Source organism: Pleurodeles waltl, chromosome 9 (genome assembly GCF_031143425.1).
Source record: "Pleurodeles waltl isolate 20211129_DDA chromosome 9, aPleWal1.hap1.20221129, whole genome shotgun sequence".
Lineage (NCBI taxonomy): Eukaryota > Metazoa > Chordata > Amphibia > Caudata > Salamandridae > Pleurodeles > Pleurodeles waltl.
This window is the reverse complement of record NC_090448.1, coordinates 557,789,912-557,911,807: the sequence shown is the minus strand read 5'-3', so window position 1 is coordinate 557,911,807 and position 121,896 is coordinate 557,789,912. Positions and strand designations below refer to the sequence as shown.

Below are 121,896 nucleotides of genomic sequence, written 5' to 3'. Positions count from 1 at the left end.
AAACTGCGTTAGTGCAGTTTAGCGTCAAAAAGTATAAATACGGGCCTTAATTCTCTACATCGGCACTAATGACAGCCTACCACATGTTGCACTGTCTGCCTAATTTTCAGATGGGCACAGCAGTTTAACAATTCAATATATATAAAAATGACCATTCAGACTCGTCCACCCTATTCTTATGGCTTTGGGTGGTCTAGAATAGTCGGAATTGCCACACTTGTAGGAGTGTGACAGTACTTATGTTGGTACTGTTATTGGCAGCGCGGGCGGGGGCAATGGGTGGTCCAGGCTACAGTGGCTTCCTGAGAAGATCCAACATACCTGGTAATCTCCAAGGGTATAGAGAGGAAAGGAATAATCCCTTGCTACTCCTTCACCCCGTTTCTCTACTTGCAAGATGGAATCACTTTATCTGTATCAAAAAAATTGAATTGTCACTCTTTTTTTGTTTTCCATCTTCGGGTCGGGCATCGTGACTATCCCCTGTGAAGATGCAGGGACCAACAGAAGACTTCTGTCCAAGATAGCTGCCCAAATCACCTGCTCGTGTCAAGGCAAGTATAATTAGCCCAAATTCCACAATGAATGCTCTTTTACAGACCTCTTGACTGTGCACTCACATAGGCTTAGCCCAATCCAACAGGCTTCAGAATCCAACTTTTACCTCCTCTTCTCCCCTCAGCTTTTGACCGCAGACCTCTGTGTTCTATGGCTCTACTACTCTTTCAGAGGAACCAGGCCACTTCAGCTATCCCAATTAAACGCATGACATAACCCCTTCAGTTTAATTCATTTGGGCTATGTATTACACTATATTGGCACCAGCAGTCATACTTCCATCCGCACCACCCATCAACGGCACAACACCCTCCTTCCCGAGTACACTGCTGTGGTACCACTACCATCCAGTTTCAATTCAGCCAGTCCATGGCCTGTTGCGAGGGGCCCGCTGCTGTATTTTCTGCCTCCACTGATGTCCAGATGGGCACTAGCTGGCTCATCACTGATTCACCTCTGATTTTCTGGTTGCCATATCACCCACGCGCAGCAGGAAAGGACTACAGTTAGTCACACTCACCACAGCTCAAAAAGGCCAATTTTCTCTGGCTGCCAACTCCGTCCCTATTGTCAGTTTTTCTATTATGCATTTAGATTTTTAAAAGAAAAAACAGGGGAATAAAATTGTCAAACTTCATTGATTTCATAAATTATTTAATTTTATAGCATCTGTTAAAAAACAACAAACCCACAAAATTCATTAAAGAGGAGAAAGTCACTTTGATTTTTTTTTTTTAAGTACATGCTTGTAAAATGTAACACTAAAATGTGCACAGTGGAACAAAAATGATTATGTATACTTCATGAAACCGATAGAGGCAGAAAATATGTATACCTGTTTTTTCTTCCGAAAAATGAAAGCCCAGAACATACAAAATCTGAGAGACTTCGACCTACTTACCGTCTCTCATATTCATGAAAATCTGTTACAACGAGGAATATTACATACAGACAGGACAAAGAAACAGCCATTTAGCAAATGGGAGGGCAACTGTTATTTACCTTATGCCAAAATAAATATTGCTTTTACGTTCTTTAGAATGCTAGATAAGCTACCCGGGGAATGTCTTCTGACTGGCAGTAGTGTTATAGAAAACACTGGAAAGGAATTTTAGGGCCTAGAAGTGGTAACAGAATGTGGGTCGCAGTCGAGAATGAAAAGCTATCGCCAGATTAAAAATACTTGCACTTAATACTCCCATATAGGGTGCAACAATTAGCGTGAAGGAGTGATTCAAAGCATGCAGCAGAGTATATTCACCTCGGTGAATAGGAATTCCTGAACTTTGTAGGGAGAGAAGCAAGTTATGTTACTTTAGCAACTATAGTACAAGAAAACATTGTATTACCCATTGGCTCACAGTGAGATGTACAAATACGCACTGTATATCAGATGCACTTTCTAACCATGTATACCATGTGTCCTTATGCAAAAACAATTTTCACCTCTTTAGAAAATATCACTAGACATGAATTAGCACACAATAATAGACACTGCCTTCCTATAAGGCCTGCTGTCCCAATCATATTTTCCCATGTTTCTTTGTACCATAACACCACTCAGTCTATTTGATGCTCCAGTTACTCTGACTGGTTCCCATCTGAAAGATTTTTTAAAATTCTGATATTACCTGAGTCCCCCCATCTCCTACATACAGGAAGTCTCTCCACCTGCTTACCACCCTTTCAGGAAATAAATACTTCTCTGTGTTCCCCTGAGCCTAACCCATTCCACATCAAATCAATGGAATTTATCCAACGACATCTTTCTTCTTGAACCGTATTACCTCCTTTGATCATGTGTATTTTTACGGTACCTTCATGTCTTACATGCCACCAGCCTATCGATGGCACAACCATATTTTAATACCCAACTCAATGTGTAGCACATATCCCACAACTATTTCATTTCTCACCAACATGAATCCATCAAGTTTTCAATTTAATGAGGTGGTCGACGAATCGGAACTGTAAGATGAGGTTTCAAAGATCAACAGAGGTAACACTTTCTTCTGGTTATGGCTTGTCCTTTACTTCGCACATCTCATTTTGTCAGCGTCCAAACAGTAAGATAAGTTCATAACGATCAGATCCCTAAAGAGTGTTCAAGAGGCAAGGAATTTCACATGTAGGCAAAAGGGACCTGAGCTCATAGAGTGATACTACCATGACCGCTTATCTTACTCCTTGGAACATTTCCAATAGACACAGTGTGCCTCATTCACAAACATGTTTCTTTGAGCAGGTGTGAGTTACCCCTGACTTACTCATACATTTTTGGAAGAAAGTCACATCTGCTCTTGGAAGTAAGCATTTTGAGAGATCCTTTCCGCTGTAGCAAGATGGGTTGAGGCTGTTGATGCTGGAACCCTCACTGTTCTTGGAGGGAGGGAACAGGCAGATACTGATCAAATTATGAGTTCCTGTGCCCAGTCACAATCAATGTTTTTAGATGCACGAAGTAAGTGAAGTCTGTGCTCCTGGGATCACCGTAAAGTCCATCTCATCTTTGGGACACAGAGTGGGAATTTGATGTGCGAGAGAAAAGTCAGTAGTTGAAACTCAGCCTGTGCTGCTTCCCAACCTTTCTATAGCAGCCACTTTTCTGGAAAATCCAGGCCTTCTCAGATTAGTCCTGTGGTGTCGGAATTAAGTATGGTACAGACATTTTAATGGAGGTAGACTGCAGCTTTGGACAGGGTTTGTTCTTTAATCATAAGTGTTTTTAACTAAACAACTAGAAACATAACACAAACATATAGCTAATAAACAATACTTTCTCTCCTAAAAGATGTCAGTTTTGAGGAAGGCAGACCACTGGTAAATAAACTGACAAATGGGGTTTGGGTCCAAATAAAATATCTATTCCATCTTTGGCCCATCCTAGTTCAAAAAAATAATTGTACTTCAGACATCAACATACTGGCATCCTGCACATCTCCTCCTACAAAATAACACCCACATAACCGTTTTGGAGTGCTTAAATTAGTAAATTACACAGCACTGACAGGAATTAAACTCTGTTGTGTGCACCAGTATGCTCTTTAACATGATTATATATAAGGCTGTATTCTAGCCATGAAGAAGTCCTCAGTAGTTTTAACCTATCTCAACTGATATGCACACCATAGCTATGTGCTCTGCTGATTCCACTGGGGTGCAACATTGCGCTAAGAGGGGTGGCAAGATTAAACTCACAATACAAATTGTCTATCCATTGTGGGCAATGTGCAAATAGATATTCAGCTTTTCTCTGCTCGTCTCTCAAAACCCAGAGCTGCCCCTCCATTTGTAATCTTAAAAGGAGTTTAGTGTTTATGCTTCACACAGTTGGATGATAACGGGGCGGTTGCAGCAGTCTACACATCTGGAGTCAATCGTGTCAACAGAAGCAGCAATATCACCTTCAAGCACAACTCCCTCCATGTTTTCAGCCTTCTCTGAATGCACCCCCTCTAAGTGAGCAAACAAGGAGGGGTCTTCTTTTTATGTCAACTCTATCCTTGATGTGTTTCTTGATATGTTGAACAAAGGTGTCAGCTGGAGGGGAGGGGGGCTCATTGATGCCAGAGACCATGAGGTTAAATCCCAAAGGTCAAAGTACCACAACGAGACGGTACTGGGTTTTCAAACACTTAGGATCCAATCAGAGCCCTAGAAGTGAAAATGTAGGACATATTCAGTTACAGTACGAATGAAACCCTTACATTCTTGTCACTTGGACTCAATTTGTTTTTTCTCAGTCTTAGTGACCCCTAACAAGCACTGCACTGCTGAGTGTCCTACAAGAAGCTTTTTACCTACACCATGCTCTCTTGCCCCTGCATGGCTCCTCAGCATTTGAGACTAGGGTCTTGCATCCTGCGCCAGAGTCGAAGGAGTTGCTGGGGCATCCTCTGATGGACTAGAAGAAGCTTTTTGTGGGTGCAAGGATTATCTCTTTCTTTCTCTGCAATGTCAAAGGTCTGAAATTCAGTATTCATCTGTGCTACAACCTGCAAAGCTTGGAAACAGAGCCCAGTGTAGACATCATCAATGGGGTAGAACTTAATGTACTGTGAAATCAAGTACAACCATTTGGCCAAAGATCCAGAGAAAACAAAGCCCCCTCCTCCAACATAGGGAGGATAAGAACCTTCATAAAACGACTTTGGAATGTAATATTTACTTCTGCTGTCTCGGAAGGGTGAAGCTTCAGTGACAAGGTGTCCCATGTAAAGGAACTTTGCCCTGTGCTGTTCAATTGATTCCAGGTACTGTAGGACGCCGAAGGTGTTGGTAAAGACGTCATCATCACCCTTAAAGATGAAACTGACATTTGGGCAGTGAACGGTGACCCATTTCAAGAAAAGGTTATCTTTCAGGGTCAAATTGAGAAAGGAATCCTGGAAGTCCCACTGAAGGATGTCGTGGAAAAGCTCACTCTCGAATTTGACAAGAGGCTGTAGGTCAGGTCCTGACCCATCTTTTTCTGTCCCCAGGAGGAAAACAGTCCGAACTTGCAACCCTCTGTACTCCATTTCACGGCCCCAAGTTTCTCTCAAAGCCTGTCTCTTATCAAAGTTTTTAGAAACTGATTTGATAGCAAGCAGAAGAAAGGTGTGGTTCTCACTGCACTTATTGACCTGGTTGATCAGCATTGGAAACTCCCTGCAGTCACTGTATGATACAAACTGCTTGTAGATCTCTGGATACGTATGGAAGTCTTTGATTTGCGAAATTGTTTCCTGATTGACACCACAAGATGTGGAAACACTAGCCTGTCTCTCGAGATCTCGAAAGATCTCATGCTGTTTCTTGTTCCAGTAGCCGTTCAGAGCTGGAATTTTTTTCTTCAGCAGCAACGCCAAATTTGGGAGCAAAGTCTCTGAAAGGTTATTCCTAGCAAGATTCTCTTTCATAATACCAACTGATGAAATGGTGGCAGCTGGAGGCGACATCCACCAAGGCCTCTGGTAGGACAATGAGGAGTCCTCTTTTGGTAGAGGGGAAGGACTTGTCCAGTTTATGTAGGTTCCTATGATTATAAGCATGATGAGGGACATGAGCACTGTCATGCACTTTGGTATCCGCATTCTCTTCACCGCTTCTTCCTCTTCTTAGAAAAACCTGAAAATTGTAAGCAAAAGAATTGGTCACATTTAGAACACAGGAAGAGTAAAGGTTCATGTTCCTGCACAGAAATGACATTGAGCTTGCAGGTTTTGGTGTGACAACACATGAATATGAACTCCCTCCTTTTTGCCCCGTAGCAGACTATCCAATAATTAAATGCCAAATGAGTTCCTTATAAATTTCATATGAAATATGTTTCATTCAATCAAGATAGAAAAAATGGAAGCTTCTACAAAAAACCTTTAGCTCCAAAATCTCTTGATATATGGTTGATATTTCTAGATTACAAAATGGAGTATTGAGACTATTACACCATCACATGCACGTGACTTATATTCCACCACTTAAATTATTTTGAAGTCAATAGGCATAAAAGATCTTTATCTTTGGTGTCTAAGATGGGAAGAGCGTTGTGAAAGGTCGGTGACTGTAGGAGTTCTGGAAGAAAGAACAGGCGGCTTGATGCAAATGGGGCAAGAATATACCAAATTATAAGGTGAAGCTATCTATGATAATCTCCAAAAAAGGAACTTGAAAATTTGTTACAATGTACGAATTGTACAATATATGGGGTGACTATACGTGCTTCAGCAGAAAGAAGCCTATATGTGCTTTTTATTTATTAGTTGCTTGTTAGCACTTTCATAGATGAAAATCTGGGACTATCGATAGAGCATTACTTCCCTATTTATGCACTAGCTGATGGCAAGTTGCTTGCTTCTACCACAAACTGAGAAAATAAAAACATTAAGGGCCTAATGTCAGAATTAATGTCAACCACTGGTAATTATCCTTAGTCACATTCCAGCCCATTTTTTGTCATCAGACTGTTCTTACATGGAAATTTTATATAAAGGTCGGAGGCTAACCTTGAATTGGTTAAATGGAAGGAGATAAGAGAAAACGTATTTCAGGGGTAACCTAAGAGCAATTATAACAATACTGCAGAATTAAAATTGGATAAGGGAACATAAGTAGAAGGGATAACAAAGGAGAAAAGATAAAGGTATGTGGGTGTGTGTGTATAAAGGTGGGGGGGCAGTAATTAGCTCTGTAAATGTGGTGGACTGCGGGGAAAATATTTTGCGAGAGGACCGAGTTGTAGAGACCCGAGTATTAATAATATTTTGCATGCAGAATTTCTGTCTGTAGACCAGGGGTAGAGGAAGATACCAACTATTTTTTAATTTATAGTTGATAGGGAATATCAGACATTTTCATTAATCCCCATCACCAGGTATCTCCAACTCTGGCGCTGATGTAGAAAAACGGAAATCATGTCCAAATATTGGGTTAGTCCACATCTTCACGCTACAGATTATCAAGTCATAGAGTTGTAGATTCTCCTCCCTGAGGACCGTATGTCAAAATATCGACTACAGAAACATCGTGCTGCCAAAATATCATGACCAAATCATCGATTATCAAAATATTGAGATGGTAAGTGAGCATCTTGAGTTTATTACAGATATTGTTTTATTGTTGCTGCTAAAGCAGTGTTATTGGCCTGCTCAAAGTGATATTATGTGTTGAGACTAACGGGTTCAAATAACGCAAGCCAAAACTACAACTCCCAATTCCTAGTAGGTTTTCACATGAAAGCCAACGTTTGGGAACAAGATATCCTGTTGATTTTGAGCAACCTGGCTACCTTCTGTTTGCTCAGTCTGTGTGAAGCAGCAGAAGATTTTCGTACATAACTTTGTGAAGTTTTTTAATATTTGCAACTGTCAAGCAGGTCACAAAACTCGCTAAGTTTAATAAAGTAAAAAAAGAGAATTCTAGCTCTATAGAAGTTTGATTAGTACATGTACAGGGACACAAAAACATATATGCATAAATTCACAAAGATCCCCTATCTTCGTTTAGAAGTGAGAACTGCTGAGTTTCCCCCAATGGCTGAGCCTCAGCTGACTTCTATGTCAGAAATCCTTCACCTGATGGCCTATTCTTGACAAGTCCTACATCCTTCCTGTTATGTAGAATAAAACCACCAGGCACTATATATGGCAGACGACCGTCAATGATTTTTACTGTTCAAGTCACCCGCAAAAAGGCATTCAAGGCATGGTGGACCCTGACACTGAAAACAAAAAATGACCAGCACACTGGAAAGTAACTCCATGCATAATAGGCCATGGTGATTTTGCTTTTCAGAAAACAAATCATTGTTTTGTAAGCTTGTTTCTGAAAAGCAAATTGAAAGAAAAATTTGATACACTGGTAATAGTTGTTTATGTTGTGATGTATGCTGAATTAATTAAGAACAACGTAAACAATTATTAACGGTTTATCAAATTTCAGACAAACATTATTATAAAATTTGTCTAATATTTATGATCCAGTTATATAGTATGATAGAATGCAAAAGAAAAAACAAATTTGAAACCTATTGGCTTTGCCTATACTTGTTTAAGCTGGTCAATTCCAAGTGTGATTCCCCACCCCCGCGTGGAGATTTGCACATGAAGTTCTGTGATGGGAAGCTAACATTTATATAAATGCAGACGTTTCAATAAGATCTATTATGTTTCTATTTCCTATTTAAAACGGTCTTATTTTCATTTACGCTATTTAAAAACACCTGAGCAGATGACTTGCACAAAGGCTCACCTAAACCAGCGATTTAATTAACATTCCTTCATTTATAAAAAAAAAAGGTGGGCAGAACAGAAGTGGGCAGTGATAGGGGTGATGGGCAGGTTAATTCCCAATAAGAGGATTTCTTCACATATTTAAGTTGTTTTCTTGATTGCCCTGCAAAGCGGACTTTATTAGTGGGTTTCATGTATCCGCTCCCAAGCTGCCCATCATTTCTGCATTAATGAATTGTTGTGTGTTTTGAAAACAATGCTTCGAGGGTCACTAAAGTTTGAGCCTGTGCTGTGACACAGAAAACCATCTCAGAGCACAGTTTTCGAAGGCGACTAAGCAGGGGCAACCATACTGTTAGATTATCGATTGCTCATATAGAATACTGTGATATTCATACATTGTTCGTCTAATCTCAGACATATAGGACACTTATAAAACTGTGTACTTGTATAGCGCACTACTCACCTGTTAGGGTCTCAAGGCGCTGTAGCATACTACTGTGGAACCCCTCCGGGCTTTTCCCTGTGAGGTGCCCACTCCTGGGCAACCTCCAAGGTGAAGCCAGGCATCCCAGCACTGTTGTGGAGATTAAGCAAGTTATTGCCCAGAGTTACAGAGTGGGACCCATGAATTAGATTAAGCACCAATGCGAGAATTACTAGGTCGAAGGAAATCGAGTCCAAGACCCAGCAAGGCGGGAATTGAACCCTGGTCCCAGGCCAGATTTCTGCATCAGGGTCTGCCACTCTAACCATTGAGCCACACTTCTACACTTATCTAGTGTTTAATTATCACACCTGGCACGGCCTTCAATATCGCCAACATTGTTAATATTGATAAATGCTTCAAATGGTCGGTAGCACTGCTCGTTCTATGGATGCATTAAATATACGCAAGGGCCCGAAATGAGGTTCTTTTTTTAATCAAACATATATATAGGTTAGAGTGATACTGCTTAGATTCCTGACACTGCTCACTGCTGCAACAGTGTGGTATTGTACATTTGTGTATGTTACACACATATTCATGATCTTGTAACATGCAATATTGTTTTTATCACACAAGCATATGAACATAAACATATGCACAATAATGGTGTTCATTATGCCTGTTTATTACACATGCAGAAACATACTGTTTATTTATTACAAAAGTGCGTGCGCACACACACCTTCGATGAAGAAAGAAGACAGAAGACTGGCAGCGAAGAAAGAAGACAGCGAAGAAAGAAGAAAAGAAGCCCGCGATGAAAGAAGACGGGATGCAAAAAGAAAAAAGAAGTACCTTTAGCGTCATAGCCAGAGAGGAAGGGCACTGGCCAGCGTCCAATGGGAAGTGTCCGGAAGGAGTACTTGGTCCAGAGGCAACCCGACAGCAAGAATGGCGAAGAAGAGGAAGAAGACAACAGGAAGTGAAGCAGGACGACGTGCTGGCCAATCAGAAGCACGTAAATCAGAGCCACGTTGGACTAAGCCAATGGTGAGTACAGGTAAGTAAGAGGCTGGTTCTAAGCCCCTGTTAAGTTTTTTTTATTAACTGTAGATTTTGCAAGTAGGTCTCAAGCACGCATGAAGGTGAAACCTGAAAATGGATGGCTAGATATGCAGAAGGATGAATACATATTTGATGTGAGGGATACTCAAGTGTCATATTCACTTAGGGGCATATACCTCATGCAATGGTAATGCAAAACCTAAGTCAGATTTTCCAAGCCATGCAGGGCCACCTTGCGTGGCCCTATGTGGCCTGATAAATCACGAGAAAGCGAGGCTGTGCAAATCACTGCCTTGCGTTACTCTGCCCCAGGACGGCGTTCGATGGGTGGACTGTGGGTGTCCCCCCCTGCATCCACCAATGGATTCTGGTAGCGAACTTAGTGTGCTGAATTCGGCAGCGCACTTAGAAAGAGGAAAATGCCTCAGAAGAGTTTTTTTGTGCAGGAATGTGCGTCTTCCTGCACAAAAACAATCCTCACTGTGAGGCAGGCACCCGTGCACCATGGCGCAAGGGTACCTGCATTGTCGCAAAGCAGCACAATGTGTGCCAGTGCAAGGAAAGGACAGGAGTGTGCCACATCACGCAGCACAGCAAGGTGGCTTGCTGCACTGCATGAAATAATGACAAATCTGCCCACGAATATTTAACCCTTTTGCAGAGGAAACCACATTTCTGACTGGATAAGCTGTGGAGTGCCGGTGAATCCTTGTATTCTCTTTGGTGAAGTCACTTCCAGTGTGTAATGGAAGCACACCTCTCAGTGCCTGTCTAAATTCATCCTATCTGGAATGATCACCTGTAGGTAACACTGCAGTGCACTCAGAATGCACCTTGGATCATTGGTTCTTGTCAACTATCTTCCGCGTGCACTTCCCTAAGAGTAACGTGCCACATTTATGGATATCAGATCCTCCGTGTTCCCTCCACATACACTGAAATATATGTATCTAGTCTTGGGCTTTCTTTTAAGAAGTTACTTTTATCAAGTGTCAGTCTTATCAAGATTAATTTGGACTAATGATTGTACTGCTAAATATCAAAAATGGAAATATTGTGATATTAGAAAAAGATTGAGGGCCAAAATACTGAAAGGTAAGTGCTTATAGAGGATGTATAGATTTACTATTCCTAACTCTGCATAACCTGAAGATATATACCATCAAGGTACAAAGTGTAGACTTAGGTGCAAAAAAATCTAAGCTTACGTACCTTTCAATTTCGATATTTTGTTCTCAATATTTCCCTACCACGATATTTTGTATTTGATATTCAGAGGCCTTACCGGGCTAATGCTCCCAGTTCCAGGGCCCCCCTCAGCCCAGCATCTGGCCTGAGTGAGCTCGGGGGGTGGGGGGCTCACAGGAGGGCCCCCCGTCCCCAGTTTCGTTACGCCACTGCCCAGCTCCTAAAATAAACTGACGGATGTTAAATGCACCCAGATAGGACACGTAATTCCACGTTCCACATCTGGGTCCCTTTATTGTTATATCTTAAAAAGACGTTGACACTCTCTCTCTCTGCACGTAAAGCTGTAATACTTACACCTTTGAAACTAAGCAGGTTAAACAGAAATAAGTACTTATATATGCAGCCACTGACATGTAGCGTGCTAAACGAAAATCCAACATCCTTAGTGTTTTTTTTTATTTACAGATCTTCATTTAGTGTCATGTCTCCTACAACTTCTACATTCTAGAACGGGCAACGGGTACTGGGGTCCCTGCCTGCACCAGAACAATCTGAGTCCCAAGCAGGCCGCCTGCCGGATATCTGTTACCAGATTACTGAGGAAGAGTTGATCGACGAGTTAAGGCGCTTCTGAAGGTCAGACATGTGGTTACTCTGTGCTGTGGTAAGGCATGTCTGTATTTATTTGTGCACTGGTGTTACAGGGTTCACAGCTACAGTCATCGTGTGAGGTGTGCTCGGACCCCAGGCACATGCACTGTGCACACGATACCAGCTTGGCCACAGCTGCATGTGATAGCCTAGCATGGCGGTCACTGCCATTGGCCTCTGTATGTGACTTAGTTGGATTTTTTTTTTTTTAGACAAAAAAACCCCTGAAGCACATATCTATAAAAAACAGAACAGTGCAGAGCACCAAGTCACTTTGCTGTGCCGCATGGCGATTCCTGTCCTTTCTTCTTGCCCGGGCACAAAGCGGGCAGCTTAGCACCAGCACAAGCACCCTTGCACCGTGGGGATACCTTCCTGCACAAAAACAATCCTGGGAGGCTTTTTCTTCTCTTTATGTGTGCTGCAGAATGCAGCGCACTTAGAAAGAGGAAAAAAAGGAGAAATAAAGGTTTTTCTCTTCACTGTGCCTCTCCTGGAGAGGAGTAAGGTTTTGGCGCATCCTCAGGCTTCCCAGGGTTGGTAAATCTGGGGATGCATCAAAAGCCATGGGTTGCATTGGAATACCGACGTAATACCCATGGAACCCCTCTCTAGTGCAGAGTAAGGCAACGCTGTGATTTGCGCTGCCTTGCCTTATTCCTTATTTTTGAGGCCATTCAAAGCCAGATAAAGTGGCTTTGTGTGGCCTGATGGATATGGCTAAATGCTTTGCGCAGCTGTTGCGTCACAAAAAGTGATGCAACAGCAGTGCAATGGAGTCATAAATATGCCTCTAGGTGTCAGGGCCCTTTGCAGGAAGCCAGCACAGCTTGTGCATCCCCTTGACGCATGCCAGTGACATTACCAACACAACTACTAACCATCACAGTTCTACAAGAGTGATAATTCAGACAATTCTAAGCCACACAAAGCATCACGAATCGTATTAGGTAGGTATTATTCATTTTTAATGTATATTGAATTATTAAACAGTGTTGTTGTGCTCATATGAAAATTAGACAGATATCGTCACTATGTGGTGGACTGTCATTATGTCGTTGTCAAGAAATAGGTGTCAGTGTCAAGCACCAGAAACCACTGGCTCAAATTAAGCACTGCTGCTGTGTGATCTTGTAAGCGGCTAGACATGCTGTTCCAGTGTAGCTGAATTAATATACAACGTACCGGAGAATGGTCACTGTGTGCTGTGTTGCTCTTTACCCTGTGACAGGAAGAACTTATAGAGAAGTAATCTCTAGGACCAGGAGACACATTGGGGGTGGCGTGGCTTAACAGTGAATATCATCATTTTAGCTTAGATTTTTGTTGTAGCTGTAAGGAAGAGAATGTTTAGTATGCTTTGCCCTTCAGTTGGTGTCATGTCCCCTTTAAGGATGGTTGTACTGGAATGCTTATATTGAAAGGTGTTCCAGGTTCATGGGGGAGGTGATCCTGACCATTCATATCATCTGTCATATCACGTGTATGCTTGTTGTTTATAAGGGCATTGAACAATTGACAAGCACACACCCTCATTCAAGCAGCATACACATTTTTGTCTATGTATCTCCCTGCCCTTCAGAAAGCAATCCAGAGACTGGTGTAATTCTTTAGTGGAGGCATAGATTTTTTTTTTCACTTTTTAGGTCTGGGTTTTGATAGTGCAGTTCTCAAACAGGCATATTGTTTCCAAGATACATAGAGTAACCTTGGGTCTGACTCTTCAAACACTCCCTTTCTTCAACTATCCCCTTTCAGCCATTGGTTAAAACTTTGTTATTCGTATCTTGGCTCTGCCCAATTGAATATTTATCTCTCACCAAATGCTACTGACTGTTCAAGTGTATCCTTCTCCCCCCACTCGAGTGCTTGCACTGACGTGCATAAGGGACTATTTTACCTCTTTAGCCCTCCCCATTGTCTCCCTCTAAAGTGCTAATGCTGAATTTTTAGCAGATCAAACACAGATGTATTGGTTTTGCCAATACTTGTTAAGATTTTGTCAGCTGGCAAAGATCCTACCACGAGGCTGACCTTTAGCGCTGCCCACCCTTTTCATAGAATAAATGTATCCTTATTTCACTCTCAAAGTTCCTGAATTATAAAATAATGTCTTATATGTAATATATCTTATATATATTCTCTCTTATAATATCTTATTTTATACATATAACTATTTTCCTAAGGCTGATCAAGTTACATTGAGTAAAAGGGAGAGAATCAACTAAGCATATGTTTGCTCAAGTTTCGTTAAATTGTAAATGCTTTGAGATCGAGGAAAATTACTTAATCTCCTGCTGTTACCAAAATCCAGGTTAAATTGCCTGATGAGGGGTTTAAAAGTGGTGAGAAAGCAGATAGCACAGACGACCAATGAGAGGTAATTTACAGTTTAGCAGAGTGGTAACAGCATCGTAAATCAGCAGTACTCCAACCCCACAATACTACAGCTCACCGCTATATTCAAATTCAGGAACATGCTGAGTTTACACCAGCAGACCCTACGCGTGCTTGTCGATATAGACCTTTAATCACGTGCCCTTTTCACCACAAGGCCATCAGGTCAAAGTAATGGTCGCTCCACTCCATTTACGGTGGGGTGACTTACACTGCTTTTACCTGGGAAAAGAGTACCTTGATGACACATGGCAGTACCGGGAACAATGCCCCCTATGCCATGTTTGTCAGGCACACTCTTCTTTTGTTTTCGAGAAATAAACTCGTGTTAAGCGGGTGCATCAAACATTGGCCTGCTCAACAAAGCTTCATTGCCAGGCTAGGCAGGGGCGGCTCCTCTGTTATATATATATACCGGGTCTAAATCTCATGAGACATGCATCACAAATCGTATTTGTGCTGGGTAGATTTTGCCCCCAGGTTTTGACTCAAAATGTTCCGCCCAAAGTCTAGCATGCTTTTATTCACCCACCCTTACTGGTGCAATAATGATGGTTGGGGTGTGGAATCCACCACAATGTGGATTGAAGTAGTGATTGTGCAGAGGGAACTCCCCACAAAGACATCCAAGGAGGACTCCCATTGGAGTAGTTACTGCTGATGGTGGCTGTTTAGGAAATGGTGGTAGGGATTCCCTATCTAAGGCCAGCTGCTGCTGTTTAAGCTTCAGTCTGGTCTCTTCAACCCTCAACTTTTTGAGTTCCCTTTCTAACAAGTTATCCTCAGGGTGGGGGGGTTGGGAATGTTTAGACACAGAAGAAATGTGGGAAGTTTCAGAGGGAGACCTGTCCCTAACTGTCTGGACCCTAGTAACCTGGCCTCTAGGGGTGAAAGATGCCCTACTGGTGTGGGACCCTCTAACACTACCAGTGTCACTAGGTGCCCTGCTAGGAGGCAGGACTTTGTAAGAACCCTCCCCAGCTTCCTCATGGAACTCCTCTGAGTCAGACTGGGAAGCTTCCCCATTTTCTAGCCTCTCCTGAGATGGGCCAGACTGGTTCTGGTCATCTACAATGAGCATGTTAAAGAGAAACTCTTTTGTAGGATTCTTACCTATACTTAACCCTCTATCCATGCAGAGACCCCTCAAACTTTTATAGTTCAAACTCTCATATGTTGCATTAACAGTTTTGGGTGTGGGCTCTGCAACAGACATGATAGTATAAGGTTTAAGGATAGTGAGAGAAAAAGTTTTAGAACTTTAGAAAGCACAGAAAAAACTTTTTCAAACTTCGGGAAAAGTTTTAGAAGTTTTCAAAAACTTTTCAGAACTTTGTTAAAAGTTTTAGAATAGAAAAGTAAACTTTTTTGGTTAAGTGTACATATACTGAACTATTTGGTATATGATTCTCTTATGAAAAGTACCAAATGACAAGGTGGTAAAGCAGTTGCAAGTATTTATCCCACCGCTGCACCACCAATGTAGGAGGCTGGCCTGGCTTATAGTGGGTACCTTGTGGTACTTACACCCTGTGCCAGGTCCAGTTATCCCTTATTAGTAGAATAGAGGTGTTTCTAGCAGCTTAGGCTGATAGAAGGTAGCTATGGCAAAGAAGCTTAGGCTGAACTAGGAGACATGCAAAGCTCCTACTATACCACTTATATCATATAGCACAATATCATAAGAAAACACAATACTCAGAGCTACTAAAAATAAAGGTACTTTATTTTTATGACAATATACCACAAACAAGCCTTGCTAGCTGCAAGGGTCGCGGTAGAGGTTTTTGGGTGCTGCTGGGGACCAGGAAGGACCAGGATGTCGCCCCTTGGAGAAGGAGACAGAAGTGGCGCTCAGCAACTCAGAGAGCCCCCACAGAAGCAGGCAGCACCCGCAGAAGTACCGGAGCAGGCTCTTAGAAGATTTGTGAACCGGAGTCAACTCAGAGTCACAAAGGAGGGTCCCACGATGTCAGAGTCCAACTCAGAGGGTTGAGCACTGCAGGACGGAGTGTTGGGGACCGAGGCTAGGCTGTGCACAAAGGAATCCTTGGAGAAGTGCACAGAAGCCGGAGCAGCTGCAAATCACGCAGTACACAGGTTTGCAGTCTAGCGTGGGGAGGCAAGGACTTACCTCCACCAAACTTGGAAAGAAGGGCCACTGGACTGTGGGAGACACTTAGACCCAGCTCCTGTGTTCCAGGGACCACGCTCGTCGAGATGAGAGCGGACCCAGAGGACTGGTGATGCAGAAGTTTGGTGCCTGCGTTAGCAGGGGGAAGACTCCGTCAACCCACGGGAGATTTCTTTGGGATTTCCAGTGCAGGGTGAAGGCAGACAGCCCTCAGGGCATGCACCACCAGGAAGCAGTCAAGAAAGCCGGTAGGATTAGGCGCTACAATGTTGCTGGTAGTCGCCTTGCTACTTTGTTGTGGTTTTGCAGGCGTCCTGGAGCAGTCAGCGGTCGATCCTTGGCAGAAGTCGAAGAGGGAAGTGCAGAGGAACTCTGGTGAGCTCTTGCTTTCGTTATCTGAAGAATACCCCAGAGGAGAGACCCTAAATAGCCAGAAAAGGAGGTTTGGCTACCAAGAAAGGAGGATTGGCTACCAAGAGAGGTAAGAGCCTATCAGAGGGGGTCTCTGACGTCACCTGCTGTCACTGGCCACTCAGAGCAGTCCAGTGTGCCCCCAACACCTCTGAATCCAAGATGGCAGATGTCTGGGACACACTGGAGGAGCTCTGGGCACCTCCACTGGGAGGTACTGGTCAGGGGAGTGGTCACTCCCCTTTCCTTTGTCCAGTTTCGCGCCAGAGCAGGGCTGGGGGATCCCTGAACTGGTGTAGACTGGCTTATGCAGAGATGGGCACCATCTGTACCCATCAAAGCATTTCCAGAGGCTGGGGAAGGCTGCTCCTCCCCAGCCCTTCACACCTATTTCCAAAGGGAGAGGGTGTAACACCCTCTCTCAGAGGAAATCCTTTGTTCTGCCTTCCTGGGCAGGGGCTGCCCAGACCCCAGGAGGGCAGAATCCTGTCTGAGGGGTTGGCAGCAGCTGCAGTGGAAACCCCGGGAAGGCAGTTTGGCAGTACCCGGTTCTGTGCTAAAGACCTGGGGGATCATGGAATTGTCCCCCCAATACCAGGATGGTATTGGGGTGACAATTCCATGATCTTAGACATGTCACATGGACATGTTCGGAGTTACTATTGTGACGCTATACATAAGTAGTGACCTATGTATAGTGCACGCGTGTAATGGTGTCCCCACACTCACAAAGTCCGGGGAATTTGCCCTGAACGATGTGGGGGCACCTTGGCTAGTGCCAGGGTGCCCACACACTAAGTAACTTGGCACCCAACCTTCACCAAGTGAGGGTTAGACATATAGGTGACTTATAAGTTACTTATGTGCAGTGAAAAATGGCTGTGAAATAACGTGGACGTTATTTCACTCAGGCTGCAGTGGCAGGCCTGTGTAAGAATTGTCTGAGCTCCCTATGGGTGGCAAAAGAAATGCTGCAGCCCATAGGGATCTCCTGGAACCCCAATAACCTGGGTACCTAAGTACCATATACAAGGGAATTATATTGGTGTACCAGTGTGCCAATGAGAATTGGTAAATTTAGTCACTAGCCTGCAGTGACAAATTTAGAAAGCAGAGAGAGCACAAACACTGATGTTCTGGTTAGCAGAGCCTCAGTGATACAGTTAGGCACCACACAGGGAACACATACAGGGCACATACTATGAGCACTGGGGTCCTGCCTAGCAGGATCCCAGTGACACAAAGGCTAAAACAAGCATACATACAGTGAAAATGGGGGTAACATGCCAGGCAAGATGGTACTTTACTACACATCCTTATGAAGGATGACCTAGTGCCACTGAGTGCCCCTCAATAGCGGGTAAACGATCACTCTGCAAGATACTCAGCTGATCTATCTTGATAAGGCAACATTAAGCGGGCCCAGGGCAACTGTACCAGGACACAGTGGAAAGTGCACCTCCTTGGATGATGAGTATAAAAAAGAGGCCATGCTCAAGATTCTATGTGTTAAAGTACCTTCATGTTGAAATGTGTGGTCAGGAGGTGTTACCTCAGTGAAGTGTCCCTGTGCGGAGTCATGCACAAAAACCTTGAGTCTAGCTTGGTCTATACTATACACCGGGGCCCATGTGGCAATGAGAGCTGTGTTTGTAGACTGAACATCCAAGTTAAACTATCCTTTTTTTTTTACAAGTGTAAAACCACATTGCCGTTTCACAACTTGTGGTTTTACACTAATAAAAAAAAATGTTCACTCAAAGAATTTCTACTCCAAGCGGCAGGAAGTGGGAGTTCTGGAGGAATACCACTACAGCGAGCATTTATGTTTGTGGGTATTCATCGTTAATTTATAGCCCATCGCATTCTGGATAAGGTTGAAGATGTACTCATTAAAAAAGGCAAGATGAAGTAAATCCGATTCGTGTGTGGAAATGGAACTGGAACCCACCTACAAAATTGCTAGAGGGTGTAGGAGAAGGAATTTCCCTACAAGGACAGGTATTTCCCAGCTTAGACAAAAACGAAGGGAAAAAAGTGCAATTGAACACATAATCGGGGATTTCCCCACAAGCAGTTACACACTATGCACATCTCTGCATACGGAATTGCTCAGAGAATAATCCAGAAACACACATCTCTGCAAGGTTATAAACCTTCGGGTGCGGATTCCTGAAATTCTTCTGTGAATCAGGCAGCTGGGTGGAAGATGAGCGTGTGCAAACTGGCAAAGGAATGCACCTGTAAAAAAATAAATACATAAAGCTGCTCAGAGGAGAAGAAAGATAAACATTTTAACAACCCAGATTTAAGGATATAGATGTCACGATGGTATTATTTGAATAGACAGAGTTTCTAAACAAACAAAAAAACGAAAGCAAATTGTATTATGTGGAAGGACGAGCTGTGAGCTGTCTAGGACTTTTTAAAGGAGGGAGGGAACTAGAGAGAAGTTGTGGGAGTGGAGGGTGACGGTGGGGAGGTGAGGACCTGGGGAGGAAACCTGAAACCAATAATTAGAGACACAAAGCTGTGGTAATTGTACGGCTGTAAAGTGGCAAGAGATGATGCTCTTCTTGGTTCTAGCATTCGATATAATCAAACTGATAGGACCACACATCTGCAGTGTGCAGTACAAGAGAGACACAACTTTTAAGGGGTTTTCCACCAGTGTTCGGTAGTCTTTCTAGTAACAACTGCAGCACAAAGGAGAGGTCACACCAACAGTAGCCCCCACACCTTCAAAAAACATGTTTGACATAAAACTTGAGCTTCAGTTTAAACACAGACTTGTCTTACAAGCCGTCAATCATCAAATCAGTTGACAAGGAGGCGTGTCCTCGACCATTATCTAGGAAGCTGGTATGCGTGTTTAGAAAAGTTCCCAGAACCAAGGCCTGAAAATGACCTGGCGTTTGCACGTCTTCAGAGCTTTCAAGTTTCTCCGTTCCATGCGTGAATAGCTCATTCAGTGAAAAATATATATTTAGATTCGAGGACTTATAGTTCAGGTCGCATTACAGCTTATAAACAGAACTACAACTCCCAGCATTAAACGAAAAAAAATCTAGCCTGGATCAACTACTCACGCACGTAGTTGGGGAACTTCAGAGCTGTGGTCACGTGCAAACTCCAGATCACTTTCTGCTTTTAGTTCCAGTAACTTTTGGCAGACTATGGGGGGCCCGCGGAGAGAGAGACTCGCTCTAGTCTCTCCGCAGGTCTTTTCGGGACGACAGGAAGTGACGCGGGTGCGCCAGGATTGGCGGACAGGTAAGTGGGGGTGGGCGTTAAAAGGGGGTAGAGGGGTGGGATCGGCCTCTTTCCAGGCCAACCATTAGAGGGAGGAAGGTTTTGACCACCCACCCGCCCTGCACAGAAGGTAGGCAGCAAGGAGAGGGTTGTTAAGGGTAAGGCGTGATTAGGTAGGTAGGTTTAGGTTTTGACGTCAGTTAGGACAGGTGCGGTGCACAAGGGTTGGCAGGAAATGGGGGAGGGGGGAGAGCCAGATGCGGGCTTGTTCCCCCCTTCCAAGGGGAAAAATGAGGTGAAGGATCAGAATGGGGGGGAGGATTGTTTACAAACAAGGAGGGCATGGAAGAAATAGGGGAGTGTCTAGGGGAGGGGATTTGAAGAGAGCTATTAGAAGAGAAGGACGGGCATAAGGAAGCTTTTAAGTTGAAAGTTGGGCGAGAGGGATTTCATACAGTTCAAAGTTGTTGTTGTTTATGTTAAATCCTGTCCTAAATAAATGACCTTTTGCACTAGAAATGAGTGTCAATGTATGTTTGTCCCGATGCTGTTTACGCTTAAAAATACACCGGTGATTAGGCGGAAGGCCCCATGAACACAATGCCACTGACACAAAGGTTGGATTGAGATGTAAAATAGGGCCGGAAAAAACAGCTACAAAAGTGCCCCCCTTTGAAAATCGTGGCATTTTTAACTCGTAAGCACGCGCTGTATAGGAGTTTTGCAGGGTATGGGAGACGGAATGTGTTTGAGCTTACCGCAGTCAATGATCCTGGTAATACCAGGGAAATCCACAGTAAACAAGCATTTGGAATGCAATGGGTCCCGCGTTTGGCCGAGTTAGAGCTATTAGCGTTATAACTTCCTAACTGGACTTTTCTTGCCACATAAATTGAAAAAGAAAAGTAAAACAATTGACATAAGCAAATCAATTTAAAGCGCAACGGCCGCAGTGAGCGCGAAAAAGAGTCACAGAAGGAAAAAGAAGTTTGCTTGAGCCATACATCTCGGCAATCGTGCAATTATCCATGTAACAGGCTCGATGGCCAAGGCGGTAACAAAACTGCCCCAAGGGGGGACAAACGTAAAGCATTTACCAATGATAACAAAGGATTTTTGAAAGGCAAGCCCAGGAACGAGTGATAGTGATGGGCATGCGGTGGTCGTGGTTAAAAGCCCACAGATAGATAACAACACATCAGAGCACTTGCACACTCAACCAAAAAAACAGCTCACCAAACCATAATACAGGTGCTCTGGCGGTCCAAAAAAAACAGCCCACACACTGACCAGACTATAGGCCAGTCCAATCGTGGATGACACTGAATAATAATAAAGGAAGTAAGCTACTAGCATTTTTTTATGGTGTGAAAAGAAGTGAAATTTGTGGGAGAAAGTGAGAAAATTTATACGTTTCAGGAAGTTGACTAACTTTTACAGGTGGACCCACGAAGGACCCCCACAAATCAGCTCATACTAGATGATTAGCTTGCATGGAAATTCCATGGCACTGGAGCAATTCCCATGCAAGCAAATCCCATTTGAGAACCAAAAATCAAATCTCCTGAGCAAATCAGGAATGGAATTTTGTCTCAACAAATTAGTTTATTTTGAACTTAGGTGGCGAGTTGCATTGTGAATTGAGAACGTAGTTGTTCAAGGATGTGAAGGCCTACCGGATTGAGTTCTACATCTTGGATCCATCCAGTCACTGAAAATCTACGTTGAAACATTTGCCAAGGCAAAGGTTGAGTAGCCTCACTCATCTCAGAGATTTTTAAATAGTGGTTTCTGTTAAGTAAGCTGCTGTTGCCTTGTCATGTAGATGTTTGTGCCAGAAGATTAAAGCACACAGTACAGAGGCCAAAAGGGTTGAGTTTGAAGTGGGTAGTAACTCTAAACTTGACTATTTGCAACAAAAATCGTAAGTCTGACATTGGTGGATTCTTCCTTACTGACGACTCCACCGCCAAAATAACCAACATGATAAGCGATAGTATGCTGGCAGTTATTCCAATGGTGTATTCTCCATGGCGGAGAAGCCTCCAACGGTGGGCTTCTCACAGCAAATTGGAGGATTTTCAGTTACGTCCCAACTCTAAGTGAGCCCTGCGTCTCAACTCAAGAACATGCAGGGTTGAAAAGCCTTTCAGCAGCAATACTGATTTTCCTAATCATCTCGAATTGCTACCACAAAAATAACAGCTGCAAATACTCAGAAGGATGCACTGCAATGTCAGCAACGTAGGGTGTGGTGTTACAGTGGAGAGGTGTGGCTCAATGGTTAGAGCGGCAGACCCTGATGCAGAAATCTGGCCTGGGACCAAGGTTCAATTCCCGCCTTGGCGGGTCTTGGGCTCAATTTCCTTGGACCTGATAATTCTCGCATCGGTGCCTAATCTAATTCATGGGTCTCACTCTGTAACACTGGGCAATAGCTTGCTTAATCTCCACAACGGCCCCAACAGTGCTGGGATGCCTGCCTTCACATTGGAGGTTGCCCAGGAGTGGGCACCTCACAGGGAAAAGCCAGGAAGGGTTCCACAGCAGTATGTGTACAGCGCCTTGAGACCCTAACGGGTGAGTAGTGCGCTATACAAGTACGAAGTTTACAGCCAGAGTTATTAACTTTGAAACGGGGGGGACCTGGTTCGAGTCCCAGTGTTCGCTCAACACCCTATGATTCTGGCCAAATCATTTAATCCACCGGTGCCTAAGAAAATGATTCTGACCTTTCATATTTAACTGGTACCTATGTAAGATGCTCCAAAGCCCTTGGGCCGAGTTCGCACTGGATGAAAAACTGCAAAAAAAAAAAAAAAAAAAAAAAAAAACAGTACAATGAAGCCAACTTGGTATAATGTTTAACTATGGAGAGGTGACACATTGAACACTAACGAAAGCATCCATCGGGAAAAACATATTAACAAAGAAAAAAATGGTAAATTCAACAAATAATTAACAGGAGAAGGAGACGTTGGACCTAGCCAGCATAAAAACAAGGACAGCTGACCTCTGCTGCGAGGCTGCCCCAAAATGTAGGGGCGAAAAGAGGAGTGGTACAGTCTGACACTTCCATCACTTTAGCTGTACGAATGGAAAAACGTGCTGGTTTTTTTTCCTCACCATCTTTTTTCTTAAATCTTCACGAACCACAATAAGCAGGAAATGTATAAACATTTGGAAAAAGAATTGCGCAGAAAGGCATTTACAATTGTTTGTGCCCCTAATGTAGATATTGTAACTGTGATGCTCGAGGGCAGTGTAATATCAGGAGTCAAGTCGTGTACTGGCCATGACTATCCCAGTGGACAGTACTTTTGTTACACTGGTTGCTTACATGTGGGTGGGGTAGGGAATTGTGGGCGCTTTGTAATAAAGTACTCTTTAGAGAGCACGCAGGGATTCGAGTACACCAGTGTTAACCATAGAATAGACTGAGTATTCTATATGGGACGGCCCTGGGACACACACTTAATGCAACCATGTATTAGCATTTCTCAATATAATGAGTAGTTGGGCTGTTCTGCACTGCATAAGCCAACCACATACAAGCAGTGATTAATTTGTGCCGGTGGTTGCAGGGGGTGCGTGACAGCACTCATTTTTTAACACAGGACTTTTTTTCCAAGTCCAGACCTTCACCCAGAGCCAGAGAAAGAGAGAAAGAAAAGAAGAGAAATATAGGAAAACACTAGCAAATGGAGAAATCAGGGTTTTAAAAGGACCTTCAAGAGTGAGCTAGAGAGACAGGAAGTGAGGTGGTGCAATTAAGAGATGTGTGTTGGAATCAAGTCTGGACAGCCATGGTATTCGCCAACCCAGGCACTGGGCAGCACCGGCAGCTCATAAGAAAAACTTTGGGCCCTGCACTTAAAAAAAAAAAAAGCATTACATACATGCCGTCATATTACCATTAAATCAGCTAGCATACACATCGCCTACAGCCATAAACTGGTGAGAACTTCATATGTGTCATCTGAAATAGATAATGAATACCAGACCTAAATGTGTACCACCTAGGATAGCCATTTCAACAACCCACCCACCCATTTCCCCCGTTCCCGACTATCAACCAGCTTGGCGAATCTTCCTTGTTCCGTCCAGTGGCGCAACAAGAGTACAATGGGCCTAGGTGCGAGAAGGAGGAGAAGGGCCACATACAGGTGCCAGCCCAACAATAAGCAGAGCTCAGTGAGACACCTCGAGGCCTCTGGGTCCTGATGCCACTGTACCTGCTGCACCATTGGTAGCTACACCCATGTTTCCATCTACCGAAAAAAACTAGCATGCACATTCCACACCGTGTCTCTGCTCAATCTAGTCCCATGTTTTCGACCGGTTGGGACATCTGAGATCATGCAGGTGGAATAGTCCTCAAGACTTCAAGGTATTTTAGCCAATGGAGTTCCCAGAATTTGTAAACCAGATATCCCAAGAAAAGTGACCAATCCTACCCAAAGACCTCCAATTTCTGCTCTGAGGTCACTGGAATCTTTTCCATGGCCACAAGATCCCTATGCGCCATTACCTGTCCCGACATCCAGAACTCTCATCTCTTCCCCAGTGTGATGTGATGGCTTGTTTCATACCATATGTAATCCACATAAACCCTATAGATCCGTGCACCATTCATTACTGTGCATGGAAATTAACAGACGCCACTGAAATATTCTCTCATTCCAGCATTGCATTCCGCCTGAACTTGTTCTCACTGAAAACCCCTTTTCTTCATCTAACTTAATTAAACTAACCAGGTCTGCTTCGAAGTTGTTTGTACTTGAGGTAACGGTTGCTCCTGGAAACGCATTCCTGGCATAGCGGTGAGATTTTTTTATATATATATGCATGCATGCTGTATTTGAATAGCCCGGGAAGGCAGAGAGATATACAGGGTCAAATGCAATGATACAGCCGGAGCCAAGGAGGGATTGGAGGGGCAGCTGGATTCTCAGGGCAGAAGTTCAAAGTTATGTCGCTGTGATGCAGTATTCTAGTATTCTTTAAAAACGTGCATCTTCAACTCTTTTCTAAACTGGAGCAGGGCTTGTGGGGTTCTGATGGATATGGGGCAGTCAATACAAATCCTGAATACATGGATGGAGAAGGCCTGTCACCTTGTTTGTATATTTTTTCACGTCCTCCTCTCCAGTCAGATGGTGACCTAGGCTGTGCTGAGAGCCCCTGGAGATGGTGAACCTGCCAGCCAAGTAGACGGGGCTGCTAGCCATGATGGTTTTACAGATGATGAATAAGCCTGCCAGGTGGTGCAGGCCGCCAAGTGGAGCTCAAAGTAACTTTCTTCTTATTTCCACCAGTTCCAATAAAGGTGCGACCATGGCGTTTTTACAGTGTATTAAAAAAGTAGTCATGGGCTCCTTCTTTTTATTCTTTATAATAGTATATTATTTTCATTTAATAAAATAACTATATAAAAAGATTAATTTTTTGTGGAAGTGGGAATTAACAAGTAATTAGGGCAAACCAGCTAATTAAAAACAAAGGTCAGATCAAATTTCAGTTGACAGCACAAAGCTCGTGAAGATTGGGCCCTGAATGGTCTGCATCCCTCTTGGACCAATAGGAGACCCGAACTAACAGTCCTTGTTGTCAGGTTTGATAGATCTTGTGTGAAGGATTTATAAGTGGAGATGAGGCCTTTGGCTTTTGTCAACTGGCTTGTTCCTAGGTTCCAATATGTCAATTTGCAGCATTCAACAACCAAGGTCATAAATTGTTGCCGAGACCCATCATTCCATCGCCAATTCCTACAAGCCAAGAGGTCGAACAGTTAAAAATGCTGCTGCAACAGGTTTCCAATAAACAATTTCTTGTTATGGGACTACAGGCAAACACTTGACCTCAGCTCAGAGGACAAACGGCAGCAGAGCGACAACATAAACAAAAGATTTAAAAAAAATGTCATCTATTCTGCAGGCATCTCACTCAAAACACATCCACAGAGAGGTGTTTTTTCACCAACATCACTGAGATATGAACAATAGCCCTCTCCTCTGGGCTAACACAGCGAACTCCAATATATAATCATTTAAAGTCAACCTCGATCTCCAGAGAGGCCTTTACTGATTTAATCTGCAAGGACAGGTACCTCTTTCATCCATGCTGCACCCTCAGTTGGGCAACATAGCTCACTACCGCCTGATACTCTTTGCCAACAAGGTATTTCTTAATGTCCATCAGCACCCTTGTTCCAATCAAAGTGCTAGGATTGAGGTTCAAGAATGACCATAACTGGCTCTCTCCCATCATCACATTTTTCTTCTGCACAGATGCTCAGAGAATCTTCTCCCTCAAACTTTGTCAAACACACCACTATTGTCACTGTGCTGCTGGTGCCATCGCCAAATTTTGACATAATAATGGACAATCGGAAATCTTTCATCACCACATTCTACTGCTCATCTTGTCTAATTTCCAAAGGTTCAACCAAGACCTTCTCCATAGTTCATAAAAGATAACTCTGATGTACGACTCTCAGAACACTCAATGCTCGTAAATGGTTGCCCCGTCTCAAGTTGTCCAGCATTTTCAGTCTATCATCCATCTTCACTAAGGCATCCACAGATTTTTCCTGAAGACCTCCAGTTGCCATAATCCATTGGCGGTTTCCACTACTTTGTTCAACCAGTTCCTTTAATTTGACCCCTTGTTCCTCCTCCTTCCTCCTATCTGTGAGCACTCTTGAAGCAGGCCCTCCACCTTCCGCTCTTCCTTGGGCTGCCACCTCAACAGTACCTGTTCTGACCTGTGAAGCAGAGGGCAAGGGAAGAGGAGGGTACATCCCTGGCTTTAATCTCACTAAGGCCACTTTATATTGACACATCAGATCATTCTGAACCAATCCACCTATCTACTCTTACTTACCATCCCTTAAAAATGTATTGGTTTTTGGCTACTGTAAATTTCACTAGGTCTCTTGCCACACGTACCATCAGCTTACAACACCTCCAGTGGTGAACACATAACCTCTCCACTGAAGCATTTATAATAAAGCATTTCTAAGCTACTTAAGTAGTTAATTCCAAAATACTCATGTCTCAACAAATACATAACGAACACATAAAACAATAAAAAAGTTATGGGACCACGCTGCTCCAACCCTATCTGATTATGCGTAGTTCAAAGGGAACCTCCTACACGCAGTGCACTGGAAAGACCTGAAAAGAGATGAACTGTACGCACAAGTCAGTAGACCAATGTGAGTGTACAGGAGAATTATAGGACCAGTTATGTTTTATTTTCCAGATGCCGTTAGCAGTACTCGGGCACTAAATCTACATTGACTTTCATAATAATGGAACATTTACATCCTGTCATTTTTTTTTAGGGAACACTTACCTCGCCAAGCAATCTGCAAACTTCTACATAAATCTAGAGTGATTAGTACCTTCCGAAATGTTGGCCTTCCCTTTATAGATTTCCACAGAATATATTTATCCTATTTACATGGAGAGCTGACACGTGTTTCACAACATTTCATATTGCTTCATGTGGACAAAATTATTTTTAACTTGCACATGTTAATACATACAGTATCTGCTGACACAGATATACTGATGTCAGTGGTTAATTTTTAATAACACAGTTCTTCCACGTTTCAAGTTTCGTTACCTTACCTTCAACATCTGAGGACAGCGCTTCATTTGGTTCTGGATTGGGCAATAGAGGCCTCCCTTTGGACCGTCTAGTGACTCAGGCTAAACTCACCAAGAAAATGCAATTTTCTGATAACAACACCTTGGACGTCAATTTACCAAAATGCCAGGGGTAGCGGAAGTGACATCACAAGCCATTTCAGCTTTATTTTCACTCACACACATGCTTTTACGTAAGCACACTCTCACCCGCAACCATGCGCATAACATACACTCAAAAGTGTTTTTAACTTACCTCAGCTACCAAGGAGGGTCAAGTTCCAGCTAACTGTATTCCATGTTTTATTACACTAATGGTGAATACTTAATTATTTACTATTAGTATAATAAAAGGATTGATTGAAAACAAGTGGAGCCCCAAGCATTGTCCAGAAGTGCCTCTGGCACTGATTTTGCCAACTCTGAGGCCAGGGGTCGCAGAGGCAATGCCAGGGGTCGCAGGGACAGTGCTAGGGATTGCAAGGGACAAGCTATGGGTTGTTGCTGCGACCCTGGTGACTTCCAAATGACGCCCATTAACAACACCTTGGCCCATATTTATACGTTTGTAGCGCCACATTTGCGTCGTTTTTTTATGCAAAATCGGCGCAAACTTACAAGATACAATTGTATTTTGGAAGTTTGCGCTGCTTTTGCGTCAACAAATGACGCAAATGCGGCGGTAAAAAAGTATAAATATAGGCCCTTGTGTTCTTTACAGCATTTCACACCACGCCTTTGCCATTTCTAAGCACTATAAATAGCAGGTCCCACTTTCACCCAATGTATTGAAACACTCAGTGCTACTCAATGACTTAGGTTGACAACATTTCCAGGTGGTATTTTTAAAGGTGCTTGTGTAAACTTATTTTTCTCCCTAGAGGTGGTACGAGCTGTGAGTAGTGCATATTGCTCAAAAGTAGACTGAAATCACCCCCTAAACCTTGTAATATGTGGCAGAGCCTGCTTGCACTGGCCCTTTGTCCCAAGTCGTATTTTTTTCTTTTAATTTTTAAAGGACAGGCTAGCCTCTTTGATCATCCTCGCTCTGCATCTTACTTTTATGAAACTGGCAAGTTCACTGGGTAGGCTTGCTGGGCCTCGCAGTGTGCCAGCCCTCAGTGAGATACTAAGTGGCATGGAATGGGTTCTGGCTTTCGGGCACAGTAATTACCCAGGAAATCACATACTGCTGCCTCCCTACAGCCCAAGAGCTTCCACTGCAGTCTGACGAGGAGCAATTGCATTACGGGACAGAGCTAAAAGCCTAATGATATATTAGGACCTGCCAGGCTCCGAGAGGCCCGGGACTGGCAGGATTTTAGCTTCAGCATTAATCGCCTGTAGCAGGAACGCGTCAATTCATGTAGCCAGGGGATGCACCGCTGCCCAGGGCACGCTCTTAGGTACCCCAGCAGTACTCAATTTACCCCTGGTCTCAGGGATCATCAAGGCAGCGTCAGGAACAGAACGCAAACCACTTTCTGCTGTTTCTACTCACTGACCTCTACCCCGCCAGCAGCAAACAGGACCAAGCCCAGGAGGTAAATGTGGGTGAAGGGCAGAGGTCGAAGTGGGTAGGAGCTATTGGGATCGGAGTCCTCAAGCTTTTTTGTTTCTAAACGTAGTTTCCATACTTTTTGCTTTTGCTTATGCAGGCTCTGTCCTGCCCATGGCTCAGGGGAAAGGAGTGGCGTCTTGTCCTGTCAGCCAGGGTACTGAACAGACAACTGAAGGAAGGACACCCTTTCATCCCGTGCTTGCCATCGCACCCTCCACCCCTCCCCCCCCCCCCGCCCCACCTCCGAACGAGGGGTAAATATGTTGAATAAGGTGATTGCCAAATTGTGGAGACACTCTGCATTGTCACTCATGCTCGCTTTATTGAGGGCCCTCCACGCCAGGCAGTGGTGGGCGCATACCGGGTGCTGCCTGCTGGGTTCAGATGCAGGAGTTAGGATGGAACAACTCAAACTGCAAGGAGGAGGCTTGTCTCAGCATTTCAACCCGTTTTCCTGGGCATGTGATTGAGTCAATATGCAGAAGACTGGGGGATGATGGTAGAGCAGCAATTCTGCCCACTACTGAAGTGTACTCCATTCAAAGGCCTTGAAATGATATATGCATACACATATACATGCATACAAAGGGCCCGATTTAGAGTTTGGCGGAGGAGTTACTCTGTCACGTATGTGATGGATATCCGGTCCGCCCTATCACAAGTTCCATAGGCTATAATGGAACTGTAATACGGCAGAAGGGATATCTGTCACGTTTGTGACTGAGTAGCCCAATTCAGCCAAACTCTAAATTAGTGAAGGAACACGGAGAAACGACACAATGGCCGAGCTACGGAAAGATAAACAGGATGTAGGGAGGGGAAACAGTTTGAAAAGTAGAAAATAAACCAACAGATTAAAAGAAAAAAATGAAAATACAAACTAGGAAAAAACTAATGGAACAGAGATAAAAGGATGAAAAACAATAACAATGACACAAAATAGGCAAGGAGTCATGTATTATGCAGAGTTCACTGGCTGCAGACCTTGTGATATAGCTCACAGTAATAATATATTGACTGCAAAGAATATGTAAAGGTAGTCAGTCACAGATTCTACTTTCATTCAGAAAACTCAGTAGGTGAATGCAGCTAATGCAGAGATCTGTGTGTATCCTGCAAATCTCACACTTTGATCCCAAAGAGAAAGCTCACTGGGTAAGTGCATCAGTATAAGAAATGTACGTGTTACATGATGGTCACATATTCCTATCATAGTTCGATAGAAAAATGGGTTGATTTACCCAGCAAAGATCTCAGGACATCTCATTTGTAAATCGTCCCAATAAAAATACAAACACTTCATCCCAGACCATGTGGAATATGCGTGTCTAGTGAATGCTAACTGCAATTTCAAATGCCTCGGTCTGTGCTCTAGTATTTATATGCGTATCTTATTGGTGAAAGGCCATCAAAATAGTTACCAAATATTTTCTCTTTTCAGCCTCGCCTCTGCCCCCCCCCCCCCCGCTGGCCCTGACCTCAATTCTCTACCATTTACTCACACTGGAAGCTTTTGTCATGCCAGTGAGAAACTCAAGTCACTTGCAAAATAGATGATGAGAAGACTGTCTTAAGAATTCCAAGTGTTGGGCGTGCTCAAGCAAGTGTTTCACTCTAGTAGTTCAGCCTCGCCCTCAAACACTACAAAGCAAACGGGAAACATTTCTCCTCAGAAAATGAGAAACTCTGCCTTTTACGGAAAAAAGTAACGTTTGTCTCAGATTTCTGACCCTGATTCCCCATCAATGGAAAGGAGGAAGGGAAGGCAAGCGCAGAGTGTGAGCTAAAGAGGCAAAAATGCGGTCCACTTTCTACTCTTAAAATTTTGCAGACAACCCTAGCAGCCCGCCCTGTTCCTCCTGACACCTCCCTTGCAGAAGAGATTTCTTTTCTTCCTCACTTGCTAGTTCACTTGCTTCTTTAACCTCTATCTTCATTTCTTTTGCTTTTTGCTGCCACCTTATGGAAACCAAATGTTCCTCTCCTTCAGGACACTAGTCTTACTGACTGCCATTGTTAGGTCTGGGTTTTGACAGTTCATCTGTCATAGACATGTTGTTAACAATTCACTTATTATAAGGTGGTTTGGGATCTTCCACTTCCAGCCACTGTCTTTCTACAACCTGCCTCTTTCAGCCATTGGCTTGGGATTTTGTCAATCTTGTCTTGGCTCACCCATTACTCCATATATGTCTCTCACCTAATGCTTTTAGTTGTGTCCCTCCAACCACTCTTTAGTGCTTCCACTGAACTGCATTTCTACCCCGGAAGCTGGTGTAGAGGCAGGAAGAGGGAAAAGAGAGAGTGGCAACATTTGTGGTTAGGGTTTAAGGACTCTGGAATATACTTCTCTACCCCATTCATTAGTAACATAGTTACCTCCACTCCTTCTTTTCTGATGTTGGTCCCCTTTAGCTCTTTTGTAACTAAACCTCAAAACTTGCCCCTTACTCTGAATGCATTACTAAATATTGGCCCACAGGAAATCGTGGTACACCAGTATCGAGGACAGACTATCTAGGGACAAAATATCGAAAGGAAAGGGCATATATGGAAGTATTGATTTACTATTTTTAACTCCACATCTACATACCTTGATGATACATGTACCTCATAGGTACATCTATGTGCAGTTAACGATAGAAAATCTAGAGTTACTTACCTATCCACATTTTGTTTTGCTATTTGGTCCTCAATATTGTGTTCCATAGATGCTCTGTGGTCGCTATTTGTCTTGCACACCCCACACTCCCACTGCCTGTTTGCACTGCCTATTTCTCACCTCTCCTCTTGTGTGTTTTATTGTAAACAGATTGGAATTTTTCCCCAGCAATGAACCTCACTGTCAAACTGTAACTCTGTTTTGCTGTGGCTCCAGCTCCTTGAATGTCGGCTACACAACCGGAAATCCAGATGAGTTTTTGGAATGTTGCAAACAAGACCCCAAATAAATAAAAAAAATGTCTCTGGCAAGGTGAAGATTTGTCCTATAAACAAGAGTGTGCTTACTACATAGAAGTTGCCGAGGTTGAGTTCAGTGGCAAGCAGTTCGCCATTTCGACCCCTGTTACAGTGACTTACAACTACATCTACCGGACCAATACATCAACCATAGCCATACTATGCTATACTAGATCTACCATTGCTTCTCCTAGATAAAGTTACCCTCTGATCATGGTCCTCGGGATATGGGCGCTACTTTCAAGTAGAGGTCAGGATAAGCCTTGTTTTTTACCGTGGTTCATGTCATGATACAGTTCATGTGGTGTTAATCCATATCACGATGATCGTGATTCTAGCCATGCGCCATTCACACTTGCCACTGAAATGTGCAATACATGAAATAAAAGAAACAAACCTTTAAACTGACAGCAGAGGTGTACACACGCCTATATATATATATCTATATATATATATATGTATATATGTATGTATATATATATATATATATATATATATATATATATAGAGAGAGAGAGATAGATAGATATATATGCATAAAAACATGTGTTTATATCTTTATTGATCTAGACTTCTTGGTCTTTGCTAATAAAAGCCCGGGAATATGCATGAAATTGCGCAGACAAAACTGCACTCACCAGAGATCACCGGGTTTTAAGTTGGTGTGTCAGGTGGTTGGTTTGATGTTGCACCTTTGAGGAAAGACAGTTTCAGGGATAGGTATCTTGAACGAACGCTTGTGACTGGCTAAATGAGCATGCAGTGCCATGGTGTGTGTTAGATGAGTGTAGCTTGTGACTTGGAATGCATGCATGACTGAATTGTTATGATAAAAAAGGGAGGCCTAACACCAGCTTGAGGATTGTGGACCATGCCTGTGAATTTAAACACAACCCTCTGAAAATGCGAGCAAGCGGTCAAGACAAGACAAGACAGGAGAGATATGTTGATGTCTATAGCTTTTAGCAGCCAGCAGCTGCAGCATTTTGCCATCTCTGTCACTAGGACAAGGATTACTGCAGATGACCCATACAAACCCTGCGCCCTTCTTGATTGCAAGAGGAATGGGTGACTGTTCCTGGTAGCAAGGGTCCAAGCCTGCACAGAAAAGCATAAGTTGTCGAGTGCATTGTTAAGAGAGTTTCAATTAGGAGGAAAATACGGAGTTAAACAAACATTCTTGGCAGTTCTGTAGCTCATTATTGGAGATGAAGATAAACGAAGACATGATCTATGAGATACCAAACTCCAACTGACATCAGGGAAGAGAAAGGAGCCAGGCAAAATATCCAGAAGTAGAATCCAGTAGAAGCTCCAAATGCTGGAGGAAAATATCGAGGACAGACATAGTAGCAAGAGAGGATGAAGAAAGCAATACAAAATCAGGGAATAGATACATTGCAATGCATCATCCTCTTGTTGTTACCTCCTTTACATGTGTTGTAAACAGGAACTGACATGACAGGGCAAGATTCTGCATTTTGTATTGGGAATCTCAAATACCAAACTAATGGACAGACTACATTCTTAACATTTGTAATGCAATAGGTCTTGCATTTTCTTGAGTTAGAGCTATTGGCATTGTAAATTCATAACCGGACTTTTCTTGCCACATAAATTGGTCTACCCTGCCTCATAATTTCGCCTTTTCTTGCCATATAATTCGTTGGCCCAGCATTTAACTAAAGCACTTCCATTTACTTTCTTCCTCTATCTCAAAACATATACAATTATCACATAAACCTTTATCTGAAATTAACTTTTGGCATTAGAGTGTAAATGCACAAAACACCGTAACAGAAATATCATTTGGGACGGACTGGAGGGTGAAAGGAAAGAGGGAGTCGGGAGTAAAGATGGAGAGGACAAGTGGCGTAGTCAGGGTGTCATGGGCTGTGGAGCAAGAAAGAATGATGTCTGACTGGAATTTTGGTAGGAAAGCACAGCAGCAAGTAGAGATGAGTGAGGTCCGTAGATCACTGGGCCCCGGTGCCACTGCAGCTGTTGCACCACTGATAACTAGGTCTCAGGAGAGAAAGAGGATGGGGCAGAAATATTTTTAAAAAGGCAGCAGAAAAAAGGAAGAAAGAGAAGGGGTCACAAAGAAACAAAAGAAAGAAGGGGAAGAAAGAATGAGAAAATGAAAACACAACTAAGAGAAGAAATAGACCAACTGTGAGACAAAAAAAAAAGGGAAAGAAGCGAGTGAACGAAAGGTAAGGATAAAAAAATAATGAAAGAAGTGTGAAAAGAAAGAGAAAATGAACATTAGAGAAAAACAGAGATATGGTGAAAGAAACAAGCAGCAAAAAAAAACAGTGCATGTATGTACTGACACATTTCCCACAGACACAAAATGGGACAACCACTTTGACACTTCGGGTCCCGACAGTAACTTGTGGCTTTCACAACAGATGGGAAAAAGAGGGATTTATAGTAAAATGTGAATGGACAGATAAAGATAAGAAAAACACCAGCGAAAGGAAGGAAGAAAGATCTAAAAATAAAAAGGAAAGGGTGCATAACAAGTCAAAGGAAACAGAAAATAAAAAAGACAAAGGATGAAGGGAAGAGAATAAAATAGAGAAAGAATGAATGCCTGATGAAGAAAAAAGAGGAGAGTTTGAAAGAGGAGGTAGAAAGTGGAAGAGAGGATTAGAAAAAACAGTTCAAAGAAAGAGCAAATGTGGATTTTATTAGCTGGAAAGAGAAAAGTGGGGGAGAAAGAAAACACTGAGAGTAAACAGAGTAAAGGAAAGAATGGAGTGAGATAGGTGAAACAGACCCTCCAAATTAAAGACGGCAGCTAAGAATCGATTTAATTGGCTCCCCAACACCCTCAAACAGAAGAGTATGGAACAGAAAGGGCACTGCAGAACAGCAGGAGGAGCATTAGGAGAGTTGTAGGTGAACCCTAATACAGCAATATTGGAGCGCTTTAATCAGAATTGGGGGTATAGACAGAGGTGTGTCCTGGTCCAGTGCTGTAATAATAGAAAGGCAGCGGTGAGGAATTAGAAACAGAGCAACTGTAACTACTGTTATTGGAATAACAGGGCGCTGTAGGTTACGGTTGAGGTTCACTGACAGAGTTGCATGTGGACTGCAGTACTGGAATAGTAACGGGCACACAAGTTCAGAAGTGAGGTATGTTAATGGCGCTATGTGTGAAACTCTTTCCAGTGTTGCAGAGTGTTAGCCTGAAGGTGCCCTAGTGAAGCTGTGAGTGGGGCCCAACATGGGAGCTTCATTGCCTCTGAAGCACAGAAGAAAGGAGTCCTGAGAAGAAATGACTACTGAATGTTAGAATTGATGGATTCGGACAGAACTGTAGTGGTTCCCATCAACAGTGGCGTTGGATGTTAGACATAAGGTGCAGTGGCTGAGCTGTGTTTTGCTCTTTTGGGTCCAATATTGGCTTGACAGTAGGACTGAATATTAGAATTGAGCTGCTGTAATGGAACAGTATGTGAGCGGTGTCCCAGTATAGGAAAGGAGGTGACCTTGCCGGTGTAGAACTGAGGTGAACTCATGGAGCTGCGCTCGAGGTCCCAGTACTGGAACAGCAAAGTGTACTGACTTTAAGAACTGAGGTGCTCTGTCAGTCAGCGTGTGTGGGGTTCCTGGCACTGGCATGGCTGAGGGCTTGGAGTGTGTGAACTGAGGTGCAGGGATGGAGCTGTGCCCGAGGTTCCAGTACAGGAGCAGCAGAGTGTACTGACTGCATGGACTGGGGTACGGTATCAGACAGTGGGAGTGGGGTTTCTGGCACTGTTATGGCTGAGGGCTTGGAGTGTGTGAACTGAGGTGCAGGGATGGAGCTGCTCCCGAGGTCCCAGTACTGAAGCAGCAGAGTATACTGATTGCAAGAACTGTGGTGCCCTGGCAGACAGCGCATTTGGGGTTCCTGGCACTGGCACTGTTACGGCTGAGGGCTTGGAGTGTGTGAACTGAGGTGCACTTATGGAGCTGCTCCCGAGGTGCCAGTACTGGAACAGCAGAGTGTACTGATTGCAAGAACTGCGATGGTGCATGTGGGGTTCCTGGCACTGGCACCGCTGAGGGCTTGGATTTCGTGAACTGAGGTGCACTGATAGAGCTGCGTCCGATGTCCCAGTACTGGAGCAGCAGAGCGTACTGACTACAAGAAACTGAGGTGCTCTGGCAGACGGCGTGTGCGGGGTTCCTGGCACTGGCACAGCTGAGGGCTTGGAGTGTGTGAACTGAGGTGCACTGATGGAGCTGTGAGTGGGATGCCAGTATGGAGCAAAAGTGGGCATTCTCTTTAAGGATTACGGCGCCCTGGTAGAGCTGGTTGCCTTGGTTATAAGCAATTATAACCAATCCTCCGCCCTTGCACTCAGCACCCCACAGGCAGGCACACTTGGGAAAGAAATTCCAAGCCAAGGAAGGGTGGGAGCCAGGCATCTGAGAGAGGATGCAGAGAGCCCACAAAGACCAAGTGTGACCAATAAACAGCCTGATTTATAGTCTTGTTTAGAGCTAAGCTCAGAGCAAGAATGCTCTGCGAATGAAAAAGGAAGCTTCCCTGGACAGGAAGAGGAAAAACGTTTAAAAAAAGTCCCCTACAGAGTAGATAAACAGGACAAAGAGTAATTATACAGTAGTTGGTCCCTGCTCTCACACAGAAGGAGGGACAAAGAGGCATGACTGACTACAAGGAAGCAAGCATGGATTTTCAAATGGCACTGAAACTAACAAATGAAGTAGCTGGAAGCCCACAGAAGAAGTATACTTACAAGTATACAAGAGGTTGCACCCTTATGCTCAACCTAAAAAGGGCTGTTAATAAAGTTTGTACAGACCCCTTTCCCTCTAATTCATGTTGTTCATTTGACAAAGTTGAAGCCAAGTTTGACATCCTTCATTTTGAAATGAAATCTGTAGTCCCAACGCCACTGTGTGCCACTAACATAATGGCTCAAGGAATAGCCTCTCTGGGTAACTGAGAGTATGGGGATGGCAAAACAATCCTAAGTAGAAAGACACCTAGCTATGAGCTGTGTAACATCCAACAATGTACTATCAGGTAGCACATGGCCGCTCCTTCTTCCACTGCCTGGATGAAATCTTAGCAGAGATATAACAGAATCAAAGATCCTCCTACTGAGCTATATGTGGACTATGGTAGAAATGTCAGAATCCTCTTCAGGTTTTTTAGGATAGGAAGACAAGCCTTTGCTAGTGCTCCTATTTGGGAAGCAATGCAAATTTAATATCAATAAGATTCTTAATAGCCTTTGAAGGCGTAAGATCCTGGGATCAGAGGAACTGACTTCCCACCAAGAGTGCCTCAGTGTTGTGGCTGTTCAATGTGGGGAGGTTCCAATGCACTTGCTAATTCTTCACGCCACAGTTTTGACAAGGTAAATATGTTTGTGTTCTACGCTGTTTAAATGTGTTCCTATGTATACAAAATGTCTCCAGAAGGCCCAACTCCAAAGACCTTCTGCATGCTTCCCAAAATACATACAACTGAAGACCCTGGTTCTGAAGACAGCCTAATCATGGAAAACAAATCAGGGACAGAGATGATAAGAACAATCAGAACGCCTATATAAGAACCCCTGAGAGAAAAGACAAGAGAGAACGAACGGAAGCAGAGTAAGAACACCTCCAACCTTTTACAGAAAAAAGCTCACATAACTGTGGACTACACTGGATTTTTAAGAGTACATAAGAGCAATAAATCAAAACCCTGAAGTGGATGCAGGGATGTGGTGTAAAAGCCACGCTGATATGGATGTAGAACAAGGTTGGTGGGGGAATACATCAAAGAAATAGGCTGACAGAAATGGATGAGGCACTTATTGCTCCCTTGGTTGTGTCATTATGTACTGCAGGGGAAGAAAGCCCCTGCAGATCTGGCAGTGAATAACAGCCTACAATCATCTGTCAAATTCATTCTGGATACTTACAAGAGGCTTTGGTAGCTGGAGCAATCATCAAAGCAATTTGAAAGCACTCCATGATTCTTATGAATATAACATAGCTAGAATATAAATATTTTCGTTAAGTGGCCTAGGTCTAATGATTGGCAACTAGCAACAGAATCTTCAGATCCTACCCTGTGAGTGGCAGGAGTGTGCCTAAATAGAAAAAGTGCTTTCACTCCTAGCAGCTGTAATTATTTTTATATTTTTTATCCGGCTGCTTGAGCCAGCAGCAGTATGGTTGCCTAGAGAAGGCTCACTAATACCCATAAAGCATCAAGCTTACAATGGGAAAGAGTTTGAACTTTCAGCAGCACACACATGGCACTGCTAAACCGTCTTAGTTAAGTAGATAGTTTACAGTGTTTTTTTTCTCTGGCAGCAGCACAGATGCTCATCCCTTTCCATCATTAAATTTAGACTTTAGCGTCCTTGTGTGTTTGAGAGCAATACAGGGTGCACAAGGCTGTAGTAATTCAACCTGACTTTTAGGTCCGCCTTGGCCATGTAGCTGTCTCTGGACCTAATGTGATCAACAAAAAAGAGATTTCCGAGTACTACTGAGAGAAGGCCTTCAACTCACCCACATCACTTGAGCGGAGGTTGTGTAATTCCACTAAAAAACATCTGTATTGTACTTTTTGGCTTGTTGCAAAGACTATAGACTTAATCTGTTAAAAAAGTTACAAAAAAGGCAGTAGGCCAAATGTATTTATTGTGAAAAGCATTTTTTAAAGTCCATATGCATTTAAGGGTGGTTTGTTATTTACTCTGTATTAAAGCGTACAGATAGACAAATTTGTTACATTTAATCTAACAGATTATTTTAACAGTCAAGGATTTTGATGTTGCTTAACCTCTCTCACACACCACAAGTATAGAAGATTTGCACAGTCAGAATACTTGTTAAACCTACTTTGGAGACAAAGTACTTTGCTTTGTGACAGTAATTTTGCAAACATTTGTAGTTTTATGACTGTATGCCTGATGACTGCCTTGCAGGAAAGCTTACGCTAGGTACAGTAGGCCCGAGTTGGTTAGGGTAGCAAGCCAAAGATAATACCTGATTTGATCACAACAAAAAGGCCTCTAACAGTGTGGAGTACAGAGAAAAGGCCTCTAACAGGAGATTGTTATCACACTATGTTACAGGCTATGGACGGGTATTTGGTTACAAGCAATCTCACATTTTCCCTTAGTACTCATAATTTTGGTGTTGTCCCCCCACTGACAAACCGCATGAGATGGAGATGATCTCATAATTATAAAAAAACATTAAATAATACATTCATCCATATATAAATATACATCCATATATAAATATATATCTATACATATACATACAGGGCCTCTAGGTCAGCATTCTTCTGCCATTGGTCTGTCTGAGTGTCAATTAATCTCCGCTTCCTTCAAGGACAGTGTACTGCTTGGGGTAATAGATCAATCCAGATTAGCCTTTGTCTTTCATGCCCTGCGTATGGCAGCAGTTTCTAATCACATGTGCACATCCACCTGAAAACGAATGTGCTTCAGTGTTAGTGCTTGCTGACCAGTCCTTTATTTTTCAGTTTTCTCCTTTTATATTTCTCCTTCTATTTAGCTGCTTCTCCTCCTTCAATTTTAATTTTTCTTAAGAAGATACTCCAGCTTTCCAGACAGTGCGAATTGCCCACTTGCTTGCCAGTCGGTCAGTAGTGTGCTGCATTCCATGTGGCCACTTTCTCTAACAGGCTGCCATTATGGAAGGTTGTTGTCCCTAGTTTATCATTGTTTTCCAATTCTAAGATAGCCAACACGTTGGTTCCAAGCACTTCAGCAATATTGGAATTTTAAAACTAGAATAGACTATGGACAATACCTCTACAAGAGCGACACCCACTGATATATTTAATTTTGCCACTGCAAGGAAATGCCAGCTGTGTTTAGACAGTAGTAGTTTTTGGGCCATATTTATACTTTTTGACGCAAAACTGCGCTAACGCAGTTTTGCGTCAAAAAAATTAGCACCGGCTAACGCCATTCTGAAGCGCCATGCGGGCGCCGTATTTAATCAATGACGTTAGCCGGCGTTAGCCGGCGGCGCTGCCTGGTGTGCCTGGAAAAAAACAACGTACACCAGGCAGCGCCGGCGTAGGGGGATATGGAGCTTGGGCGTCAAAAAATGGGGCAAGTCAGGCTGAGGCAAATTTTTCGCCTCAACCCGATTTGCGTCATTTTTTTTAACTCCCAACGGCCATGCCCAGGGGACCTATGTCCCCTGGGCATGGTCATTGGGCATAGTGGCATGTAGGGGGGCACAAATCAGGCCCCCCTATGCCACAAAAAAAAAAAAAATAATACTTACCGGAACTTACCTTAATGTCCCTGGGATGGGTCCCTCCAGCCTTGGGTGTCCTCCTGGGGTGGGCAAGGGTGACAGGGGGTGTCCCTGGGGGCATGGGAGGGCACCTCTGGGCTCCTTCCGAGCCCACAGGTCCCTTAACGCCTGCCTTGTCCAGGCGCTAAAAAACGGCGCAAAAGCGTCCGTACGTCATTTTTTTTGACCCGCCCACTCCCGGGCGTGAATTTTGCCCGGGAGTGTAAATACGGCGCACATGCCTCGGAGTCAATTTTTTAGACGGGAACGCCTACCTTGCATCTCATTAACGCAAAGTAGGTGTCCACGCTAAAAAATGACGCAAACTCCAAGGACTTTGGCGCTAGACGCGTCTAACGCCAAAGTATAAATATGGAGTTAGTTTTGCGTCGGAATTGCGTCAAAAAAAACGACGCAATTCCGGCGCAAACAGAGTATAAATATGCCCCTTTATTTGTTATACTTGTATCCATTTAATTTATCTTGCATATGTTGTTGAATGTGTATGTTTTACTGCAGATGTGTCAGAGGATGACCTTTGGTTGTGAGATCTGGGGCTACGTCAATATGGGGCCAATTATGGTGGCAGAGGACACATTTCTCAAGGGTCTTTTGAGCGCAGGTCGGTGTACACCCACTGAGATTATCAAAAAGAGCTTGGCATGAGCTATATCGCTGATTTCATACGGCTTCTTTTATGGTGTGCAGTTTGGCTTAAGAAGGAACTAAGCCTTAACAGGCTAGTTATCCAGGACAGTTTGAAACTGGATAATATATCCAATATACGCTGGCTGCAGTATCTGAGGGTAAAATTTAAAGCCCTTGAAAGACCCAAGCTATTCTTAACCCCGAGAGGATCACAAAACAAGATGTTGTCTGGCTGAAGCAGGCCTTTCATCTTAAGGTAGCTGCTGAGAGGGAAGCCTCTGCTTTTTCCAAACAGGCATTTCGTCAATATACCATGGTAAAAACAATTAACAGGATAGAACCATATCTTCTCATCGAAATGCCCAACCATCAACGATGTTTGCTGACCTCTTTTAGGCTTGGTATATTCCATCAGCTGCTTTTCTCAGGAGGTACCTCGTATAAAACCACGGATTTACCACCTTGAACCTATGACCAAGTTTCAATTTAAGAAACGTTGCACATTGTTCTTATCTGCTTTAAATACAACACCCTTTGCCATATGTTTTTAAGACCAGTTTCTTTAACCACGGATATAAAACAGGTTAGACCGGCCTTTTTATATTTGCAGCTCCAAGCCACACTCAAAATCTGTTTTAATGTGTCTTGTTCCCTGTCAGAGGTTTTTAGCTCAAGATATTAGGCCCTTACTTCAGTGTAGTCCTTTACCGTAAGATATGTTAAATGACATGTGGATTTGATGATTTCACTGCTGTTTTAAATGGATTTTTTAAATTGTACTGCTTTTTTTTATATCTTGCTTTTTCTATATGCTTGTGATTAAACTTTGTTTATTTATACACGCGTGATTTTATATATAAAATCGAATAACTGAACTGAACAGGGGGTAAATGCAAGAATAGGTCAGTGGAGGGATGAACGCAGTGAATAGTGACAGAGTGCATGTATGATGACTTGTTGAGTGCCTAAACCCATCAATAACACAAAAGACACTTTTGTACATAAGCAAGACCTATTAGCATTGGCAATGTTGGCTGAATTATCTTTTACTACAAAAAAGCATTCTAATTTGAAGGTTTAATGAAAACATAAAATCATAAACATTCATTTGTTACATCTCTCTCTACGTTACAGCAGATACTCTGCTCCTTTTGAGACTTTACATACGTTTTGTTAGTATAGGTGTATCTGGTGCTTAATTTGAAAAGAAAAAGTACCTGGGCCCAAAATTTAGTTCAGAGGCCCCCTGCCCATGCAATCAAGTCAGGGTGCCAAATACCAAGGCTGAGTAGTTTTGACTCCACCTCGTGCCTCTTCAATCTATCACTAAATGCTTCCTGCCCCTTTATCTCACTACTGAGGGTTCTTTTCAGCCCTACTCATCTTCATTTGTCACTGATTTCCCGTCTTTCTCTTTCTCCTTCTCCTCCCCTTTTTTACTCTCTCTTGCTCTGGGCCAAAGTCAGGTGAGTTAAAATAAGTAATGGTCCTCAAAAATGAGTGCCAATCGGCCCCACTTGCAAATACCGGCTCAAATTAAGCACTTAATCAATTTGTTCAACTCATATTTGCCATTCCTTCACCTCTCAAGTACCATGTCTTCTAACGCATCTGCTTTCGCTGACTTTACAGAACTTTCAAATTGTTCCAATTCATGTCAGGTGGAGAACCGCCAGGAGCATAGCCGGAGGCAGGCAATGAACCCGAATTACGGCTGCCCTATTCTACTAACTGAGGGTCAGGGCAAGGGCGTGCTAAGTTGGACAGCTTTTCTCACACAATTCTCTGACTACAGTGCATAGTTTGGAAGGTTTTTCTAAAGAGGAATTCAAGGAATTTTGAGCACCTTTTACACTGCACCAAGAAAATGCAGATCACCAACATCCTTAAAGTCAACGTTTTGAGAAAACTGTTTAATGTTCACTGGGGAGAAAAAGACACATCTGTTTTCGGTGCTACCTAGCACAAGTCCCAGAATGCAAAACGGGAGAGGACGAGCCACTCACGACTGGCATGGTGGTACTTGCAATCTCTGCTATGAAAATGTGAAAATATTGAAAAATTAGATTGCAATGTGTTTATTCAAATATATGTTTTTTTCTTTGTGTAGGTCCATGAAGACAGTCACAATCTACCACATACAGAATTATTTATTGGGAAAATATGTTAACAAACAGCATTTTATGCACACCATAATGTTTGTCTTCAGACCATGGGCTAATGGCCGGGACGCTGACTCAGCTGTTGCCAGTGGTATAGGCGTGTCATCAAGCATGCGCCATTTGACCCCTCAGTGTTATCGTAGGTTAATCCTTTAATTGCATTCTATTTGCTGCTAAAAGTGGTAGGTAAAGGGGTGAAAACTCGAGAAAGTAAGGTCCTTTGACGTTCTCTACCTGATCACTGAGACCAGATGTTGCAAGAGCAGAGCCTAGTGAACCAAAAGTCAGTTGCTACCCCTGGCTACTTGTAGGAATGTACATGGATAAAGGTATATCAAAGTGTAATATCAGTATTCACGGTTCCCCCTAAATCATGTTGCCTTCTCCTGCCAAACTTTGACTTCTCCACAAATAATCTCTGTTAACAGAGTAAATTGATTCTGGTTTTCACTTTGCATTCTTCCGTTGACACAAGCCGACGCACTGTTGTATTGTAACGCGTCATGCTAAAACAACACCTTATGCACAAACTGTAAAATACAAGCTAAGATCTTATTTGCTAAAAATATTAAACTGAAAAAATTGCTTGCCCTCCTTCAAGAGATATCGCTCACAATCCCTAACCCTGCAGACAGGAGTCAGCCGGTACCTGCAATAATACAATGGCACAAAGATATATTGGAATGGTCTCCTGCACAGGAAACCACATGAAACTCGATAGACGAGGTGAGAAGTTACTGACAATCTATCTGAATGGAGAGACCTGAGTAACATACTCCTTGACCCAGTTTTAGAAACCTTCTCAACGGAAGATGATTGTTATGATGAGAGTGAGAGATGAAACATTAGCAGAAGAACAATATCTCTTTCTACCTACAGCCAGGGCGGGGAAGGTCTCTGAGGTAAAAGTCTGGTTGAACACTGTGAAATTTGATACAGAAAGAAATGCAAGAAATATACACTGTACAGAGATAACTGAGCTCTGTGTACCCTCCTATTTCCCACAAGCACTACTGTCTGCTGCTTTTTCTTTATATTGTTCCTCAAAACTGAAAAATAAAAGTGTTAAAAAAATGTATAAAAAAAAAAAAACCTTCAGACAGCTGCCAGTAAATTGGGGTTACCCTGAATTTCTGTTGTAGATTATTAGGTGCTATTCGGTTCCCAGTGAATGTTCCACTAAAAACGAACAATTTTCCTTTCCTGTAAATGAGGTTCCCTCAGTCATTTGCCTGATTGTTTTTTTTCTTAACTATTGTTTGTATTGAGGACATTCAGACCTGTTCCAAGACACATTGAACTTTGTGAGCATCCATTTTTACGTTTCCTGAAAAAAAGATTTTACGGATTGCTAATTAAGTTAATTTATACGAAAGCACTCTCTTCTTCCTACTGCACCATAAAGTCAGAAACTTTAGTTTCCCAATTTTAATTGAAAGTGTCATTTTGGAAAGCCTACCAAATATTTGTCTTTGTAGCTTCAGTTCTACTATCCATTTTTTCTCTGGTTAACCAAATTACCTGTTCACAAAAATCAACAACACAAAAAAGAAACAATAAAACACACTTTCCAAGATATGTCTGCATTTCTGGAGATCATAGCTGATAATCTAAGTTTAGAATAGTGTGATCAGTTAAGCAGAGAAGGGCATTTTGATTCTCACATTTGTCTGCATAAGAAATAACAACAAGGATGAAAGGCCGATGCATAAAGAAAGCAAAAATAGACTTGGACCATGAATGTTCCTTATCCAGTGGTGATAAACGAAAGAAACTGGGCCAATCCAGTCTCTACTGAGTCTCACAAGAGTCATTAATCTCAAAGGTTTGGCCCAGAACTTTCATTCTTGATGTTTAACTTTCCTCAATGATCAACTACTTTCTTCCTGTCAGGAGAATCTTTTCCTGGCACAATCGAGGTTAAGCAGTAATTTGTACAACAGGGCCTCACACTGTTTCGTTTTTTTGCGGGTTTTAAAGTACAAATCTAGCCGGTCACTAGAGCACTTTACTACAGAACCAAATTAACGTACATATGTTTTTAGGCAATGCATTGTTACTCCCTTATAAGCTACAGGAGAGTGATAACAGCAAAGTCTGGAGTGACCATTTAGGTTTACAAATCATCTCCCATTCCTCCTGAAATGTCGAATAACACAGAGGAATATATAACGTAGATTCCACCACCAGAGCACAGAAACAACCCTACTCTGAACCTGTAAATATGAAGAAGGGTTGGTGTTACAAGCAAAATATCAAAACTGTTAATCGAATTTGTTGATCACCCATTTGAAATAAATAGGTTTGTGGAGGCCAGAGTGATAATAGGAGTCAGCTGCACAGTGATTCATCTGTAGTGTCTCAGATTCCCCTTGTTTTGGCTGTGCATGATCTATCTATCCCCTGTGGTCACCATTTTTATAAATCACTAATTTAAGACCAGTTGCGGCTATCGTACTAGCATTGGCAGAGACAATACTCAGCACGTAGATGTTCAAGTTCAAAACGGAAACTCTTGGAGTAAGCTCATATTCCAATGCTGTCTCGATTACTGCCAGAAAGGAACAAGCTGGCTTTGTTTTGTACTTTCCACAATATTTCAGATAAGCTTGGCCAGCTACAGCTGAGTCTGTGGCATCCCAACTCCATCATAACTGAGCTTAAAAGGCAGAATTGTGCAGGCAGAAACAGGGTCATTTGAGTTTGGGAAGGGGGACGCTGCAATATATTGGCAGTGCTCCACCTTCCCAAGCTCCTCCATTATACTTACAATCAAGGGAAACGCTGCATTTACATTGGCGAAGCCTCAGATGGCTCTGGTGGCATAAACGTTTGACTTGATGCCCATTAGCCATATGACTTTCAGGCCATAGTGATGGTCGCTCAGCTCTACTTGGACGGGGCGACCGTCGCTGGGTTTCCCAAGCTGTGACGTGATGCATGCCAGAATGAGAAAACACACAATGGCCCCCACAAAGAGAAAGATAAATCTATGTATCTCAGGACCACTGTTCATTTTTTTCATTTCACAAACTCCAGCTTTCTATATTTATCAATATGTTGTGTAGCTTTTTCATTATCTGCAAAATCTTAACTTGCTAATACTGGTCTGCAAACTCTACATTTAACCTTTAGATAGCTCAGAATATTGTTTTGTTCCTTTCAGGCATTTCATTTCAAGCTCTTAGTCATGTGCAGGATTTGGCACCTTCCTCCGTATCACTGCAACTGGATTGTTGAATTGTTTTACTTGTAATCTCCATAGATAGGTTACTTGAAACATCCCTGAATCAGACAGCATGCTTTTGTTGCCTAGGGGTTTTACACATTTTGTTTATTTCCATTTTTTAAATTTCTTATTTCGTGCCACTTAGATTATGTGTTGGGGTTTTGAATGTGGAGTAGACTTGTCCTCAAATAAATGCATTTTCAATCACATTATGTGGGGTTTCTCTGCTTCTGTTCGCTCTGCACCATGCTACTAAGGAAAAAAACCTAGGCTATGAGGTCCTGGGTGTTCCTGCACCAACTGAGGCTTATATCCATTGATCCTGGATTGATAGGACTCTGCGAACTAAGACCCGTATTTATATTGCAGAAGTTTTGTTAAGTATCTACAGGTCTAGTTTTACTTTATTTCAATTACCACCTGAGTAAAACATTTCCCAAGCTACCTTTCTTAGATTTTTTAAATCAAAAATCTGCACTTGACATTGCCCCAGTATACAAATCCTCCCTAGATTAAAAGGCAAAAAACGGTAGAAATGGATGTTATGTTAAGGTATTTATAGATCACTTTTACAGCACAGGTTTCTCGGCGCTGAACAATAAGCAAATGCCCTGGCTGTGTTAAAATTACAACAACTGTCACCATGTGGGAGAATTCTACTAGAATGATGTACTCCAACATACATGTTTCTAAATATCTGGTCTGTCATTACAGAAATCTATTTGATTTCTATATGAACCACGAGAAAATATAAATGTGGTAAGTACTGAAAATCAAGTCAATAAATGTACAAGAAGTTGCCACAATCTTGCAGATAGAGTACATATGTTTCCTTCATGGCCTACTTTAAGAGAAAATTGTAATTTTTTTATCTTTGCAATATTATTAAAGAGATGATTTGATCTCAGGCTGTGATTAAGAAAGCCACAGCTATAGACTAGTGTTCTTTGCTGTTTCCGTTAGTATCTTGGAGCCTCAATTGATTATTCCCTCAAGAGGGAATGAAGAAAGGTGTGAGATCTTTATGTTCAAACTAGCTTTAGAGAAAATGACTAGCGAGTAGGGCCGTCTAAAACTTGTACAACAAGGCTTAGATCTGACTTAAGCCCCAGTGTGGCTCAATGGTTAGAGCGGCAGACCCTGAAGCAGAGATCTGGCTCAAGACCAGGGTTCAAGTCCCGCTTCGGCAGGTCTTGGACTCAATTCCCCTTGACCAGATAATTCTCGCCTCGGTGCCTAATCTAATTCATGGGTCCCACTCTGCAACTCTGGGCAATAGCTTGCTTAGTCTCCACAACGGCCCCAACAGCACTTGGATGCCTGGCTTCACCCTGGGGGTGCTCAGGAGAAAAGCCAGGAGGGGTTCCATAGCGGTATGAGTACAGCGCCTTGAGACCCTAACGGGTGAGTAGTGCGCTATACAAGTGCTAATTTACATTTACATTTACAGCCGGATATAACTCTGAATGCTTCCAGCAATAGCCTGTGCCATACATTCTCTGCTACTGTATAATTTAATATAATTGCTTTTTAAACGATTCAAAAAAAGTTGGTGGATCTATAACACGGAGGGTTTGAGCTAGGTTTTAAATGTGGGGATGGCAATGAAGACACAGACAGGCCATCATAGAATCTTTAAGGAGAATAGGGAGACAGACAAGGCAGGAACTGGTGCCACTAAAGAGGCCCCCTAACGTTGGGAAAGCAATATGCATTGTAACGCTGGTTTCCCCATACCCATTCGTGCTTGGTGCTTTACACTTCCACCGTCCCCTACCACAGGCAGGGTTTTTCTTTGTCGGCCCTTCCCCAGGGGGGTAGCTGGGTTAGTATGATTGGAGGGGTGTGAGTGTCCGATTTGCCAACTATCACGTTGGCATATCATGTTAAAATACATTGCACAACAAGCAGGGTCCATGAATGTGGCGTAAGGAACAATTGTAAGGGAGAGGAACACGGACTGGTAGGGGTAATACAGGAGAAAAGCATAATATTTTGTAAAATAACCAACACCTTTGAAGACTTTTAAAACAAAGAGAGGGAGAGAGTATGTGTGTGTTTTTGTCTGTGTATGTAAAAATGCCTGATATATTCCGGCAGACATCTCACCATACTTGACTGAAGACAGTTGTACCCAACTATTTACCAGAAAATACATTAACAAGGGAAATTTAACATCCTAAACCACCCCCCGGTCTACGCTCTGGCCTTTCTTCCGTGGCCCTATATGGGAAGAGCCTTGTATATCATCTGCAGCTCAGCCAGAGTGCCAATGACCCCGACAGAAGGGAGAACACCAAGGCCCTGATTACAAGTGCAAGGTAAATGTGTTTGGACGGCAATCTAAATTACGAGTTGTGTGATAATTATCACACCCTTGCAGTTTTACCCCTGATAAATAAATGTATCAAGAGGCAGGGTGGGGGAAGGCATGTAAAGAAGGCAAAAAGTACCTCACTCTGGAGTAATGGTATTAACCATATGTGGTATACACCTCACCTATTCCGCATGACTTGTAATGAAGGCCTACATTTTTACTCCCAGCGAAAGGTAAATCTTGGCAAATATTGACGTAAAAAGCTTACTAAAATGAACTGTTTTTCTTGCTTTGAAACTCTTCAGTACCCCGAGCCAAACGATTTTGCTTCTCCTTTCATCATGCCAACCACTCTATTTCCCCTTTCACTAGTGCTTACATCATACAATATTAGATTATTTTTATTCAACTATATTAATTTATAAATGACCGCTTTTCTTTTTTACTGTGACTTTAAATTAATCAATTTTTTTTTGTTAGCAGCCCTCTTTTCCACAGAGAAGTCTATCACTTGACTCACACTAGCAAGAAAGGGCAATGGCTGTTGTGATTTTAGGGCATCTCCGATTCAGTTTTGCTCTTTAATAACTATTGTCTCTATATTTGTCTAGGCATTTGTTAGCCGCTGCAGGCTGATACCTAAACCCAAAGATAACAGAGGTGGAGAGCACGGCAGTCTCATAGCAGGAGATCAGCGGTGTACTTCAGCGCGGCTATGTGGTGGGCTTTACATTGTTGCCCCCACAGCCCATTGCCTCATGCCTAGATCTCTCAAGGGTGTACACTCCGCAAGGTCAGGATCCGTGTGTAACAAATTACCCTAGTCCATAATGTTGGTGAGATTGATTCTGAAAGTGCCTGGAAATTCGACTAGGGAGAGTGGGTAAGGTCTGAGAGCTTGGTGGTAAGTCAGCATAAAGTGATAGTGATTCAAATTCTTGTATGTGTCTGTCTAGTTCTGGCATAATAATATCGGGGGGCCCCTGTCAGTGATTTCATCAATCTCAGACAGTTTATCTGTCAATAACAGTTCTCAAATTCACAGGCTTTCTCTGTTTAGTATACAGAAATAGGAATTACGAGTGATGGTCTTTTCATGTATGTTGTCAGATAGGGTTCTGAATCAAAAGAGGGATCATCTTGGAACAATTTAGTGCATGATCTTCTTGACAGTCTTGAGAGTCTGGATCATTTCAGTTCTGCATAGTCTTTTAGGAGTTTTTCTAACCAGGGCCGACCTTAAGGGTGATTTATATGTAAGAAAAGGTCAGTTTTGGGCGTGGATGCCAAGTTGGGTGGCAGTGAGAGTGCACACACAGGCTTTGCAGTGGCAGGCTCTCAGACATGTTTACAGAGCTACTTAAGTGGGTGGCACAATCAGTGATGCGGGCCCACTAGTAGCATTTAACTTACAGGCCCAGGGTATATGGTATACCATGTTACACGGGAGATACACGTAAATTAAATATATCAATTGTGGAAACACTAATGTTACCATGTTTAGGGGAGAAGCACATGCACTTAAGCACTAGTTAGCAGTGGCAAAGTGCTCAGAGTCCAAACGGCAACAAAAAGATACAGCAACAAAGACCACCCTTATGATGTCAGGTCTAACAGTATCACATATCTGCTAGGCGGGTGTGAGGCTAATAGAGCTAAGAAAGCTGTCCTTCTCTCCTCCTACCCCTGCCTCTTCACCTCATTCCACTTTTTCCAGTATTCTTTGGGCCTAGGGACATACTAACCAGTGCTTGTGCAGTGTTTCCCCTTTTGTATCTATGACTCTTTGGTTAGCTTACATTAGCAGTTCAGTTCGGTCTCTCACCCAACTCTGGGTGGGGAGGTAGGGCTTGAGCCTGCCTCCCCTCACAGTCTATTTTCATCAGAGGTATCCCAATCTCAGTTGAGTCATTCGGCTTCCCCACTTCAGGTCAGGCAGGTGCAGGACATGAAGTGGTGTCTTGGAGACTGAAGACGCTGTCTTTACGTGGGCTCTAGTCTGGGCTTGATGGCGTTAGCTACAGGTAGGCCTTGAGGTTGCAGAGGCCCACTCACCGAACCGGTGACTCTTGATGGCAGTCATGGGGTCCTCTCTCAGATACGGAAATGAGACAGTCCTAGTTCGAGGCATAGGTCACGGGGTGGCGGCCTCACAGATCAGAGGCAATTTAAGTGAAGGTAGTTGAACCCAATCAGGCGCCACATGCTGCAGGATTTTTCTTTGGTGTCCAAAAACATTTGGGCTTGGGTTGACCAGTGCTTTTGTTATGCTGATGACAGTCATTTGTGGCACACCAAAGGGTGCTGTGGGGCAATGTCAACCTCTTCTTCAGCTAGAGAGGCTGACTGGGCATACAGAGACAAGTGCCATGGAAAATGGCAGGATCTGCTTAGACATGCTTTGGGAATGCTGCTCTTTCCACTGAGTTTGATGACTGGCTCCAAGCTGGGAACATGTCAACCAGAATCTTTCATGAGTCATTGGTGGATGGACCCCAGCACCAGGGTCAACTATTTCTGCCCACACCAACAATCAGCTCCTCCTGCAGGGCGTATTCGCTGATTTTCCTCTTGTTCAGGCAGCACTCTCCAGGCATTTCAGGACCAGACAGGCAGTTTGTTTTTCGTATTGGACTCCAGGTGATGCCCCTCACATCTAGGACACTGTCTGTCCAGAAGGAGGGGCATCACCTTCAGGGAAGCTGGTTGTTTGGCCAACACCAGCTCTGGTTGCACAATAATCCTCGGGATGCTCCGAGGAGCACCCCGACGATGTCTAAAGACAACTTGGAACTGGAACAAAATATGAGTCAAGAGCTTCCACTCATACAAGAACAACAGACAGAAGATGTATATTTGCAGTCTGCACTGTCTGGACCGATTCTCTTTTTATGTGTCTTCAAGGCTGTCGGTCAGGCTCAACCTTCGTCTTGAGTGATGTACTTTAGCGCCTGGTTATCTCCAGACTGTAGCACCCACAAAAGAAACACAAAGAGTTGTGAGCAGTCTGCACCTTACCGTTACAGTCACCCTTGACAGTGATCAAGAAGAGACACAAAAGGCTCACCCTCCTCAAAAGGTTTTTCACAACCTGACAATAGCAACTTTAGTCCTACCTTTAACTTCTACCATTCAACAATCGCAGTCTCCTGGAAGAATAATCAGCAGCCCTCTGTATCAAAGGATGTGATTGAATTTCAAAGGGGAGCCTCTTTCCTTTTTCCCCACTTTAGTGTCTATGTCACCTCCCTCCATTTTCAGGAATGTCAATAATGCAATTCCACTATCTGGAAAAGTAACCTCACCTTAATTGTGTACCCAAAGACAGGCCACGTACCAAAAATTGACCCTGCAGGGCTGTGCCACCATGATTCACTTATACCATCACACAGTGTGTAATTGGCTCATCACACACCACACGCTAAAGCCTTGTGCACATCTGGGATTAAGGTGATGGCAGGCCCAAAAATCCAAAAACCTGGGATACCATATACTCGCAGTTGGACACACAGGGCTAAGGGCAGCCTGTACACCATGCATCGGTCATTCCTGTCACTACAGGGATGAATAAAAGGGCAGAGGTTGCAACAAAGTTCACTTGCTTTTCCAATTCAAAATCTGATGCAGCTTGAAGTCATGACCAGTGTCTTTATTGTGCCATTTAAGCTAACTCCATTACTCTGCTTTCAGGAGTGATGTCGCCCACTGCAGCCTCTGCCAAGATTGTTCTGGCTGTGCCATCATTCATGGAGAATATGAGTCGTGGGAAAAGCCGGAGGCACATGCCACACGCATTTCCCCTCCTCCAAGAAAAATGCAGCCCATCCCTCCGAGCATGCTATAAATAACATTTTAGCAGGCCTGAGGCCCAAATATCAAGAAGCCAAAACTTCCTTCCTCTCGCTCTGGACTGTATGTCTCTGCTTTACTCAAGATGCTGATACCAGGAAATAGGCTGCTGGGTTCACACACAGGGATGTCCTTGCCCTCCAGGGGAGCTGTGTGGCTAGTTCACGCACGTGATAGAGTGACGCAAGCAGTTGGCACCACCGAAGCTTCTAATTCTCTGAGCAACATGATGGATTTTGGGCAAGCTGCCTCGCTCGTTTATTGTCTATTATCTAAAAGTGCAAAACAAGAGGGCTTCTCCAAATCTGTTGTTTCCTCCCGCACACCCTAAAAAGGTATGCTGTTATGGCACCCTCCATACCCCTCAATCTTCTTCCCCATTACAAAGACGGTTCGTTTTTAGGCAGTAGCTGACAGCTCAGTGGGTAAAGCACGCACTGCTGAAATATGTAGGTAACAGGAAGGAAAAATGCTCATGCTGGTCTTACTTATACTCTTGCTCCACAAAGGTTCATAATTTGATGAAACTTAATTTAAATAATAAGATATCCTGCTGTTTAAAATGCTAACAATTTAGGCCCGGCTGAAATTTAAATTATGCCAGAGTAATTTTGCTTTATTCTTGTGATGTGAAATTACAGACAATTACGCAATTATGACTATTTTGCATAATTCAGGGCAACAATGCCTTCCAGGGGCATAAGAACAGAACTCTTATCCTTTCACCCCTACATAGATCCATCTTTTTATCTCACTGTTCATTCAGTTTCCCATCCATCCACTCACGTTTCATATTTCCATCCGACCATTTCCCTTTTTAGGGGTGAGCGCAAAGCGCTCCGTCCCCTGCAGTCATCTCTCTTTGGGCTTCCAACCATGTCTATGTCACGTCAGTCACTTTCATTGGTTTGTGCGCTTGCCTTTTAAAATCCGCTTGCATTCATTTGTGAAAGGCATGATTTTCTGGTGTTTAGCACACCTACACAGCACCGGTAAACTACTAAAAACATACGAGGCTCAATATTTTCAGCATGGTTTCCGGACTATTTTTTATGTTTATTTTCAACGCAGTGCGATCGTGCTGGGGTGTACCTAACGCGATCGTGCTCGGTTTTTCTGTTTTTAAATTCAGCACAATCGCGCTGCATTTTACATAGTGCGATCGCGCTGCGTTTTTTTTTTCTTTTAATTTGTGTGGCAAGAAAAGTATGGTTAGGAGTTTACAACGCTAATAATAGCTCTAACTTGAGCAAATGCGAGACACGTTGCATTGAAAATGCTTGTTTTATTACCTATCCACCCATTGACTAGTCCTTCACATTTTGTTCAATCCATTCACCCTTTTACTTTTTCCTCCATTTGCCTCTTCACCCTTGTGTTTATCCTTGCAATCACCTATCAGTCCATCAAGCCAACCTTTCTTTCTTCCTTACCTCAATTGATCATTTCTCTCTTTCATCTATCAAGATCTATCCATTCACCAATCCATCCTTGCACCCTATTCCTTCCTTTGTTCTTTTCACCCTTCCTTTTACCTTTCCCTCCCACCTTCCTTTCTTTTCCCATCTCCCTTTTTCACATATTATGTTTCTTTTCTTATCTTGCTCTCTCTCACTCACACTGTTTGCTGCTGTGTCCTTTTTCCATGTTTGCATCATCTTTTGTTTATGTCCATCAGTGAACTTGGCACACTTAACAGCCCTGACTCCCAATCATTTCTTTTTTTCCCATTACATTGTTTTTATAAGCATTTATCTTCAGCCAACAGACAGAAGAAGCCAATATTAACAAAAAAAATCTGTGATCGAGTCAACCCTCTCATGAAGTTCGGTTGCAACGCCCACTACAGCTACAGCAGTGGGTACATTAAGTCACCGTTCAATGTGACAGTTCTACCTAAACTGCGCTCCTTCTAGAGCTTCGAATTTGTTAATCACTGTGGCTTATGATAATACCAGTGCTTGCTACATGTTAACACATGCACCCACACTAGTAAAACAACAGTGGAAGTTAATAAAGAACATACACTCTGCTACACACAAGGCCGGACTGGCCATTAATCGTATCAAGCATTTGCCTGCGGGCTTGAGGCTGTTTTTAGGTCGAGTAGGCAGCGCGTTAGCGCTGTCTCTCCATATGCCGTAATCTACTTCTGTGGGATTTCACCACGCCTATAACACACCCATCACTTTCATACATTCCTGGGCCTGCCTTTCAAAATTCATTTGGCTTCTTTGGTAAATGCATTACTTTTGTCCCGCCATTTGGCTGTTTTGTTCCCGCCCAGGAGACTGACCCTGTTACATGGCTTATTGCACAATTGCCCATATAGGTTAGTGTCGACATACTACTTTTTTCTTTTGCCTCAGCTTGTTGTGTTAGTTTCCTGCTCCTGTCCTGCTCTGTTTCATTAATGGCTCGTTTTGGGGCACATGGCTAATGTCCCAGGAAAAATGCTCAGCAGACACCATGTGCCAACCAGAATGTAGCTGTGTAAGCATGTGTAAACAAACTTTAATTCCTGATACACTTTTGGAGCCCATGCATCTCGATACCATGCCTCATTTTTCATATTATTGTATATTTTCTTTTAACTGCTCCTTGGGTTGAAACTTAAGTTTTCTGGTTTTCATTTGAACACACGGGGAGAGCTGTTGCTGAAACTCGAAGCTGGGTTTCCAGTTCCAAAGTTGACAGCTCTAAATGTTATGGCACATCCTCTCTCCAAGACAACTGTTATTTTTTTTAGGGTTACGTGCAGCAACTGTATAGACCTTCAATCCCTGGCAGCCCAGCACCCAGAATAATGTCCTGCATGGTTAAACACTTTTAAGGTCCCAAAGGGAGACCTATTGTTTATGCCAATACTTGTTTTTAAATCTTGTGGCCGCTGCTGGCCTGTGTGACTCTATACAGCCCCCCAAGGTTTTAATTCAGCAGACACAATGGGGCTTTCAAAAGCAGGAAGAGGAGAGAGAACACGAGAGATACAGCAGAGGGAAGGGAAGCAGATGAAAAGGGAGAGGGAATGGAAAGGGAGGGAAGTGAGGAGGTAAATGGGATGAATGAAAAGACAAAGAGGGGAGGAAGGGATCGGAAGGAAACAATGGTGTTTTCTCCTTACACTCTTTCGATCAGCGCTACATTGTGCTGGTTTGAACTTTTTTCTGCTTTGGTGCCCTGTCCGACACTGGCTCCTTGTGCACACTGTGTACAGGGCAGTCACCTTGCACTAGGGTTTCCACTCCTCTCAACTCCTGGGAATGGTCCCAGGATTCTGTGGTACACCCCTCTGCTTGCCTCCATCTCTGTCCTTCTATCTAGATGCTTGTGTCAGCCCAATCTAAAGATGTATAGAAGCAACGTGTAACTTGTAACCAGACATGGCATGTAGGGGCGTAAGGGTCAATCGAGTGCATTAATCTGTCCCCGGTGCCTATAGAATGCCTCTTATATACTAATATTACTTGGAAGAGCACATCGCCCTCCGAAACCATGCTAAATCTTGAAATTTAAATAATTAATTTAATATTATGTCAAACGAATTTGCAGCAGCAGTGCTCACTACCGATGTTGAACAGATGATGTTTCATGCCAAATGTTGCTCTTAAAAAACATGTCTACCAAGAAGTATAAACTACCCTAAAATATCTATAATTGAACTATTAGTCCAACCGCATTTTGACTTGTACAGGATCTGAAAAGGAAATGTATCTCATTCTTCTTGTTAGTCTCAATCAAAAAGGAAATAATTCAGCCAAGTATGTATTCTGAGGCTTTCAAGACAGGGCCATTAATGCAGCGAGCCACTTACAAACTACTCTCTGGGGTGTGTTTTTGAATCCTTTTTCGCACATGCTTTTGTGCCGGCAGCTCTAATAACATTTCTTTGCTCATACATACTGAACCTTCAAACACTGTAGTCTGAATCATTTATAAGCGCCCCCAATAAGGGTTACGTGGTTGGTCCAGGATCATAAAATCTGCAGGATCTGTGAAATTAAGAATCTTGTCTTCACTTTGCCCCACCTCTCTGGTGAGCCTGGCAGGAGTAACATGTTGCCTGCTACGTGCAATGGAGTAGGTTTGGCCAGGGCTGTGACCGTGGTTCCGCCATGTGCTGTATTCTGAAAGGCGCTGCACCCCACTCTAGCCACGACACTTATTTGTATTTATATAGTGCTTACTGTGAGGGAGCTTTCTGAGACATATCACCCTGGTTGTAGTTAGGCAGGCATGACTTGGTTACATGGCTCTCTCCGTAGTGAGCATGTTGATGCACGTGCTCAGACAAGTAGTCCCGGGATCCAGCAAGAAATATTAAGATTTTTAGGGAGAGTCTTGAGCCTTCTTTTTGAACAACTCTGTTAAACCTTTGAAGATATCTCCGTCCTCTTTGGGTTCCACAGCGACAGCCTCCCTCATTGTCCTACAGACGGCTCACACCTCAGTCCCATCTTTTAAGGATTACCAAAAAACCCTGTTCCTCCTCAAGTGCCCTCCAACTGCCCCCTCTCAAGTGGAAAAGGGCTGGCGAGTCACCACGAGCCATCACCCCTTCCTCTGCAGCCCATATCTTCATGACAAAATCACAGCCCTCACAGACTCGCATCAGGAGGCGAGCTTTCCAGAGGGTCCTTGCAACCAAGGATGCCCCTCTCATGGGTGGGAACCAACACCTATCCTCGCCTGCCCTTTCCTTATGTGAAAGGGTGGGTGCCATACCATCCGTATTCAATATTAAATTAACATTTTCTATCCACGCCAAATTACTTTTATGACGTTGATGTGCCTATAAATTTGAAGCTTAAATTTGTTTCTCTCAATATTATCCAACAGGACACACCACATACAACAGACTGCCCAGTTAAATCAAATGGTCCACAAATCTGCCTAACCAGATACAATGATATCTTTAATAAGATCCCAGCGAATTCACAGAATTTAAGTATCGCCCCACACAAACCATAAACATATATAGAACCTCATCCCAGTCTTAGAGTGCTTGTACATCCGCAAAACCGTCATAGATTATTTTTAAAGCTGGTGACACCCTTAACCTTTTTGATCCCTTTAAAGACTGCAGTCCACAATCATGTCTCTTGTGCTTTCAGCGTTCTGTCACTTAATGTGCTCCTATTATCACGGGAAAAATCCAGTAACTCTTACCCAATGAATCGTTGAGTTCTCTCTGGGGAATGTTCCCTAATTCTCTCTTTTCAGTAGTTTGGGCGGTCCCCCTGCACCATCTCCGAAGCTGAAATTGGGGCCCTGAACTTCATTGCCTCGTGTATGTGAAGCAAATACAAGCTTGCCAGTGTAGTGGGAATATACTGCTGGTAACCGATGTCAGTTGACAACTTAGGTGTATGGTTTTAAACAACTTGGGTTCTACCTAGGATCTTCAGGGTTCCCAAGAACAGGGTGCTACAATAATCTACGTGTGTGCCGATATTGAATCTTGGAAATGTTGCCAGATCTTTCTTTGGAAGAAAGTTCTGTAGCTTAGATATGGGACTAGCATAATATCTACAAGCACTTGCTAGATCATGCTTATTTTTTTGAAGCAAAGGTCGTTTCTGGGTCACTTGTTCTGCCACGTCTTTCTTCTATTGTATCACATACTCCCCAAGTTTAGCAATACCCTCTCTTGATCCACTTAGCATCAGTTCTGTCTAGTTGGCATTTACAGCCAACCATATGGCCTGCATCCACTCCTGCACACTCTCCGTAAGCCCATTCAAGTAGTTGTCCATTTCAATATACAAACTCCCCACCTCCCACCATTAGCACGTTGGACAGTGGTTTCAAATAAATAATGAATACCATCAGCAACAGTTTGAATCCTTGGAGGGCTGACTGAAATTGTAAAATTCAAAGGTGGTGCTGTCACACTCTTACAGAAAATGCAAGAATAACAGATGATGGTCGGAATGCACAACAAATCAAACATTCACCCCCAGTCACATATCTGGGTTTAATCCATCAGTTGTTTTGCTTGCCATGCCATTCCAGTTTGGACCCATCCATATGCAAATCAGTCTTGACCCTGTTCCCCATGAGAACAGTCCAGCCCAAACTACCAGGCCAGGTCCTCCGTGAACCAGAAACAAGCATCCTGGGACCGGTTTCAGGGTATCACCCTTCATCAGGCAGTCTAGCTTGAATCTGGTGGATTGGCAAGCACGGGACCCAGGTCTGGGCATAACCTTCCCACTTAGGGCGACAAATGCAAAAACAACAGATGATGGGCAGAATGCAGAACAAATCAAACATTCACCCCCAGTCACAGATCTGGGTTTAATCCATCATATTTTTTGTTACGGATCACCAGACTGTCCTGCTGATCCAAGAAAGATCTACACTCTAACAAAGAGGCGTCTAAGTATCAGACCATGTTCTTTAACTGATCCATCAATATTACATGATCTATCAAAAAAGCTCTTAGGTCAGGCCTTAGTACCAGCGATGCCTGACCCTCCACTGACACCTTGAAAAGCATCTCTTTTACATCTGTCATTGCAACTCCTTCCCTGGGTCTGAAATACTGTTGCCAGTGCACACATAATTTGGCTTCAAGCATGTAGTTGACTGTTTATAACCTCCTCCAGAGAACATCCCAATCCAGAAATGTTTATACATCATTCTAGGTCACCAGTACACTTCACTTAAAAATCGGTTAGAAAAATCCAGCCAACATTACCCTCTGCACTGTCACACTGTATGGAAGACAACTTCTCATGCTTGACCAGCACCAAGAATAAGTCTCAAATGATCAGAGATTCTGAACCCATTGCATTTCTGCTGGCTGAAACTACAAACCTTGAAACACCTTCTCCGATGTCAACAAAAAGGGAGCTTTACAATTGTTTTAGACACCTATGTCACCTTTGTCCACCAAGTGAACATGGTGGTAGAGTGTGAGATCTCCAGTCATCAAAAATTTCTCATAATCCTTCACACCAACTAGAAAAATGAGCTGATAAGAGCCTTCATCCTGGCACACCTGGACAGCTAGGGCTATCAGTTATTTTGGTCTACCCAGGGATCTTATTGACATACTTCAAATACAATACAACCAGGCATGTAAAATTAACCTTAAATGTGAGAAGCTAGACAACATAGAAGCTGCTCACATTGCTTTCCACTGGGTTCCCGTGGATGTCATGATTAAATTCAAGCGTCTGGATACCATCCACACTGCATCCTGGGGCGAAGGTGCTGCATACTTGCAGGTAAGGCACTCGATTACATCCCAACTAAACACAGTTGCTTAGTCTCTGCTCAAAGGATCAACAAATGATCCTTCCAGAGTATGAAAGATGAAGGTAAATCGCTAGATGAGCAAACATAGAGAATTATGAATGCCCTTAACATAAATCTAAGAGTTAACGCCAACCAAAAGAAATTCAGGAAACTCATGAATGCAGAGATTTTCAGACTTGCCTTCAACTGAGTTCAATATGAAGGAGGGGGGTCATTTACAAGAATATTGAGCATGGTTACTCTCCCAGGGCAAATAGACTCCAACTCCTCCTCTAACTATTAGGTTGTTTCCTCACAATTTAGTGCTCAGAGGTTACTAGAAGGCAAAACATAGCACTTTACCAAACAAACATATGCGTAGGCTAAAGTGCCTCCCCGTGCATTATATACTGCAAGTCACCTAGGAATTCTGTGACTAACTAGAAAAATGAGGGTGAAAGCAGAGTTCCTTTGTAAGGTCATGGAGCTCAGAAGAGACTTACAATACTCTTTTAATGTAATACAGAGGTTATTTTATTCTTTCTAATCCATAGTCACACCAACACCCTTCCCACAAACTGCTTAAATACTTTGGCACAGCTTTACAAACACTTTGCATCAGGTTTGCTTTACCTTTTTAATGCAGTCCTGGTGCAAAGTGTTGCGGTGGAAATTACAATCCAACGTATACCTTGTTTTGCATTGGATTGTAAACCAAAGTAACACAAAACTACACAATGCACTACCTTGTATTACTATATATAAAGCTGCTATTCCACTGGTGCTGCATTGGCGTTTGGACCAAAGCCCTACCTACAAAGAATTGTAGACAGGCAACCGTACCGGAATCCTACAGCTCCTTGAGGTAGGTGTAACGAGGCGAAATTATTTCATTTCTTCTAATTTTTCTCACTTTGCATGTGTGCTTTATTGACAGCACACATGCAAAATGCCTTAAGCATACTTTTATATAACCCCTTCAAACACAAAACCCATGCTTCTCACAAGGCAGTCACCTTTGCACTAAGTTACAAGGGTATCTCCGTTAGCACATGGCAATGAAAGTGTGTCACCTAAGGGAAAGAGCAGAATAGAGCCACATCCTATTAGGTATGGTGCTGTTCTGCCCTCTCCTTCATGCAAAGCAGTGCAGCAACTTTACTTGCTGCACTGTTTTGTGCATTCTGTGTAAATCTGGACAGAGGAGAAAAAGCTGGATTTGTAGTATGAATTAAACACACCAAAAAGCAGTTACTAATTTGTTGCAAATATATATTACAATTGGTTTAATATAAGTCAGATTTAAAAACAAGCATCTGTAATGCAACAGGTCTCACATTTGCTTGAGTTAGAGCTATTGGCATTGAAAATTCATAACTGGACTTTTTCTTGCCACATAAATTGGTAAATTGCTGCCTCATAATTTAGTCTTTCCCTGCCATATATTTCCAGTGCCCCTTCATATAACTAAAGCACTTCCATTTATCTTCTTCCTCTGTCTGCAGCAAAAAATGAACATTTTGTCATTTAGGATCCTAATTTAAATCTGCCATGCTAATTCCAGTAGAACACCACTTTCACCACTGTACCATCAGAGTTGCTGGCTGGCTAACACAATTCCCCCCAAAAAGACACAAGATAGCCACAGAGGAGAAATAAGCTAGAAAAGCCACCAAATGTATCAAGTGTGTTTAAACAGTCATAGCGTAATAAGATGATAAGTTTGCCTGCCTTATGGTCATTATTGTAATAAGGAGACATTATTAAAACATATACAATTATCGTTTAAAACTTTGTCAGAAATAAACTTTTGGCATTAGACTGTAATGCTCAAAACAGCCCCTACAGGGCACCATAACAAAAATATCATTTGTTAGAAACATGGTCATGTAACCATATTGTCAGCCCCTAGACAGCATAACCCCATGAAAAAATGAGAGTAAGTAATGCAGTGTAACCATATACTTAGTCCCTAGAGGACATTTCTACGGCTAGCAGGCCTACTGAAATGATATTACAAACAAGGCTTTTAAAACAAAACTTCTCCCAGCTGTAAACAAAAGTTCCAGCCATACGAAAGCTTAAAAGACTTTGAATGGTGGGAGGGGTTATTATTTTGGGGCCCCAACCTCGTTTGGGGATTCAACTGATGAGCTAGACAGAAAGTGTGTGTCATGCTGAATGTTTTGGAGGTGGGCCCATTGTCCTAGGACCACCACAGGCTGAGTTATGGGCAAAAATGTTTTGTAAAAGTAATGCACTGCAAATCATTATAGGTCGAATTTTCCTGAGTGCAGCAAATATTCTAGTGTCACTCTCCCACCTGCCGGAAGAGCCGCTTTTGTTTTGAGGGCTGCTGTTTTACGTAAAGCATTTACCAATGTCAAGTGTTTTAAGGGGAGAACCACGAGAAATTACTCTGATTAGGTAACAGTGAACAGTGTGACCAGCGCTCCAATACTGCAGATGGAGTTTGCTGTGAGCACTGGCCATGGCCCCCATGCAGCACGAAGAGAAGATACAAAAGAAAAAATAGTTCAACCACGCTGAAGTATATCAACAATCATGCAATTATTAATGTAACAGGGTCAGTCTGCAAGACAGTAAAAAAACAACCTCGAGGAGGGACAAACGTAAAGCATTTACCAATGACATCAAGGGAGTTTTTAAAGGCAAGCCCCGAACGAGTGAAAGTGATGGGGGTGAGGTGGGCATGGTTAAAAGCCCACAATACTTATAATAGGTCAAAGCGCTCTTGTGCCTGACCTAAAAAGGATGTAGTTCAAGACAAGTAGTAACAAGCAGAAAAATTATTTTTTAACTATAGCATGCAAAACAATAACCATTTTGCCACAAATCTCTCCTTTACACTAATCACTGTTGATTTTAGAAAAACATCATAGGAACGAAAAGAATAACCACAGCTATGATGATGCTAGAATATTTTCTAACTAAAGATGGTTACAAATGTTATAATTTAACTGTAACAAGGAAATTAGAGGAAGGATTTCATACCAGGATTTCAGGTTTTTATGTATTATAAATAAATAAATAGAAGTGAGACACAACTCAGATGCCATAATGCTCACAATACAGCTCGCAGCCATATAAGTGTCTAAGATTTGCTTTCAATAAAAGAGGAGGGGCTGGAAGCAATCAAGGTCCAGCATACATTCAGCCCTATGTAATCAATGTACAAAGGGTATGTATTTCATAATATAAAGCTCATGGGAGTACACTACTGGTATCATACCCACGTCAAAAGTGGCCGGTGGAACATGAATATTCAGGAACAAGAACCCTCACCCATCAAGATGCATTGCACTCTTCATTATTGGGCAGTTCCTCGTTGGGCCGGTGCTGCTCACTAACACAGCCAAGCGGCTATCAGAGGCCCTTTTCATTAGAATCACCATTGCTGAAAATGCCCTTTAAGAGTAGCATTCAAATCGCCACCTTTTAAGTTCCGCCTAGCTGAAATTAACTCTGAATGAATAAACATAAGGACGTCCTGATGCAGCAGAAAATGTAAAAACTTCAAAAAGGTATTAAGAACTTTGACAAAGAGAAACTCCATCCCTACATAAGACAGGATTTCTCAGTTGGAGGAGAAACATCTTCGGACGAGGGGAGTACCACTCAGAGAAGAAATCACAAACCAGCACAGACAGCTGGGATAGTGATCAGAGAAGGCAACCCCACCAAATAGGTATTGGTACCCAATGGCCGCTTTTGAATTTCCCCATTCAATGTGGCAACAACGTTTTCAAACATTCCCACCACTCCTTACCCTCTACCTTTCCCTTGATCTTTTTTAGGCAAAGACTGAGGCAGAGGAAGAGGAAGAGGAGCAAGATGAAACACGCAAAACAAAATGGATTGTCAATCTGTCACAGAGAACACCAACAGACACTGAAAGGAGAGTCCTCCAAAAAGGTCTTGTTTTTGTACCCACCCCTAAAGAAGACCAATTGTGATCTACACAATGTTTTTAGGAAGATGGGATTACTTGCTTTATTCCAAGACAGACCTGCCCCTGAAAGATGAGAAGAATCCTTTTAGGTTCACTCCTAATGCCAGTCTAGTCCCTAATGAGAACCTTATCTTTGAACAAACAAAGATATGAAGGAATCAAGGGCTAAAAAGTCACTTAACAATACGTCCACAGATGAGCTCTTAGCTGTCAAGTCTATTCCAAACGATCCTTCTATTACCTCTAAACCTGCTGACAAACAAGGAGCCACTGTCATTCTTTCCACACCAGACTACAGAAATGAATGTCATCAACAACTTGCTGACTGCAGATATTACAGTCCTATCAAACATGATCCCACTGACAAAATATCTCCAAAGATTCATTCACTTGTACATGAGACTGAGACACTGGGCTGGATCACTAAGAATGATGCTGACTTTCTGATCAATACTCAGCCTAAGATACCTTACTTTTATGTACTTCCCAAAATACATACGCCCTCAGTGTCAGGGGTAGACTCCCCTTTGGAACCACTTTCTACATTTTGCGATCATTCCCTACAGCCCTGAGTGGAAACGATCCCATCCTTTCTAAAAGACACCAAGGCTGATTTGAACCTAATCAAGGAAATCAATAATATCAGCAATGTTGACCTACTGGTCACTCGATGTAGAGGCGCTTGACACTAACATTCCCCAGGATGTGAATTTAGAGATTATTGAGGAGACTATTCATACCCAGTTGTGGCCCTCCCCTACACCGGTGCATTTTATCATTGAGTGCGCTTCCATTAACCTCAAAGAGAATTTTTTCCAGTTTGAGGACATTCTGTGCCTCCAGCCTCACGGAACTTCCATGGGACGCAAATGTGCCTAGTCTGGTATGCCTTTACATTTCCCATTATGAGAAGGAGCTCATCCTGAGCAGTAATAAGCCATACAGCAATAACGTATGGCTGTGGTGCCTCTGCATAAATGGCATCCTTATATTATGGCAGGGTGACTCGCAGGGTGACACTACTACTTGTGAGAATTTCACTTACTGGATTGTTTCTCCTAATCCCTATCTCCACTTCACTAAATCCATTTTAAAGAAGGAACATCCTTTCCTGGATCTGACTATTATCTTAGATGCAGGAAGGCTTTCCGCAAAAACATTAAAAAAAAACACTGATTGCAATACCCTCCATCTATGTGACAGCCATAATCCCAAATCACCCATGGACAACCTCCCTTTTGGCCAACTCTTAAGGATTCACCGTAATTGCAGCACTATCCCAGAGTTTGACATACAAGCCAGGTCTCGGACAGACAACTTGAGATATGGGCATTATCCCTAAGACATCATCAATATGGCTCAGAAAAGGACTAGAAATATCCACCATAACGCCCTTCTTGAGACTCAGTCTAAAGAGCCTGTTGACACACTCACATGTGACCACCTACACCCCAAATTCAAAAGATCATTCCAAAACAATGGGGGATCCTACAGACGGGTTTCCTTGATATCCCTATCCCTCAGTTCACTTTCAAAGGAACCAGCAATCTACTTGTTATGTTGGTTCACACTAGACCAAAAACACACCATGGGGAAAACAGCATGACCTATGGGGTTTGTAACCATTTTGGATCACTATCACTGTGGTAAAGTTGTGTTTTCCACCTCACAAAACCCACCAAAGAGATAGTACTGGACAATACACACACCTGGACATCGATAAATCACACCAACTGCAGCACTAAAAACTGCATCTACATGATTATTTGTTCATGCAGACTCAGATACATAGGGATGACCACAAGATACATGGAAATTCAGTTTAATGAACATCAGAGTGGTAGCAGATGCCGAAGGATGACTATCAAAATGAGCTCACATTTCACTGACATCATGAATCATACACCAGATGATATTGACTCGGTAGCTCTGGAAACACAGCATGGCACAAACAAAGGTTCCATTCTCTATAGGGAAGAATATGGGTGTTCCGCCTACAGACCCACATCACTGGCCTGAATGAGGACATTCCCTGGACTGAACTGGATCAACAGTGAGTATTCATATATGGTTTGACCAATTTTTACATCATTACAGGACCCTCACCTTTATACTAATGGCGACATCTCACGCGGACAGCAGATCCCGCTTAGCACCCCTCCCTGCATCTGTTTGTTATATATCTAAATATGAATGACCCCCAGTGTGTGTCATACCTCTTGGAATATGACTCCTCCTACTGGGCTTCTTTGATTGCTTGTGTCTCTCCCGCAATTGAATGTTATAAAAAAAACAGTGTCATAAATTAGAATAACACACCCCACCTTTTTTCTTTTTTTCTTTTTCATTCAGCTGCTTTTTCATGCCTGCCAGAATTTACATATTGCTCCCGCCATTATATTTTACACTTTAAGTATGGCTTTTTTTTTTCATTCGGCAGCTTTTCCACACCAGCTAGTATTTAGACATGGCGTCTGCTATTGCCTTTTACACTTCCGGTATGGCGCAATTTCGCTACATGCCCGTTTTCACACCATTTAAAAAAAAACATTTGGCTGCATTGTAGTAATAGCAGGTATTTTCTTCCGGACTGACTATTGTGCTATTCAGATCCATCTTCATTGGTCTCGGGTCTTCCCCCTAACATGGTATGACTTTGGCACCATTTTAGCAGTCCATACTGGTGTTAGCTCTGCGGGATCATGCCTCCTTGTGCCTGACTGTGTGGCGTAGGAGATTCATCTTAAGATGCGACTTCTCCTTTCTGGATACCTCAGGATTGCAGCTAGGGATAGATCACAGGCAACTGACCACATGAGACGCCGTAAGTATTCTCTTCAGCCCCTGGTCCTCTACGCCTCATGTACAAGAGGCTGATAATGACTCTTTACTTTTTCTCTCGATCTACAGACACCACGCAATGAGAGGCAATTTCACAATAACTAAGGGGTAATCTACATTATCCTGATTGGATGCTTGACGTGCTGCCTCTCACTATGTATGGCACCGTTGTTTTGCAGTGACTTTTTGCCTTGATGTTTTGTGTGTATTTTGTCTAATGTGTCAGTGTTGGTGGCACTATTAGAGAGGGATTATCTGCCATTTTCACTGCGCTTTGTGAGCCAATCGCTTCATGTTAGGTTCTATTACAACATCCGACAAGTGATGCTTACTATATGTTAAATGTATGTTTTGCCCAGTATTGTTACTCATGGTGGCATTGCTTTTAACTATTGGTTGCTATTGAATGTCAACACATTATGATTATGGGAAGTTTTCGCAAATAAAGAAAACTCATAAAGATTTGTTTTCTCTTTTTTGCTTCTACACAGATTGAACTCTTCCTTATTTAATTAAGGTATTGAGCTAGCCACACCACTGCAGAAGTTTCTTGGAATGGGCACTTTATCTAGTTAGACATCTGTCCCATAAACAGGTAGATTAGGATTTTTTGACAGTCCAGACGAATTGCCACAGATCATTTATGACTTTTTTTTGGCAAGAAACATGTTGACAATGACTAAATGTGATCCCTTGAGATAGGAAGGAACACTATGTCCTTGATAGTTTCACCCTGATTTTAGCTATGACAGGGAGTTTCGTGAGGTTAGTCATCAGAATAAAGTAACCGTTAGGTTGCACTTAGTTATTTTTAACCTTTATACGCTTCTTTTTCAATCTACATGCTCAACACCCTCATTTTACGCTCATCACTGCATTCCATTTCAAAAGATCTCTGGAAAAAAGTCCCCTTGAGGGGCCCTTTGGGCATTGCACTGCTGGCCCAATAAGGATGAAGCATGCCACCCATCTGGGTGGGTGAGGGTTCTTGCACATGAATATTCATATTCCACTGACCACTGCTGACATGGGTTTGACACAAGAAGTCTTTGCCCATGAGCTATATTTTGATCAGCGGTGAGGATAGGACTTGGGTTTGTGCTATACCACATAGTGCTTCAGTGTACACTACACATCATACTTAGACCTACTCTTCCTATTTTTGCCTGACCTGTACCAATTGGCATTTTCTTTATTTTCAATCCTCCGTGATGGACTTTTTGGATTTTCTGCTAAATTATGCCTCGCAAGGGAGAAGCCACACCTGCACCTACAGCAGTTGACTCTGAGCTGACCAGCTTGGAGTCCTACAATGTGCAATAGCTGAAAGACTCCTGCAAGTACTTTCAAGTGTCTACAAGGGGTTTCACCAAGAAGATGAAAATACAGAAAGCACTGAGAGCTTGGGCAGAGGCTCAGGTTGCAGGGGTAGACATCCCAGAGGAGGGACCGAAATTCTGAGGAGGATAAGCTGATTCTGGATTCCCAAGGGGAAGTGGAACCGACTGTGGATAAGGGCAACAGTTTGTCATAAACAAGAGTAGTTTCCACACCAGGGATCACTGTCTCTCCTAGAAAACTGCCACCATAGGAGCTGGCAGACAGGAGGGAGGAAAGAAAACTCAGATTGGAGCTTATCAGATTGGAGCAGGCCCGTGAAGAGAGAGAACTAGCTCTTGAGGACAAGAAGTTGGCCCATAAGCTCAGTTTCAGAGAGCTGGACACAAGAGCCCTGGAAGTGGGGTCCAGCAATGGAAATAGTGGCAGCATACCGCAATGCCTACTGGTGAGTCCAGAGTTCACATCCCCAAAGATGTGACACCCAGTTTCATTGTGGGGGATGACATAGATAAGTGGTTAGCAGCCTACAAAGTGGCTTAAGGAGCACTCAGCATCCCACAGGAGTTCTGGGGAGGTAATCTGTATAGGTACATGCCCCCAATAGGGAGTGACACCCTTCTTACTTTGGAGGTGGAGGACCAGACCAATTACCCAGCCACGAAGGCCATCTTAGTCAAGAAGTTTGGTCTGACCTGAGAAATACAGGCAAAATTTCAAGGCCAGTAGCAAACTCAACACACAAACCTGGGTGGATTTTCTGGTTTATGCTGGTAAGGCGCTGAAGGGCTGTGTGAAGGGCAGCAATTTGAATAATTTTGGTGGGTTGTGCAACTTATATTTTTAAAGAGCGCATGCTTGATAATTGTTTTAAAGAGCTGCGCCAACACCTGGTAGATAGTAAGCTGACTGAATCCAGGAAGCTTGCTGAGGAGGATGACTGATTCCAGGAAGTTTGCTGAGAAGGATGGGTCTGTGAGAGGAGTGATCCTTTCCCCCACCTTGACTCCTGGACAGCAGAAGGACTGTTGCCAAGTACTGGAACAGTTCACCTCTCTTTTCTCCCTTACTCCTGGGATTACCCACATGTGTAACCACAATGTGGACACAGGAGACAACCTCCCGGTCAAGCACAAGTCTCACAGGTTGTCAGACAAGGTGAGGGCCAGCATCAAGAGATAGGTCGCTAAGACGCTTGATTTGGGGAGTGATAGAACCCTCCAGTAGCCCTGGTCCAGTCCTCTGGTACCCAAAGCTGACCCATCGGGCACCACACCTGAATTAAGGATCAGTGTGGACTACAGAGGGCTCAATACTGTAACTAAGACACATCCCAGGGGAAGATGAGCTGGTTGATCGGTTAGGGGCTGTCAAGTACTTAAGTAGCTTTGATCCTACCTGTGGGTACTGGCAGATCTCCTTAACTAATGGAGCCAAGGGGACGTCAGCCTTCTCCATCCCAGGGGGGCACTAACAATTCAGTGTGATGCCCTTTGGTCTAAAGATTGCTCCTGCCACCTTTCAGAGGCTGGTAAACTGTGTACCTGCTGATTTGGAGGCCTTTTCTGCTGCCTATCTGGATGACATAGCTGTCTTCAGTAGCGGCTGGGAGGACTACATCTGCCACCTTAGAGAAGTGCTTCAGACCCTACTACAGGCAAGCCTGACTATCAAGGCCAATAAGTGCCACATTGGGCAGGGGTCAGCGGCGTACTTGGGACACCTGGTGGGAGGGGGTAAAGAGCAGCCCCTCCAAGCCAAGATTGAGACTATCATGGCCTAGGACCCCTCCAAGACCTAGACTGAGGTCAAAGCCTTCTGGGGCCTCACTGGGTACTATAGGAGGTTTCTAAAGGTTTGCCAATTTCTAACAATACCCTTTCACATTGGCTAAGAATTGCCACCTCAGCCGTGCATCCCTAAAAATATATAGTCATATTTTAACCTACATCTAAAGTATACATGTGACACACAACTTCTGGCACCATCAGAGGGTAAAATATAGCTTCTAAACCAGAGTGCTAAGGAAACCTTTACCCCATTGGTTAGGGCATCCCAATGGGTCACTGCCACCCCTTCGCTTCTGCCAGGCATAAATATGGCATTTCCAGGCACCCACTTTAAAACACTCCTGGAACAGTGGAAGATTCAGCTGAACCTGTTGTCTACAACCTGAGAAGAACCTAGAAGAATGCACCTGCTCTCCCTCATGTACCCATGACTGAGAAGTGGTATCCACACGTCATAAACCTGAACTTATGTAAAAGCTACAGTGACACAACAAGGTACCAGAGATGTCTTTTCCTGCAATTGTCAGTTGCCCAATGGCAACTGGAACTGGGGTGGACGTTCCTGTTGGCCTCTGCTTGCCACCATGTGAGCCTTTACGTGCCTTCCCTAAGGGCCCTAGGTGCCTTAGAAACGTACTCTTGCTGTGGATTTGGACATAAAGGACTAAAGTCAGAAAGTAACATTTTTGACCTGAACAAACTTAGTTAGTGTATCTGACCTGTCCTCTATTGTGTTCCGCATCAAATTGCACTCAGGTTCTGTTCTACCACAAAAATTAAGTATCACTTGCACTTTTGCTTCTTGGCACTATTTATACTTAAAACTTAAAAAATGTATATCTCTGGTTCCCCATTATTGGTCTTTTGTCACTTTGGTGTCATTTTGTTTAATAAATGTTACTCTATTCTCAAATTCATTTTGGAATTTGTATTGTTTTGCATTTTGACTTTATTATTGTTTAGTACTGCATAAATGCTTTACACATTGCCTTTAATTAAGCCTATCTGCTTTGTGCCACAGCTATCAGGTGGTGGAGCTCAGGTTTATTTAGTGACTTTATTGGTTCACCCTGCCAAGGACTATGATTATAACATGAGGTGGGTACTATCCACCTTCAACTACTAACCCAATGTCTTACAACTTCATACCACATTTCTTTCATTTCCCACTGATGTAGCTAGCAGATGTTAATATTATCCAATGTACCAATACTTAATTTAGCCATCTGCAAAGGATGGAAAGCTGAGTCGGCCTATCTGGGATTAAAACTGTAACATGCAGATTCCCACGTGATACAGAGGTGAGTATATACCTCACTGAGTCCTGCCAATAAATAGTAGAATGGTAGATAGACAGTAGATGGATACTTTGTTGGATAGAAAGTGATGATAATAACAGGAGATACATATGGAAGTTTTCGCTTTCTGGATATTGCGACTAATAACAATTAACCACTTCCTTTCCTATAACTGCTGCTTTCCTACTTCATTACACATTTTACGTGCAATCAACATATTTAACCATGTAATGAATTGTATTCATACATTCATTCGTCATTATAGCGTAGAGCTTGGAAGGCAGAAGCTTACTCGCACACGAGCTGGTAGTGGGTTCCAATGGAGCGGCCTCGCTATTTCCTCCTTTCTTTTCTACCCCTGACTCACGCGGTCTCTCTTTCAACATCCTACAATTAGACAGTCTTTCTCTCTCGCATCTCCTCACTCACTCCACCCTCTGCTCAATTCCCTGTTACACACACAGACAGAAAATGATTTGAGTGTGTTTTGCAGTAGTGCAAAGTTTCCTTAATTTGTCCCTGATCATTCTCTCTCTCCTTTACCTCCCTAGGCCTACAATATTAGGAGTCTCTTCACATCTTTACGGCTCTCCTAGACACGTTTTCTCATGGCCATCTAATCTCCCTGCTGACTTAACACACCGACGCTTACAGCCACATCATGAACGCAGCCATTGCCCCAGCCGAGCCTCTTTTCAATAACCCGAGGACCTCCTGTACCGAGAACAGGTCATCACACCTATCCAAACACCTGAGCCACCGGGGAGTGTCCGATTAGATCAGGCTACATGAAGGAATAGACACCGAGGCGCAGCACCTTTGAACACAATATGTCATGAAGTATTCATGGCACACGCCCTGTTCTGTGTGGGTGTTACCACCACAGGAGCCCTCGCCTGTCAGAGGAGACTGTGGGCGAGGAAGAGGAACGGTGAGCTACTTACTTACTTATCATCGAACTATTTTAGGTACTTTAAAATAAAGTTTTAAATAAGCTTTATTTGCACGACGTGTCTTGCAGGCGTTGCCAAAGACGTCATGACACACTGAGAACAGCCCGTTGCCACCTTATTACTTTTCAGTTTGTAAACATAAGAAAACCTGTAAAAATGTGTGCACTCACAAATGCATACACAATATGCATATACACCCACTCTCAACAAAGTCCCAAAATTAACAGCTGACTCTTCTTTATGGCCTGCCTCCCCACTAATCTATCAGCTCCCCAAAAGGTTGAAGCCCCACTAAGTCACTCCCCTGTGGAGTCTCTGAAGCCATGTCCTATTGATGCACATAGCTCCAAGTAGCCTTGTGTGACAGCTATGCCAGTCCTGGCTTTTTTGTAGGAATCGGTGTTAGCCACGACATTTTGATTGTGGCGCAAGGAACTCATCGAAGAGGTGTAGTGATTAACTAATGTCGCTGATACCAAAACAGGGCATTTTAAGAAATGGATATATCTAAAACGGTCAGATTAAGAAACACTGAAAACACAGACATGCCAACTTGTGATTTTCTCCACCATGTGACGAGGGGCGTGGTCAAGGAGGGGTGGGGCTTATTGCAAGCACAGCCTATGACACTCCCAAATTCACAGCCCCCCCCACGACATGCAGCCACCCCTCGCACAACACCCCCCCCCCCACCCCCCACTTCCTCCTTTCACCTTGCCAAAAACCAATTGAAGCTTCAGAGGCTGCCGCTGATGTCCTGGGGAGTTTTCCCACCTCATAGTGGACATCAGGTGAGCTAAACCTTGAAACAATTAGCTAGAAACCTGCTTTTTGCAATGGTTTTCAGCTAATTGTGCTCCTACCATGTATTATTGACTCCTCACCAGGTGACCCAGGAGCCTATATTGTGTGATACAGGGTGGCACCATGTGAGTTGGCAGGTCTGAAAACAGATGTCAACAAAAAATTATAAACCCTGAGGAAGAGGCCGTGTCCCTTGAAACACGTGGTGGCTGGCCATACATTTGGATCACAATTGGATAAAGGTGTACTTGAAGAAATATAATAAATATATCTGTAAGTTACTCTGGGATAACTAAATTGAACTACAATAAGATAACAGTTGACCATGTACCTCCTTGTGATATATTTCAATTGAAGTTAAACCAGCCGGGTGGGTGAAAGCGCTGGGCTACAAATCTTTAACCCCAGAGTCTTTGTGCTGTTTCTAATTATATGTAGGTCTGAGATGCCAAATTCATATAAAGTTATCCTGCATGCTACAGCCCAAAACAGATCTATATGTATGTGGGTTTATATAGTGTGAACCTATATACAAAGCAAGAAATGGCTACCATTTATCAGGGGCTACTCATTTACGGATTGAAGGGAGAGAGGCACAGCAGAGCTTTCAAGGTTCCCGATAAATGTGCGAGTAGCTTAGCCAATTCAAAAATTCAGCTTTGAATTCTGGAACTTCTACTAATTTTGATGAGATAACGGTAAAAACAGGGCTACAAATCCCCAAATGCAATAACAAAAGACATAATGCTGACAATCTACATTGGTCTTGTAACATTGAGAGCTCTGGGGATGGATGGGGTAGGATGCATGAAGCAGGGGCAGCCCCTCCACTATGGCGGAGGAGAGTCGCCCCCTGCTGAAAGTAGAAACATAAAGGGATAATAAAAAGACTTTATTATCCCTTCATTTTTCTGCTTCTGTAGGGCGTGGCGGAACCAGCCTTCTCCACGTCAACAAGTGGAGAATGAGGTAGTTGTGCGCTTTTAGGTGCGTATGTCAGTTTGGCCAGACATCCGAGGCTGGCCAAATTGACATGCACACTTAGAAACTCTCCACCCAGCGCCCCACTCCTTCTGGGCGCTCAGGCCAATCACAGCACTTATTTCATGCTGTGCAACAGCATGAGAGAAGCGTTGAGATTGGCTGGGGAGGGAAGAAGACGAGAGGCAGCGGGAGTGGCGAATCACGGAGGGGCAGGTAATTTTTTTTTTTTTTTTTTACTGTTCATCCTCCCCAACCCCCCCGCTCCACGCGCTGCCCCTCCACCAACCACCCCTTCCTGGCAGCAGCCACCACTGGCATGAAGTTGTGGGAGGTAGTAATATGGGCAGCAGTGGCAGCAAATACAAGGAAGGGATGGCTCTCTTTGCTATCTGGAGAGCAGAAAGTATAACATAATAAGGTTCGGCTATGTGTAAAATGGATGCTAAGTGGAACTTTGTTATGTGTGACCCTATAGTCAGTCCTATCTTTTTAGCCAGAAGCCACCTTATGTACTGGGATTTGTAGTTTTGATTTATTATCATAAGCATGAGCTTAAAATTCCCAGCATGCAATGCACTAGTAATTAGAAATTCAGCACTGGCAGAAGGCATGACACGGAGCATGGACCACTTGGCAGCCCGCTGTGGTTTGAATTGGATTTAGGAATATATGCAAAATTATTTTTAGAAAATGGTAACTTATTTAATGCAGTACTTATGCTGCACTTAGGCTCTTCGGAACCCTGTAAAAACAACTACGTAATACAATTGCAATCTTGGGTACACCGTAAATTGCTCTGCAATGAATTACTGCAATGGTTGACTGAAAAGCAGAGACGTTTAAAAAGCACAGGAAAAGTGGGCTCGGGGCCCCCCTGATGGAGCCCCTCTGCTGAGAGTACTGCCGCGATGATCTTGCATGTTTCTTAAACAGACTGTTTTCAATACTTATTTTCTTTAATTAATATTGGTGTTGTGTGAGAGTCTATTACAGACATTTTGCAGATAAGTGTTGTATGTATGTTTCGCGCAACATCCATAAAAAAAAGTTTCTTTTAGATCAAAGCGGGACCTTACTTATGGGCAAAGGGAAGGCGTCACAGAGATTATTTGTAATAATATTAGTTTGTTCCAATATTAAAAACAGGCCACTATCCCTAAATATTAAACGTAAAAACATTTAGGATATGGATGAATGTGCCTGCGCACGGTCGAAGAGGCCATATCCAGCTGAAACTGGATCATAAATTCATAGCTGTTCCGAACAGGGGCCTCCAAAATACCTTTGGCCCAGTGCCCCAAAAATCCTTAAGGTGTCTCTGCTGAAAAGGCGATTTTTTCTGGTTTGGTGAGTTTTGTAGCCACTGAGCTATTATAAAGCGTCCTCTGATGTTCTTAGAGTGGGACGGTGAGGAGTAGCTGGCAGAGGGGAGGTGTAGGGCAGAATTAAGTTGGGTAAGTGGCAGTGAGTGCCACAAAGTTAAATGTTTTACCTTCAGTTGCGGAATTCGTTCAGCAAAAGGTGTGCTCATGCTAGAGTGAAACATCCTATACTAACTCCCGTCCTAAAATATTGGGCGCAGGAGTAAAATTCACCAAAACATGCTGTTTCTAATTTACTATTCTAACTCCTGTCCAAATATGGCAGGAGCAATAGTTAACATAGTAAAACAGCCTTCCAGGCGCTAACATGCCAAAACAGTCATGCACGATAGAAAAGGGAGGGCGCAGAGGAATACATATTCACAGTGTTTGTGCTTTTCAGGGTTCTCTGCTTGTGCTGTAATATTTATTTATACATTTTAGAGCAAAGCTGCCATAAGTATTAATACTGAGAGAGCTAACACGGATAATTCCACTAGATAATAGATTTGCCATGTTCTTTCTTTCCCTCTTTTTTTTTCAAAAACTGAAACAATTATCAGACCACGAAGGACACCGAATCAGATTGTGGCCCTAGTCCTGCAAAACCTCCTGGCATGTCTGAATACAGGTACCCCTCCCCGCCCCTTACAGCACCGCGAACCACGACTGTACAGAACCGAAAACAAGGATTTTAAAATGTTAATACTAGAACTGGAATATGTTGTCCCTGATGCAGGTATCATCAGTCTGGTAGGAGAAGGAGTGGCAGAAAAAAATCTACAGGTTAGGGCAGCAGAGTGAACCAAGGGTGAGGCTGGACATTAAAGCAGAGAGACGGTGATGACGGAAGGGAAGCAGATACACAGCACAGAGTATGGGTGATAATGTAGAACACCATGCCTGGAACGTGGTATATGGGGGCAGCAGCGGCAGTCCTTTTGTATGGGTGTGTGGGTGAGTGATGAGTCAGAGCATAAACCTGCATTAAAGTGGTAACTGTTAGAGTTGCTTGATGTACCAATTCTTATTTTAGTATGATGATCATGTGAACCTATCATGCCCCTCTTAGGCCCCCTTTTGACGTCGATCCTAGCAGACAACACAAGCTGTCTGGTAGAAACAGACCTATTATCAGCTTACCCAGATCTTACAACTGGATTAATGCCAACCCAGTGCTTACTACTGGCTGGCTTTATTGTCACTCTCATTTGCTGGAATGCGACCCTGAGCAATCTCCACTGGCTTTCGAGCCTTTTTTTACCATCACTTTGTAGTTTGTTGCGCTTGACTGAAAAACAAGGCTGCTAAACTGAAAAAAGACATACAGACATCTCTGTGTTTTAGACCGCAGAAGGGTTAGGTGGACACAAGGCTGCGATAAATGGATAAGATAATTGAAGGTTAAAAATGGAGCATACCAAGTGTTTCCCAGTCAGGTATATCCTGTTCTGCTCTCTAACACCTGTCCTGGTCTAGCAACTTGGCCTACGTGACTCAAAAAGTGTCCCGTTTGAGCAGCTGATCAATACAATGATTTATGGTCGTGAGGAGCAAAAGCAAGTGGAGATGGCAGCGATAACAAAAAATCTCAAGCACTTCCAGAAAATAAAAGCACAAGTCTTCAGTTTAAACTGACAATTTTGAATATCACTGTCAATGATCATTACTCAAAATTGCAGTGACACCTGCACAATATGTTTAAGTTCCAGGCATTGTCACCAGACATTCACTAACTGCCTAACCATAAGTGTGCCACCACCACCCACAAAAAAACACCCCTCAATTTTAAGAACATTCTGAATTTTGTCTGCAGTCAGCGCTCCTATACCTCTGATCACAGGGGGATACTGACCTGTTGACACCTCTTGGGCTTCTCTTTGGGTGATAGTGGGGTTCTGGTCTGCTGTTAGTGATTGGCATGCTCTGTTTTTAGACAGAACACATATCACTGGGGCTGCATGTTTAGATAACAGTGAGGTTCTGGTCTGCTGTTAGTTATCTGCATGCCCTGTTTTAATCACAGGACACATATCACTGGGTCTCTCTGCTTAAATGACAGTGGGGTTCTGGTCTGCTGTTAGTGATTGGCATGCTCTCTTTTGATGACATACCTGCATGTCACTGGGGTTCTATGTTTAGATGACAATGAGGTTGTTGTCTGTTGCTAGTGATTGGCATGCTCTGTCTTTATGACAGAATGCATATCACTGGGGCTGTTTGTTTAGACGACAGAGGGGTTCTGGTCTGTTGTCAGTGATTGGCATGCTCTGTTTTCATGAGAGAGCTGCATGTCACTGAGGTTGTATGTTCAGATGACAGTGGGGGTCTTGTCTGCTGTTAGTGAGTGGCATGCTCTCTTTTGATGCTAGACCTGCATGTTACTATGGCTCTATTTTAAGATGGAAGTGAGGTTATTTTCTTCTATAAGTGATTGGCATGCTATGTTATTATGACAGAACACAAATCACTGGGACTCTATGCTTAAATTACAGCGGGGTTCTAGTCTGCTGTTAGTGACTGGCATTCTGTTTTATGACAGAACACATATCACTGGGGCTCTCTTCCTAAATGACAGCAGGGTACCGGTCTACTGTTAATGATTGGTATGTTCTCTTTTGATGGCAGGTCTGCATGTCACTGGGGCTCTATGTTTAGATGACAGCGAGGTTCTTGTCTGTTGTTATTTATTGGCATTCTCTGTTTTTATGACAGAACACATACCACTGGCGCTGTATGTTTAGATTACAGAGTGGTTCTGGTCGGCTGTTAGTGATTGGCATGCTCTCTTTGGATGAGACACCTGCATGTCACTGGGACTCTGTGTAGATGACAGTGTGGTTCTGGTCTGCTGTTAGTGATTGGCATACTCCGTTTTCATGACAGAACACATATCACTGGGGCTGCATGTTTAGATGACAGTGGGAGTCTGGTCTGCTGTTAGTGATTGGCATGCTCTCTTTTGATGAAAGATCTGCATGTCACTGGGATTCTATGTTTAGATGACAGTGGGGCTCTGGACTGCTGTTAGTGATTGGCATGCTCTGTTTTTATGACAGAACACATATCACTGGGGCTACACGTTTAGATGACAGTGGAGTCTGGTCTGCTTTTAGTGATTGGCTTGCTCTATTTTGATGAGAGACCTGCATTTCACTGGGGCTATATGTTTAGATGACAGCGGGGTTCTAGTCTGCTGTTAAGTGATTGGCATGCTCGGTTTTTATGACAGAATAGATAACACTGGGGCTGTATGTTTAGATGACAGTGGGGGTCTGGTATTTTGTGAGTGAACGGCATACTCTCTTTTGATGAGAGACCTGACTGCCACTGGGACTGGGTGTGCAGATGACAGTGGGGTTCTAGTCTGCTGTTAGTGATTGGCATACTCCGTTTTCATGACAGAACACATATCACTGGGGCTGCATGTTTAGATGACAGTGGGAGTCTGGTCTGCTGTTAATGATTGGCATGCTCTCTTTTGATGAAAGATCTGCATGTCACTGGGATTGTATGTTTAGATGACAGTGGGGCTCTGGACTGCTGTTAGTGATTGGCATGCTCTGTTTTTATGACAGAACACATATCACTGGGGCTGCACGTTTAGATGACAGTGGGGTGTGGTCTGCTTTTAGTGATTGGCTTGCTCTATTTTGACGAGAGACCTGCATTTCACTGGGGCTATATGTTTAGAAGACAGCGGGGTTCTAGTCTGCTGTTAAGTGATTGGCATGCTCTGTTTTTATGACAGAATAGATAACACTGGGGCTGTATGTTTAGATGACAGTGGGGGTCTGGTATTTTGTGAGTGAACGGCATACTCTCTTTTGATGAGAGACCTGACTGCCACTGGGACTGGGTGTGCAGATGACAGTGGGGTTCTAGTCTGCTGTTAGTGATTGGCATGCTCCGTTTTTATGACAGAACACCCTGGGGCTGTGTGTTTAGATGACCGTGGGGTTCTAGTCTGCTGTTAGTGAGTGTCATGCTCTCTTTTGGTGAGAGACTTACATGTCACTGGGGCTCTGGTCTGCTCTTAGTGGTTTTCATGCTCTCTTTTGATGAAAGACCTGCATGTCACAACGGCTCTATGTTTAGATGGCAGTGAGGTTGAACTGAATTTGTCATTTATAGAGGCGCTGTCACTCCCATGAGAGTATCCTGGCGCCATAATGGGAGAACAGGTGAGAGTGCGAAACATGTGAGCTGTAGCATGTCGATTGGTGAGAGAGAAAGGACATCTTAAAGAATGTAGGAGTGGCAGAGGAGATCCGAGATCCCGAAGACCCAGTTTTAAGGCATTTTCTGAATGCAGATTCAGACTCGATAAACCTTAGGTAGCTGGGAAGAGAGTTTCAGGCCATGAATCCTAAGACCATGAATGATTTGCCCCATTTCATTTTTAGTCTGAAGTAAACTGGTTTTAGTAAATTGGCTTCTGAGGACCTCAGTGATCTGCTTGTGGAGTAATGTGTAACCCTGCCTGAAAGAAATTTTGGACCGATCCCTTTGTAGGCTCTAAAAGTGTACAACAGGATTTTGAGGAGTACTCTCTTGTGGATCCCCAGCCAATGTAAAGCCTTTAGGAGCACCCTTGGGTCCGTGCCCTCATCAGATATTCAACCTGGCCAGCACCACCATAGCACTGGAGCTCTGCCGAGCTATCAAATGATCCTTCGAGACCGCCAGCTTCCCATCAGACTGGAAGCACGCTGAGATCAACCCGCTGCCCAAATAACCCATCGCCGACCAAAAGAAGCTGAAAAACTACAGATCCATTTTTTGCTCCCTTTCCCAAAGTAACAGAAAAGACCATCAACCAGCAATTCACCAAATTCCTCGAGACACATCAAATTCTAGACCCATTCCAATCCAGATTCAGAAGCAACCACAGCACTGAAAATGCACTCCTAGTAGGCGCCGATGACGTGCATCATACTAGGCAACAGAGGCTCGGCACCACTCATGCTTCTCTACCTCTCTGCTGTGTTTAACACCGTCTCCCACTCCACCCTTTGCGTCAGACTGCATGATGCTGGCATCCGAGATAAAGCACTGGACTGGATCAGGTACACAGTGTCAGACTACCGCCGTTCACGTCAGAACCCAAAGATACATGCTGTGGAGTGCCCCAAGGATCTTCACTCAGTCCGACACTTTTCTACATCTACATGGCCCTGCTTGCCAAAATCATCAAACAAAAACGGCGAAACATAGTCTCCTATGACGACGATACCCAACTGATCCTCTCCCTGTCCGAGGACTCTGCAAAAGCCAAGAGAAATTTCCACAACAGGATAAGAACAGTCAACACCTAAATGGAAGCCAGCCTACTCAAACTCAACTCGGACAAGACAGAGATCCTCGTAACTGGCTCCACCCATTCTGCCTGGAACGACTCCCGGTGGCCCACCTCACTGGGCAACGCCCCCATCCCCACAGACCAGGCACGCAATCTGGGCATCTTCCTGGACTCCTTTCTCTCCATGACCCCCCAAGTCAATGCCATCTCATCATCATGCTTCCACACCCTCCAACTCCTGCAAAAGATTTTCAAGTGGATACCCTCTGACACGAGGAAGACAGTCACCCACGCACTCGTCACTAGCAAACTGTACTACGGCAACGCACTCAATGCCGGCATCATCAAGAAACTCCAATCAAGATTACAAAGAAACCAGAATGCAGCCGCTCTGGTTTTCCCCTGACATAGTCACATCTCCTTCCACCTCAGACCTGCACTGGCTTCCAATCAACAAGCACAACACTTACAAACTACTCATCCACACCTACAAGGCACTGCACAACAAGGGACTGGCATACCTCAACCACTGCTTCACCTTATACATACCCAACAGACATCTCTGTTCTTCCCATCTCGCTCTTGCAGCCGTCCCCAAGATCTGGAAAAGCACAGCAGGAGGAAGATCCTTCTCCTACCTAGCAGCCCTGCCATGGAACACACTTCCCCTCAAGCTTTGGCAGACTGCATCATTGAAGCATTTCAGCAAGGACCTCAAGACCTGGCTTTTCGACTGAGCAGCACGCCCACAACAGCGCCTTGAGACCCTACAGGTAATTACCCGCGCTTTACAAATCAATAATTGATTGATTGATAGGACCGCAGAGGTGAAGGCTGTCTTCTGTAGTTTGAGAACTGCCTTTGCAGCTGCTTACTGTACTACTTGGAATTTATTTAGGACTTGTTTAGAAGAGCCAGTGTACAAACTATTGCAATAATCCAGTCTGGAGGTTAATAATGCACACGCTACTGTTTTCCTAGCTGTAAGGGGAAGGAGGTCAAAGAGTTTCTTTAAGGATTTTATTAAATTAAAGCAGGACCCTGCAACCTCAAGGGCATGGGGCTGGAACAACAGCCAAGAGTCAAACTTGATTCCCAGATTTCTAACAACCTCCACTGTATCAGGGGGAGGGGGAGTGTTGTCTGGCCCCCACCAGGAGGGAACAAAGTCATTAGACTTTGCCATTAGTATGATCTCCGTTCTGTCTGTATTACATTTCAGATGGTTCACCTGCATCCATTTGATAATAGCACATAGACAGTTTTTGAAATTCTGAATCCAGTGATGATTTGCCAAGGGATAACATCAACTGGGTATCATCTGAGTAGGAAATGGTATCAATTTCGGAAGAGGTGATCAAGGAAATTAAAGTAAAGGTGCCATATAGAAATTAAATAAATCCAGGCTTAGAGAGGAGCCCAGAAGATCTCCAACGGTAACAATGTTTTTGTTCGATGTTTAAGAACCGAGCTTTACCATCAGTTTCCGGCCAGTGAGAAATGAACTCAGCCAAGAATATACAGATCTATCAATTCCACATTCTCTGATTCGATGGAGGAGAATTTCATGGGAGATGGTATTGAATGCTGATGAAAGGTCTAATAGGATCAACACACCATTCTTCCCTGCATCCAGTGTTAATTTTAAAGTGTCAGCAACTTCCAGCAGGGCTGATTCGGTCGAGTGCTTCAGGCAAAAACCTGATTGCAAAGGATGGAGAACATTGGCCATTTCTAAGAAAGTGGGTAGTTGAGCGTTTATCACTTTTACCATTATTTTCCTCAGGGCTGGCCACAATGAGATCGTGAGCAGACTAGATAAGATAGTAGAGTTAGAAAGGGGGTTTTGCTTCAATGGCGAAACCACCAGCAACTTTCAAACGTCTGGGACTTCAGCTGTTCTCAAGGACTTCTTCAAAATATGATTAATCACTAAGTTGACAATGTCTACCAGTTTATAAAGAACCAAAGGAGGGTAGGGGTCGTTAAGCGAACCTGATTTACAGGCCAAAATGGCTTGGCGGGACTAGGCTAATGAAATTGTCTGGAACGCAACCAGAATACCTGACTCTTTCCTTATTATATTTTCTGTCCCTAGACTAATCAATGAGGGGGCTGGTGTGATTAATTATTTGCAGATTGTCTGCAACTTTTCAATAAAATAAGAGGAAATCTGATCACATAAAGCTTGTGATGGGGGCATCTGAATATCCAGTGCCTTTGTCTTAAGAAATGAATTTGATACCCTGAAGATGAGTGTTTGATAAGATTTGTCTGACTCTATTTGAGAAGAAAACTATATCCCTTTTAATAATTTGATCTGTTTGTGATAGTTTTTCAGTGCTTCCCTGAATTGGGCTGGATCCTCTGGACTGTGTGACTTCCGCCACTTCCTTTCAAGTTGCTTGCAAAGCAAATGTTGCTATCTCAAGGCTGAGTCGTAGCAAGAGGCTGGCGGTCTCATCTTAGGCTTTTTACTAGGTGTGGTGGAAGAGGATAGGCTGCTCGAGCCTGTGTTATCCATCTATTGAAGGTTTCAACATTGTTATTGATTTGACCTGTTACGACGGGGGATGATTCAATTAGAGAATGTGAGATTCTAGAATCAGTGGACAATTTCCAACACCTATGGATGGCAGGAGAAAACAAGGGGGCATCCACAGGAATAGGTTTTCCTAGCTCTCGATGAAGTGTGATGGGGATTAACAGATGGTCAGAACAACTCAACGGACTAGGACCTACCAGGAAAGTGGCTAGTATTGACAGGGTCCAGTTGAAGTGTGTCTTTGAAAATAATAGCAAGCCCTCCACGCTGGCAACAAGACCTATCCTGCCTAAAGACTGAGTAGCCTGTGGGTAGTGCAACTGCAATATCCAAGTTGCACCAATCTTTTAACCAGGACTACGCAATAAAAAGAAAATCCAATTGTAGCTCAGAAATAAGGTTGTAAATGTCTTGGGCATGTTTGCTCAGAGGGCGGGCGTTAATCAAACTGCCCTGTAATACACACGTCTTCTAGGCCAACGGGCTGACTAGCAGGGGATCAACCATTCCAAAGCAAACTTTACATTTGACACAGGAAACGGGACCTTCTATCTTATTTAAAAGTATAGTAATTATGCAGTAAGGAGTGGCTTTAGAAATATCCTTCAATAAAGCCCCTGACCTGGAAATACCTTCAACAAAAAGGGCAGCATGGCTGGCGCTGGCCGTGGACGGGCGCAGACGGGCTTCCCTTTGGGGCAGCGAATGTGCATGTTGGCTGCGAGTCCGCGTCATGGGGCTGTTTAAATAGCAGCTTGCCAGAACCCAATATCGAAAAAACTAGAGAGCCTTCAACCAAAATGGCGCATCTGAATGGAATCGGAGGGAACCAGAAAACACATTTAAAAAGTGCAAGTGCGAAGATGTTTAAATGCTATAAAAAATTAAGAACGATTTGAGTGATAACGTCATGTCCGTGTTCTTGTCTGCTGTTAGTGATTGGCATGCTCTTTTTAGTGCAAAGAACTGAATATCACTTGGGCTACATGTTTAGATGAATGTGGGCTCCGTGCCTGCTGTCAATTATCAGGCAAGCTCTTTTTTGATAAAAGTGAGGGGGCTGGCCTTCAGTCGGACTCTGTGGCTCTATCTTCAAATGATAGTGCAGTGCTAGATGGCTGATAGCAAGTGGCACCATCTGTTTTGATGGCAGTTGTTTTCCGGGGCACGGCAGAAGGATGGAAAAGCTGTTTCCCAATGATGGGCCCCACCCCCGCTTGCATTATACACCGGGGTTTGCCGTTCATGTGCTCATGGACCACCCCGGTTACATGGTTCATACAAGCTCAGTGGCCCATGGCTTATGCTTGCTGCTGACAACCTGTAGAGCCTGTAGAGCAGCTGCTTAGACATTGGTGCATTACTTTCAGTTCCTGCCTGGAAAGCTCTAGCCTGTCAGAGCACCAGTGAGTGACTGACACACAGTCTCTCACCGAAGAGCTATTAGCCTTTTCTCTTTGGCCCTCCAATAAATGAGCTACTCTCTCACTGGCCCCTCCAAGGTGCGACTGGTCTCCAAGGAGGGATCACATAGTTTCCCTCACCTAACAATGGTTTTTCGCTTATTATCCTCGAGCCCTCAACGAGTTATTGGCTGTTTATACAGTAAACGCAATCAACCGAATTTTTACATCCTGGAATAATTGTTGTCATTACCACCTAGTTGTGTTCTTTCTCATCCCAGGCCCTTAGCCATCAGAGTGGCTCCGCAAAGATTAACACGCCTTCTGCTCTTCACCACCCAGGCCTCCCCCACGGGAAAGTGAACATAATCAACCATTTTCCCTCCTATAATTATTTTTGCTGCATGCTCTTGTGGCAGACAATGAGTGAGATACACATGATAGCAGCGTTCTAGAGGATCTTTCCTATTACATCGTTTTTCTGGCTCACAGCCCTCCTGGCCCTGTGGTCCTATGGAGTCAAGCCTGGTGAGGCAGGAGGTCAGTGCCTAATTTGTGCAGGTGGTTACGGGTGGTGGGCACCGGCACTCAGTTCAGTGTACCAGGAATTATGTTTCACCATCAGACTTTTACCCAGAACTGGTGTGTCAAAGTGTATTTAAAAAAAGTGTGGATACTGGATATGGGAACTCTGATCTGAACTGCAACCCCTTACCAGTCATACAATTTCTTCCTTGTCCCCCTGAAGCCCAAACGACTTCGCAATTAAAACCCCATACTGGCTCATAAGGACCCTTTAGGTTTGGCGGTTAACCTATTGCGGGAATTTACATTTCTATCAAGAAGCAGTCATCTTGCTGAGAAAGCTCGTTTTCTTCTTCTTAAGGTATCCGTCCCTCCTCTTCTTCCCCTTCAGCCTCAGGAAACTCATGGTCAGCACTGAGAGATCAGGAACGGTTGTTTTCAATCTCTAAAAATATGGGAACTGTTCCTCAAAGTTAAAGGAGCTTGGGAACGTCATTCAAAATAGTTCCTACCCATTTCGACCTCTGTCCAGAGCAAAAGAAAGAAAAGGCAGGCTCCAGAGAAGGAAAATCGAGAAAAGTAAAGGAATGGAGAAAACTGATGAAAAAGCCTGCTGGAGTGAAATAAAGGCACAGGATCTGTAGGGTGATGGAAGAATGAGGCATGAAGTGGAATCAAGCCTTGGTATTTGGCAACCTGTCTTTCAACAGTAATGGCGTCAGGCTTCTAACAAACGTTCTGGGCCCCTGCTTGGATGTTGTTGTATTTTTTTAAATAAGCACTAGACAAGCCCTCCAATAGTAGAAGTCGCACATCAGGCACTTGTAGTGTAGAACAGGCTGCACCAATCAGGCAACCAGAAGTTAGGCATCATGGTGAAGTGAGCACATTAAAGGCAATGACCAATATATATATAAATGTCATTACTATCCCTATCAACCCCCCATTGCGGTTTCCGGTTGGCCTCAGTGCAATGAATGTAATGAGATTTACCGATAAGTAATTGATGAATTAGAACCCACCACAGCTCCACCTATTTTTTTAGAACATCCGAGGCAACAGGATTAAGAATCCATAGCCTGCAGGTTAGGGGGATATCTGTGCAGCAGGCACTCCTCCCACCAAGCACCCTTGAAGGCACAGTGTCACGTTCAACAAGAGAAACAAGCCAGGGCCAAGGGAAATGGAATCTGTTCTTTTTCACAGATCTAATGACAGAATGAATAGTTAATGGAGGTCGTCTGGCTGTCTATGCTTCAATGGCAGCTTTTCACATGCCCCTCCCAAGCAGGTGGGAAACGGGGAGGAGCGCTTTTGATTGGCCAACAAAGAGTGGCTAAAATTCTGAACATCACTCACAAATGTGTGCAGTAGGATTAGTATAAAAACAGTGGACCGTGTGCTATTGATGGAGATACAAGCACAATTTAAAGAAAGAAGATAGTGACATAACCAATGATGAGATAAAAGGAATATTGGACAGTCAGCAAAGTGATTGTAGTAACATTAAAAAGATATACAGGGGCATATTTACATGCCCCTTGAGCCACTTTAACGCCACTACAGCGTCATTTATTTTAATGCTAAGGGGGCACTAAGGTGGTCTTCCCCCGGGTCAGATTTACAAAGTGGGGTAATGCATGCATTGCGCCACTTTGCAACCCTTTGCACCACATCAAGCCTGCGCCAGGCATAATGTATGCGTGGGGGGCGTTCCAACCCAGCGAGGCTCGAAAAAATGGCACAGTGACATTTACTAGATTTCACTGCACCATTTTCACGTCATTTTGAATGCCTGCTCAAGGCAGGCGTTAAAATGACGCACCCATTAAAATCGATGGGCCTCCTTATGCTTTGCTGCATCAGCATCAAGATTTTAGACTATAGTGCAGCAAAGCGCCACAACAGTGTCAAAATTCTGACGCTGTTGTACCGACCACCACGGTGCACCATATTATAAATATGGCGCAACCATGGTGTCAGGTGGGGCAAGAGTAACGCAAGAGAAGTGACGCATCAGAACTAATGCGTCACTTTCTCATAAATATGCCCCATAGTTTGATGTGATTTTTTCTACTTCTTCTATATTGCTTTCCATAGACATTCTGTATTACTATGATCATTAGGGTGATGGACATTTGTAATATTTTGGCAACTTTAAAAACTGATCTACCGTACTTGTTAAAATCTCAAATAAAAGAACGCTCTTAAGAAAAACACCCGGAACAATGAAGGCTATCAAACTTGGAGAACTTTGGGGTCAAATTATCTATCTGATGGCCTCAGTGGGTTACAGCTGTGAGGGAAGCAGCTACAGTGTCCAGATGGCTCAAGCTACCCTTGTCACTGGGGCATTTACCATTGATGAGGGAAGTACCATTGTGAGACATTATTAGGTGCACCGAATTTACATTGAGTGCTCTATATTCTTTGCACCTATGGAATTAATTTTTGACATACTGTCCATGGCTTATATTATTCCAATATGGAATACTACGGAAGTCTCTACTGCACTACCCTAACCCTACTTTCTCGGGGGCTCTGGTTTCAGAAACAGGTCTTCATAGAACTTTGTTTACCAGAATGATGTGGGCAGCAGCAGTGACAACATGTACCAACTCTTTGACCACTGATTAAATCAAAGGGTTAACCCTTTGTAGCATTTTTAACACTTGAAGCTGTTTGGCAAGGGCTAGCACAAGGATCTAAAGCAGTGCCTAATCTAAAAAAGAAAGAGTGCTGTGCCAGAAACTCTGCTCAGAGGCCATCTGCCGGTGCAATTACACATTAGCCCGTGAAATACCAAGTCTGGTAGTTTTAAAACTACCTTATATCTCTATAATCCACTACCAGACACTTCCTATCCATTTATGTCACACTTGCAGGATCCTGGTTTCTCCCTTTGCAACGGTTTTGCCATCTTTCTCTTCCTTCGTCTGTCTGATCTGTGTTTTGGTAACCACTGGCTCAAATTAAACACTAAATGTAAGCTAATGAAAGAAACTGAGCTTCTAGTGTCACAATTACTTTATTTTACTGCTGCCACTTTCATGACTGAGATCCGGGGTAGAAGCAATAGTAACTGGGGACTCAACCGGCAAGGCAGGGGTAGCACATGTAGCCTTCAGCATCTCCTAATTGATGTCCATGTGAGTCTTTCTTCCATGGTTATTCTAACCGTGCAGTATTTTTATCTCCTTTTTCTGGATTATCTGGACTCTGACTCTGTGCTCCACCTGTTCCCATCTATTCTGCCCATTACATGCATGCTGTAAGACTGTAGAGGCCATGCAGTCTGCAGCCCTGCTTCTGCTCCTCTGTTGCTAGGGTTACACACACCTCTGTACTCCTTCGCACTGCCTTCATGACACCTACACCAAGAAGCCATAACAAGAAGGATGCTGGAGAATGATGGAAGAAAGTATTCTACACACCATGCTGGTGGCTTGGAACTGCATGCAACCAGGTGCTTAGGGTTAACTAGGAGAGAAGCTTTGAAATGAGACAGCAGGCAAAACCCAGAGGCAAGCAGACACCACGACACTCAGACCTCAACAGGCAACACCAGGCACCTCAACACTAACCGACAATATGAGACAAGCATAAACGAATAGAAACTCTGAGATCAATACACACTACCAGGCACATGGAGACTAACACTTCATATACATAAACCACAAGAAACTGAGGCATTCAAAGAACAACTGGAAATACCAGAAGGCTGGAGACTAACAGGTAATTTCAGATGCACTGAACCAGAAAACACTGGGAAACTAAGACATCAACATTGAAAACCAGACACCTGGTGACTGATAGACACCATCAGACACACAGAAACCATTGTAAACTAAGACACTCCAAGACCAACAGGCAATACGAGGAAGTTGGAGACTAACAGATACTTTCAAACATTCAGAGATCAACATGCAAAACAAACCAACTAGAGATTCCATAATGACATCAGACACACAGGAACCACCAGAAAACGAGGCACTGAGATCAACAAGCAATATCTGACATTAAGAGACTAACTAACCTAACAGATACTTTCAGATGCACAAAAACAAAAAAAACAGAGACACTCAGAGATTAACAAGCAATAGACAGATATCTGCAGACTAACTTGTGTTACCAGATACACAGAAACAACCAAAAGCTGAGACACTCAGAGATCAACAGGCAGTGTCAAACAGTTGGACACTAATGGATACCACCAGACACACAGAAACCAGGAGAAATGGAGACACTCACAGATCATTAGACACTACCAGACACCTAATTACTAATAGACAATCTCAGACAGAGAAAATCAGCCACTTAGACTTCAAGATACCTGGAGACTAACAGACACTATCAGACACGAGGTGATGACCACACAATGAGACACTCATTAATCAATTGACAGTACACAACACCTGAAAACTGACAAACTCGTTTGGTGCCCAGAGACACCCAGGCGCTGAGATACTGAAGGTAAAAAGATATCAAATGTAATATGATTCTAAAGAATAACTACCTCTCAGACACCCAGAAACTGCAAGACACTAATAGACATTCAGAGACCCACAGATGGTACCCAGAAAAGACACATGTAGATTAATAGACACCATCAGACTTCCAAAGACTATCAAACACTTCGAGATCAAAATACTACCAGATATTAACCAGAACAAAAAAACACTGACTCATTAGTGGGCTTTAAAACACTCAAAGAACAAAACATACAAGCAAACACCAAGAGACTGAAAGACAAACAAAGACCACCAGACACACAGACACTCTTAGATCAACAGTCACTACAAGGCACATGGAGATTAACAGACACTGTCAAACAGATCACCAATGACTATTAAACACTTGGGGGCATATATACATGGAACTAGCGTGGCGCTGCACCAAAACTGGCAGCACCATGCTGCGTCAGTTCTGAAACGCAGGGATGCAGTGTATTTACAAATATACAGCACACCCCTGTGTTTCCCCTAGCGCTGGCGCTAAATTTAGCTGCCAGCACCAACGCAGGCATCCTTGCACCATAGTGCAAGGGTGTCTGCATTGAAGGGAATGATTGTTTATGTGCAGGAAGGTGTCCCTTCCTGAACATAAACAATCTATAATTGTGATTTGGCATTTCTATGTGTGCTGTAGAATGCAGCACACATAGAAGTAGCAAATCGTCATTATTGAATGATTGTGTATGTGCAGGAAGGGACAGCTTCCTGCACATAAGCAATCGTTAATGGCCTTTTACTCTTTATATGTGTGCTGCAGAATGCTAACGCTACCCCTGGGGTGGTGTTATTTTTTGTCGCTGCCTCAGAATCATGATTCCTTGTAAATCTGGGGCAGCGTCAAAAGAAATGGGTGTTGCGGTGGGACGCCCACTGCAATACCCAGTGCACGCCCTTCTGCCGAAGAAAACTCCATTGGAGGGGCCCATATTTACAAGGCAGTGTTTAGCCACAAAAAGTGGCTTAGCACCGCCTTGTAAATATGGCGCAGTGCACAGTGCCATCGGAGCGTTGCTAAAAATCTCGCTAAGGGCTTGTAAATATGCCCCTTGGCACTCACAGACCACTGGCCACTTTGAAATGTACAGCACCCACTATCAAACATCCAGAGACTATTCGGTATCATGTGACAATCAGAGACCTAAAGACTGCCAGATACCAGAGACTAGCAAACACTTGTGGCTCAGCATATCAGAACTCAGGGATTGCCATGTACTCAAATGACACTGAATAGTTGGACACTTGGTTAACAATGACCAGTTAGGGACACAAATAAAATCAGGGATTAAGACACCAACCAGCACATCCAAATTCCAAAGACTAATAGTCACTATCAGATAACCAAAGACTAACAAACACCCAACGCCTAACAGGCATTATGACATTAAGAGGCACTCAATGACTTGAAAACATCAGTCACCAGGATGAACAGCCTCTCACTGCCATTAATAAACCAATGAATGCTATTAAAAAAAAACAGTGTCAACCATTTGTATACCTTGCGATACTATCAGACACCAAGGGTACAAAAGACACTAACAGAAAGCCAGAGACTTACCATTACTCCAAGACAAACCAACACCATTAGATATCTAGTGAGCAGCAGACATCATCAGACCCTGTGACCAACCTGCATGTTTCAGATCAAGAGTCCAACTGAGACTGTCAGACACGCATAAACTAACAACACACCCTATCATCAACATAATGCAGACACACTGAGAAATTATCAGACTCCTGAGACCAACAGACACTTAAGGACAACCAGAAACTTCCAGGCACCTGAAGCCCAAGAAGCACATTCAAGCACCACAGCAGTAACCATGAACAGACATTCTGAAAACAGCCACCTCCATCAGGTACCAGACACCCTGTGGCTGAAATCAACTGTCCAACGCCACAGATACTGACAGACAACTGACACTGTCAGACACTTACAGAACATCAAACTTAAAAGAGACCAATGGAGCAGTACATGCGACACTCCAAGTCAAGGCACTAAAATATTATGAAATGGCGAAATTGAACTGGTACACACAGCTGATGACTGTGAGCAGTGAACTTACCTAAACCTCTGAAAACGGGGCTCTGTGGTGTTCAGTGGCATAAAACAGGGCGAGGTACCCGCGTTGTAGGAGGGGGAGCGGACGTGGGGGCACCACGGTTCCCAATGGGGACGAGGGGTAGGGGGGGCATCAGCCCTCAAGTGCCCTCTGCAGAATGCTTGCAGTTACAGTTAGACTGCCTTGTGGTTTTCCCGAGCAGAAAGTTACAAACACTGTTGATTGAATGTTGCTTGTTAAGAGGGGCCCAACACAAAGACTCCTCGCTCTCACTGTCACGGACAGAGAAAGGTGTAAATCTGAGGCATGGATGTAACAAACACCCTGCAGGCCCCAATGAGAGCTGGGCACTCCCCGCTCCCTGCGGCTCAGGTCATAAAGTACATTTTAAAAGGATGCAGGACTCCAGCTGCTAAGACGAGCATGCTCAGATGGAGACCCTTCTTCAGGGCGGTCTGTAACTTGTGCGCCCCATCCGAGGTGGGGTGGTATCCAATACCGACCTGCTGCATCTCTTACAAGTTCTCATCTAGCGACTCGTCTGAAGACTGAAGGAGGACACAGGAAACCATAGGCCAACAGAAGGTCTCAGTGAGGAGGCCTGTTCCAGGGTGGAACAGACTGCTAGAGAACCTAAGCCCTCCAACAAGCACCCCTGTTGTTCCTACTGACCTCATTCTGATGCTAAAGTACAAGATGTCCTGGCCTGGGAAGAGATACTAGCACAACTTGCAGACCTGCCAACTCAAACAAAATATTTACCGTGTGAGGAGGGGTGGGCCTTAGAGGGTCGGAGCCTTATGACAAGAAGTACCTACAAGGCACTTTTTGCCCTGCCCCAATCCCTCTCATCCAAAGAAAAAAATATATATTGCTGAGGATGATGCTGATATACAATGCTATTTTCACACCCCTTAATGGGCATCAGCAGTTCAAAGCACAGTGGTTTTCAGCTCGTTTTCCTTCCCACAGTGTGATATTGGTTCCTCGCCGGGTGCAAAAAGCTTATATTGTGTTTCACACTGTGGCACTGTGTGAGTTGGCAGGTCTGAACTTGCCTACTGCAGTTGATTAGCCCCTGCTCCCACTATGATGCTTGCTGCAAGCTTATACTGTACTGCATGGGTACTCACAAACATTTCCTCAGGGGTCACAAAGAACTCTCTGTGGCTTGCCCGAGGGCCGCACCCAAACCAACAGGGAAGGGTTCGGGTGATGAAAGGTGGGGGGATGCCAAGCAGATGTGGACAACAAACCGAGCCTTTGCATGACTTCTGTCTGCCACCAATGCTCTATTCTCATGCACCAAGAATTAAAGTCAAAGCATAAACTTCTAGTTTGAAATACAAGAGGAAAAGAGAGACTCATCTGATGGCTGAATTGCAAAATGTGAAACCAGAAAACCTGGTATCTGTCCTGGCTTCCCAGTTGACCAAATTGTGTGATCCTAGGCAATTGATTAATTTCACTTTGCCTCATTTTTCTTCATTATCACATGAGAGTCCTTGAAATACACGAGTTCCAGATGTGCGCTGTACAATACCTTTTCTTGTGGTTTATTTAATAAACTATAATGTTGTTCCAGTTATATAACAACCAGGACTATGCACAAGGTGCACCTGACAAATGACTCTTCTTTTAATAATGCCATTGATTTCCGAATGTGGGCAGCATGATTGTTTACAAGATCATGTGTGAAAAATATCACTACAAATAAATGTCTCTCAATGCAGTGACACAACCTGATGTACTAAGGAAAACGGCTCATGCATGTTAATAAAGCACACTTTTTTTAAGTTTGCAGAGAAGTTTATCATGTCTTTAAAAGTAAAGGGGTTCCCAAAGATAAGTTGGCTAGGACACCATCTATGCTTTTTTCCTATTACTTTAGTTAAGGTGTAAATAAATTATGTGCATTTCACGGTTTTCTGAATGTTCCTTCTCTGTCATGTGTACAGCAGTCCAGTGCTGCCATTAACCATGGGGCCACAATTAGAGGTCAAGAGGGCCGCATGCGGGGCCATACTTTGAGTATCCCTGCTGTACTGTATCATGTATATAATGACTTTCTAGCCCTGACAAGGTCCCTGTGCATTTAAATAAAATAAAAATAAAGAATTTTTAAAATGCATTTATTCAATCAAGTTCATTGCTGAGTAATGTTTATTTTAAATCTCTGAAAACTCTTTGCCCAGTTCCAAAAAGCTCATAAGCCAGCTGCACCCCGTTTAACTTTGACAATAGGGACAATATTCACAAACCGCATTTTGTAGTATAGTTTCAAGTACTACAAAACATACTACAAATTGTAATTGACAAACTATAGCCCTGATTACTAGTTTGGCAGACGGGAACACCCGTCCACCAAAGTTCCAACAGGGTGGCCGCCACTGTAGTGGCGACCTCCCCGTTGGCCCCATTATGACTTTCGCACTGGTCTGACGGGCGGAAACCAAGGTTTCTGCCGGTCTGCACAGTGGGAAAGTGGAGGCAGCATTGTCACAGTCTCAAGATCGAGCCGGTGGCAATGATGCTGCCCACAGGGGCCACCAGCACCCGAGGCCGCGGACATGGGCAGTGCAGGGGCCCCCTGTGGCCCCCTAAACCTGTTCTCCACCAGCCTTTTCAGGACAGTAAAACTGCCATGAAAAGGCTGGTGGAGACCCAGGTTGTAATCAGTAGCACCCTGGCTGAATGCAACCTGCATCTGCCGTCAGGCCATCAGGATAACCGATGCCGGCAGAGACGGAGGTACCCTGGTGGTCGGACCACCAGGGTCGTAATGTGGCGGTTGGACACCACTGGAGTGATGGTACACACTAACACCGTGAGTCTGGGGGTCTAGTGACCACCAGACTCATAATAAGGCCCTACATGTTGAGTTTTACGCCTCTGCATTACCTATATTTATGCCTCTGAAGTTCTATGCTCTGACTGAAAAGTATGTGCACACTTCACTACACGTTCTAGTAGCAAACGTAGGTAGGACTGGAGGGATTGGGTAGTAAAAGGGGTAGACTTACAGCAAAAGGGGATGGGATTAGAGAGGAGTAAAAGGCATCTAGGGAGGGTCAGAGAGGCACCTAGGGAGAAGCATCACACACCCACATTAGAGTAAGCAAATGGCATTACTATGGGAATAGAGACATTTAACTTACCCATTTGTAGTAGGTTTGCAGTCGGAGTTTGTAAAAATCGTAATTAGTAACCTTACTCTAAAGTGTAAACTTACTCCAGAATGTGAATTGCCTTTCTGAATCAGGGCCTATGCACAGAATTGCACATAAATTATCAGATTTAAGGATGAGAGCCTGAAATATTTTGATCGAGTTGCATGAATACACACATAGTTGTTAAGTAATATGCAACAACACTTCAGGCAGTCCTAGCTTTTAGCAAACATGCTGACATTTGGACACTGTATTATCTCTACCTATTTAAGCGTGGGATAGGGTCTCCATGGCAGCAGTGGGCAACTATCCCCTCACAGTCGCACAGGTTGTAACTTGGGTAAGGTAGGCTTGCGTTTCAGAAACCTTTCCCTCGCTTGTTTTTGGTGAGGAAGAAGAACATAGCTGTTGCCACCATATCCTTGTTTTGTGAGGGAGGCTCGCTCTGCTGCTTGCTTACCATGCTTAACCTGTTGGCTAAGGGGCCCATACACAGCTGCTATTCGTGATTTGTTTTGTGCAAAGTGGGTGCGCCCCACTCCTTCCAAGTCTATACCTGTATTGTTAAGAAGACTTCAATTAGTGGCTCTGATTTCTCTATGGGGACTGTACACCTGGTTCCAATTCTGCATGCTCTTTGTGCAACAGTGGATTTGAAAGGTGATGTCACGCTTCTCCGTTTCAGTGTTTGGAAAGCTTGCACTGCTGCTGCCTATGGCGGGCCTTCTGTGTACATGAAGGAAGCATGTACTGGGGCTGCCTTTGTTTTTCGGGTTTGTGTCTCGGAGGTTTGTTGTCCAGCTCTGTGAGGTGTTCCAGTGTTTTGTGACGGAAATTCGCCCCGGTTCTGCCCTCGGCGGTAGCAAGGGTGCCATGTGCTTTACCGCAAGCAGCGTAAATGGTCTGACTGCTGGTGGAGTAGCAAAATCGGGGTCCAGTGCGCATCTGAGGTCTCTGGACTCCGGTGCCACTGTACCTGGTGTACCACTGCTACTACCCTGCTTGTGCCCGTGTTGAAGGGAGAAGTTTACACGACTTCTGCCTGTGCTAGTTTGTAAATTCATGCAAATTGTGTTGACATACTGTGTATTTATTTAAAGCCACATTACTTGCAGTCACTCTGTATGCCTATGCTAAATCAAGCCTCACGTGCCTGCTCGCTTCGGGCCTACACAGCCTCGCTTTCATGCCTGGCACAGCAAAGCACGAATTCTTATTTGAGCGCGCTCAGCATGTGGGAGTTCCTTTGTTGTTCCTTTTTCAAGGTCTTTTTGCACTCTTCCCGTAAGAAATCCATGCAACTGGTAACACTACTATCTAAAGGTCTGGTTTCGGTCATGCCTATCCTCCAATTGCTTATATCAAGAAAAAGTCTGACTGTAGGGAAACGTGTAAGGGAATCAACATTAGATGCTGAAACAGCTTGGGATGTGAAGCTCTTTGTCTCTGTTTTGAAATATCTCTTTTTTTGCTTGTTTTTGCATAATGTGGGTGTTTTAGCCTTACAAGTAGGCTTGTGGCCTTTCTTCTGCCACAGTTCCTGTTCCTTGTGTGTATGAAACTTGCCATTATGAATGGAATATGCAGCGTCTATTTGAGTTTGAAGTTAAGCATATACTTTCGCTGGCTGTGCTGTTTCTGGCTCCTGCGACACATTTGCCACTTCTCTCGTTGTTACTGAAACCTGTTGCAAATGTCAAAGTGACATCTGTGGCTTCTGTCATCTTGACCTGACAAGATGGGGATAAATGGGAGGAAATAACGACCATGGGGGGCGGGAACAAAGAAAAAGAAGGTGGAATTAAAGCAAAGGAAGAGAGAACGCAATTGTGGGTTGCAAAATGATTAAAGGGTGTGAAAAAAAGTACAGAAACTATGTGTAGGAAGCTGGCTCTGTATATACTATATCAAAATGAGAAATAGTGTTCACAGAGTCTAGGGGTTCCCCAGAGGCTTAACAGAGGCTAAAGTAGAAAATCTAATGCTCTCTCTTGTGGTAGTGTGGTTGAGCAGTTAGGCTTATGAGAGGGTAGTGCAAAGCATTTGTTGTTCACACACAGGCAATAGAAGAAGCCCACACTCAATGACTTAACTCTAGACCAATGGTTTTTATATGCAAAAATATATTTTCTTAATTTATTTTTAGGCCCACAAAATTCAAGTTGCAGGTAAATACTTCAATAGGTTTGTATTTCACTCATGTATCAACAGTACTCTGCTTGAAATAGATAACTCATACAGTTTTTCAAATATTGGTAAAAATCTGTTTTAAAAATGGACAGTGCAATTTTCACAAACAGTTCCCGGGGGGAAGAAAAGTTAGTCGATTTGCAGGTAAGTATTCAACATACAGTTTCAGTCTCTGGGTTTTAGGAAGTCCACTGGTCGGGGTTCATACTGACCCCAAACACCCACCACCAGCAACACGGGGCCGGCCGGGTGCAGAGGTCAAAGATGAGCAAACTTAACGTGGGCTCCTAGAGAGACAGGAGGTACTCAAAATCAGGCCTGCCTTTACCTGCGGCTTGGAGGGCAGACCAGGGGGGATTAGAGGAGCACTGGGGGGGCCACAAGTAGGCACCAAATACACACCGTCAGCGGCACAGGGGCAGCCGGGTGCAGGGTGCAAACAGGACGTCAGGCTCCCAATGCTGGTCTATGAAGGGACCCCGGGGGTTCACTCAGAGGCTGCAGGCGAGGTCCAGGGGGTCGTCTCAGGCAGACCACAGGTTGGACAGGGAGGAGGGCCGCCAGCTGAACGTTGCTGCACTGGAGGTCGGGTTCTCCAAGGCCAGGGGCTGCAGGTGCAGTGTGCCTTTAGGTGTCAGATATCTTCGTAGCTCCGGAGCTTCGCATCAGGGGGGTCCTCGCAATTCCCTCTGCAGGCTTTGGCGTGGAGAGGTCAACCCAGGGTGGGCACTTGCTCAGAATCGCCAGGGAATCCTCTGTAGCTGGTTGGGTCACCTGGACACAGGCCCTGGGCGTCGGGTGCAGAGTGGTTAGGATTCACGCATTCGGAGTGAAGTGGGAGTCCTTAGTTGTTGGCTTCTTCTTAGACAGGGCTGCTGTCCACAGGAGTTCTTGGTCCTTTTGGATGCAGGGCAATCCTGAGGAACTTGGCAGAGGTCGCTGGTCCCACTTTGAAGCAGGAGACAGGCCTGTAGGGCTCGGGCCAAAACAGTTGTCGTCTTTCTTCTTCTCTGCTGGGGGTTTCAGCTAAGCAGTCCTTCTTCTTGTCAGGTCGCCAGGAATTTGGTGAGCTGGGTTCAGTGAGGCCCTTAAATCATAGATTTAGGGGTGTTTTAGGGGTCAGAGGGCAATAGCCCATGGCTACTGTCCCTGAGGGTGGCTACACCCTTCTTGTGCCCACTCCCTTTGGGGAGGGAGGCACAAACCTAATCCTATTGCTCCCTGTCCTCCAAACCAAGATGGAGGATTCTGCAGGGATGGCGTCACCTCTGCTCTGGACACCTTAGAGGTAGTCCTGGCTGGGGTGGTCACTCCTCCCTGTTTTCCCTAATTTTCTAGCCAGACTTGCCGCCAAAAGTGGGGCTTTGTCCAGGGGCGGGCAACTCCACTAGCTGGACTGCCCTGGGGCACTATAATCAGAGGCTTGAGCCTTTGAGGCACACTGCCAGGTGTTACAGTTCCTGTAGGGGGGAGGTGTGAAGCACCTCCACACAGGACAGGCTTTGTTTCTGACCACCAAGAGCACAAAGGCTCTCACCCCATGTGGTCAGAAACTTGTTTGAAAGTGGTAGGATGGCACAGACTGTTCAGTCCTGCACTAGAAGTTTGGCTAACATACAGGAGACATATCTAAGATGCCCTCTATGTGCATTTTTCACTACATTCCACACTGGCATCAGTGGGGGTTTATTGTGCTGAGAAGTTTGATACCAAACTTCCCAGTATTCAGTGAAGCCATTATGAAGCTGCGGAGTTCATTATGACAAACTTCCAGACCATGTACTCAATATAGCTGCACTGCACTTTCAATGTGTAAGAATAGACTTAGACACTGTATGGGCATATTGCTCATGCAGGTATGCCCTCACCTGTGGTATAGAGCACCCTGCCTTAGGGCTGTAAGGCCTGCTAGAGGGGTGTCTTACCTAAGCCACGGGCAGTGGTTTGAGGGCATCGCACCCTGAGGGGGGTGCCATGTCGACTTTGCCTTTTTCTCCCTACCAGCACACACAGGCTGCATAGGCAGTGTGCAGGTGCTTGGTGAGGGGTCCCCTAGGGTGACATAACACATGCTGCAGCCCTTGGGGACTTTCCCTGGCCACAGGGCCCTTGGCACCATGGGTACCTTTTACAAGGGACTTAACTGTGGGCCAGGGTTGTGCCAATTGCGGAAACAAAGGTACAGATTTTGTGAAAGAACACTGGTGCTTGGGCCTGTTTAGCAGGATCCCAGCACACTTTCAATCAAAGTTGGCATCAACACTAGGCAAAAAGTGGGGGGTAACCAAGCCAACAATGGCACTTTCCTACACTATGTGTAAGAGATAAAAGTGAAAAGGAGAGAGAAAGAAAAATAATGGTAGAAACAAATGCGGTGGAGGGCGCTATGGATGAGAATCCAGATGTGAAATAAACAGAAAGAACATGAAAAGCCAAGGAAGTGCACCAAGGGAAAAGAAGCAACAGCTAGAAAGAAAAGGGGAAATGGAAGGAGAAAGGAAGTGAGGGCCAAAAGGATTGGGACAGTCAGTAAGGGAACCGTCAAAGAATGGGAAAAAAGAGTATGAGATGGAGACCGTTAGAGAGTGGCCATGTGAGGACAGGAGTCAAACAAGGAAGGGGGAGAGGAATGAAGCCAACTAGTGCAAGGTGGATACGAAAGTTAGACGGGGTGGACAGGGGCTCAAGAGAATGAGTGAAGAATTGTGATGGGAAAGAGAGATAGCAGAGTGGCGGGAAAGGTAAGTCACTGAAATACAAAGGGAGGAGAGTTGAGGAAGACCAGAAACTTGAGTGAGCTGAAGCAGAAACTTGAAAAGATAGAGGTAGTAAAATTAAGAGACATTAAAGTGGCAGCTTGAGTGGAGCTGCTAGAAGATGAAGGCAGGAGATTGACAGGGGAGGTAAGGGAAAATAGTGTGACAGGAGTCAGAGACTGAAAGGAAGAGGTAATGGAAACCAGGTGATGTTTCTCAGGGAATGAGTGTCTTAAAGGTGTAATGAGATGGGAAACTGGGGGGATACAGAAGTTATGTGCATTGTATAGCACTTACTAACAGGTGGTGCAGTGCACCCGGGGCTATGGCATTGGGGCCCCTTGCACCCAAATTATGGATGTTTTTACTACTGGACGGGGAAAGGTTGTCCAATTTCACATGGGTGCATTAAGGCCCATGGCATCCTTGTTATGTCAGTGCTTACTAACAGCTGTACGGTCCTGTAATGCATCTGGAATCAGGGAGGTCTACCCGGTTCTGGGTGCTTTTTTTTGTTTACCAAATTCAAAGTGCTTTGACGACACTGTACTTGAGTGTGTTTTGAAATGTTTGAATGTGAGCAATACTTGCTGGTATTCTATTAGGTCAGACTAGTTTAGTGTAAGTGATGTTGAATAGTGGGAAATTAGATCGTTTTATGAATTTGCATTGGGTAATACGTGTATGAATGTGTGTGCAAAGGACTCTGACGTTTGTTTTGTTCCACTTGGGTTGTCATTTTTTTAGCTTCAGATAGCTGTTATGTTTTGAGGCATCTTTGCCAGTTAGGTGATTTTTATGTCATTCTATATGTATGTGAGAGTATTAGGTTTTAGGTTAATATCAGGGCCACTGGAATTATGCGATTCGGTGCCACATCATTTTCCACATAAATATAAATTTGCCACTTTCTGAATAACCTGCATATTTTATTTAAAAAAAAAACAATTGAGGACTTAACAAAGGGGGCTATTAATGTATATTTGTTTCTCGAGAAATCTAATTTAAATGTGTGACTCTCTAGCATATTTGGAGTAAACTAGTGGACAACAAAGTATGTTCCCTGAAAACACTGCCACAGACATTTGAACATGGACAACTTTTTTTGTCAGTTATATAACTTAAATGTCCCCAATCATGCAGTTGACCCTGGACACTCTCTAACTGATCAGTTGTACTCTTTTTATCGATTGAAGCACGGTGAAAGCCTGAGTCGGTCCTGTCACGAGTTTTAAATAGCGACACGTAGACCTCAGGGAAAGCAATGCGCCCAATGACTAATTTGATCACTGTCTTTTACAGTTTTGCTCATACATTCCATTTAGGCCTTGGTAAGTGACAGCGAATGCCTTTTCAGACTTGAGAACTGGATCGCCTCTAGGCGCTATCCTCTATAGTATTTAGGTACAGGGATATGGTGATCGTGAAATGGGTATGACTCTGAGCACACCGCACACAAAAATAATCCCACAATATTTCAAAAATAATCATGGACTTCACCGCGTGGTTTGGTGTATATTACCAAGTACTATAGAAATTCAAAAGAAGAAATCACGTGCCAAAAAATAATAGAATCATAATAGAATCGCCAATCCTGGAAACACAGCTATTTCCTTTTACACTGCAAAGCTTGTGATGCCCCGTCTCACGAGCGATAGAATTAAAGCCTAAAGTGGAAAAATGCATTCGTCATTATTGCTTTCGGTCACGCGTCAACCCCAACCCCCTTCCCCGCCCTGGTCGAGGGGTGACCGACTTAGAGTGTAGACACAAACAGAAGCTGTGTGTAGCTCATTTCACCCGGTAAATGGCAAACACAAATTATCTGAAAACGCGACTACCAAGTGGTGCTTTGCCGTAGATCACACAAGGACAAACGGATGAGCCAGGCATCTAAACCCACGTTACCGGAGTCAGTTCAGCCCCTTGACGACATGTCGCCTGTTTCCTGGCTGCAGAACTTTTCCTGTGACCCCAGTGAAGCGCCTCTTCGAATCCGAAGCGCCCCCACCCTCTCCTCTAGTGACCGTCGGTGGTCCTTGTCCTGCCAGCAAAACTCGCCCCTTCCCGCACCTTCCTCCGCCTTTAAAGGGATCGTGCACTCGCTGTGTTTTCATCTGGCCGTGCAGCAAGGAAAACGACTTGCCGACTAAAGCGCTGCTCGACTCCAAAGTGTAGAGTGTGTATGCGTGTGGAGTGTGGGCTGGGGGGAGGCGCGGCCGCGGCGACTCTTCGCCCCACATTTGTGAGTTTTGTCCGCGGCATAGTTTATTCCCATAGATGGTTCTCGGTGGCGGCGGCGGGGGTCATGGGAGGCATAAACTGAGTGTGCCGTCATGTGGCTGCTTTTGTAGCTGGAACACGAGCAAGCAAAAAAGCACTGTTAGAGCCGAGGCGCCTCACTTGCGTTTTCAGTGGTGAATAAATAAAAAGGCAAACGAACATCAGCTTTCTACCTACATAAAGTGGATCTATGAGATAAAGAATTTAGGAGCATGTTTACAAGAAAACTTTTCTTGCCCCCCCCCCCCCACAGGCACCTAACTACACCATGGTTGCGCCTTATTTACAATACGGTGCACCTTGGTGGTAGTTAGGGCAATAGCGTCAACATTTTTGACGCTATTGTGGTGCTTTGCTACACTAGCGTCAAAAATGTTGACACTAGTGCAGCAAAGCACAAGGAGGCCGATTGAATATAATGGGTGCGTCCTGATAAAGCCTACTCTGAGCAGGCGTTAAAAATGACTGAAAAAATGGAGCAGTGAAATATGGTAACTCTGCACCGGAATGCCCCTTGCATACATTATGCCTGGCGCAGGCATAATGTGGCGCAAGGGGTTACACAGTGGCGGAATGCAAGCATTGCACCACTTTGTAAATATTGCGCGGCAGAAACGCCACCACATCGCTGACTTAGCATCCAAAAAATGATGCTACGGCAGCCCTAAGGTGGCGCAAGAGGCTTCTAAATATGCTCCTAAATGTGATGACTCAGAGTGCTTTTGATATCTGAAATTGCCCCTAGCGCATTGCAATCCAAGCACCTGCCACCTTTCGCCATTTCTTGTCATTTACTGCCACATGAGAAACTATGTATAAAAGTCCATTACACTTTCAAACTGTGTGTCCCAATAAGCTATCTCACTGGGTTAGTGCATCTAAAGTAGTGGTTCCCAACCTGTGCTCCAGGGACCGCTGGGTGTCATGAAACCTCCTCATGGAGTCTGTGATTTCTTCCAAAATGAACTAATATTATCAGAATAATAAAGTGTAAATAAAATAAATAAAGTGGCTAAATGTACAATTAATTTTTTTTAAAACGTACTGTAAATGTCAAGGTATTTGAGGTTGAAGGCTAAAAATTAAATTAGTATCCTCAAATTGATTTGTGGAAGCAGTACATATTCATCAAACTGAATATACTATGAACTATGTGTGGCTTCAACTGATTGTATACAAGCTCCAACCTGCCTATTAAGTTTAATTTTTTTATTTTGTTTGCAAATTGGATAAACTGTGTTATTGTTTGTGTATGTTTGATGGAATGTTTGTTTCTGTATTTTTCTGTATTGTTTTGAGGCTCAAATCATCGTCAATGTATAGGCCTAGGTGCCCGCTTCCAGTAATGCCTCAGTGGGGGGTCCGTGGATTCCACTAATGATAACATGGGGGTCCACAGAAGTCAAAAGTTGGGAACCACTGATCTAAAGCACATTTTTGGTCAATGAACCTGCTGCAGAGATCATTTTGTTATAATCAGCACACACGTTTCCAATTCTGTGTATACATCCTTCACACAATGTGTTCCAATTGTAGCATCGTCTCATTTGGGTTATGTATTTACTTCTTAAAACTCTGTCCAAACTACAGGTCATATAAGGTCACATCCATCCACCCGTTCACCTTTTTTAATTTGATAAAATAAGTATCATTCACACTGCTAACTGTAAACGTAACGTCTGCGATGTACAAACTGACAATCTCTGGCAGCAAGCTCTTGCTGGAAAAAAAAAACCCAAATACTATTAGTATTACTCAGTTAATAAATACTCTTCGTCCCTATGTGGAGCATTTTGTTGAGTAACTGAGTGAAGGTGCTGTTTTTTGATGGTGAATATGCACGCACTAATTAGCAGTTACAAGGTGGTGCAAAATTCTCCTGAAGAGCATTTGGGCGCTTCAATGTAAGTGTTCTATTATTGCATTATAGTCACATAACACACATTTACATAAATTAAGCCGGACCTATGGGTGTTGCCAATTCTTGCTAGCACTGTCAAATTAGTAACAATTATGATTTTGTAGTGAATAACCAAAATTGGAAATGTTCCTATTCTGAAAATGTGAGACCTTAAATTTCAAAGGTATGTGAGCAGGGTAAGTGGTCTCCAGAGTGCCTCGATCACTCCTGCTCTACCCTTCACACCACTGTCTTCTTCAGCAGTCTCTCACTGTTAAGTACTTGTGCCCTTTTTAGGGCCCACATATTTCTAAAATCCCCCTTCTGCAAATCTGACAAGTCATCTCTTTCCTCTTCAGCACTGTCTTTCCACTACCTCCTACATTTCACCTCCTCCACCTCCCGCATCCTCAATCAACTATTTACTGTGCATTTTCTTGCCCTTTGGCACTGTCAATACTGCAAAAGTTGTGTCTGTTGCTGACACACTGAGCCAAAGAATAAAAATTACAACTGGCACATATGAGAGCATCAGTCTCTGTGCTCTGAAGGGAGGCCAAGGATTGGATGTGCATATAGTCCTAACACTTTTATGACCCACTGACAAGCAAAGTGAGAACATTTCCCTGCCATCAGAAAGAGATCCAGGGCCCTTAACCGTACTCTGTCATAGACACCCATCCGCAACCAAAAACTTACCCAGACCCCTGGATAAGAATTAGCTCAGAGTACACGCCATACAAGAGTCATACGTTGCATGAAAAAATTATAGACACAGCATCTGAAAAAAACAAATACTCTTAGGCCAGGTAAGAAGAAGTAAACATGAAATGTAAACAGGGACTGCGTCACTCCCATGAATTACCTCAGAGCTTTTTAGATTCATAGTTAAGAAATCGATCAGTATTTTTTGTTTATAAAGTTAGGCTCAAGAATAAAGTGTTCGGTATGGACCCGTTTCAAAGTTATTTTTAATTACTGCTGGGTCTGAGACTGGACAGGTCCCTCTTAAAGCCCTCATTTTACCCATCTATTACCTCATTTGTTAATTTTTTCATGTTTCTCTTTTTTCATTTTCTCACAGCTTTTACTTTCCTTTCTTTATATTTCCTTCCTAGCTTGGATTTCTCTATTTCATTAACATTGTTCGCTTATACCTCCTTTCCTTATTGTTTGTGCCTTTTATTTTCTCCCCCATTCATATTCTCTCGCTTCTTTTGTTTACTGGATAAAACAGTCTGAGCAAAGCATGTGTCAGCTGATAAATCATTCCAAGGTAAGCCTGATTATGGCAGCTCAAGTTGAACTGTGAATAAATCCTCCACTATAATGGGCAAATAGGGAGCCAGTGTCCCCACTGTGAAAGAAACATAAAACTACTCTTGGCTGTGTGCGAGGCTTTTGTTTTTCTGTCCCTTTGTTTTTTTCCCCTTGCTGCTCTTTTCTCTCCTTTCCTCCTTTGTGATACCCTTTTACTGACCATGTTTTTTTCCTTCCTGTGTTGTTTTCACTCATTTTCCCACTCACACTGCGCGATTTCTTTTTTTGTTTTTCCTCTCATGAGTTTCATACCCATGTACCATGCGCCTAGATTCACATCTGGAAGTGTTACATACACCAGGGCCATACCACAGAAACTTCGCAGTTGTGCAAAAAAGTGCAAAGGCATCACGTCACTTCTCCTACTTTTGCATAAAAATTAGATTGCACAAGGTCAAAACACGCAACGAATGCGCACTTGTTTGCAGTGATATCCTAAGCATTAGAAAAATAAAGTTACTCCACTTTGAAGGATGAGTCTGTGTTTAAATCAAAATCAGTTAGTCAGTTTAGATTGCCACAAAAGGTCGATTTATTTTTAAGGGCTGTTCGCCCATTCGAATTTCTTTGTTAACATATCTAAGGCTTAAGAAAAATGATTTATAAGCAATATATTATTTTTTCACATTATTTCACATGCCTTCTTCTACATTCTTGTTTGGCTTAACAATCTTTTTGCAGTATCTCCTGGAGTAAAATCTGGCCATTCCGTATAACACATGCAGCAAAAATTGTGCAGTGGATTTGTCCGATTTTTGCACAAGCCCCAAGTGTTTTGACTATGACCTCGAGTTGCATTGCTTGTTTGCATCTCAAATCCCATTCATTTGTGTATTTGCATTCATCACATAACACTGCGCGGCCTGGCAACCTTAAGCAGACAGTCAGGAAGCTCCAGAAATTTTTGGTGCCTTTTCAGGCGCATTTTTTTGGACGTTTTCATTAGTCACGACTTTGCATCCGTGGTAATGTTTTATTTACACTCCATACGACTTTGAAAACCGCTGTTCCCTTCCTGTCACTGCACGTGCAGAAATTCTTTGCTCCGCCTCGCCTGTAGCCATCTGCCTCATTCGTTGGGAATGGAAAAATCATATTCCGGCGGTGGTACGGAAACTGGCGCGGAGGGATCCCACTGACGCACCGCACTTACCTCGCAACGGAAGCTGACAAAGTTAGCGACGGGGGCGGGGGTCAGCGCCCTGAGGTCCCTGGTGTCCAGCGAGTGTCCCGGGCAGGTGCTGCTCCTCCTGGAGCTTTCTGTCTAAGGCGCGCGCTCGCTCCCTTCTCCTGGGTGCGCCTCTTCCTCTTACCAACCTCTCATCTCGCGCTACCCCGCCCTCTCTGGCAGCCGCGCGTACAGTTTCCGTCTCTTTACCACCTCCGCCCATTCTAGGAGAGTTCGCCATCTCGACTTGTCGCTCTCTTGACTCCGTTTTTTTCCGTTCGCTTCATATTCTTATACTCCCCTTCTCCCAGTGGTTAATTTGTAAATAAAAACGTGCTGATGCTAAGCTCCCCTCTGAAATTCGCGGCTGCTGTATTTAAATGTGCGAGCGCAGACTACTGAGGCAGCGTAACCCCAAAGCCATCTCTCGCCACTTTTATCTATTTACAGCCACTCCCTGCCCATTCAGCTCACTCTTGCAGCTTTCTGCTTTCTCCCTTTGTGACGCTTTTCCGCCTTTCTTTCCTCCATCTTTCCCAGATGTTTCTTTTGCTCGCAGTAATTCCCTGAAGCAGAAAAGTAAGTGCCGGTGCTCCCCACCGGCTCAAATTAAGTACTGCTTCCTAATATTTCTCTGTATCACTCACCTCCTACTTTTCTGCCACAACACATTCTCTTTATCTTACGGTCTTCTGTTTGTCACCCGTGCATATTTTCTTACAAATACCATTCTCTATTTTGTTCCAGATCTAACTCGCTTCACAGTCATCCTCTCATCCTCGTTTTATTCATCTTCCTTTCACTTGCTCCCATTTTTTCCCTGTGGTTTAGACTCACTCTTCTGTCCCACTTTTCCCTCATCCTTCTTTTGTTTTTAATATGTTAGCCATTTATTCCCCATCTTTCCCGCTCACCCTTTTCTTGTTGTACTTTCTACATTAGACAGTTTTTTTCTAATTCCTTTCTATATACGTATTTCTTCACGCTTTCACCCCTCCCTAGCCTGCCTACCTTTCTTACCTCCATCCCTTCCTTCTGCTTACATGTTTCTTACTCGCTTTCTTTCTTATTCACATTCTTCCTCCCTTTCCTTCTTTCTTTCTTTCTTTCTTTCTTTCTTTCTTTCTTTCTTTCTTTCTTTCTTTCTTTCTTTCTTTCTTCTGTTTACATCTTTCTTACTCGCTTTCTTCGTCATTAATTCAGTCTCGCATTTTAACGCTTTTATCTTTGTGTTCCTTTGCCCTCTCTCCTCTTTCTGTATTGCTGTAATTTTCTTTTATTCACTATCTTTAGCTCCGATCTCCCCCTCCTTATCCTAATTTCTTTCTCTTTTATGTTGCTTGCTCTGTTTCCTTTACCTCCCCCCTTTAATTTTTTTATCATCTTATTCTATTCACAACTTTTCTTTTCTCTCTTATTTATTTTCAGTATCCTTTGCGCACCATCTTTTGTTCTTTTTATCACCTCTCCATTTTTTCATTATTCTCTTTTACTCTGCCCCGTTCTTTCTTTCTCTTATCTCCTGACAGGAGGTGGAAGGTGCAAGTTATGGAGGAGTAAGGAGGACAAAGGGAAGGAGAAGACAAAAGGAGCTTGTTACTTCTGATGTACCCTCGGGGTGCCCCCACCCCTTAACACATACCATTGTAAATCCCCTTCTAATGCTCTCTCAACAATAAACGTGGATTACATGTGTACACACCCACAAACTGCAGGAAAGTCGCTCGGCAGGGCTGGGCATGTATGACTCGCCCTTTCATCCTTTGAAACATCAAGCTCGTCAAGGGCTGTGGCAGGGTCGGCCTGGAACAGAAAGTAGATCTGAGCACCAAAATAAAAGAGCCCCTATTAGTGAGTTAGGTAGGCATATTTGCTGAAGTATCAGCGAAAACAACAGTAAAAACCGTCTGAGCAGACCATAAAACTGTCTCCTTAACAGCCAAAACAATGGCCCACACACTGTCATGTCAAACCTGCTCTTTAGGTACTGCCTGAGTGCCTTGTAGGCCAGTCCGACTCCGGTCTGAGGTGAAGCAGTACTACATATTTACTCTAGATCTGTTCTAGGAATGACTGTCTTTTTCCTGTAGACCTAACTAGTCCCCCACCGCCCCTTCAGGCCATTCTGAAGCTTGCATAAGCCTGCCATTTTCTTCTATTCTGCATCTCTGGTTAGTGATCACCCATCTTTATTACCAGTCTTTATTATAGCCTGCCATACCCAGTGCATGAGTGGAGGGGAGGCATAAGTGAAAAGAGTCATTTAAAAAAGAAAATGACACATTTTTCATTATCCCAAAGGAAAAAGGAGTCTATGCCTTTTAATGAGAGCTGAGCAGTGCTGTGATGTTTGTAGTCGAATTTCAAGAAATAAAAAGTGACACAACTCTGATGGCAATCTAGTATATGTTTATATCAAATAAAAATACGGCTGGGAGTACAGCTCAGATCGGTAACTGAAACCATACTCAACTCAGCTCTTACAAACAGCATCTTTTGTAGTCTTGGTCCAACAAGGAAACTTCTCATCTCTTATTATATTCCCAGTTAGCACACTAGCTCGATATTTTGTTATCTTATTTGTCCTTGGCATAAGCAATAATTCTCTAAAAAGCATCTGACTACTTGTCACTAAAATGCAGCTGTGTTGTATATAATATACGATTGCATCCTCTAACGAGCACAGTGTCTTTTCATGTCACCCGAGGAACTCTTTCAGTATATCCTCCCTACGCTACTTCCATACTCTGAAGGTTTTACAGCCTGTCCTTCTCCCTCTACCAACCTTGACTCACACAAACATCTTGTGTCTCCCCTTCAGGTCTGCCATGATTTACACCTCCTAACACTTGTATCAGAATGTGGCTCGGGCTCTCGTGTGTGTGATCTTCTAAATTATCTGTAGTATGCGAGGACCGGCGGTAACTGCTTTGACCTGCACCTGGCCTTCCCCTCCGTTCTCCTGTCTTTCCCTGTACTCCATTCTAACATGGTACCCAGGTTTAGGCCTGTCCACTTCTGCACATTTCCCTCTTAAGCCATGTGTTAACCAGAGTGGGCCTTCTTTCTTTTTCTTCAGGCCGATTACACGTTGTGACCTCTCATTACTGCAGTTGGTATGCGTAATTATTGAACGCTATTGCATACTTTTCCAATTTGGTTTGAAAAGGGGCAGAAAGGCTACCTTGGAGTTTTCCTGTTGTCTATATAAGGTTCTACCCTGCTTCAAAGAGCCCCCACCGAATTACAGTTTGGCTTTTGGGTAAGCCTCTTCTTGCAACCAGATTATTTTTAGTCAATTTACAACCCTGGCTAGGGCCGCACATCAATGCCGAGGCTAACACATTTTCAGTGCTGATTAAAACATGAACACACTGAAATCTAGTCACACATTTACAGCTCCTCTGTTGGGTATGCTGACACACTGTCATGACACATTTGGTGGTGGCTGGGGTGCGGCCATGGACTCTCCATTACATTATTGCTGCACAGTTCTGGCCGGAGGAAATCATAAACATTTCATACTCATTTGGCTGTGGTGCAACTGACGAGCCTGTGCCTGTCTCCTGGCTGGCTTTTACAATCTTAGGGTCCTTACTGGACCCTGGAATTCAGAACATTCTCATACTTGCAGAGGAGACTTGTCATGTGCCCCCTATTTGTGAGCCATACTCTTATTATACACGGAGCAACATTATATTCTATTAGACCAAACGCAGGAACGTTTTTTTTACAGTGCACTTCCTAAGCTCAAGGATTTGAAGGCACTGTCAATTGTTATATTGAAGAAAAAGTTGGCTTATTGAAATACAATATTTGCTTAGGATCACACATTTTGGTCAGACAAGGAAGCAGGGATTGATCTCAGGTTTTCTGGTTTCTTATTCTTCTGTTCAGAATCTAATGGGTATCTCTTTCTCGCTCCAGTTTTACATCTAAGGTTATTGTTCTGTCTTCAATTTTTGATGCATGAGGTAACAACATGGGTGGCCGTCAGAAGGCACATGAACGTCTGTCTAATTTTTGTCTCGAGGATCCAGGGGGGTGTTGTTCTGGCTGTAGCTTGCCTCAAGCATTCAGTGGCTCAAGTCACCTGTATGCAGAATCAACTTTAATTACTCTAGCTTTAAGAACAATGTTAATCACTAACTCCGGGTGTGCACAGCATAACAATTTAGAAACGGATTTCTGAATCTTAATGTGAGCATGACTAGATAGAAGTTTGTGGGAAGCAGAGTGGTGGTGAGGATTGAGGAGGGCAGCCTGATGCGCCAAAGGCTGGCAGAAGGCAATAACACTCAGTGGCACTCAGTGACCATCTTTGTGTAGAGCTCACAGTAGGTACATGAGTTCCAGGAGGGTGCGTTTCTGGTGGTGAGTTTGCTCAAACCATGTGCAGCAAGGTAAACAAAAAAACATGAGTTAATTAAGCTCTCAGGGTGCAGTCATTGTACTCAGTGAGAGAGGCTGCACATTCTTTTAACTCTGTCCACTGAATGGAGACTTCAAGGGGAGCTGTGGTTGTAGCATCAGAGGCTGGGCCCTGTGCCTCACTTTCTGCACCTGCCCCATTTGCAAGGGCTTCTGGGTGCTGTGAATGTTCTTATTGTGAGGGTTTGTGGCTGTACCATTTACCTTCCCCTCAGTGAAGGTCTCAAGGTGCAGTCACAATCCTCAACCTGTAACATACTTGTTAAATGTTGAATACTATGGTGTCAAAATTGCTTTCAGTACAAAATCATGCTAGAAAGGGAAATTATGTTAATGATCTTTCATTTCAGGAGCATTGCATCAAATTAAGGCCTTTTCTGGGGCTTCACATTGCCCAAAAGGGTTGGGGGTATTTGTGATATTTATCTGTTTACATAGACTTCACAGCTTTGTTTACTCATTTTAATGTGTCACTTGAAGTGTCACACATTTGGCAATGGAATGTCACTCTACACACACTGAAGCCATAGAAATATCACACATAAACAATCTGAAAAACTGGCAGCTATGAAGTAGTTGCAAAATGGTGCCCTCTGGTGACCCCCGGCAGTAGTGTGATAAGGCCAGGAAGGGCAAGAGGATTTTAGTATTAAGGGCAACACAGCATTTTGCCTGCAGGAATCTTCCTCACACAGTGACAAAATGTGCTTTTTGGGACCTGTTTTTGTGAAATTTTGCACTGCACGTAGGTGATCAAAAGGGAGTTACTTCACAGTGTAAGTACTGGACCTCAGTTAGGCATATGCCTTCAGAGAACTCATGTATAACTGGTCCTGATCCCACTACACAATTTACCATTATATTTTTGTAATATGGCTTTAAGAGCGTGGAACTGTCTCTCTCACATCTCACACTTATGGAAGTTAATAGATGGTTAAAGTGCTCAGGGAAGCCCTTTTAAACTCTGAATTGAGTTAAATATAAAGCAAAGGAAAGAAACCATACATTTATTATAATAAACACTTGTTATTTACATAGCATTTTATACAAAACACTCGACATAACATATCTCTGTTTACGGTTGTGACTAACTCTACCTGATGCTCATTTGGTTGACCTTGAAAGGATGAAACAGTAAAAAGAAAAAAGCAAAGATTTCAACTTGTGACCTACAGGTCACACAGAAAGCTCACCAATAAATGCTTAAGCTGCAGAGCTTTATTAAAATGAATGGGCAGTGTTAAATTTGCCAAGATTTCAAAACAGATACAGCCTGAACAGTACATCAGATGTATAGAGATGTATATACAGTTCCCTAATCACTGTACTAAAGAGAACACCCCCTAGGTGAGAATACACAACACTATACAGCTTTAGACTGTAAAATAGAATAATGGAAATTAAAGTCAGGAGTATCATGGGGCTGTGACATTTCTTCTCGTACTGTGCTAGAGCTTTACATTATTCATTTCACATACTACTATGGGACATGTGCCCTGACATTACTTGTATGCACATTTGCCTGACAAGGGATACACTATCAAGGGCATCATGACCCCCCCCCCCCCCCGGCCTCTTTAGCAGCTTGGGCCCGGGCTAGCTGCCACTGAACAGTTCGCTGTAATATACCACATTTGCAGGTTTGTTTAGAGCGCCTTTGACTTTAATCAGAGATTGCTGGTCTCCCAATAGAAGCTCATAAATACCACTGCTAGAGGATAGTATGTCGGTACCATGGGATGGGGCAACAAATGAAAGAGAGCACGAAAAGAAGCAAGGGAGGGGAGCTGAGGAAAGGATGGCTGGTTGGATGGATCAAAGGAAGGGTGACTGGATGAACAGAACGGAGAAGGATGGATTGGAAGAAGAGTAAATGGATGGAGAGATGGATGAATTGCAAAGTGAAAGATAGATGGCTAGATTTAAAGAATGAAGGAAGGAAATATGGATGGAGAGAAGGAAGGAGGAATAAATGAATGATGTATAGATGAAGAAGACAGAACAATGGAAAGTAGGAAGGAATGATAGCTGGATAAAAGGGCTGAAAGAATGATGGAGAGAAGGAAGGCAAACGATGGGAAAAACACAAAAAAAGGAATGATGGAAAGAAGGAAACAAGACTGAAAAAGGATGGAGGGACAGAAATAAATTTCATGTTAATCTCAGTAGGCACAATCACTCAGCCCCCTAAATTACTTACTGCAGGGTCCTCTCACTCACACAGTGCTATTTGCAGTATTGTTCAAAGTCAGTGTCATCTTGAGGGTTTTGGGGGACCCGGGAAAGACCTATCTCAGTGGCCCCTGCTCGGACGGCATTGAAATGTTTTATGCAAGCCTGCATAATCCCAAATTACCACAAAAAAACTTAAAATGACACAGGGTAGAGAGAGACAGAGAGAGGTACAGGCAGACAGAGAGAAGGAGAATGGTAGACAGGGTTTAAATAAAATGTTTAAGCCCCGCGGGCTCTGGCAATTGCCCACTTTGCTTATACCTTCAGTCCTGTCTGTTGAAAGTCGGGGTATTTTATCTTTCGTGCTGCTCCCTTGTGTATGATCATCACATCCCCGTCTCCTGATTGATGGTAGGAGAGTCAGCCATATATTCCAGGCTGGTTTTCGCCGAGAAACCATCATCAGTTAGTTATAAACCTTTGGTGAGGTCCACCATGCTGTCTGATGACGAATCAGGGCTAATGATTTCATAAGGTGAGATAAAGCCACAGCCCATGACGCCACGTAGTGGTGACAAAATAATAGCAAAAGCCCACCAAAAAGATTTGTTTTCTCTGTCTTGGGAGTTCTCTAGAGACAATATAACATTTTACAATTACTCTGTAAGTGTAAACACTTGCAGTGTTAATGTGCCTAAACCTTCATCTTGAAAGTTTGCTGTAGCTAAAAGCTGTTAAGAAATGCACAACACCTCAAGCTACAAAGGGAGATTCAGGAGAGTGGGGCAGTAACTGTTCTGGGTCTAGGGAGATTTGTGGGACACCCCCGCGCCGCACGGCCACCAGCTGCTGTGTGTGCCCCCTCGCCTTGCCCCTGCCTCGCTGCCTGCCTCGCTGCCGGCTGACGCCGCTGGCGTCGGTTTTGCTTGTTTTGTCTAGCATTTGTGCTTGTTTGAACTGCATTTTCCTCCCGTGTTAGCAGCTTTTGCCTGACTTTTGTGCCTGTATTTTTTTCTAATCAGTTTCTTCATTTTCCTCCCGTGTTACCAGCGTTTGTCTGACTTTTGTGCCTGTATTTTTTCTAGTCAGTTTCAGCCCTTTGCGTTCTCCTGCCTGTCTGCCCACCTCCCTCCCCGCTCCCCGCTTCCCGCCACCACCGCTGACCACGCCCCTTTTTCCTTTCTGTTCCCTCCCCGCTCCCGCCTCCCAGCTGCCCCGCCCACCCGCGCACTTGGCCTTATATGGCGACCGTGCAACGCAGGTGAGTGTGACCCACTTGTGGGACACCCCCGCGCCGCACGGCCACCAGCTGCTGTGTGTGCCCCCTCGCCTTGCCCCTGCCTCGCTGCCTGCCTCGCTGCCGGCTGACGCCGCTGGCGTCGGTTTTGCTTGTTTTGTCTAGCATTTGTGCTTGTTTGAACTGCATTTTCCTCCCGTGTTAGCAGCTTTTGCCTGACTTTTGTGCCTGTATTTTTTTCTAATCAGTTTCTTCATTTTCCTCCCGTGTTACCAGCGTTTGTCTGACTTTTGTGCCTGTATTTTTTCTAGTCAGTTTCAGCCCTTTGCGTTCTCCTGCCTGTCTGCCCACCTCCCTCCCCGCTCCCCGCTTCCCGCCACCACCGCTGACCACGCCCCTTTTTCCTTTCTGTTCGCTCCCGCCTCCCAGCTGCCCCGCCCACCCGCGCACTTGGCCTTATATGGCGACCGTGCAACGCAGGTGAGTGTGACCCACTTGTGGGACACCCCCGCGCCGCACGGCCACCAGCTGCTGTGTGTGCCCCCTCGCCTTGCCCCTGCCTCGCTGCCTGCCTCGCTGCCGGCTGACGCCGCTGGCGTCGGTTTTGCTTGTTTTGTCTAGCATTTGTGCTTGTTTGAACTGCATTTTCCTCCCGTGTTAGCAGCTTTTGCCTGACTTTTGTGCCTGTATTTTTTTCTAATCAGTTTCTTCATTTTCCTCCCGTGTTACCAGCGTTTGTCTGACTTTTGTGCCTGTATTTTTTCTAGTCAGTTTCAGCCCTTTGCGTTCTCCTGCCTGTCTGCCCACCTCCCTCCCCGCTTCCCGCCACCACCGCTGACCACGCCCCTTTTTCCTTTCTGTTCCCTCCCCGCTCCCGCCTCCCAGCTGCCCCGCCCACCCGCGCACTTCGCCTTATATGGCGACCGTGCGAACGCGCAGCGGTCACGCGCAGCGGGCGCGCCGATGGTGCGCCGAAGGCGCGCCAAAGGTAAGCCCGTCTGCGCCCGTCCGCGACCGGATCGCGTCCAGCGCCAGGACCCCTGGCCAAAGAAGATCCAGACCGACCCGCCTGACGTACTCCGCCGCCACCCTCATCGCTCTCAACACCGGCCGACTCCCAGACTGCCACCAAGCCACACCACGACGCACCCGCGGACCCTTCAGCTGCCACGCCTGCAAGTTCTCCCGCACCCAGACCAGACGCACACCAGCACCCGCCAAGTCGAACACCAGCAGCACCCACCTCAAGTGCATCCTGCTCAACACCCGCTCCGTCCACAGACACGCCATCGAACTCTGGAACCTCCTAGACGCCACCGCCCCGGACGTTGCCTTCCTCACGGAGACCTGGATGAACGCCTCTTCAGCTCCCGACATCGCCATCGCTATCCCAGAGGGCTACAAGATCGTCCGGAGGGACCGAAACGCCAACCAGATGGGAGGAGGCATCGCCATCATCCACAGAAACACCATCCGGATCACGACCAGCACCGACATCACCCTGACCAGCGCCGAACACCTGCACTTCCAGATCCACACCAACCCGAACACCACCCTCAGAGGCACCCTGATCTACCGACCCCCTGGTCCACGCACGCAATTCAGCGAGGACATCGCCGACTTCGTCAGCCCGCATGCCCTCCCCTCCGCTGACTACATCCTCCTGGGAGACCTCAACTACCATCTGGAGAACAACAACGACCACAACACCAGCACCCTGCTCGACAACCTCGCCAACCTGGGACTCAAGCAACTGGTGTCCACCCCCACCCACCTCGCCGGACACACACTCGACGCCGTCTTCTCATCCAGCACAGACATCCTCTTCAGCCACGCCACAGAGCTTCAATGGACGGACCACAGCTGCGTCCACTTCACCTTCAAGAGAACGACGACCCACCAACACCAGCAACAAGCCGCCCACAGAAGCTGGAACAAGATCACAGCAGACCAGCTCGCCACCTCCCTGAGCCAGCACCCTCCTGCCAGCTCAGCGAACCCCAGCCAGGCCGCCGACAACCTCACGAAGTGGATCAGCAACTGCGCGGACGAGCTCGCCCCGCTGAGGACCCCGCCTAGCAGACCCGGCAGCAAGAAGGCCCCATGGTTCACCGACGAACTCAAGTGCTCCAAGAAGAACCTCCGAGCCCTCGAGAAAGTCTGGAAAAGGGAACCAACACCGGACAACAGGACCTCCTACAAACTTGCCACCCGGAAACACCACCAGCTGATCCGCGCCGCCAAGAAAACAGCATTCAAGGACCGGTTGGACAACAACGCACACAACAGCAAGGAACTCTTCAACATCGTGAATGAGCTCTCCAACCCCAGCGCAGGAAACAACGAAATCACCCCATCACAAGACCTCTGCAACTCCCTCGCTTCATACTTCCACAACAAGATCGCGGACATACACAACAGCTTCAACAACCAACCAACGCACACCATGACCGAACAACCACCCCCCACCACCACCCTCCACGCCTGGACCCCGATCAGCACCGAAGACACCATCCGCACGATGAACTCCATCCACTCCGGATCACCGACCGACCCCTGCCCTCACCACGTCTTCAACAAGGCCGACGCTGTCATCGCACCCCACCTGCGAGACATCATCAACACATCCTTCGACACCACCATCTTCCCCGAGAGCTGGAAACACGCCGAACTCAGCGCTCTACTCAAGAAACCAACAGCGGACCCCACCGACCTCAAGAATCACCGCCCCATCTCGCTTCTCCCGTTTCCAGCCAAAGTCATCGAGAAGACCGTCAACAAGCAGATGGCCGCCTTCCTCGAGACGAACGGATCCCTCGACCCCTCACAGTCCGGCTTCCGAGCCAACCACAGCACCGAGACCGCCCTCATCGCCGCCACCGATGACATCCGAGCCCTGATGGACAATGGAGAAACAGCGGCCCTCATCCTCCTAGACCTCTCCGCGGCATTCGACACGGTCTGCCACCGCACCCTAGTACGGCGCCTCAGCAACATCGGAATCAAGGACAAGGCGCTGGAATGGATCATCTCCTTCCTCGACGGAAGAACACAGAGAGTCCGCCTACCACCGTACAAGTCAGAGGCCTCCGAAGTCATCTGCGGCGTCCCACAAGGATCATCTCTGAGCCCCACCCTCTTCAACGTCTACATGAGCCCCCTCGCGGCCATCGTACGCAAACACAACCTCAGCATAATCTCCTACGCCGACGACACCCAGCTGATCCTCTCCCTGACCAACGACCCCGCCGCCGCCAGAGCCAACCTGCACGAAGGGATGAAAGAGGTAGCCGAGTGGATGACGACCAGCCGCCTGAAACTGAACTCGGACAAGACGGAGGTTCTCATCCTGGGCTCTTCACCCTCCGCCTGGGACGACTCCTGGTGGCCTCCCGCCCTGGGCACCGCACCCAAACCGACAGACCATGCACGCAACCTGGGCTTCATCCTGGACTCCTCCCTCTCCATGACCAGGCAGGTCAACAACGTCTCCTCGGCGTGCTTCAACATCCTACGCACACTTCGGAAGATCTTCTGGTGGATCCCCACCGAGACCAGGAGGACCGTCACCCAGGCCCTCGTCACCAGCCGACTGGACTACGGTAACGCCCTCTACGCCGGTACCACCGCCAAGCTCCAGAAGAGACTCCAGCGGATCCAGAACGCCTCAGCCAGACTCATCCTCGACATCCCACGATCCAGCCACATCTCCGGACATCTGAGAGACCTGCACTGGCTCCCCGTCAACAAGAGAATCACCTTCCGCCTCCTCACCCACACACACAAAGCCCTACACGACCAAGGCCCGAGCTACCTCAACAGCCGAGTCAACTTCTACGCTCCCACGCGCCACCTCCGATCAGCCAACCACGCCCTCGCCGCCGTCCCCCGCATCCGAAGAGCGACTACAGGAGGAAGGTCCTTCTCCTACCTGGCCGCCAAGAACTGGAACTCCCTCCCGACCGACCTGCGCCTGACCCAAGACCACCTCTCCTTCAGGAAGAAGCTGAAGACCTGGCTATTCGAGCAGTAGCGGCACCCCCCCCCCCCAGCGCCTTGAGACCCTACGGGTATGTAGCGCGCTTTATAAGTGTCATTGATTGATTGATTGATTGATTGGTTCTTCCCAATGAAGGAAGAGTCCTATTTCAGTTACAACGAGTGTCACTACCTGGCCCAGTGTATCATATGGACCTCTTAATCCTCCTATCACTGGAGGGAATGTCAGGTTCCAGTCACTTAATACACTCATTCTTCCTTTCCACAAAGAGAAGTAAAAGAAAACACTTAGGGTGAGTGAAGGTGCTATTTATCGCACCTCATGAATAATGGTACCCCGGAATATGTTATTTACCCGGTGTGATACATAGCATCTATTATGAGGTTTCAGGGAATAGCATGCATCTGTTGGTGCTTAACGCACCAACATATGCATGGTACTGTAAATACAATATACAGTACCCCTGCTAAATGTCAGCAGGTGTGACACAAGGATCAGAATACACTGACCCACTCGTAATCAGGCCCTTACTCGTATTGGCACATCTGATAACTATGCGGTACGTTGGGACATACGAACACAGACTATTTGGATCTTCGGGCCCAAAGAGTGAACAAACCACAAACTCGCTGTTAAGGGGTAAAAGGCCGCTTTAATAGAACAGGTCTGGCAATATAAACACCTTGGCATAAAGCCTTACAAAACTACATAACCTCACTAATACATAACTTTCCTCCTATCCCCTCCCCCTCCCTCTAAAGAACCCATTCAACCTACCCCTTATGCCTACCACCTTGACCTGACCTACCCCTTACCCATCCCTTCTAAAATTCCCCTTGCCTTGTGTAAATTCCCTGTCCACTGATTTTTATATCGATCCCTTTCCCCACCCGAAATGCTTCTTGCCCAGAAACCCCCCGCAGCCAGACCTGACTACCAGCGGCAAAAATAATAAAACCACCCAAAACCCCCCATCCCTACCTACACATCTAATGCTTCATTAACCAAACAAACCCAGACCTGTCCTGTCAAAGCTGAAAAATTAATAAATGCTCAACCTACAACACCTCACTAATTACAAAATCACCTTCAAACAAAAACTTCAAACAAAAAAGAGGGTTTGAAAACAAAAAATCCCACCAAGAACAAAATTGTATGCCAGGGAGGGCGGGCGGGCACGAAGACAAACACGCCTACTGGGTGTGACGACGGCCAAAGAGGCCGCCCACACCCTGCCCCTGTCCTTTATCCTCCCACCAACAACCCGCCCCTTCCTGCACCAACCACCAATCCCCCAACTTGTCAGTGGCCTGTACCACTCAGGCCCGAAAAGCCCGGGGGGAGACCGGGCGAGCCCTCTGCTCCCCCCGAGCACCCATCGGGCCCAAAGAGTGAACAAACCACAAACTCGCTGTTAAGGGGTAAAAGGCCGCTTTAATAGAACAGGTCTGGCAATATAAACACCTTGGCATAAAGCCTTACAAAACTACATAACCTCACTAATACATAACTTTCCTCCTATCCCCTCCCCCTCCCTCTAAAGAACCCATTCAACCTACCCCTTATGCCTACCACCTTGACCTGACCTACCCCTTACCCATCCCTTCTAAAATTCCCCTTGCCTTGTGTAAATTCCCTGTCCACTGATTTTTATATCGATCCCTTTCCCCACCCGAAATGCTTCTTGCCCAGAAACCCCCCGCCACACAGGAAAACCCGGTAGGCGTTTTCCTGCCCCACCCAACCCCCTCTATCTATCCCATAGTTTAACCCCCAAAAGGTCCGCAATCATCATTCGCAACTCAAACAAATAAATCTCATTACCCATAAAGGATAAATGAACCCCATCCTGACGGAAAAAACCCACATCCGAAAAGGTAATATTTTCATGACTCAGCACAGAAAAACCTTGAACTCTACAAAAAGACCTCATTTCCCTATTCACCTTCTTTCGTTGCTTCTCTATGCCTTGAAAGGAATGAGCCCCCCTCCAGACACTCCGAGGTACCAGTCCCGTCCAGACAATGTGTGTCCCTGACCACTTCTCCTTAATGCGTAGTAAATCTAACTTCATTGCCTTCAGTAAACCTATACCCGAAAGGGGAACCAAATCATTTTCGCCAAGATGAATGACCAATAAATCTGGGCAAACACCTTGCCGAATCCTTTGTGAAAGAACATATAAAAGCTCTCCCCACCTCATCCCACTCCTACCCACCCAACTAACTTTAACCCTCACACCATCCAAACCCAATTGTCGACCAAAATGCCTCGTCGCAGCCTGCTTCTCCGCCCAGCGAATGAATGAGTGCCCGACAATCCACACCGTACATGCTCCATCTGGACCCCCAACACAACCTATGAAGCAAAAAAGATGTTAAAGTATGTCACACCCCCCGCTATAACCCACCCCAAAGAAAAGCACCCGAAACTGACATCTAGAACAGGAGGAAAAGAGCAGATAGTTAAAAGAAGCAAAAGAACAATTTTGAAAAGAAACCCTTTACCAATGAAAGATCACCTTATAATCATTTATCTGCTCTAATATAACGTTTAAAACACTGTGACCTCCACCTACCCAAGTTTTGGATCAATTGATCACTCCTCCCCATTCTCCTGGCTTCTGTTGCCGCGCCGATCCTAAACGAATGAGTCCCGTATAATCCTGGATCCAAACCCAACCGCCTCAAGCACATTTTCAAAACCGCCAAAACCTGAGATGCCGATAATGAAGAACCATCTTGATGTAAAAATACAAACTTTGCAGACTCCGGCAACTTACCTGCAAATATGAACCACGACCTAACTGGACAATCTTGAGAGCCTGTACGCCGTAAAACAACCTCCTGACCCCTGCCCAACTGATCCCCTTTTGTTTTTCCCAACCACACAACAACCTCTCCTCCACTTACCTGTACATTAGAACGTAATAAACCTTCCCTCCCTTTTAAACCTAACAACTCTGAAATACGAAACGCTCCATGAAAGAGCCAAGCCATGCATAAAGATAACAAACCCACCTCCCATTCTGAAAAGCAGACAACTCCCAGTGCCCGTAAAATGTCCCGCAATAACTGGGACGTGATTGGCCTCCTTCTATCCCACCTTGCACCTCCTGACCTGGCCCAACCCGCTAAGATCCGCCTGCAAATTTCCCCTTCCACTGGATCATAACCCCAAAAATACTTACCGTAAAATGATATTCCCGCCAACTTACCTGCAATTGTAACAGCAGATAAACCTTTATCAATCAGATGCATAATGAACCGAACCGCCATATCCCGTCTCCTAATGACGACGTCATCCCCCCCAACCAATTCTACAGCTCCCACTTCCAAGAATTCCAACCATGCCTGACCATAACTCTTCCTTGTAGACGGGGCTATAGACCGCTGTACCAGCTCCAACATTCTTAATCTCCTAAAGCCCACAACTCCCCCGGAACCAGCGTCTTCTCCATATCCGCTCCCGGTGCTAGACCACGGAACCTCTGCCACTGAAAACGAGATAGGGCATCAGCAATATCATTATTGATTCCAGGGATGTACTTAGCCTTGAACATAACATTGGATTTTAAGCAATGCAACAAGAAAATACGCAGCAATTTCAACACTTTAACATCCTTCGCCTTTTGTGAATTCACCAAGGCTACCACAGTCTGATTGTCCTCATTAAACACCACATTCCGATTGGCCAAATGAGAACCCCATACTACCAGAGCCACAACTAAAGGAAAAAATTCCAAAAAGGCAATGCTATGCCTTGCTTCTTTCCATCTGGCTGGCCAAGCCTCCGCCATCCAATGACTGTCCCAAAACAGCCCAAAACCGTGGGCACCAG

The 121,896-nt window shown here is 44.3% G+C and overlaps 1 protein-coding gene across 5 annotated transcripts; it reads right to left on the bottom strand.

The window, feature by feature from the left end:
• Window positions 1–1,195: 1,195 nt before the first annotated feature.
• B3GNT8 (UDP-GlcNAc:betaGal beta-1,3-N-acetylglucosaminyltransferase 8) lies at window positions 1,196–106,502 on the bottom strand. Of its 5 annotated transcripts, none has more exons than XM_069207513.1 (2): window positions 106,199–106,502; window positions 1,196–5,667 (listed from the first exon to the last, which is right to left on the bottom strand). In XM_069207513.1, the coding sequence occupies exon 2, from the start codon at window positions 5,631–5,633 to the stop codon at window positions 4,392–4,394; it is 1,242 nt and encodes a 413-aa protein (XP_069063614.1). In that variant the 5' UTR covers window positions 5,634–5,667; window positions 106,199–106,502; the 3' UTR covers window positions 1,196–4,391. The 5 variants fall into 5 exon arrangements, with proteins under 5 accessions (XP_069063614.1, XP_069063619.1, XP_069063616.1 ...); XM_069207518.1 differs by lacking the exon at window positions 106,199–106,502 and adding an exon at window positions 101,616–101,687; XM_069207515.1 differs by lacking the exon at window positions 106,199–106,502 and adding an exon at window positions 101,384–101,578.
• Window positions 106,503–121,896: the final 15,394 nt, after the last annotated feature.

What these genes read in the sequence shown, in the direction of transcription:
- B3GNT8 (XM_069207513.1), bottom strand. Translation starts at nt 5,633, where the DNA reads ATGCGGATACCAAAGTGCATGACAGTGCTCATGTCCCTCATCATGCTT.